This window comes from Artibeus jamaicensis, unplaced genomic scaffold (assembly GCF_021234435.1).
Source record: "Artibeus jamaicensis isolate MK-2021 breed Jamaican fruit bat unplaced genomic scaffold, CSHL_Jam_final scaffold_2172, whole genome shotgun sequence".
Taxonomy (NCBI): domain Eukaryota; kingdom Metazoa; phylum Chordata; class Mammalia; order Chiroptera; family Phyllostomidae; genus Artibeus; species Artibeus jamaicensis.
The window spans coordinates 1011002-1153793 of record NW_026522031.1 but is presented as its reverse complement, the minus strand read 5'-3'; the positions used below and the strand labels follow the sequence as shown (position 1 = coordinate 1153793).

The 142792-nt window shown below is 45.4% G+C and overlaps 4 protein-coding genes, 1 long non-coding RNA gene and 1 other non-coding gene across 14 annotated transcripts in view; 2 read left to right on the top strand and 4 right to left on the bottom strand.

Annotated features, from left to right (window-relative positions):
* CLEC2L (C-type lectin domain family 2 member L) overlaps positions 1-18111 on the bottom strand; it is a 19036-nt gene extending 925 nt beyond the window's left edge. Inside the window, exons 1-6 of the mRNA XM_037159250.2 lie at positions 17913-18111; positions 9512-9586; positions 7062-7228; positions 6188-6288; positions 4365-4477; positions 1-1615 (exon numbers count right to left, since the gene is read on the bottom strand). The exon at positions 1-1615 is cut by the window's left edge and continues 925 nt beyond it. Coding sequence (XP_037015145.2) covers positions 4366-4477; positions 6188-6288; positions 7062-7228; positions 9512-9586; positions 17913-18111 — 654 coding nt within the window. The 3' untranslated portion in view covers positions 1-1615; position 4365. The remainder of the gene's footprint in view (positions 1616-4364; positions 4478-6187; positions 6289-7061; positions 7229-9511; positions 9587-17912) is intronic.
* A 19515-nt stretch (positions 18112-37626) lies between these two features.
* Positions 37627-53154, top strand: KLRG2 (killer cell lectin like receptor G2). Of its 2 annotated transcripts, XM_037159287.2 has the most exons (6): positions 37627-38492; positions 40384-40483; positions 41199-41300; positions 41558-41703; positions 48579-48682; positions 49165-49249. In XM_037159287.2, exons 1-5 carry the CDS (start codon positions 37733-37735, stop codon positions 48656-48658), a joined length of 1188 nt encoding a protein of 395 aa, XP_037015182.2. In that variant the 5' UTR covers positions 37627-37732; the 3' UTR covers positions 48659-48682; positions 49165-49249. The 2 variants fall into 2 exon arrangements, with proteins under 2 accessions (XP_037015182.2, XP_037015181.2); XM_037159286.2 differs by lacking the exon at positions 40384-40483 and having other exon boundaries at positions 49165-53154.
* Positions 53155-58084: 4930 nt separating this feature from the next.
* LUC7L2 (LUC7 like 2, pre-mRNA splicing factor) lies at positions 58085-124183 on the bottom strand. 8 transcript variants are annotated; one of them, XM_037159280.2, is made up of 12 exons: positions 123735-124181; positions 120682-120765; positions 110269-110339; positions 108589-108683; positions 90678-90776; positions 86228-86338; positions 82959-83102; positions 72597-72773; positions 71202-71293; positions 69058-69087; positions 63230-63421; positions 58085-59385 (listed from the first exon to the last, which is right to left on the bottom strand). In XM_037159280.2, exons 2-12 carry the CDS (start codon positions 120717-120719, stop codon positions 59208-59210), a joined length of 1227 nt encoding a protein of 408 aa, XP_037015175.1. In that variant the 5' UTR covers positions 120720-120765; positions 123735-124181; the 3' UTR covers positions 58085-59207. The 8 variants fall into 8 exon arrangements, with proteins under 8 accessions (XP_037015175.1, XP_053512575.1, XP_037015168.1 ...); XM_053656600.1 differs by lacking the exon at positions 63230-63421 and having other exon boundaries at positions 123735-124183; XM_037159273.2 differs by lacking the exons at positions 110269-110339; positions 120682-120765; positions 123735-124181 and adding exons at positions 113210-113286; positions 120489-120663.
* A 136-nt stretch (positions 124184-124319) lies between these two features.
* LOC128626079 (uncharacterized) lies at positions 124320-124732 on the top strand. The gene is made up of 2 exons (XR_008389976.1): positions 124320-124470; positions 124570-124732. It is a non-coding gene; the product is annotated as an uncharacterized LOC128626079 (long non-coding RNA).
* Positions 124733-130677: 5945 nt separating this feature from the next.
* FMC1 (formation of mitochondrial complex V assembly factor 1 homolog) lies at positions 130678-134097 on the bottom strand. Its single transcript, XM_037159282.2, has 2 exons — positions 133815-134097; positions 130678-130972 (listed from the first exon to the last, which is right to left on the bottom strand). Exons 1-2 carry the CDS (start codon positions 133950-133952, stop codon positions 130769-130771), a joined length of 342 nt encoding a protein of 113 aa, XP_037015177.1. The 5' UTR covers positions 133953-134097; the 3' UTR covers positions 130678-130768.
* Positions 134098-134508: 411 nt separating this feature from the next.
* Positions 134509-134581, bottom strand: TRNAR-CCU (transfer RNA arginine (anticodon CCU)). Its single transcript has one exon. It is a non-coding gene; the product is annotated as a tRNA-Arg (tRNA).
* Positions 134582-142792: the final 8211 nt, after the last annotated feature.

The following is a 142792-nucleotide window of genomic DNA, read 5'->3' as shown; positions in this document are numbered from 1 at the left end:
TTTCCTCAAAAACATCTGGAAGATCCCTGGCTGGTGTGGCTCCGTGGATTGAGCTCCTGCCTGCAAACCAAAAGGTCGCCAATTCGATTCCCAGTCACAGCACATGCCTGGGTTGTGGGCCAGGCCCCCAGTAGGGGGCGTGAGAGACAACCACACATTGATGTTTCTCTCCCTCTTTCTCCTTCCCTTCCTCGAAAAATAAATAAATATATATTTTTTAATCTGAAACTTTTCATAGTTTGTGGGCAGCTGAACCGGAAATGCAGGTTTCCAGGACCAGAGAGAGCATGATGCAGAGGAAAGAGCACTTGAACTAAGAGTCAAGATCAGTTTAGTTCAACACACATTTATTGAGCACCTTCTGTATGTACCAGGCGCTAGAGAAACCAAAATGTGCAAGGGGATCCCTACCCTCAGGGAGGTTGATTTCCACATGGACGGCGAACAAGGAAACACATAAACAAAGCATGATATATACAGTAATAAGAGAATAAACAGGAAATAGAAGAGCCACAAGACCTGAGTTCTCGTTCTGCCACTATCTGTGTGATCTTGGACGTGTCACTTAACCTCTCTGGGCCTCATGGTCAGTGAGAATGAGGTGGACCATTTCCAGCCCCTGAAATTCTAACAGCTACAAGTCTCAAATCCCTGTCAGGTCAGCAAAGCCAGCGTGATTTCTACTTTTTAGAGGTGAAGCCAGGTGTCAGAGGGGTTCAGCACAGCAGCCTGAGCTACGCCACTGCTTATTGGAAGAGCTGGCCCCGACTGGACCGGGGCCGGCCTTCGGAGCCAGGCCCAGTGCGTGTCCACCCCAGGCTGCATTAGGAGCGGAGGGGTCTGTGTGGCTGTGGCAGGGGGCTTCCCGGATACCCGCTCCAACCTCACACTGACTCCCAGGTTGGAGCCGGCTGCAGACCAGGAAGAGGAAAGAGACGGCTGCCTGCTTCCCCTGCACCTCCTGCTGTCCTGGCTGTCACAGGACAACACAGCAGGACTGGCTTGGTGTCCCGGGGCCTTCGGTGGCCAGCGCCATTCACTGATGGAACCCCTCCCTGAACCTGGCCCCCACGCACACACAGCCCATCTCCTCACCAGCTGGGCCGTGTGTAGGATCCAATGGACACTTTGGAGACTGAGGCAGGGCCCCCTCATCGCCCCTGAACTTCTGGGCCACCCCCGCTCGGGCCAGGGTGTGCATGAGCCGTGGAATTGAAGCAGAACAAATTAAAGAGTTCATCTTTGCTGCGCCTCTAAAAATGGGGCCACACCCATCAAGGCCAGAAAAACAAGTCTTCTGAGGATGGCAGCCTCTCTCTCCCACTGAGGCAAACAGTTCATGGCTACCATCTTGTCATCGCGCACAATGATCTTTTAGTGCGTGCTATGTGCCCCCACAACGCGCAATCCCTGCTCCCCCGGGGGGGGGGGTTCTAATCCAATGAACGGGGGGGGGGGCGGTCAAATGACAGGAATTGATGAGCCACAGACGACAAGACGACCAACGGGCTGTGTGAGAGGCCCAGTGTTAAGTGCCGGAGGTGCTGGGGAAGGGAGTGGTCACCGAGGGCCGCTGGTCTCCAGGGGGCGTCCCAGGGAGGCTGCGAGCTGGGCCCTGAGGGGAGAGAAAGACAGACGTCACTAACAGCAACACCTACTCTACTACCTGCGGGTCACTCACAGGAAACCACATAAAGAAGATAAAAGTGCCCGGAAAAAGAATCGCCAGCAGGCACGCAGACGTCTTCCCAAGACGGCCCCCTCTCCGTCACCAGCACCCCCCACTTCTTCAGAGCTGCTCAGAGGACACCCGCCGCACAAATGTCTTCCCGAGCTCTGTGGGAAGGGGCTTGGGTTCGAACCCTGCCTCCACCCCGTCCACACTGCGTAACATTGCGCGCAGGGTCCTAAATCTCTCCAGGCCTCTTTCCTCCTCTGTACGAAGGGGCGGTTGGTGCCCACGTGGACGCGCACACCCCAACACGTGCTCCTTGAAAAGTCCTCCCTGTCACCTCCATCTTCACAAAGGAGGCCTGAGGGCGACCTGGAGTGCATGCTCCAGCCTTCCCCAGGCGCCCTGCGGGCTCCAAGGGTTACACCTGGGGCCGGACTGGGCTTTGGGTTCAAGTGCACCCAGGGAAGGAGCGGCGGCCGGGGCCCCGAGCTGAGGCTGCTCAGTGCTTCCCCCGCGTGGCTGCTGAGAGCACAGCACCGGGCTCCGCAACCCGGGGAACCCAGCGCGCTCGGCCCACCTGGGAAGGAGGGGGCGCTTGGCTGGTTTATACCCTCTGGAAGGATTTTCTACGTTTCCGAAGACAGGCGTGCCTGTGCTTTGCTTTGCTCCCGTCTCGTGTTTCCTTCCCGCTGGAGGAGCCAGGTAGGAAAACTGTTAAAACACTGGTGGCCTTGAGTCAGGGCTCCTTTACTAAACTGATGAGACCTGTCACGTGGTCCCAGGACAAACCCAAGGTCCGGAGAGCTTAAGTCGCCCGTGGGCCTCAAAAGCTTCCAGCAGCAGGCCTTGGAGAATCAGATACCGAATGGTGTGGGTTCGTGGGCCCCTGTCACTCTGCTTCCTTCCCAGTTGCTGGTCCCTCCTGCCTGGATCCCGAGGGCGGCACCAGAGCACAAGTCCTGGCCTTGGGACCCCACCAAGGTCGAGTTCTGTCCCCATGGAGCTTTACCTGCCCCCGGACATTTATTTCAGAACGAAATGAGGTGCCACTCCTACAGCAAGGCACTGAGGCTGTCGGTGCGGGAAGTGACTGTGAGTGAGAGGAACCCCCCACAAACAGCAAGAGCAGCTGACCACTGCTCAGTCTGCAGCCCCTCCGCGGCTTGCCCGCCAGGTGCTGGGAGGGCGGTGGGCTTCCTGCCGTGCCCCTCTGCCCACCACCACCGCCCTGGGTCCCCCTAACTTCTCTATTGTACACCAGGTCCCCTTGGGCTTCCCAGTAAAGACAAACTAAGAAGCCACAAAGTAAACGTATTTTACGAAAAATCTAGAAAGCTTGCAGAAAGGCCAACAAAACCACGTTGACAGTTTTGTCTGAAACCCAACGGTGAAGGACTGAGCAGAGCTGGAACCTAGTTTCCTTCTGAGCTATTTTTGAAAATGGGCCAGGACCCAAATCCCAACAGGCAGCTCCCAGGCAGGCCACCCGCGTGGCACCCAGCCAGGGGCACCGAGGGGGGGCTGGGGAGGCCTGGTCCCTGCTGCCACCTGCTCCAGGTGTGTGAGTGTTGATGGGGGTGGTGCATGGGAGGCTCCACAGGCCCAGGGGAACCGCCACCCCCTCCCGCTCCCCGCTCTTCCCCAGGCAGACCAGGGGCCCAGGGAAGGGGCCACAGGACTGTACGAATTCCGACCCAGCATAAGCATTGCTCTCCCCTGTGGCCGGATCCCCCCCTACAACAGAATGAACCATCCCAGGACTGTGTTCCAGAACATTCTGGTACTTTCCAAGCTGTTTCTGCTGCTCCCTGTCTGCTTCTTGGGGGGATAAAGCTGTTGATCCCCATGCCTGGCGTGGCGTCTGGCTCATGGCAAGTGCGAATAAACGTTTGCCAGGTTGAGCTGAATAGTAATGAAGGAACCAGATGGAGCCCCCCACCTAGACATCTAAGAATAACTCAGGAGCCTAGCGAAGTTAAAGGCGCACCGAGGCCACAGAATGTGTTTCTGTCCCCAGTTCCCAAACACTGTCTGTCACCTGCTGAATTAGATCAAGTGCGCTTCATTACTGCCCCCTACAGGCGGGCACCCGGAGTCCGGCCCCTCTGCCCCTCCCCCAGCCGTGGCCCGAGAACAAAGCGCAGCCAACCTCTCTGGGCGCCGGTCATCTCTTTATTCCATCAGTGACCATCACAACAGCACCTCAGACACAGCAGGGCCTGCCTGGGAACCCAAGGAGGGTGGACATGGGGGACCCAGGGAAGGGGAAGCCTTCCCTCCTGGCCTCCCCAGCACCCAGCAGAGAAATGACTGGGGAAAGTGGGGGCAGAGCTGTATGTGCCAACGGTGATGAGGGTGTGTCAGTACCTGGGCTGCGTGAGGAAGAAATATTCCAGAATGGGGCAGGGGAAGGGGGTACGGGACTTTTAGGTGGCTCATCATGGACCCTGTGTGTGTGTGTGTGTGTGTGTGTGTGTGTGTGTGTGTGTCTTGTGGGGACAGGTGCCTATCCGACTGAGCATGTGGGATTCAACTGCTGAACTACAGGACCTGCCTGTGGCTGGGGAGACCAGGAACCCGAGCTCACGGGCCCGGGGCGGAGGCCGCCCTCCTCACTGCTTCGCCTCGGCGAGGAGCCTGGGGCCCGCGGGCCTGGCCTGGCTGGAAGAACGCGTCTGGCCGGACCCACCTCATGTGTAGGCCATCTTGCTGCAGACCCAGGGCCGGGTCATCAGGCACTCCGTCGACACCAGCCTGGTGGGCTCCACGAACACGCACTCCCCCAGGCCCGCGATGTGGTATCTGTGGCGGGGAGAGCAGAGACCAGGCCCTCACAACCCAGCGCACAGCCTGCCCCTGGGCAGCCAGAAGCCCCGTGGTGCCGGCCGCCCCCTCTGGATCACCTTCCAGGTCATTCGGCCCCAAGTCACTTCTAGCAGGTCTTCCCATCACCTCTCCGCTCCGCGCACCCAGCCCCCCGCCCCCCGAGGGTGCTGCCTCAGTCTGTCCCCCAGTCCCCGGGTGGTCAGCTCCTGAACACCGGGTGTCCATGGCACAGGGAGAGCTCAGAAGATCTGAGCTGAATTCAATGCCCTCATAACGCAGGGGTGGACCCCAATAACCCCAACAACCCCAGTGTTTACCGCCCGGGGCTGTGTGGCCCAGGAAATCATAGGTGCCATTGGTGGGCCTGTGCGGGGAGGATGTTCCTGACCCAAAACCGGCCCTTTTCACCATTTCCATCTCAAGGTTTCTTCTGTTCACCCTGATCCGAGTCCCCTGCCAAGGCCAGAGCTGGAGTCTCACAAGACTCAGCATCGGAATGACCCCGAGAGGGGGGGAGGGGCAGGGCCACCTCAGTGTCAGGGAAGTGCTCCCCGAGGCCCTGGGGTGCCAGGTGGTCAGCACGGTAGGGACCCCACTCTCCAGGGCTCTCCCTGGCTCTGGGAGCAGGAAGCTTCCAGAAGGGGGGATAAGGGGACAGAAAGTGCTCCCTCAGCAGCACTAAGAAGTGACTTGAGATGGGGGTAGGAATGGGAGAGAAAATGGAAGACGGGCAAAGATGGAGAGGAGTCAGGCAAAGGGGGGAAGGAAGGAATTGTCAACAGGGCCACTTGACCCCAGGAGGCTGCTGGGGGCAGAGGGGACGCTAAGTTAGCCTCCATGGGAAGGTGGCTAGTCACCAGCTCCAGGCCACCGTGGAGGGCTGGGGGGGGGCACTGGGGACAGGCGTGTCCCCATCAGGTGGGCAGTGGTGCCCCACCCACCTCCTTGTGGCCCAGTGGTCCAGCTGCAGAATCTGCACTGAAAGCCAAGGTTCTTACTCCCTTATTCCCTGCATTTCTCCAACCTGGACTGCGCCCCCCAACACGCAGGCACCCGTCACCACCCCCACCCCCGACCCCACCTCCCGTGACCACTGCCACCATCTCCCACACCGCAGACCAGGCCCCGGCACCACACTCCCACCACCCACGTCTCACACACACTCACGTCCACGCCAGGGCCCCACAGATGCCACCGCCAGCTGCCCCAAGAGGTGTCTCCGCTAACGCTCATGGTGCCCAGGGTTCGGATCCGCCCTCCCCGCACAGTCTCGGTGTTTAGGCGGGACTCGGCTGCCCAGGGCAGAGGGCCCCTCTCCACACCCCTGCGGCCAGGGGCTGTCACCCAGCTGCATCCTGGCCACTGCAGAGGGACGTCCGAGCCAGGGACTCCCTCTCCTCTTCCCCCTGTGGCGGAGCCTCACTGGGCCATGCAGACAGGCCCCTGCTCACACAGGGGACCCTCAGGATGGAAAGAAGCCCGGGACCAGGAAGCTGTGACGGCAGGGACCAGAGCCACCAAACCAGGCTGGACTTCCTGGGCTGGAGCGTGGTCTGCCACGCCCGCTGAACCTAGGGGCTGCTGCTCTGGCCCGCATGACACCAGGTGGTCCCCCGGGAGGTGTCGGGGGGCTGGGCCTTGCACGCGGTCTGAGCCCGGTGGCTGGAGGATGAAGTCTCAGCTCACGTGTCCGGGTCGAAGGGCTCCCCGCTGACCCAGTGGAATTCGTCCCCGACCCTGCGCAGGCCAATCCAGGGCTCCCTCCGCGTGAACTTGTACATGAATTCCTGCACCGAGGAGAGAGGGGAGGCTCAGAGTCAGACGTGGTCTCCCGACTGCCCACGATCCCCACGGCTGACCTCGGCCTGGAAGACTGGCTCCCCAGATGGACAGGCGCCACGAGGGGCGCGCCTCACTGTCCCCCAACAGTGAGGTGCTGGGGTCAAAGAGTGCCCTGCACGCACACGAAACGCCCCGCAGTGGCCTGCAGCGGTCCCTGAGGGGCCGCCTCCGGGAGCGCGCCTCAGGGCCAGGGCTCTGGGCACATGGTCTGTGCCCCTGGCCCAGGAGCCAGCCTCCCGATTCACAGGAGCGTGGGCTTGGACACCCGATGGGCTTCGAGGGCCAAACCCCCACGAGCAGGCTGATTGTCTCCGCACTCCTGCGCCCTTCTCTGAAGCAGGGGGGCTGCTGTCCTGTGTACCAGAGGCAAACAGAGCGATTCTGGGATTATCTGTGATTCCACCTTGCCTCGCCAACGTAACCCTCCAAAACAGCCGATAGACTGTGTTTCTTTCCTATTTCTGTGGAGAAAACCGTCCTGGCCGATTCCAGCCCTGAGAACGTGCCGATGTGATTTTCCATTTCACAAGTGCAAACTCTTACATGCGACACGGAGCCGAGCTCAGCAGACCAGCCTGGACCCGCCCAGTTGGCCTTGACACAGGTCAGACCCCCAGGCGCCCCCTGCACACGCCAGGCCGTGTGGTGACTGGGTGTCCCGGGGATACGGAGGCCTAGGGGTGCAGGTCTCCCGGGGGTGCCCCGCCCCAGCGCTCACCAGCTCCTTCTGGCTCTGAATCACGGCCAGCGAGGCCTCGTGGGTGTGGCAGAACTGCCTGCCCGTGTTCCAGTCTCGCGGGTCCTCGGAGAAGTAGTAGCACTTCCTCCCGTAGAGCAGCCAGTCCTCCGGGCAGGGCGCTTCACACTTGATGCAGCCCTTGGAAGCTGCAGGGGAGAGGGGGGCTCTCGGAGTCCAGGGGGGGACATGCCTGGCCCCTGAATATCCCCGCCGGCCCCCCCACAACTCCCTCCGCCTGCCCTGACTTTGGTGCCCTTCACTTCCATGGGTCGTGTGCTGTCTTCCCAGGTGAGCGCCCCTCACCGTGCCTGGCCGGGAGAAGGAAGGTGGGTCACTGAAGGCACCGGAGAGAGGAACGGGCGAGGTTTGCCGGGGGACCATGAGGGAGGATGACAGCTTAGCCCCTGGGTTAAGGCCTCCCCTCTCTCTCCGAACTCTTCGAGGCATGGAACCCCAGAAAGTCAGATTTGGGAGGGACTTGGAGGCTACGAGACGTGTCCTCTCTCCAGCCAGGATGGGAACCCTGTGCAGGCTCTGGGGGCCCCTCTCACCTGGCGCGCTCCCCGTTAGCTATCAAGGCAGCCCATCCCACCGCTGAACTGCTGGAAGTTCCTGTTCCATTCTAAGACCCAACCTGCCTTCCCGTGACCTGGTCCGGCTGGACCGAGACCTGGAGCAGCTTGGGGCAAACCCAGGCTGCCCTCTAGCACCTGCTCCAAGAGGGACCCCAGCCTCCCCTCGCCCAGGCCTACAGCCACGGTCTCTTCCACGGTCCCCAACAGGGGCTGCCCTCCGGACTCTCTCCAGCCTGTCCGCCCCCTGCAGGGTGCCACATCATCACTGCAATACTGCCACAGTGTCACGCTGGAACGGCGGGTGGGGTCCCAGCCTCAGGGATGAGCACACTGCCCCCCGGTGGTCACAGGCCCGCAGACTGCTTCGGAGAGAAGAGCCCGTGAGTGTGTGCCTCCCTGCCCTTCTCTGGGAACACAGCCCGGAGCTTTCATCAGCTCTCAAAGGGCCCCCCTTGCCAAGGGGAATTAAGCCACGCTCTTCCATCGTTTTCTCATGGTCGCTCTCCAAGCCAGGTCTCCCCAGTGGCCAGAACACAGATAAACCATTTTTCAAATCCAAGGCAGGACCTTACATCAATGTCTTTCACATGCATGTCATTCGTGTCAGCTCATCTCTGAGAAGAACACTTTCAGCTTGATTTTTTTTTTCACCTGTCATATTAAACATCCCCCTGTGGACCGTATCTCCTACAAATTCCATATGCATGTTTTTGTTTGTTTTCATTCAAGTGATTGATTAAACGTAGACCAAACAGAGCCAAGAACAGGCCCGTGGTGCTCCAGCCCTTAGGGATCGCCAGACACGCTGACACCAATTAATCAGACTTGACACTCGGCCTGTCTATTCGGGGAGCTTCAGGCCCATGTGTGATGAGGCTGCATTTCAACCGCTTTTCCACAAGGATTTCTGGGGAGACTGTCGTCATTTACCAAAATCCGAATCTGCTACCTGTACAGGCTGCTCCGACCTCCCCGCCTAGCTACGGGCCCAGAGGACATGGATTTAATTTGAAGGTGGCAGGTGCTGGTGGTCACGAGGCTCTTTCCAAACACCCACAAACTCCCTGCTTGTCACGCACACCCTGCACTCGAGGGTTTGATGGGGACCGACGTTATCAGTGGACTTTTTGCCCATTTGCAGGTGCCCACCCCTGGGCTGAGGGGGGCTCCTCAGAGATGAAAGACAGAGTCCCTGGAAGCACTTTGCAAAGCCTTCAGACCCCACAACATACTTGGCCTTGAATCCATTTAAAAGCAGCCAGGTTCCCTGGTGACTGTCCTCAGCGACAGTCCCCCCACCATCCAGGGCAACACTGCTTGTTGCTCAGGGCCTACCCGCAGCCTCTTCTGCTCCCAGGAAGCCCGCATTCCTTCTTCAGGGTCTGACCCCTGTATTTCCTCTGGGAAGCCCCCCCCCGGGGCCACAGCACCTCTGTATCTACACGAGGGAGATACATACTCATTTTTTTAACCCTTAGTACCAAGCCCAGGGCCTAACAGGCAGCGGGCTCAATAAATGTTTGTTCAGCAAATGAATGTGGTCTTCGAAGGCCCTCATCCCAAACTCGTCTCCCCCAAGAAGCATGGCCTGCCTAAGCCACCCCCAGTTTGCTCCGAGTTCTCTCTACAGAAGAGAACCGAAGTCCCACCTCCACTTTCCCTGGTTTGTGGAGTCGGCGTGGGAAAAGATTATTTGAAGCTAACATCTCCTCTAGAACTAACACTCGGTTTTGTAAGCAGTTGGTCCCGCACAGAGTTCGTGGTGCAGCCGGAACTTTCCTAGACCTGATTGGAAACGCTCCTGACAAGGTGGCACACGGGGGACCCCGTAAGTGCGCTGTCGCCCACGCTCACCCAAGATGCTCATCACCACCAGGATGGCGAACAGAAGCACGGCGATGGCCCCCAGCAGGAGACGGGTGGTGGTGTCTGAGGAGAAGAGAAAGGGTTCAGTTCCCAGCCTCCCGCCCACCACCAATCGCGTAGCCAGCCCCTACCGCCCCCCAATGCCCGCAGTGAGATGCCCTGGGGGCGGGGCCCGCCGGCTGTACCGCACCCCGTGCTCCGGGTGATTCCCACTGTGGCCTGAGAGGCGCAGCTGCAGCGCGGGGCTCTGATTCCCAGGTCTCCCGGTTCCCCTGCAGCATAACCTTCCCTCCGGGGCTTTGCACTTGAACTTCGGTGGCCCGCAGAGCTTCCAGTCGCTAACCCGCTGCTTCTCTGTTCTGTTTCAGCCACACGGACTCCGAGAAAGAACCCAGCCCACCCCCGCAGCCCTGCAGCGGGTCTCGGCTCCTCTTGAAATCTGCCCCCGCAGCGCCCCCTTGATCAAACCTTTCCTGATCCGCTGGCTTCTCCCTTCTTTAAAATTAAAAAAACAAAATTTGTTACCACTTAAAGTTTTTATTTTTTTAAATATTTTACTTATTTATTTTTTAGAGAGAGGCGAAGGGAAGGAGAAAGTGGGAGAAAAACATCATGCGTGGTTGCTCTCATGTCTCTCATGTGTCCGCTACTGGGGACCTGGCCCGCAACCCAGGCATGTACCCTAACTGGGAATTGAACCGGGGACCCTTCGCTTCAGAGGCCCGTGCTCAATCCACTGAGCTACACCAGCCAGGGCCCACTTAAAATTTTATTTGATATTTAGTGAAAGAGCCATTTGAGACTTTAGACCTACGATCTTTTAAAAAGTCTTTTAACATAAAAGTTGCCATTTGAACCATTTTTAAATGTACAATTCGTGGCATTAGTTACATATACCATATTGTGGAACCACACCCCTGTCCATTTGCAAAAAAACTTCCTCATCGCCCCAAACAGAAACTCTGTACCAATCACGCATCAGCTCCTCATTCCCGCCTCCTCCTGGTTGGTGCCTGGTAACCTCTAATCTAGTTCCATCTCTATGCATTTGCCTGTCACAGAGATTTCTCATACGTGAAAACATACAAAATCCGTCCTTTCGTGTCTGGCTTACCACATTTTGGACTATAAGACGCACCTAGATTTTAGAGGAAGAAAATAGGGGAAAAAACTTTTGAAGCAAAAAATGTGGTAAAATACTTAATAACATAAATAACCTAATATTTCACCAATGTAAATGTAAACAGAACTCAACAGCAGCACTAACAACCATTATTCCTTCCAAATTGGCCGGGGGTAGAGGGGGAAGGGTGCATCTTGTAGCCCAAAAAATACTTTACTTAATATAATGTTTTCCAGGTTCATCCAGGTTGTGGCCTGTATCAGAATTTCATTTCCTTTTTTTTCTGGCTGAAAAATATTCTCTTGGATGAGCGGATACACTGTGTTTGTCCCTTCATCGTCTGGTTGACCCTTGGAGTGTTTCCACGTTTTGGTATTGTGAACGATGCTGCAGTGAACAGGCATACAAGCTCCTGTTTGAGTCCCCATTTTCAGGGTTTTTTGAAGAGACTTTATTTATTTTTGGAGAAAGAGAAGGAGAGAAACATCAAGAGGTCATTGGGGACCCAGGCACGTGCCCTGACTAGGAATCGAATCAGCAAACTTTCGGTTTGCAGAACGATACTCAGCCCACTGAGCCGCACCAGCCAGGGCCGTTTGCGGTTCTTTCGGGTCCATACCCAGGAGTGGACTTGCTGGACCACACGGTCGTTCCACGTTTAACTGCTTGCGGGGCCCCCGCACTGTTTCCGCAGTGGCTGCACATTCTACACTTCAGCGGTACTGCCCATGCGCAGCCTTCTAATTTCTCCTCCACCTCGCCAGCACTGTTTAGGTTCCTTTTATAATAATAATAATAATTATTATTATTATTATTGCCACCCTAGCCTTTTTTATTTTTAAGGTTTTTTTTGAAACCAAAGCTATGCCCGAAAATAGGTGGAAACAGCACCCCCACAGACCGGCGCTGGTCTGTGTATTCCTCCTCCATGATGAATAGCTCCCGAACCGAGAGGATGTATCTAGAGACGCCCACAGCAGTTCAACATGCTGGAGCGTCCAAGTGCACGGTCACGGTTCTAGGAACTTAATTTGTATTGTACTTTACAAAGGACAGGGGAACGTGGGACCTCTTAGGCTGGTCCCCCCAGTTTATTTTTCTGTTTTCTCCCTCCCTCCTTCTCCCTCGTCCGATATCTCTTTGTCTTCATGTTCTGTTTCTGGAAGACCTTTTCCAATTTTATCTTCCTATCCTTCTGTTGAATTTTTCATTTCTATAATTATTTTTAATCTCCAAGGTTATTCTTGGCTTTGTGGCTGCTGTTCTCTGAATAGTCCCCATGAAAGCATCCTGTTCTTGTTTTATTTTTTTAAAGATTTTATTATGTATTTATTTTTAGAAAGGGGAGGGAGAGAAACATCGATGTGTAAGAGAAACAGTGATCAGTTGCCTCTCACTTGCCCCAAACTGTGGGACCTGGCCCACAACCCAGGCACATGCCCTGACTGGGCATTCAACCGGTGACCCTTGAGTTCACAGGTCTAGCACTGAATCCACTGAGCCACACCAGCCAGGACCTGTCCTTATTTCCACGATGCCATCCTTCCTCTCGTCTGTCTGAGGGTGCTACTGATAGGGTTTATGGAGGGGGGAGCAGGGCGGAAAGTTTATTTCTCCCTGTCTAGTCCCTTTGTCCTCCAACTCGGTTTTTCTCCACGTGGGAGACTTCCCTGGGACGCATGGGGAGCCTTGGTTATTTGCTCCTGATTAAGGCAGCAGCACTGCAGAGTTCACTAGTGTCTCTGAGACCACGAGTGGGGCTTACTAACTGTGGGGGGGGGGGCGGGCTTGAAGGTCGTGGCGGACTGATCCAGCTGGGCTGACCCTCCAGGCTCTCTGGCTGTCAACCTCCTTGGGCCTTTTTCTCTTGGGGAGGGCAGTCCCAGTCCCTGGAGAAGCCTATTCTGGAAACATCTCCTCAATGGCTTGCTCTCCAATGTGTTGGGGTCTAGAGACCAGGTCTCCAGAGATGGAGCCTGGGCTCCTGCCGGGGCTGGGAGGGAGCTATACAGAGAGAGGGAGGAGGACCTGGGGGTCTAGATCTTCCTAAAGAAACCTTCCACCAGTCCTCCTGTGTTTCCGCGGCGCTGAGGACCCGGCGCCCCCTCCCGGTGTCCCTCGGGTGCGCCCTCTGCTGGTGGACTCAGTCACCTCTAGGTACTTGCTCCCTAGCTCCCAATTCTATTGCTGTGGTCCCCTCTTCTCTCCTTGTGGTCCTGGTGTCCTTTTAAAAATTCCTTTACTGATGTGTTCGTGGGCTTCGGGGGGAAAGAGTATAAATGCATGCGTTCAGCCTGCCACCTGTGCCTGGAATCCTTCCTATGAACAAGGTTGACAATGGCAGGTGACCAGGAGTCCCGAGGCCGGTGGCCCCCGGTTCGGGAGAGTGAAGGCTCTGTCCCCACCTGCAGTTTGCTGTGGGACAGACCCCCGTGAGCTGCAGCAGGATGGCTGCGTATTCTGCCATTCCTTCCCTTCCACGTCTCCCCATCCCCCCTCCCCCAACACTGACTCCGTCATCCTTTGCACGTGGAGGATGAGAGAGCGTGGTGCCTTAACCCGCCTCCGCGGGGTTCGAATCCCAGCCCTGCCATTTTCTAAGTGACTTAGTAACTTGGCGAAGTTACCTAGCTTCTATTTTATTTCATTTTTGTCATCTTTAAAATGAAGTAAAAGTAGCATCTGCCACTTAGGATTTTATGAAAGTTGAATGTATGGTATTTAGAACAGTGTCTGGTACGGAAACTCTACTTCAGTGCTAAGAGATACAATGATGATGATGACGATGATGATGATGGCGGTGGTGGTGGTAATAAGCCCTCAGACCCCTTTAGGGTAAGAGCTGTACTCTGCTCCCCGTTGGAGCCCCTGGACCAGGGCTAAGCCACCCACTACCTTGCATGTCACAGAACACCCAGCGGCACTAAAAACACGGGGGAACCTAGCAACACCGAGAGACAGTGTCCTTGGCCAGCCTTGAACGCCACTGAGTTTGCAGGGGAGGGTGCGTGGGCACACCTGCTCTCCTGGAAAAGGGGCGTCTGTGCGTGTGTCTCCACCGTCACCAGAACCCAGGAGGCTCTTCCTTCTCTCACGGGGATAACTGCTCTGGACACTGTACTGGGGACACAGAGAGGACATGCTAGGGAGCCCATCGTTCACTGCCTGCCCTCACCCAGGACGGCCGTGGGGCGGACGATCCAAATCCACGCTGTACTCATTCCCTGTGGTTGACTGAAAATGCCGGAAACGCATTGTGTCCCAGTCCTGGAGGCCAGGAGCCCACAGTCCAGGTGGCGGTGGGCCACGCTCCCTCCGAATCCCGTGGGGACCCTCCCTTGCTTCGTCCACGCTTCTGGTGGTTTGCAGGTGATCTGAGGGCTCCTTGGCTTGCAGATGCTCCCCTCCAATCTCTGCCTTCCTGGTCCCACGGCCCTTTCACCCTCCCATGACTGTCTCCTTACAAGGACACCAGTCCCACTGGACGAGGAGACCACCCAACTCCAGCAAGCCCCCATCTTAACTGAGGATGCCTCCGATGCCCGTCTTTCCAAACGAAGCCATATTCCCAGGTTCCTGGGGGGTCAGGACTCTAGCAGGTCTCTTGGGGGAGGGGGCACGACTCTGCCATAAAAACGAATGTCTGACTCAGCAACCCTTGCTCCTGCGCAATGGCCTTCACTAGGGGCCAGCGACTTATGTTTATGAATATGTATGACTTAGCCTCATGCTAGAAGGAGCAACTGAGGGAGAAGGGGCTCCCGGGCCCAGACAAATGCCCCGCCCCCGCCAGACCCACAGCTCCAAGGAGACTCATGGCTGACGGTTCCGGGTTGTCAGGGCTACCCGGTGAACATGATCTTGGCTGTCCGAGACCATCCAACGCAGCATTTGGTAATTTTTCAGTTTTTAAGAGACTTTGCTAAATGCATGTGTGTGGTTTTGATCAGGAACTTGTGGGTTTACGCCCAATCAAGGAACTTCCAACATTAAAAATTCAGAATTCGTGAGCATGGAAAAATCTATAGTCTGAGATATGCAGAATCGTTCTGGCCCCTCCCACGCCCCCACACCCCCTTCCCTCCTGCCCCCACCAAAGCCAGAAACATCTCCTCGCCAGATCAGCGCCAGGGGTTCCAGAACTGAGGCCACAGCTCCGGGCCACCTTTCCCAGCCTGTCCCCCGATGCTGGGCGGAGTGGGGAGGAAAGGTTAATACCCACAGCGACAGAAGACCTGACTAAGGAGCAGCACTGACTGGCTTCCTACTTGTAAAGCTAAGTGTGGGTCTCAGGGAAGTCTTCAGCCCCAGGGCGGCATTTCCCAGCCGTCTGATTGAACAGGTCTCCAATTCACTTAACCTGTCTGTGCAGAGGCGGCCTTGTCTGGGCCCGAGGGGGCGAATGACCTACATCCAAAGCAATCTGATTCCGTCCCATTGGCCTCATCAGGCCCAGGGTCCTGGGTCCGCACAGGACAGTGTGGGGGCTTTCACTGTGTCAGAGGCCTGGGGACAAACCCGACGGGCTTTCACGTGTGTCCTTGGGAAAGACACTTGGCCTCTCTGAGTCTTAGTTTCTTCCTCTACAAACTAGATAGAACGCTCGCCAACTCCCTGCAAGAGGAGATGCGAGGAGTAAAGGAGACAGCCCTCGTGAGAGCCCCCAGCATGGGGCTCAGCACTCAGTAGGTGCTCAATAAATGCTCAGCTTGTGGTCACAGAGGAGCACAGGCCCCGTGAGTATTTGGCCTGGTCAGGTCAGGAAGCCTCCCGTTTCTCTCCAGGTGTGTGTGGCTAAGTGGAGATGGCAAAGCCCTCGGCCCCCAGCGGCGGCAGACCCCTCATCTGCGTGGGTGTCCTCAGCGTCCACGGGCTGGGCCCGGTACACGGACTCCAGCCTGGGGGCTGGGGAGTGGTCTCAAGGCAGGCAGACCCGAGTCAAAGGATTTCAGCTGAGTTCCCCCACCGGGGCTGCAGGGGCCACGCCTAGGAGCCTGGGGAGACATGGCCTGCACACGGCCCACACCCTGCTGTGTGGCCCTAAAAGGGCAACCATATTGCCCAGCACGACAGATGAGGAAACTGAGGCTCAAGTTCCAAAACCTGGTGACCCCTGGCTTGGGTTTTTACCCAACTCCAGACTCTGTGTTCCCCTCCAGGCGGCCTCAGCCACAATCTGTGGTTGTTCAAGGGCCCGGATGTTCCTGACACCCAGAGCTGTGTCTGGACAGTGGGGCCCACGGTCGTCTGCACGGGGAGAGGAAGGGCGACGGGCATGGGACGGCTGCACCACCGCTGGCCCTGGGCCCACATGGCAGCACCCGCCCTGGCCCACGAGCTCCCCTCTTCTGACAGCTGTGGGGGCCTCCGGAGAGCACCAAGAAGACCCTCACGCCCTGGCGGGTGTGGCCCAGTGGGTTGGGCATCGTCCTGCAAACCAAAAGGTCGTAGCTTCGATTCCCAGTCAGGGTACATGCCTGGGTTGTGGGCCAGATCCCTGGCCGGGGGTGTGGGAGAGGCCACCTATGGAAGTTTCTCTAGTACATGGATGTTTCTCCCCCCCCTCCCTTTCTTCCTCTCTCTAAAAATAAATAAATAAACCCATAAATATAAAAAAGACCCTCAGGGGACTGGCAGAGGGGAGGCCCCTCACGGGGACTCAGACTGAAGACCCTAAAACACCTGTGGGGAAAGCCCATACGCCCCAGACGCCGAGCCCCCAGGACCTCAGACCCCAAGCGTGGAGCCGATGCCATGGACCCGCTGGAGAAGGCAGCGCCAGAGGGAGCCTGAGAGTCAGAGACAGGCCGGGAGGGAGCGGAGGCAGGGCCGCAGGTGCGACAGTAGGCAGGGGGTGCGCCCCCCAGGGGCTGGAGGAACCCAGCATCCAAAATCCCACATCTTTGCCGCTTTTGTCCCAAATCGCCACCCAGACACCCAACCTCCCGGGCAGAGCCCGTGGAGTCCTCTTCAGGCAGCCCGAGTCCCTGGCCCACCAGCCTTCGGCCCAATCCGGACAAGACGCTCTCCACCTCCCCCTCCTGGTAAGGCAGCTGCCCTGCCAGGGGCTGGCTATGTCCCCCTGCCCCCTCCCCGCCCACTGCCCCGCTTTCCTCACTGACCCGGCCTTGGCCTGACCCCTCCGTGACACCACCACCTTCTCAAGGACAAACCCCCCGTCTCATCCCACACTTTCAATCTCTCAGTGGGTCCTTCAAAGGTCAAACTCTCCGGCAAGGCCTGGGCGGCCATTCGCTGCCCGGGCCCCCAGACCCGGCTCCTGGGCCCCCTCCCCCAAGCCGGGATTCTGGAGTTCAGTTCTGCAGGAGGGACAGGCTGCCTGAGCAGGTCACACTTGGCTCCTGAGCAGGTCACTCCTTGAGTCTGACGCACCCTTCCTTCCCTTCCCCAAGTTCCTAAGATGTCACCTGCTCAGGAAGCCCTCTTTCTGACATGCCCTCCCTAAGGGCTGGCTGATGAAAATTCTGGGCTTCCCTTTGTAATGTTGCCCCATCCTCGGCCTTTGGACTGGGGGTGTCAGGAGCGTGGAGACGCCTCCAGAGGCCTGGCCCTCTGCCCTGCGGACTCCAGCATCTCCCAACCCCACACCAGGCACCACCAGGGGCCAACACGAGTTTCCTGAAACAACTCCCGGACTTGAAATCTATCTTCCACCTTGTTCGCTGCCCCTGGGGGCCAGCCAGGGGTCACTGCCGTGCCTGGAAGGGGCGGGGAAACCTATGAAGTTGCAAAGAAGAGCCTCTGGCTACTCTCCGCTCTCCCCCCGCCCGTCCCTGAGGGGACCCTCCCCAGCCGGTGCCCCCACCCGCTTCTCACTGGACGCTGGCACCATCTCTGGGGTTTCCCGCTTCTGTCTAATGCATTTTGGGCAAATGCTTCGCCCAAAGCATTTCCACCACCAGAGTCACGCGGGTCCCTCAACAATCCCATCAGGTGAGTGGCTGACACTAACTGTCCCCCTTCACTCCTGGGGAAACTGAGGCTCAGCGTGCAGAACCTGCTCCCAAGGTCAAGGAGTGAATTCGCTTCAGAGAGGCCGAATTAGGGTCGAGCTGTGACTAACCACAGCTGGTCCCCAGTTACGTCTCTCCCCTCTCCCAAGGTGTCATCTAACTGCCCTGAAATCAATCCTCCGGATTCCAGTGTCTCACTCCCCGTCCTCCCCTCCGGGAGACCGGCCAAGGTGACTCTGACCCTCGTCCCCGGTCCCAGGCCCAGAGGATGAAGGGCCGCCCCACCTCTTACCCTCCAGGGCCGCCTTCCAGCTGGTGCTGCCCTCGTAGCCGGAGCCCGATCGCCGCAGCAGCCCCTCCGCGCCGCGGGCCTCCGCCTCCGCCGGGGATCGGGGCCGCGGCGCTGCGGGCGCCGGGCGAGCGGCTGGGGGCGGCGGCGGCCGGACCCGCGCCGGGGGCTCCCGCGCCGGGGGCTCCCGGGCCGGCTCCATGTCCCGCACTCCGCCGTGCCGCGCCCGGGCTCCTGCGCCGGGGTGCGGGGCCCAGCCGGACACGCACTCGGCGCTCCGCGTGCCCTGCGGGCCCCCCGGGCCGGCCTCCGGTGCGCGCGGGTCGCGCAGGCCGGGGCTGCGCCCGGCTCCCCGCGCCGGACCCGCTGCGCCTGCCCTGCCCGGCGCGCCGCAGCCCAGCCGCACACCCGGGAGCAGCGGGGAGGCGCGGGGAGGAGCTGGGAGGCGCGCGGGAGCGGGGAGGGTGGGGCGGGGAGGGAGGCGGTGCGGGGAGCAGCGACACCCCCGCGGTCCCGGCCCCGCCAGAGGCGGCAGAGCCAAGAGCGCGGTGCTGACCCCGGTCACCTGGCTTCCAGGACAGCGGCGCCTCCCAGCCTCCTGTGCGTCTCGGTTAAGAAAGAACAAAAGTTCACGGGGGGCCGACTCAGTGAGGCCCTGGAAGATGGGGGGCTTTCCTCTGGGCCTTCCCGGGGGCGCGACTGGGCCCGGAGTTGTGACATGAGAGAAAAGCCAGGATCGGTGAGCGCCGAGAGCGCAGGGGTCGGAGGGAACCCGAGGCGCAAGATTTCAGTTTCAATTAAAACTGTGCTTTTACTAGCCAGGGAGTTTAGGCGGGGTTTTGTTTTGTTTTGTTTTGTTTTGTTTTGTTTTGTTTTGTTTTGTTTTTATTTGTTTTTATTTGTTTTGTTTTGTTTTGTTTTGTTTTTAAGAGTGAGCCCTGGCTGGTGTGGCTCAGTGGATTGATTGCCAGCCTGAGAACTAAAGGGTCACTGGTTCAATTCCCAGTCAGGGTACATGCCTGGGTTGCAGGCCAGGTCCCTGGTGGAGGGGGTGCAAGAGGCAACCACACATTGATGTTTCTCTCCCTCCCTTCCCCTCTCTAGAAATAAATAAATAAAATCTTTTTAAAAAGAGAGAGTGAGAGAGGAAGGGAGGGGGAAAGAAACATCATCAGTTGCCTCTTGCAAGCCCCACGAAGGCCCAAGCCAGCCGGGAACCCAGCCACAGGGAATCAAACTGGCAACTTTTTGCTTTGCTCAGGACGCCCAACCCACTGAGCCTCACCACTCACGGTGGAACTTTTATACACAGCTGACTACAGCCCCAGTTTTGGGTTGAGAATCAGAATTAAAGAGGTCAAGGGTATTTCCAAAGGCGGCACCATCAGGTGTGTGGCTGGACACTTTCTGACCCCCAAGGCCCGGGCTCCTTCCATGGCCTCCGAGGGCCTGTGCCCTTCTCCCCTCTGAGGCACGTCACCCCAGGCCCCGCCTCCAGCCCTGAGCCTCTTCTGCGTCCCCTATCTCAGCTATGGCTCGTCCTCTGCTCCTCCTGCTCCCTCCCCCCACATCCAATCACCCATCAACTCTTTTTTTTTAAATTTCTTTATTGATTATGCTGTTACAGTTGTTCTATTCCCCCCTTCATTCCCCTCCACACTACCCCCCCATTCCCACCATTACCCGCCCTTTAGTTTATGACCATGTGTCTCAAGTCCTTTAGATTCTATATTTCCCATGCTATTCTTGCCCCCCCCCATCTATTTTCTATCTACTGTCTATGCTACTTATTTTATGTACCTTCTCCCCCCATCTCCTCCTCCCACTCCCCTGTTGCTAACCCTCCTTGAGATCTTCATTTCTATGTTTCCACTCCTGATCTAGCTGTCCTTTTAGTTTGCTTTTGTTTTAGGTGTGGTTGTTAATAACTGTGAGTTTGCTGTCCTTTCACTGTTCATGTTTCTTTAACTTCTTTTTCTTAGGTAAGTCCCTTTAACATTTCATAGAATAAGGGCTTGGTGATGATGAACTCCTTGAATTTGATCTTATCTGAGAAGCACTTTATCTGTCCTTCCATTCTAAATGAAAGTTTTGCTTGATAGAGCAATCTTGGTTGTAGGTCTTTGGATTTCATGACTTGGAATAGCTCTTTCCAGCCCCTTCTTGCCTGTAAGGTCTCTTTTGAGAAATCTGCTGACAGTCTGATGGGCACTCCTTTATAGGTGACTGTCCCCTTATCTCTTGCTGCTTCTAGGATTGTCTCCTTCATTTTAATCTTAGCTAATGTAATTATGATGTGCCTTGGTGTGTTCCTTCTTGGGTCCAACTTCTTTGGGACTCTCTGGGCTTCCTGGATTTCCTGGAAGTCTATTTCCTTTGCCAGATTGGGGAAATTCTCCTTTATTATTTGTTCAAATAAGTTTTCCACTGGTGGCTGTGCCTTTCCCCCTTCTGGTACCCCTATAATTCGGATGTTGGAGCGTTTAAAGATGTCCTGGAGGTCCCTAAGACTCTCCTCATTTCTTTGAATTCTTGCTCCTTGACTCTTTTCTGTTTGGCCATTATTTGCTTTCTTCTGGTCCACTCCATTGATTTGAGTCCCAGTTTCCTTTTCATTGCTATTGGTGTCCTGTGCAATTCCATTCATTTCAATTAGTTTCTCCTCCAAATTAGTTGTCTAATTTGTGGCTATAATCAACCAGTTCTGTGAGGATCCTGATGACCAGTGTTTTAAACTGTGTGTCTGAGAGTTTTGCTATTTCTTCATCGCTTAGATTTATAGGCTCTGGGGCTTTGAGATCTTCTTGAGCCATTTTTGGTCTGTTCGCGCCCTTTAAGTGTGAGAAGCGGTGCCTTGGACTCCCAGGTCGCTGGGTTGTGACGCTGTATGTGGGGGCGTGGTCAGAGCGGGGAAATGGCGGCACCCTCTGCTGCTTCTCTCAGCTGGGTGAGGAGCAGAACCTTATGTGGTTCTCCAGGGCAGGGCCACTCAGAGTCGCTGGGTTGTGACGCTGTATGTGGAGGTGGGGTCAGAGCAGGGAAATGGTGGCACCCTCCCTGCCACTTGCTGTGGGGACCCACTGGGTTCCGGTCCAATCGCCCACTCCCTCGCTTGTCTATCCGCACACAAATGCGCGACCACAGTCAACCCGCAGCCCTGCTCCCCTGCTGTCTCCCCCGAGGTCGCTCCCTCGGTTGCTCACTAGGTCCACCCCTGTGCCTGGATTCCGTGCCTGAGTCCGTCTGACCGAGTTTTCCTGTGCAACCCCGCTCCACCAGCTGCTGGTTTCGCCCCTTACCAGTCAGGCTGAAGAATTTGTTGTTAACGGACTTCCGAAAAGTTCAATTTTCTGTGTTCTGGCTATGTTTTCTGTTGCTAATATTTAGTTGTCTCTAAACTTGGTTGTGTGAGAAGGCACGGCGTCTCCACCTATGCCTCCATCTTGGCAGAAGCCCTCCCATCAACTCTTATGAATTCTCCCTTTTCAAGTCTGGGCCTGCCCATCTCTCTCGGTTCCTACAGCCACTGGCCGACACAAATCAATTTCATCTCTTCTCTGGCCACAGTGGCAGCCTCAAAATGGCCTGTCAACTCCTCTTCACTCAAATCCAGCCCCTCTGTCTGGGTACCAGAGGGATTTTCCTGAAGCGAAGACCTCACCATTCGGGGCTCCCTCTGCCGGTGGGCGCAGTCCAGCGTTTTTTCCTGCAGGCCTTTGGACATTCTTTTCCCTCCACCGGAAACATGGTTCCTCCTTGGCCTTTTAAACCCCACCCTGAAGCACCCCCGGGGAATACTGGCTTGCCTAACTTCTGCTACTGCTTCAGACACTGCATTCATTCAGATTAGATTCAGCAAACGATAGGAGAAAACTCCAATATCAGTGGCTTAAAGCAGAAAGACATTTACTTGTTCTCTCATGAGAGAAGTCTGCAGGTGGTCAGCCCAGGACTGGACTGAGACCTCTGAGGTTTTCAGAGACCCTTCAGAGACCCAGCCTCCTTCTCTCTTCCTGCTCATCATCCCCAGCAGGTACATCCACATTTGAGATTCCCTCATAATCACAATGTGGCCACTAGAGTTCCAGCCATCGCATCTGGTACCAGAGTGCTGGGAATAGAAGGAATGAAAGGGGAAAGGGTATGACTATTGTTGGATCGGGCTTCTTTAAGAGAGATTTTCTGGAAACCCAGACTTCCACTTATCTCTCATTGGTCACATCTTTCTGCCAGGAAATCCGGGGAGTGTGGTTGTGTTTCGCTGCAGCCATTGCCATTCCCCCAAATGCAGGAGATCTGTTAGCAAATGAGGGAAAGTGAACCCCATGCTCACCCAACAGTTTCTGTATCAAAAGTGTCCTGTGACTCAAGCCTGTGTCTGGCACCCCTCCTCAGGGCTCCTAGGACACCCTGTCCCTTTCTGACCCTTACCACCTCCATGGTCACTCCTTGCCTCCCCAGGCAGAGGGTCAGCTGCATGGGGGCGGGTACTGCCATATCCGCTGCTCCTAGTGCAGTGCCCGGTTGGAACACAAGCTTCAGATGCGGTCACCCTGGCACGAGGACGCATCGAAGGCGTTTGAGCATGGACACCCCATAATCGCAGTGAGCTTCAGGACCAGCAACTTGGGTCTCGGGTGCCAGGCAGACTGGGAGCAGTGACATCAGTGGCGGATTGAGGAAGCTCTTGTAATAAACGGCAGAGACCGACAGTAACAGTGGCATAATGCCAAAGCACCGGTGGCCCGGCCTTGGCGGCATTCCAGCTGCCACTCAGCAGCCCTTAAGGCCTGTGAGGCCCTCACGTCTGTGAGGACTAAGCCTCCCAGAGTCCTCACATGCCCTAATTGGCGTCCCTGCTTCAGGGGGTCACATCCTCAGTAAACCAGTTGCGCTGTCTGGTGAAACCCAAATGAAGACAGTGACGGCTGGGCTGTCCAAATCGGAGCCCTTTGAAGGGGCTCCGGCCTTCACGGGGAGGGCGGGGCGCTTCGACGTAATACACTTGAGTCCGCCCGAAACCTTCCCCTCCACACCAGTTGGTGGAAAAATTGTCTTTCCCGAAACCTGGTCCCTGGTGCCAAAAAGGTTGGGGACCGCTGCAGTATATAGCACCAGATGTCACAAGCCCTTAGGAAAAAAGGGCACAGGATGAGAACCCCCAAAGACAAACTCCCCCTAACTGGGCCAGGCCTTCTTTGCTGGCCCATTTCTCCCACCAGGAAGGAGACTCCCTACTGCTTGTTAGGTGAAGGTAGGGTGTGGGTTGCTATGGTGATGCGCAGGCGCTTGAGCTGGGAGGGTGTTGGGAAAGGCATTTCCATATGGATGAGGGCTTAACCTAAGGACAGACCGGTGAGAGGTTTCTCGGCGCCTTACCTCGGACCGGGCTGAGCAAGTCACAGTGCCCCTGCCCCTCCCCCATACTGGCGCGCCCCTGGCAGTCCATGAAATCACCTGAAATCTGCAACCCTGGGGCCCTGGGAGGTCTTAGCTGTTGGCAGAAGAGGGCTAGGAGCAGGTCCTGTGTAATAACAACGGTAAATGATTCGTTTTCCTTCCTATAAGTGAATAACGAAAAAATCACGACACCAAGACAAGGAGAAGAAAACCTAAGCACTGGTAACAGAACACAGTTTGTCACACAGTTGTAGTTTGGCGGAGTCCCCTTCACAGAGCCGCTTCTCAGCTGTCTACAGTCAAGTTCTCATTACCAAGTCCGCATGAGGATCCCTGAACGGCTCACCACTCGGCTTGGAACCACGGGGTCTCCAAGGTCCCTCTTCCTTGGTTTTGTGAAGACACGGCCCTTTCTGTGGAGCAGGGAGAGGGGCCATCTCCCCAGTGAGGAGAAGCCTCTCCACCAGGGTGGAGCCGCCGCTCTGTCAAGGTCACCTGTGTTTCTCTCTCTGCACCGGCTCCTTTGGCTGGAAAACGTCTCCCCAGCAGTTAAGGACGCTCCCCTGCTGCAACCTTTTTTGAAGAGTTTGTTTGAGCCAAACCAATGACCTATGCCAACGAGCAAGATCCCGAATGCTCTTGTCCCGTCCTCTTCTGCCACACGGTGCTGGTGATGTGATTCACCCTCTGCAGGTTCCTATCAGCCCCTTCTCAGGCCGGGCCACGCCTCAGAATCCTCCTCATGCTCAGCCCAGCCCCGACGCACAGCCTGCATTTTGCATGGCCGGCGGCTTCCCCAAACTGCTCCAGAGATTGTCCCAAGGAAAGGCGTCCATGGGAGTTAAAAGGCGGGCGAGGTGGCAGGGTTTACATCCCTATGTTTCTGCACCAGGCTCAGAGGCCTGGCCGCCCCTCCTTGGTGCGCAGGGCCAACACCAGCCTTTGTGAGCCAGAGGTCAGTGCCTCTCACCGTGTAATCCCCTTCGGGTTTCAGGGGGCTTCAGGCAGGTTTCCTGCTTCCCAAGGCAGTGGCGGCGTAACAGCCAAGCCACCGAGTGCCCCGGTCGCAGTCCTGGCTCTGCCCCTAGTTTCACCAGGGTTTACCGGGTAACTCTCCCATGCCCCTCTCTCCCTGCTCTGTAAATCAGCACCTTCTTCGGAGGGTCATTAGGAATGGATACGTCCAGATACGGAGAATACCTTCATCCCCTTGAGTTCCCGCCTTCTCTCTTCCTTCTCTCTTCCTGAGGGGAGTTTCCGCCCCTCAACCTTCGCTGGCAGTAACTTCAGCTCATTGAAGGTCATTCAGCTTGTCCGTTGTAGCTTGACCAGACTCTCAGCCACGTAGGGCCGCAGGCCAGCGCAGAAAGAAAGGCCCTCTCCTCACAAAGCTGTATTTTCACCCTGGCTGGGTGGTTCAGTTGGAGCGTCATCCCATACACCAAAAAGCTGTGGGTTCGATACCTGGCAGGGCGCATACCTAGGTTACAGGTTCAATCCCCAATCAGGACACACACGGGAGGCAACTCGGTTGATGTCTCTCTCTCTCTGTAAAGTCAATAAATACATCCTCGGGAGGGGATTTTTAAAAATACAGATGAATAAAGCTGCACTTCCTTCTGTGCGTGCACTTTTTAAATTGTGGGAAAATACACATAACATGAAATTTACCACCATAACCATTTTTTAGTGTACAGTTGAGTGGTACCCAGTACATCCACACCGTTGTACAGCCATGGCAACCACCCATCTCCTGAACTGTCATCTAGTAAAATGGAAACTGTCCCCAGTAGACAACCGCTCCCTAGTCCCGTCTCCTGCAGCCCCTGGCAACCAGTGCCCTCCTCTCTCTCCCTAGCAACCTGCCTAGTCTGGGTACCGCCTGTAAGTAGGATGATCCAGTATTTGCCTTCTTGTGACTGACTTATTTCTCGCTACATAATGTCTTCAAGTTTCATCTGTACCGTCGTACCTGCCAGGAGCTCCTGTAAGTTTGTCTCTTTCAAGTACGATCTTACTAAAAATGGCAGCAAGAGCTCATCAGCTTTTACGTGGCCCCCTAATTCCTGGCGTTTGGTAAATGCCTGGTGTGGGGAACCCCAATGTAAGTAGTCGCTTCTGTACCGCAGAACAAGAAAGCCCAGAAGAGATGGGCTTCCACCTTCACTTGACTGACAGTTCTCTAGTCCATGGCCACTAGCAATCCTCCATTCTTTTTTCTTTTTTAAAGAGTTTTTTATTTATTTTTAGAGAGAGGGAAAGTCGGGGAGAAAGAGAGGGAAAGAAACATTAATGCAAGCAAGAGAGAAAGATCGATCAGTTGCCTCTCACTGGCCCCCAGCCAGGGACCAGCCCACAATCCAGGCAGGTGCTCTGACTGGGAATCGAACCGGTGACTCTTCGCCTTGTGGTGAGGGTGGCCAACCAATGGAGCCACACTGGTCAAGGCACAACCCCCCATTCCTGATGCCGGTTTCTGCATCAGGACTCTTCCAAGGGCCCCCTCAGAAAGCCCCGCCCACACTGGCTTAGGCAACAAAGAAACCCATTGGCTCCTGTAACTGAAAATGCGGAGGGTGTGGGGGTCCAGGTACAACCTGAACCAGACTCTTCAGCTCTGTCATCGGAGGGGCGCCGGCTCTCCTGAACTTTGTCCCTGCTCTTCTCCACTTGGGCTGCCTTCTCAGCCTCCACAGAGGGAACGTGCCTCAGGTGCTGGGCCAACAGGGAAAAGGGGGCTTCTCTTCTCTCAATAATAGTTCAGACAAGTCCTGGCCCTGACCGGCATTGTCCCCACCCTGTTCGCGTGTCCGTCCTTGAACCAGTGACTGTGGTACAGGTCTGGGTCATAAGCCCACACCTAGAACTGGGTCAAGGTCACCCCCTCTCAAATCACGGGACTGAGAGTGGGGAGAAGACAAAGGAAGTATAGGCTGCTATCTCAGGAAGAAAGGGGACAGGCTGCGGGACAGGAAGATACAGCAGATGCCATAGACACGGTGGGATAGTAGGCAGCCGCTTAGCAAGAATGGGGTGAATCCGTCTCTGCTGACTTGGAACAATCCCAAGATACATGGAGTGAGAAGAAAGCAAGGTGCAGAAGATCCTGCAGACGGCGTGTCCGTTTGTGTCTCCTGAAATGTGTGGGTGGCGGCCGAGCCGCTTGGCGGTCTCTCTTTCTCTCCAGAATTTCCCGAGTGGGAGACCACCAGGCCCTGCCCACCTGGGTACCAGCTCTGACACTGGGGGGGCAACCATGGTTAGCAGTTCCTGGTGGAACCCAAGTCTGCAGCCAAGAAAAGCCGGTCCTGGCCACCAGACAGACTTCTGGGTGAGCGTGGCGTCTCGGTACCAACTCTGCCAAACCACTGTCTCCTGCAGGAGCCCATTGCCTGGTGGGTAACCGGAACTGGCAGGTGACGCAAAAGTCAACTCACGCCAACTAAGGGAAAAAACCCCAAATATAACTTTGATTTTTATTTTTTGCTGAATTGACAAAAACATACAGATTTTCTTATCACAAAACTAATAGACTGTTCTCATGCAAACAATATATAATAAATGTTTAAAACAACTTTTCTTTTTAAAAATATTTTTAAAGATTTTATTTATTTATTTTTTTGGAGAGAGGGGGAAAGAGAGGGAGAGCAACTTCCACGTGAAAGAGAAACATCCATCTGTAGCCTCTCCTCCCCCAGCTGTGGCCGGGATGGGGAATGGAACCCACAACCTTTGGCTTTTCAGGACGACACCCAACCAACTGAGCCAGACCGGTCAGAGCAAAACAACTTTTCTTTAGAAGTCAGTATACTATATGTGCTTCTAGGTGCATTTTAAATATACTGAAATTCTCATTAAACAAAAGTGGAGTTAATAACACTGACACAGGTGTCCAGTGTTGTAAGAATAAGCACTGTTTCCTGGAGGGCTGCGACGATTTCCATTTTGAATGGAGTAACAGTACAGCCTTTTAAACATCCTTCTGTCCCCTTGGCGCGTTTCTCTGAAGCCCCGCCCCTTCCCTCGTTCTTTCTCCGTGGATGACCTGCAGCGCCCCCACCCTGAGGTCCCGGCGGCGCTAAGGCACCGGAGTCGGTATATTCGCAGGACAGAGTGGATTGACATCCGCGTGAGGTCTAAACGGGTCGCAGAAAATTCGCTCGCAGCGCCGCGCTTGTGCCTGAACAGGTTCGTCTGTATTCAAAACCTTGGATTTTGAAGTTGTGACGCGCAGGACGATGAAATAATTCCACGAGCTTCCAAACACATTGCAGAGCTGCTGCTGCTGCTGCTGTTTTGTACAAGCTGTGACCACACAAGAGACGCTCTGGTTCTTCCAAGACACTAAACTGTGGCTCGAGCGCACAGCTCCCAGTGCACCGGCGCCACCTCGTTGTCCCAAAGGCCATGGCCTTGAGCCCTAAGTCTGTACCTCTGATGCGTGTTCTCTCCGCCTCCTTTAATGCTCATGTCCTTGCCCTGGAATAGTGCTTCACCTAAAAACAGCATTTTGGAGACGAAACGGATTCCCAAACCTGTGGCAAAGTACCACTTGCCGTCTGCGCACAGCTTGGGGCCCCCTGGGGAGAAGCTGCCCAGGGGCGGCCTGCTGGGGCCCCTGCCCTGCCCTGAGCTGGCGGCGCCTCCTTTATCCAGCCTCACTAGATTCCTTCAAGGGACCTCGCCTGGGGAAAGAAGGTCTGCAATTTTGCCTTTTGGCCACAGGCACCTGGCCTTGAAAAGCTTCCAGTGGATGTTGCTTTACCTTTGTCGCCATCTAGTGACAAGAATAGACTACTGCTTTCTGACTTGAGGACATCTAACATTGCAACTTTGGACGGTTCTGGTTTGGGGTGTTGAGGGTGGGGAGCTCTAGGGTGGGAGTGGACCCAGTTCCAGACCCTGTCGGGGGAGGGGAATTGGTGGCACTCCACTTTCTTAGTGCCATCGCCACAGAAGGACGTTCTTCTGGTCCAAACACTAACTCAGGCCACCTGTGGACAGTAGCCTTGTTCTTTAGCAGGGGGAGGCCTGTGGCCCCACTGAGGTTGGTTCTGGGCATGAGACCTGTCTGGAAGGAGTTCTGACTTAAGAAGCCCCACTATTTGTTGGGAGCTGGAAGGTGTTCTGGGCGACAAGGGTGCCAGACAGAGCTCCGCCATGAGAGCCGTCGCGGGTGTGCCTGTTCTATGGACCCTGCAGACAGGGGAGGGGGAGGGCAGAACCCCCAGGTTCCTGGAAGGTCTCCCCAAGAGCTACATGCCCCCCCCAGTCCCACTTGCTCCAGGCACAGACCCAGGCAGCAGGTATATCCTGCAGCTCAGTAAACATTCATGTGGGGTGAGACTACACTCTCCTTTTCTTAGACACCCCTAATCTTTACTAGGGGTTTCCTTGTACCCCCAAGCTTGGCTTCACAGAGAGAAAGCATCCATCCCTTCTAAGGGGTGATGTCTCCCGGCAAACGCTATGCTCCAAAGGCGATGACCTCTTTCCTCCTGTGGTCTGATATTGAGGGTGCCGGGAAGGGAAAGAGAGTTCTCACGGGGCACCACTCCCCGCAGGTCAGCCCTGCAGGTAGGCTTGGCCTGCACGCTCAGCCTCCTTGCATTGAGAATGTGGGGCCCTTAGCACCTCTTGTCCACAGCTTGGGCTGTGCCCACAAATGTCGCTGCCATTTGTGGGCACAGGACAAATGCCCCACTCGTGTGGGGTGAGAGCGTCAATAGAGGCAGAAGCAGATGCAGTCTGAGAACAGAGAAATCAGAGTTCCTGGGTACGCGTGTGCAAGTCACTCACTGCACAAGGGTGCCTGGCCCAGGAAGCCATTGGGATCTGGAATTCCACCCTTACCTGATCCCAAAGCCACACCACCCAGCAAGGGGCTGTGTCTGCCAGGACACATGGAAGAGGGCATGTTTCAAAGTCACTTGCTCTCTATGAGCAGGGCCATGGACCCCTTGGCTTCCATGGGCCCTCACCCATTTCTGTATTCATCTTCTAGGGACGCTGTAACAAAGCACCACAAACCAGGTGACTTAAATATCAGACGTGTATTGCCTCATAGTTCTGGAGTCTGATGTCCAAGATCAAGGCCTTGGCACAACCGATTCCTTCTGCGTGCTCTGAGGGAGCATCTACTCTGTGCCTCTCCCAGAGCTTCTGGTGGTTTGGGGACCTTTGGTGTTCCTTGGCTTGTCGATACATCACCCCAGTCTGCCTTCATGCACATGGTGTTTTGCCTCTGTGTGTGTCCAAAGTTCCCCTTTTTATACCGACTGAATTATACTGGGTTAGGGCCCGCCCTCTTGACCCTCACCTTAACTAATTATGTCTGCACGGACCCTATCTCCAAATAAGGCCACATTCTGGGGGCCTCGGAGTAAAGACTTCAACACAGGAGTCAGGGGTACACACAATTCAGCCCATAAAAGAAGATCCCCAAATGAGATGGCACTGTAACCCTCACCTTCCACCCACAGCCAGGGTCACAGCAGGAGACATGGAGGGAGGTCAGCTCACAAACACACACCGTTAGAAAGCTTTCCCTGCCATGCCAGGCTGGTCTCAGGGTTGTGTCTGATCCCAGACACACAAGAGACAACCAAGCCAGACAATTTCTAACTTGTATGTCCCCAGACCATAGAGGGAGGTGTCAATGGTCCAAACAGACCCTGCAGGTGGGGAGAAGGCCTGGCCCACCTGGTCAGCGTGAGCCATCCATAGGCCTTGCAGGAGCTTCCAGTTTTGAAATGATAAGCTTTCTTTTAAAAAAAAAATTTTTTTATTGATTCTGGAGAGCGGGGAATGGAGGGAGGAAAAGAGGGAGAGAAACATCGACATGAGAGAGAAACATTAATCGGTTGCTTCTTGCACGCACCCCGACCAAAGACTGAACCTGCAACCCAAGCCTGTGCCCAACCAGGAATCGAACTCACAACTTTTGGGTTTGCAGGGCAACTCTCAACCCACTGGGACACACTGGCCAGGGCTCAGCTTTCTTAATCATCACAGCGAAGGTCTCCTTAAAATGGCTTAAATGCCTATTTAAGTCCATATATTTTGCTTGCAGGAATGTCATAGTTTTGGCTGAAAACCAGGGTTTAATTCTCAAGTAATGTGGCCAGACTGGCTCTCACTCTGTCTGAACCATGGCGTTGAAGTCTGTTGAATACAAAACTCATCCATAATCCCAGCTGGGGGGCCCGATGAGCCAGGTGGAAAACCTCCCTTGAATGGCCCGTGAAAGCTTCACGGGAAAAACGGCAGTGGAACCAATAAGCCAGCTGGTTAGAGCTTCACCCTGTAGACTAGAAGTTCTTACATTGCTGCTCATGGGTGGGTTTCGGAGAATCTGTGTCCCCCCAAACTGAGAACTGCGAAATGTATAATCTTACTAGGGAGAGGGTCCCCAGCTTCTCTTGGAGCCACAGAGGGATCTACACACAAACCAGCTCGCCCTGAAAACTCCCATCCACTCACACATCTTTATAGTAAAACAGTAAACTCAATTTTCTTACCAAGTGTAGAAGTTCACCATGAGATTTAGAATTGTTAGCAATGGGGACTTCCGCCAAGATGGAGGCATAGGTGGATGTGCCGTGCCTTCTCACACAACCAAGTTTAGGGACAACTAAATATTAGCATCAGAAAACACAACCAGAACACGGAAAATTGAACTTTTCGGAAGTCCGTTAACAACAAATTCTTCAGCCCGACCGGTAAGGGGCGAAACCGGCGTCTTGTGAGGGGTTGCACAAAAGGACTGGGTCAGACCCGGGCGCGGAATCCAGACGCGCAAAACCAGACGCACGGGTTCCAAACGCAGGATTGGACCTAGTGAGCGACCGAGCAACCCACCGGGTGAGCGACTGCAGAGGAGACGGTGGGGAGGCGGTGCTGCGTGTTGACTGCGGTTGCCTATTTGCGGGCGAGCGGACAGGCCAGGGAGTGGGCGGTTGGACCGGGGCCCAGCGTCCCCGCGGCAAGCGGCGGTAGAGGGCGCCGCCATTTCCCCGCTCTGACCACGCCCCCACATACAGCGTCACAACCCAGCGACCTGGGAGTCCAAGGCGCCACTTCTCATACTTAAAGGGCGCGAACAGACCAAAAATGGCTCAAGAAGATCTCAAAGCCCCAGAGATAAATCTAAGCGACGAAGAAATAGCAAAACTCTCAGACGCACAGTTTAAAACACTGGTGCATCAGGATCCTCACAGAACTGGTTGATTATACCACAAATTAGACAACTATATGAAGGCGAAACTAATTGAAATGAATGGAATTGCACAGGAAACCCATAGCGATGAAAAGGAAACTGGGACTCAAATCAATGGAGTGGACCAGAAGAAAGCAAATAATGGCCAAACAGAAAAGAGTCAAGGAGCAAGAATTCAAAGAAATGAGGAGAGTCTTAGGAACCTCCAGGACATCTTTAAACGCTCCAATATCCGAATTATAGGGGTACCAGAAGGGGGAAAGACACAGCCACCAGTGGAAAAATTATTTGAACAAATAATAAAAGAAAATTTCCCCAATCTGGCAAAGGAAATAGACTTCCAAGAAATCCAAGAAGCTCAGAGAGTACCAAAAAAGTTGGACTCAAGAAGGAACACACCAAGGCACATTATAATTACATTAGCCAAAATTAAAATGAAGGAGAGAATCCTAGAAGCAGCAAGAGCTAAGGGGACAGTCACCTACAAAGGAGTCCCCATCAGGCTGTCAGCAGATTTCTCAAAAGAGACCTTACAGGCAAGAAGGGGCTGGAAAGAAATATTCCAAGTCATGAAATCTAAAGACCTACAACCAAGATTGCTCTATCCAGCAAAACTTTCATTTAGAATGGAAGGACAGATAAGGTGCTTCTCAGATAAGATCAAATTCAAGGAGTTCATCATCACCAAGCCCTTATTATATGAAATGTTAAAGGGACTTATCTAAGAAAAAGAAGTTAAAGAAACATGAACAGTGAAAGAACAACAAGCTCACAGTTATTAACAACCACACCTAAAATGAAAGCAAACTAAAAGGACAGCTAGATCAGGAGTGGAAACATAGAAATGAAGATCTCAAGGAGGGTTAGCAACAGGGGAGTGGGAGGAGGAGATGGGGGGAGAAGGTACAGAAAATAAGTAGCATAGACAGTAGATAGAAAATAGATGGGGGGGGGGCAAGAATAGCATGGGAAATATAGAACCTAAAGGACTTGAGACACATGGACATAAACTAAAGGGGGGTAATGGTGGGGATGGGGGGGCAGGGTGGAGGGGAATGAAGGGGGGAATAGAACAACTGTAACAGCATAATCAATTTTAAAAAATAAATTAAAAAAATGAAAAAAAATTCCACCAAAACCCACTATCAGTCAGTAGCAGGACACAAAATTAATATCCAGAAATTTATTGCATTTTTATATACCAGTAATGAAGTATCAGAAGAAGAAAAGCAGCAGCAGCAAGAATATGAATGATAAAATGGCAGTACATATCTATTATTAATTGAATCCAAAACAAACAAGCAGAACAGAAACAGACTCACAGAGAACATGTTGATGGTTGCCAGGTGGGGGTGGTGTTGGAGGTTTGGGTAAAAAAGATGAAGGGATTAAGGAGTACAAATTGGTAGCTACAAATAGTCATGGGGATGTAAAGTACAGTATGGGGAATATAGTCAATAATATTATAGTAACTATGAAAAAAATAATAAAATAAACAAACAAAACAGAAACAGACTCATAGAGACAGAGAACAAACTGAGGACAGTTCCCTCAGTTTGGAAGGGGGTTAGGGGAGCTGAGTGAAAAAGGTGAAAGGAATTCAGAAATACAAATTGCAAGTTACAAACTAGTCACAGGGCCGCGAAGCTCAGCACAGAGAATAGAGTCAATAACATCGTAATAAGTGTGCATGGGGCCAGGTGGGCGTTAGACTAGCCAGGGGATCGCTGTGTAAGTTACAGAATTGTCTGCGGTGTTGTGCAGCTGAAACTAATCTACAGTACTATTGAATGTCAACTGTAATTGAAAAAGAAAAGCATATACTTACAGAAACAAGTAAAAAAAATAATAAAGTTAGTCATCTTCCTTTCCTGTAAAGCCAGTACAAGAAAGAGAGGTATTTTCTGCTTCTTCCTCTTTAGATGACAGTTGGACCTTTTGCCCTAAAAATCGAAGTGTTCCTAGCCCCAGGGGAGAGTTGAGTATTTCATTTTTAAAAGCCTGGACTCGCCGAATAATCGCACACAGGGGGTTGGGGACAGCCCACGAGACGCTGACTCAGTCAGGCTGCCCATTCACACGCGTTAGCCACGCCCACTGCAAACCACCGAGGGAATTCCAGGGGCGGAGCTCGCAGCAAGGGAGGGTCTGCGCTCCGACCTGCAGAGGGCAAGCCGGTGATGACTCAGGCAGATGTTTTTCCTCCCCTGTCCCGGCTCTTCCTCAAGTCTCCCTGGGTGAGCGTGCACCAATCCAGCAGGAACCCGTTCTCCGGTTGCAGCCCTGCCCCCACCCCTGGCCAAAAGCCACCTTCTGATCCTCTGCTGAAGCCGTTGGTCTTCCCAAGCCGCAAGTGGGTCCTCCTGCAAGTAAGGGAGGCGGAAAGGGGGTGCCAGGTCACTGCCAGTCGCAGCTGGGTTTGAGAAAGCAGCAGAGAGGAGGTCAGGAGTCAGGAGGCGGGGAGCGTGGCTAGAGGAACTTGAAAGTGAAGACTAGGTGGCTGGGTAGCTGGGCTGACACTCCACCTTGGCCCAGCCCATGACTTGCATGGCCCAGACTAGCCCGAGTCTGGGAATGAACCCCCCCGGAAACCGAAGTGCAGGGGAGCAGGATGCAGAAAGGGGAAGAAAAGACGTATTTGGGAGCCAGAGACATAAGAAGGCATCGTGATTTTCCCACCTTGGAGTCATGTGATCTGGCAGGTCCCTCCACCTCCCTGACCCTCACTTTCCTCGTCCGTAAAGTAGGCATTGTACTACTGCCTTCCTCACGGGGTGATTAGGAAGAAGAAATCATTGTAACACCCAAATGCAACGTCTGAGACTTGGTTGGATCCTGGTCTGAAAAAGTTGGGTAAATGTAAACATGACCTCTATACATCACCTAGTCTGGAATAATGGTTCACTTCTGGGTGTCAGAGTGATGCTGTGAGTACATGTACTCACAGCGGACACACGCGGAGTGGTTAGGGGCGGCTTTGCCAGGTGTGCAGGACACTCAGCTGTTTCGTGGAGACAACCGTGGGAGTGTGCTCGTGTGGAGGTCAAGACCAAGCAAATACGGTGCGGTGCTAACTGTTGCATCTTGGTGGAGGATATTCAAGTGTTCTCTATTTATTGTTTATTTTTCTTTGTAATTTTTTGTATAGTTTTATTTTTATTATATTTTCCATCACCATTTAGTCCCCTTGTACCCCTCCCTGCAGTCACCACTGTTGTCCGTGTCCACGAGTCCTTTTTCCTTTTTGCTCCATCTCTCCACCCCCACCTCTCCCCTGCTTAGCTGCCATCCTGCTCTCTGTGTATATAGAGTCTGCTTAAAATCTTTCAATAAAAATTGAGTGAGAAAAATAATAAAGATAAGGTATGCCCAGCACACATACAGGGCCTTGTTTGGTAGTATGTATTTCATGAATACTTACTAAGCCACAGGGGTGACATCAGCCAAGAATGGGGAGTGGGCAGGCCAGAGACTGTTCTGAGGCTACAGCAATGATTTCTAGAGGACCAGAGACAAGCACGAAACAACAAGATAAACATGAACATGGCAGCCAGAAACAGCACTGAGTTCTAGGGAGACAGTCCACAGGTGAGGGACAGGGAGGTGGGGGTGGGAATCGCCGCCCTGGCTTGGCTGCCCCTGAGCCTCGGAGCAGGTGGAATGTGAGCTGAGGATGGGCTGACCATGCCAGGGAGCTGGCCGTGCAGAAACCCCCCTCCTCCCTCATCTGTCTGCCCAGGGGCCCCAGAAGAGCCCCAGATGCCAGAGCGGATGACATCAGCCAAGAGCCAGGGTGAGGATGTTTGTTTCCTCTTTGGAGCAACCAGCCATGAATTGGTTTATGCTCTCGGAACTCTTTGGTCTGTTTAGACAGGCCAGATACCATCAGCCCCCCTGCGCCAGTGAACTTGGTTCCTACTGAACCACTTCCTGGAACCAGCTGATGACCCGAGGCTTTAGAGGAAGTGGCAATGGCCCCAAGAATGGCAAGACACTTCTCATTACACAGTTAACAAACGAAAAGATGTTCAACCTCATTTATAACTTAAAAAAAAAAAGTGCAAGTTGAAATTTTATGTTTTCATCCACCAGATTGGGAAAGACTAAGAGACTGATCATTTCAAGTGCTGGTGAGGCTGGCGCCACAACCCTCTGTCATCTTCTTGGGAGTTCTTCGTGGTCGGCTTCTTGGGAGTTCTCAGGTCCCCACGACATAGTCCATCAGAGTACCCTTCGGCTAAGCATTTCCATTTTTTTCTTTCTTTTAAAAATATTTTATTTATTTACTTCTTTGTTTTTTAGCAAGAGGGGATGGGAGGGAGAAAGAGAGAAATACTGTTGTGAGAGAAAAACATCAATTGGTTGTTTCTTCCACGCACCCCAGCCAGGGACCAAACCCACACCCCAGGCATGTGCCCTGACCTGGAATTGAACCGGTAACCTTTCACTTTGCAGGAAGATGTCCAACCCACTGAGCCACACTGGTCAGGGCGAAGCAGTTCCATTTTAATGAATCTACCCTGAGAGTACCATCGGAGATGTGATTAAAAATACAACAAACGATGTGCAAGGTGGCATTTGCAGCACGGCAGTAATTATGTCACCCAGATAAGAACAATGCAAATGTGCACCAGAAGGAGGCAGCCTAAATTAGGGATAGATATAAGCTGAGTCATGAGTGAAGATTTTGAAATAAAAAAATATATGCATATCATAGCAATATAGATGAGGGTGTATATGCATAGGAAAAAAGCCAGAAGAGTGTACACCTAACCATTAACGATGGAGATCCCTGGGGCAGGCAATACGGAGGACTTCTGCTTTCTGCAGCATGCATTTCCTGTGATATTTAAATGTCGGATCGCAAGCATGTATTGCTGTTGGAAAATAGGAAAAGGATTTTAAAGTGAGAGGAAAGGATGGAAGAAGGGACAGTAGTAGATACTCATTCTTTTTGGCTAGCCAAAAACGGAAGCCCCTTGAAACATCTGGGTAATTCACCTGCCTTAGGGGTTTCCACCGCAGAAGTTGTAAATGACCTTCCCATGCCAGGGCCACTGTGAGTCATGGAAAGAGGCACAATGGAGCCTGCTCCAAAGTCTGGTGCTCATTCTGAGAGAGCCCCAGGCAGCCCCAGGCGGCCCATGGTGGGACTTGGTGCCCCCCACTCACCCTCCTAGCAATCAGAGAGGTGACTGTTATGCCAACTTAAGGGAGAAAAAAAAAGAGAGGTAGAGAGGGCAAGGTCCCAAAAATCCACAGAACTGAACAAGGAAGCTTTAGGAGGGGCAGAAACTATCTCTTGTTTATCCAAAATTCAGATTTAACTGATTGACCAGTATTTCATCTGCCAATCCTATCCTGGGGAACTTGATATAAATAGAACTAACCTCAGTCCCTTAGGAGATTCAGTAGGTCTGGGTGGAGCCCAGCCAGGAATCTGGTGGGGTGTTTTTTTGTTTTTGTTTTTGGCATTCAGCTCAGTGGCCAGGGTCGGGAAACCTGTACTGCAGCTCACCAGATCGCCCCGGGGACCGGGCTCCTGTCACCAGGAAAACAGACAGTTTCATGCTTATTCACTCCTCAGTCTTTTAACAGAGTTAGGCTAGTAGGAGTCAGGCCTCCGGAGCAACTGTTGCAGGGACTGCTGCGGGAAGGGGCGGGTTCCTCTCAGGCGTGGCGCCCCTTCCCACACCACACTGTCAGAACAACCAGCTCTGTTACTCTCCCGCAGACCGCCCCGTTCCTTTTGAACCCACTGGTTTTCCTGAGGTCCCTGCGTCCCTACAAGACTCGGCCAACCGCTGTCCTCCCGCGCTGTAACTCTCCAAATCAGCACAATAGCAGAGGGCCGGGGGGGAGGGGAAGTGGGTGGGACCAAGGACAAAGAAGAGGAAAGAGTCCCGGTGCACCGTGACCTTAGGTTCTCCCTTAAGTGCCTGCTGCTAGCTGTCTCCCGGGAAAACCACAGGTCCAGGCCCTCAGCCCTTCCCGTTGGCCTGCGCACGGCGAAGGGGCGTGGCCACAAGGGGGCGTGGCCTGGAAGGGGCGTGTCCCCGCAGAACCTCAGGCTCCCAGGAGAGCGGCGTGGTTCGGCGACTTCACCAACCCGGCGGGACCAGGGCCGAAGCGAGAGGGGAAACCGACTTCCTAACTGGGGCCAGGTGAGCCCTACTGCGCAGCTCTCGGTTGCTCCGCGTCCGGGATGGAGAGGGCCCGGGCGGCATCCGGAGGAGACCAAGTCCGGGCCGAGTTGCCAATGGAGACCTTGGAAAACCAGGTCCCGGGGCTGGAGCAGCCGCAGGCCCCCGCGGAGGAGCCACCGGAGAGTCCCGAGAACAGCCTGGCTCCGGCCGTACACCAGGCGACCGGCGCCGGCCAGGACTTCTCGGGCGGGAAGAAGCTGCCCTCGCCGCACCCCGCGCGCCTTCGGGTGCTGCCACCCAGCCTGGGCTACGGTGCCTTCCGCCGCCAGGTGTCCGCCAGCCCGGAGCCGCCGTCACCGGGCCCCGCTGCGGCCGAGCAGCCCCGGGACCGCGAGGCGGAGCTGGTGCCCTGGGCCGCGCCGGTGGAATTGCAGGTGGACGTGCGCGTGAAGCCCGTGGGTGCGGCCGGTGGCAGCCGCGCGCCCTCGCCCGCGCCCTCCACGCGCTTCATCACAGTGCCGGTACCGGAGTCCCCGGGCTTCTCCCGCCACGCCTCGCCCGTGTTCCCGATTCTGCCGCGGACCGCCTCCTTGGGCAGCACGTGGGGTCGGGGCTCGCAGCTGGCCGTAGCCCGGGCGGAGCACGGCCTCGATGCCGAGGGCCGGGTCGACCCTGCCGAGGGGGACGCGGAGTCCCCGGGCTCCCCTAAGTGCCGCTGCCGCTGCAAGGAGCAGGAGCTGGAGAAGGAGGACACCGTGCTGCTGCACCGCGCCCAGGTGGACGGCGACCTGAAGCTGCACCGGGCGATAAAGCTCATCGGTAAGCGCGCGCCTGCGCGGGGAGCCCACACCGCCGGGTCGGGGTCCAGGCAGCCGGAGGTCCCCCTGGGCCTCTGCTCTGGAGGGACTAGGAGACCCAGACGACCCTCCCAATGTCCGGCCCTACCTGCCATCTCTCTGGCTTGAAACCAATGACATTCTGGTCTACGTAGTTCTAATTCAGATGGTTTGGGATAAAAGAATAAACCGACTATTCTTTCCCCTTACACTCTCCCGACAACTTGCACACGCCCTCTTAGTGTGCGCAGCCTCTTTGAGAGGTCCAGGTGGAAGGAATTGCAGGCGAGGGAAAGTTTTTCGGGATCACGTGACTGTGGTGGTGGAGGCCCTGGAGGGATGAAGATTGCCTGAGAAAAAGATATAAACAATTAAGCAATCCTGGACCAGGAACGGGGAGGGCGTGGCCAGGGATTTTGGGGGCGGGAAAGCTTCCTGGAGCTCAGCCTTGAAAAATAAGTAGTAATTGGAGGGATTTAGCTTCATCTGAAACTGTTTTTCTTTTAACTAGGACAATGAATTTGTTACTTGTGTGAAAAAAAAATTGCATTCTAAAGGGTGGGGGAGGGGGGCGCGCTACTTTTATTTTTGGCCTGGAAGTTTGGGAGACAGGTGGTGCGGGGAGCGACTTTTCTCTCAAGTCCCCACAGTCCACCACGGATGAGAGTAAACAAGACATGACATGATCTGCTTGGGGAGGAGAGGTGGCCGATCCCACAAGAGGGAAGGGCCATGAGCAGTGGCCAATTTCTCAGGGGAAAAAGGCGTTGAGCCCCTTCAACAGCTTTTATTGGGTTGTAATACACAGGAATACAGGGCAGCAAGGATCAAACAGTAGATAACATTTCAAAGAAGTCTGAGGGCTTAGTCTGAGTCAGTGTCTGTCAGTAAAGGGGGTTTGCAGAAACTTTGGGAGACAAACTCATTTCCTGCTTGGACCTTTACCATATGAATGAAAGCACTCTTAGCAGAGCAGATTTCACAGGTTTTTCAGGAATTTTTTGTGATGCCAGATTTTTCCCCAAGACATGCTCTAGCAAGGCAAGGAGTTGCACCTCTCCCCAACAGGTATTCAGGCTTAAGGGGATTAGAGCCAAGAAGCACTTCTCCCAGAGGACTGGGGACTCAGGCTATGTCACATAGCCAGGGGACAAGGGTCTATTACTAGGTCTTTGTTGCAGCCCCCCCCCCCAGTCCTTCCATGATGGCCTCCCAAGTGGTTGAGTCTGGTTTAGGTTGCTCCCCGCTGTGAGGAGACTTACCACCCATCATGGACTTCTGACCAAGCTTTGGTGGGGGTTGGTTAGGGTTACAATTCCTGAAACCAGGCAGAGCAGTCCCCAACAAGGTGGTTATGGGGGGGGGGTCACCGCATTGTAGGCCTGAGTGTGAAAGTGTGTGAAAGTTTTGTAACTCGGTGTATTTCTTTACTGCCTGGTTTTCTGAAAGGCCAGAGTGGAATGTACTGTTCTGCCCCACTACTAGTACTAGTTACTGAGGTGATTGGTGGGTTTATTTTCCTTTTCTTCTCCAGGCTTTTTAGTTCTGCTTTTCTTATTTGAAGATTGTCAACCTATGTGCCTTTAAAAATATTTATTGATTTTGGAGAGAGAAACAAACTTATGCATTCATTAGCTGGTTCTTGTCTGTGCCCAGACCCGCACACCTTGCTATATCAGGGATCGAACCTGCAATCTTGGTGTATCAGGACGACACTCTAACCGACCGAGCTACCCAGCCTAGGCTATATATCTTTTATTCCAAGCATTTTCCGTTTGCTTTTTTGGGGAACACCTTCACCAAGCTATAATTTACACACCACACAATTCACCCACTTAAAGCACACAATTCTATGGTCTTTCGTGTCTTCACAGAGTTGTGTGACCCTTGCCAGCCAGTTTTAGAATATTTGCATTCACTCCAAAAAGAAAATGCTCTGCCACTGAGCTCTCACCGCCCGGCCCACAGCCCCAGGTAGCTGCTCGTCTCCTTTTCGTCCCTGTGGGTTTGCCTATCCTGGATATTCCATTTAAATGGACTCATAATACACGTCCTTTGGTGTCTGGCTTCTTTCACTTAGCATAGTGTTTCCAAGGTCATCTACGATGTAGCTAGCCCATGTCAGTACTTAATTCCCTGGCTCTCTGGAGTTCTTTTCCCCTCTGCAACCTCACTCCTGTCCACGTGCTCTCTGCGTGGTGCTTCCTCCTTGGCCCCCAGCGACCTGGAGAGGTGAAAGAGGCAGGCGCCATTCCGGTGTTAAAACTGGAAAACACCCAGAACGCTTGAGTCAGAACTCGAACCCAGGGCCATTGAACTCCACATCTAGGCCTCGCTCCTCTCTGGAATCCGCAGCCTCATCTCCTGGGACCTCTGCCAGTCTGTTAGCTGCTTGAGTGCAGCGGCCTTGCCCCGTCCTTGGCGTATTTACACTCTGTGTCTGAGGCATGCTAGGTGTATAGTAAATGCTTGTTAGCCAATTCTTTCTTGAGTAGAATCTTAGGTCTTCTAGTTATATAAGAAAACATGTAGTATTTTTCTCCCCATTAGGAAGTTCTAAATCCAGGGTGTCATCCGGGTGTCTGGGCCGAGGCGGTGGGTGGGCACGTGGGTGTGAAGCTCATGTATAAGTCTGTGGCTCTAACCTGTCTCTTCTGGTTGTCCCTGCCCCCACCCCCGCACCTCCCAGGGCTGCCGATGTACATGAAGTCCCTGCGCTGGGCCCTGGTGGTCATGGCCGTGCTCCTGGCGGTGTCCACGGTCGCCATTATAGCCCTGGCCTCTCGAACAGGTATGGCGTCTCCTCCTGGCTGCGCTCTGACAAGCAGTCGGTCGGCAGCCCCGACCAGGGGGGCTTTGTGCCCCACACAAACTGTACAGCCTTCCTCGGCCCCTGCCCACCCTGCTTGCCACCAAAAGGCTTGCCAGTCTCAGGCCTGCAGATTTGCCCCTCAGTCCAGGTGGCGGGAGGGAGTTGAGGTTTTTAATGTACATGCATTCAGCTCGTTACAGTTTACCCCGCGGCTCACCTGTGGTCTCTGCCTGCAGGGGCCAGGTGCCGGCCGTGTCCCCAGGGCTGGCTGTGGTACGGGGAGCACTGTTACCACCTCTCCGCCGAAGCTCAGGCCTGGAAAGCCAGCCAGGCGTACTGCTCAGCCCTCAACGCCACCCTCGCCCTGCTGAGCCACAGCCAGGTGAGAAGGGGGGAGGGTGGGCAGTGGAGGTGCGTGCAAACCCTCACCCATGACAGGACACTAGCCCTGCGAGGAATCGCAAAGATCTAGCCCACCCACACATTACAGAAAAAGTCACCAAGGCCTGGAGAAGTAAAGTGGCATGCAAGGGGACTAGACTCCGTGTGACCCAGGGTCTTCGGTTTACTGTGCGTTCTAAGTCTCGGAGGTGGAGCTGGGTGGCCTCAGCAGAGTTGCCGCTGTCCAGCCCGCTGTGTAGCCGCCGGCCGAGCAGTTAACGGAGCTCAGGGACCAGTCTGCGCTGGCGTATCTGTGGGGGGGACATGTGTACTCCTGGGAGGTGGCGTGGAAAACTAATCACATTTAGGGAGTATGCTGTCGGATCTTGCTATAAAATGCAGGATGACAAATCACCACTGAAGTCAGTGACTTAAGACCACAAGCATTTCTTTCTTGATCCCCGGGAGGACTGTTGAGGGGCTGACCTTGGCTGGGCATGACAGACAGCTGAACTTCAGGGTGCAGATTGGCCGGGCTGGGCTTGTGCCTGCAGGTTGGGTTCACTCTGTGAGTCTCTGGTCCTTCTCCAAGCTAAAGGGAAATTTTCTATGTGGATTAGGGGGAAACGTGAGAGGAATCGTTGACGGGAGACACCTGGTTCTTCTCACTGATGCATGTGGAGAATCACAGATCAGCAAGTCTGTTAGCATGGAGTCAGGGTTTATTAGTGATCCGTTCCCATGGAAGGGAATGGGCCTAGGTCCGGGCAGGGGGCAGGGTGGGGGGAGGTGGTGAAAAGCAGGGGTTCAGGGTAAAGCAGGGTGGCAAAACGAAGGATGGCTGGAGGCTGAGGTGGCCAGAGGCTGGGCGGTCTGAGGCCAGGCAGCCAAAGAGCCCAGAAAGCGGGTCCTTGGTACTGAGGACTTACCTAGTTGGCGAGACAGGAGTGAAGAAGTTGGATGTTGATGGGTAAAGGTGGGGCCAGCTTTCCCGAGGGGGTGTGGCCACCCACAGGTAGGTGTGTGCGGGAGTCTGCTAGCCTGAATCCTTGCCTTGCTCCAGACCACATTTGTCCATCTTGTAAAACAGATACGTGACAGGAGGCAGTTAATTAAAGCCGGGACAGTTACCCAGAGTTCTTTATGGGCTCTTTCTGTAAGCACCAGGGAGTCCCTCGTAAAACAGATAGTGACCAGAGGCAGACAATTAACCAAAGCAGTTTTATGCGCTGCTTCTTTGGGCACTGCGGACCCTCTCCCACCTTTCAGGCCTTGGGATGAAAGCGCAGCTTCAAAGGCCTTCTTTCTCAGATAATGGAAACAATACACAGAAGTTCAAGGACTTCCCTCCTCCCGTGTCAGCATGGTGTTTCTTGTGATGTTGGAACACCTGGTGATATCACCAGACCAGGCTCAGAGCTGCTGAGATAGTGGGTGAGATACGCCTCCCTCCTCCTCCCTGCCTCGGTTTGCTAGCTGTCCTACTGAAGCCCCGTTGCCTGGCAACTACGATGCTAGATGCTGGCCAGCAACTGCGCAGTCTCAGAGTTCTTCCTGTGCTGTCTCCTGCCCCAGAATGGTAGCCCGGGCGGGCAGGCCAGCGATGGGTATGTAACATTTTCCGCCTGGGGCCTGGGCTGGGCCCTGAGTTCTTAGTCACCGTGAGGTGAGAACAGGCTGGGCAGAGACACCTTCCCAGGCTCCCGCATCCAAGGAGCAAGCCAGCCCGGTCACACCCGGAAACTGCAGACCAGTGGGAACACAGCTGGGTCCCTAAAGAGTGCTTGAAGCTGAAGGGGGAACCCGGCAGGGCAGGGACTTAGCAGCCCAGCGTAATTTTTCCATCTCCTGAGAGACCCACGGAGCACAGCAAATGTCACCAGAGACCCAGTGACATCGAGGACCCCTGCCCTCCAGCCCCTCATCAGAGAGGTTCAATCCAGAATGACCTTGGACCTGGGTTGAGCAGCTGCTTCATTTTGCAGAGCGAGGAAGAAGGAAGTTACCTTAAATGTACACACTGACTGCATACTTGACCAGTTAGAGAGAGAGATGGATGAATGGATGGCCCTGGCTGGTGTGGCTCTGTTGGTTGGAGTGTCATCCCATAGACCGAAAGGTTGCAGGTTTGAATCCCTTTCAGGGCACATGACTAGGTTGCAGGTTCGGTCCCCCATGGGGCACATACAATAGACAACTGATTGATGTTTCTCTCCTCTCTCCCCTTCCCTTGTCCTCTCTCTAAATTTATTTATTTATTTATTTATTTTTGTTTTTTTCTTTTTTGTTTTTATTTTTTATTTTTTATTTTAATTTTTTTAATTGATTATGCTGTTACAGTTGTTCTATTCCCCCCCTTCATTCCCCTCCACCCTACCCTCCGTCCCCACCATTACCCCCTCTTTAGTTTATGTCCATGTGTCTCAAGTTCTTTAGATTCTATATTTCCCATACTATTCTTGCCCCCCTGTCTATTTTCTATCTACTGTCTATGCTACTGATTTTCTGTACCTTCTCCCCCCTTCTCGTCCTCCCACTCCCTTGTTGCTAACCCTCCTTGAGATCTTCATTTCTATGTTTCCACTCCTGATCTAGCTGTCCTTTTAGTTTGCTTTTGTTTTAGGTGTGGTTGTTCATAACTGTGAGTTTGTTGTCCTTTCACTGTTCATGTTTCTTTAACTTCTTTTTCTTCGATAAGTCCCTTTAACCTTTCATATAATAAGGGCTTGGTGATGATGAACTCCTTGAATTTGATCTTATCTGAGAAGCACTTTATCTGTCCTTCCATTCTAAATGAAAGTTTTGCTGGATAGAGCAATCTTGGTTGTAGGTCTTTGGATTTCATGACTTAGAATACCTCTTTCCAGCCCCTTCTTGCCTGTAAGGTCTCTTTTGAGAAATCTGCTGACAGTCTGATAGGTGACTTTCCCCTTAGCTCTTGCTGCTTCTAGGATTCGCTCCTTCATTTTAATCTTGGCTAATGTAATGATGATGTGCCTTGGTGTGTTCCTCCTTGGGTCCAACTTCTTTGGGACTCTCTGAGCTTCCTGGATTTCCTGGAAGTCTATTTCCTTTGCCAGATTGGGGAAGCTCTCCTTTATTATTTGTTCAAATAAGTTTTCCACTGGTGGCTGTTCCTCTTCCCCTTCTGGTACCCCTATAATTTGGATGTTGGAGCGTTTAAAGATGTCCTGAAGGTTCCTAAGACTCTCCACATTTCTTTGAATTCTTGCTTCTTGACTCTTTTCTGTTTGGCCATTATTTTCTTTCTTCTGGTCCACTCCATTGATTTGAGTCCCAGTTTCCTTTTCATCGCTATTGGTGTCCTGTGCAATTCCATTCATTTCAATTAGTTTCTGCCTCCATATTATTTGTCTAATTTGTGGCTATAATCAACCAGTTCTGTGAGGATCCTGATGACCAGTGTTTTAAACTGTGCGTCTGAGAGTTTTGCTATTTCTTCATTGCTTAGATTTATAGGCTCTGGGGCTTTGAGATCTTCTTGAGGCATTTTTGGTCTGTTCACGCCCTTTAAGTGTGAGAAGCAGTGCCTTGGACTCCCAGGTTGCTGGGTTGTGACGCTGTATGTGGGGGCGTGGTCAGAGCGGGGAAATGGCGACCCCCTCTGCTGTTTTGTGCCGCTGGGTGAGGAGCAGAACCTTATGTGGTTCTCCAGGGCCGGGCCACTCAGAGTCACTGGGTTATGACGCTGTATGTGGAGGTGGGGTCAGAGAAGGGAAATGGCGGTGCCCTCCCTGCCGCTTGCTGTGGGGACCCGCTGGATTCCAGTCCAATCGCCCACTCCCTTGCTTGTCTATCTGCGCACCAATGCACGACCACAGTCAACCCGCAGCCCTGCTCCCCCGCTGTCTCCCCCGAGGTTGCTCGCTCGGTCGCTCACTAGGTCCAACCCTGCGCCTGGATTCCGCGCCTGAGTCCGTCTGACCGAGTTTTCATGTGCAATCCCGCTCCGCCAGCTGCTGGTTTCGCCCCTTACCGGTCAGGCTGAAGAATTTGTTGTTAACGGACTTCCGAAAAGTTCAATTTACCGTGTTCTGGCTGTGTTTTCTGTTGCTAATATTTCGTTGTCTCTAAACTTGGTTGTGTGAGAAGGCACGGCACATCCACCTATGCCTCCATCTTGGCGGAAGTCCACTCTCTCTAAATTTAATAAGCATGTCCTCAGGTAAGGATTAAAGGAGAGAGTGAGAGACAGAGAGATGTAGGAAGCCATAGAAAAGAATTTACCTGGATTTTAGGATGTAAAAGATGAGATTTCAAGTATATTCTCCTCAGGGTCAGAAGTCCCCTCCGCACACTGGTGGACCCTTGGGAGACGCGCCAGTGGAGGGCAGTGAGGCCCCGGGGACCCTGTGCCTTCGTTACACAGCAGTCCTTTCAGTTGGAAGTTTCTGGAATTTATTTTTAACTCTTTTTAAAAAAAGATTTTATTTATCTATCTGTAGAGGGGAAGACAGAGGGAGAGAAATATCAATGTATGGTTGCCTTTCATGCATCCCCTGCCGGGAACTGGCCTGTAACCCAGGCATGTGCCCTGACTGGGAACCGAACCGGGATCCTTTGGTTCACAAGCCCTCGCTCAATCCACTGAGCCACACCAGCCAGGGCTGTTTTTGACTCTTGACACTGCTTTTCCCACTCCACAGTTTTTTTTGCTAACAATGAGAACAGGTGAATGGAGTCTGGGCTGCAAGGGAAAGAAGAGCCAAATGGAGTGGGTGGGGACTGGCCCTGGCCGCAGGCCCCAGGAGCCCCAGAGAGCTAGGATGGAAAGAAGGGCCCTTTGGGCATCGCCCCAAGCCTCCGATGCAGTTGTGTGTGGGGGCAGGGCACGAGCTGTGCACACCACCCCACAGAGGGGACACTTAAGGAGTATGTACTGTGTGCCTTGGCTTTACACCTACTGTCTCGGGCTTCACTGCAAATGTACAGAAGACCGTGCTGAAGCTCTGAAAGGGTCGGTACCCCACCTTCCATCATAGACCTTACGAGTCATGGAACCAGACTTTGAATATGGGGTAGCCTGGTCCCCAAGGCTCTCCTCTCTGCAGTGACAGCCATATTGAGCCTTCCCCAGCCAGCAGCTGACAGCCCACAGGGGGGTGGTGCTGGCCAGCAAGAGTTCCAGATGTGTGCAGCCATGCGGCGAGATGCGTGGACCACCCAGGTTCCTTCCCATCCTCTCCAAAGCCCCCCACCCAGCCCTGCCCGCAGGCCCCAGCCCGAGGGGCTGCGTGCACCTTGCCTGTTCCCTCCCCATTCCCCACTTTCCTGTGTCGTGTGACCCTTGGGACCTCAGGTGGTTAAGGTCAGCCAGGTTACCTGGAAGTTGCTTCTGCTGGTGCTCCCTCGGGGAGAAGATGGGTGGGTGCTGACACCTCTGGGCCCACGGCTGGCGTGGCAGCCGGGTGTTACCTAGGTCCCTTGGTGGTGACTGCCAGAGCCACAGGACGGCAATTTTGCTGAGTTGGCTGACTGTGTGCTGGGCCGTCACTGTCTATGGTGAGTAAGACTGGCCCCCAGTCCTCCCCAAGTTCACGGTGTCCCTACAGGAAAGGACCTTGAAGCTGAAGGACCTGAGGGATGAATGGGAGTGGCACCAAGGGGCAGTTGTCATGCTAATGCTTACTTGCTAATTCCCAGGGTTAAATACCAAGGTTTCATCTTTGTCAACTTAAACCACTTTGGGGGCAAAAAACCGAATATAACATCACATTCATTTTTACTGTCCTGCTTCACTAAAGTGAGTAAAGGCTTCTCGGCATGGTGAGCGAGGTGCCCGTGCTGGTTGGCGCTGCCTTTCCCACCGAGCCTGATTTCACCTTTACATTTTCTTGCACAACTGCATTTTCTACAGTGGCTACAGTTGCCCATCAGGTTGCTATCCTATACTCGGCCGAATTAGCTCCCGATGGCTGGGCATTTGGTGCCTTCCACCTTCCTTCATAAATGGCACTGTGTTATCTTTGGGTAGAGTCAGTTTGTCCCCTTCATGCTCTTGGGTTTTTCCCCAAAGTGGGACGGACGCCGGGGGAGGGAAAGACCGGGCAGTGCGGTCTGGCCACGTCCCACCAGGAATTACAGTGTTAACACCTTTTAAATACAGTTGAAATGCAGGTTCGAAACAAGCTGAAAAATCTCAAATACCATGTCTTGGTTTACTGTTAAAAAGAGGACATCAAGTATGAATAGGTAAAAGAAATAATCACTGCTAACAGCTCTCTCGCCTCTTTGTTTTCATTCTGGCTGTTCCTCACGTTTGTGTGCACGTACGTACAGACTTTTTCCTTATTACGGTCATGCCACAGCTTTGTCACTCACTGTGACCCCGCACATACTGCAGCCTTCCGCCTGCTGTGCTGCCCGCCCCCCTGGCCCCGCAACGGTGCTCCATGGGCTTCTTACTTCTGTTTAAGGACTTGAAGAATATCGCTCTGAACTCTGATGCTCACGATGTACCTGATGCTCTTGCAAGCAGCTGTGCTGCTGACCACCTGCTCCCAGGCGGCTGCAGCCTAATCTACCCCATTGCTGCCTCCCCCTCAGCTTTGCTCACCTCGCGCCCTGCCCTTGGAGCCTCTTTGTTCACCCTCTGTTGTTCCGTGGGGACTGGCATTCACCTCCTCTCGCCTTGAGGACAGAGATGGGATCATCCCCGTTTCTGGTCCCCATCCTGAGCTCAGTGCCAGGGTACCCGTCAGCATCTGGGGCAGCTTCCTAGGTCCCGGTGTTTGGGCGAGTCGGGTCGGGTGCAGGCTGAGTTGCTTCTGGGCCTGGGAAGCTGGGGATTTGCAGGAGCCCCAGGTGAGACGAGCTCATGTACAGTAAGAGTGACCAGCTGCTTTTCTCCCACAGGACTTCCTGAGCAGATGCCTAGCCATCAAGTACTCCTGGGTGGGGGCCCAGAGAGGCCCCCATGGCTGGCACTGGATTGACGGTACCCCCCTGTCACCCCCGCTGTGAGTGACTGTGCCTGGGAGGGGGGGTGTCCCCTCTGTCCCCAGTGCACTAGTGTGGCATCACAGCAGGTGCCAGAGAGGAGCTGGAAGCCTTCCCTCTTCCCGCACTGCTGTGCTGAGTCCGCCATCTCCCCAGATTGTCCCCCGCTCCACCCCCTGGGCCGCCCCTCAGGAGGCTGACCCCACACACATGCTCAGGGCCTGGTTTTGTTTAGTCCCCGTCACCCCACCCATTGTTTAGGGCCCCAGCACACTGACCCAAGCGGGACTGTCACCCTGTTCTATACACAGGTGTGCCACTCAGACCTTTGGTGGTCCACCCAGGGCCACACAGCTGAAGAGCTAGGGACATCCCCCCATGCCTACCCCAGGGCCGACTCAAACAGTCCCTGGGCCAGTGGGGCTGCAGGGTGGTGGGCAGGCCTGTGCTGCCTGGAAGCCCTGCCACCCTGAGCGCCCTCCTTCCTCTCGTCCTTCCCCAGCGTCCCGGAGGAAGAGGAGGGCCGGCCGGATCTCAGGTGCGGGGCCGTGGATGGAGGCAAGCTTGTGGCTTTGGACTGCTCCTCTCCAAGGCCCTGCATCTGCGCCAAGGGGGCCGAGTGACGTGGGTTTCACCCGTTCACCCGCTGGAGGCCTGCAGCCTACTCCCTGGAGCCAGGCTCCCAGGGCTTCCTGCCCTGAGCAAACCTGGGAGCCCGGGAGCAGGACCTCTGCTGCAGGAAGACCTCTGGGCCGAAGGCTTTCTGCGGCCCTGGGGCCAAGTGCCCATTTCCATCTCCAGCCGCTGAGGAGGCTCTGTTCAGACCTTAAGCCATTTTGGTTTTTAGCATTTTGAGCCTAGGTCTCTCCCTTGTTAAAATGGCCATTTCCCATGCTCTCTCTTACCTGCTTCCCCACAATGCACACTTCTTGAGTCCCAGAGGAACAGATCACAGGTGAGCCCAACCTGGGTTCTCATTGAGCCCCCGAAATACGTTTTGCGGCGAGAACAATTGTCAGCAGGGACGTTGTTGCTATAGATGCCAGTTCTGAGCAGCTGGCACATGGCCAGCCCAGCTGATGACCAGGGTCCCAGCAAGTGAGAAGCTATGGACACCTGGAGGAAGACGGAGGTTGCCCACCGATGGCCGAGGCTGGGATGATGCAGGGGAGACAGCCACCTGGGCAGGAGGAACCTGGCCTTGGTAGGGGGAAGTTCCCGCAAACACGGGTCCCAGTGAGAAAGGAAGTCAGAAATGTGGGTGGGTTCGAGGCAGCTCTTCCCACAGCTGTGGGGACACCGGCCTGAAGGTGTCAGTGTGCTGGGGTTCGTGAGGACCCTCAGAAAGTGGCACCCCAGCCTGCAGAGACCCCTCCAACAACAGGAGACCGTACCTGCGTCTCATCTTGGTGCCGGGCAGTCAACACAACTGTGTATAAAAACCAGCTTTCTAGTCGGGTCACATCCACATCCTCCTCGGAGATGTGACGTCCATGAGACCAGCAGCTTGTAGAGAAAGTGCAGGCGCCTGGGAGAAAGATGTGGCGAGCCCGAGAGGACAGGCAATAAAAGCCTGGGAGGCCCTCTGCCTTTCTCGTGGCCTCCTCATTCTGACTACACGTTAACTCCAGAGCAAGAAAACATGGCTGGCCTCAACTCCCTTCAAAGCCCTTCTCGGCAGACGTCGTGGGTCTGGGGCGTCAGGGTGCTTCAACATCGGGAGCGCTTGGACACCTCCCGGCTTCAAGGACAAGTCCCATGTGGCTGGGGGCCCCCGACCAGCTGTGGAGGTGGCCAGAGCGGGGCGCTGAGGGCTGAAGTCTGGAAGTTACTGAGCTTCCCTTGGTGAAGCAATGGAGTGCGACAGAGGACTTACTGTCCAAAACCGGCAAGCCAACAGATCAAAGTGTAAGCTTATTATTTAGAAATTCAGAGACAAATAGAAGAAACAGCAAAAATAATTATAAATGCCTTAACACTAATCGATGACAGAGCAGTGGCCAGAGCCGGGAGGGGCGCCAGGGAACATTCTAGGGGCTGGAAGTGCTCTGGGTCTGGGTGGGGTTGGGGCCACCCACGTACAGGGTTGTCACGCTGTTCTACTGAAGATTAGAAAGTGAAGTCTGTCTCCAATAACTGGAGTCAAGTTACTAGGGGACTGATTTTTTTAAAAAATGAAAACTGAATAGTGGGCACGAAATAATCCAAGGAGTGAAGTAGTGACATGGGGACTACGTTAGAAATTTAAATGCTGAAGTACATGTTACAGACCGTCACCATCTGATTCATCTTCCTGCAAAGATTCCGTAGCGGCTACTTCTCCAGTGCAGCTGGGCTCCAGTTAAAAGCTTTATCCTGAACATCATCTAGGACTGATTCTTTTAAAAAAACATTTATCCTTTTGTATATTTACTTAAATCCACATTCACAGTTTAAGAAAACAAAACACATTCATGCACTACTTTGGTAAAAAGACATTAGACTTTTTTAAAAGGTCCAGAAGATTCTGACCTGCGGCATGGCCGGAGAACTACGTGTCGGAAACTGTCCCTGTCACAGAGCTCCATCCTGGCTCTACGTGTCAGCCTCACCTTCTGAGCAGGTTGCCCTTTTGCAGGAAGGGCGCTGGAAGACACGCAGCAGGTTGGTTTGCACGGAACTCCAATTTTTCTAGTGCCTTCCCACCGGGCACAGCCAGCTGCCACTGTTTGAAATTCCCATCCAGCGGTGTTGCCAGCACACTGGCTTGTTCCGAGGGGCTCTGGGGGCCAGGCTCTGACATGCACTGGCCCCGCGGCTCACAGCAGCCTGCGAGGGGCAGCTCTGGAACATCCAGTCTGCGTCAGACCTCAAATTCGCCATCCTCCAAACCCTGTTTCTGATTTAGGGGGTCGGGGACCTTAAGTGAAGTTCCTACCAGCTTTCTTGGGTTCTGATGCTGAGGGTCCAGGAACCCCATTTGCAGAAGCCCTAACAGAGCCCGTCTTGCTACCAGGAAAAAAATCAGTATTTTAAATGAACTTTGAGGTGTAATTTGCACCAAAGAAAATGTAGCTGGTTGAGGAGCACCTGTTGACAAGTATAGGTCCTTGTGAGCCACTGCCAGTCAAGATGTGGAGTAGTGCCAATGCTCTAGAAAGTTCCCTCCTGTCCCTTTGCGGTCAGTCTCCCCTCTGGGACCTCCAGCTCCAAGCTCATCTGCATTCTGTCTACAGATTAAGTGTAGTTTGTTCTAGGATTTCCTTTAAGAGGATTGCACAGTATGTAGTGTTTTGCATATGCTTTTCGAGCCGAGTAGGAGGTTGTGAAGACTTATTCATGCCAGCACATGTATCGGTATGTCTTTGTAGGATTTACCTTCTCTCCAGCGGGTGACATCAGGGTTGAGTCCACACTTGGGGTGTTACGAATACAGCTGCTACAAACATTCAAACAGAAGTCCTTGTAAAACAAAGTCCTTGTGTGGACATAGGTTGTCATTTCTCTTAGGTACCTGGGGGTTGTATGGTCACGTTTCATTTGTAAGAATCCACCGAACTGTTTTCCAGAGGAGCTGTGCATTTGACACTCCCACCAGAATACGCGTTCCAGCTGCCCCGCCGCTTCCTGGCTGACATGTGGTCTGGCCGGTCTCCCCCCACCCCAGCCAACTCTAGTGGGTGTATAGTGGACTCGGTGTGGTTTTCATTTGCATTTCCCTGATAACTGGTAATACTGAGCTGCTTTCATGAGCTCAAAGGCCATTTGTATGTACTTTTTTGTGTGATTCTGATACCCAGACTGTATTTAGAAAAACCCTATTAACACCCACACCCACGGGGCAGACTTTTAAGCGACAATTTAAATGGAAAAATCTAAGGTATCTCCCAACTTTGTGAGAGCGTTTCAACGTAGAGAATTTAAAGTCACATAAACACCCATATACTCACTACCTAGATCTAACAACAGTTAACATTAATGTGAATGTACGAAATCCAACCATCTGAAGGTGTTAGAGGTCGGGCCACTTCACCTGAAAATACTTCAGCATGCATCTCCTACAAATAAGGATAGTCGTCTATGTACTAACGATTCCACTATTACTTAGTAAAATCAGCATTAACTTAATATTCAATCCATGTTTCCATTTCCCCGGTTCCACTATTTTAAACAAAAACCAGGGTCGAAGCATTGTTATGGGTATTTCTTTAATCCCTTTTAACATAGAGCTTTGTTTCAGTAACATTTACTTTTTGAAGAGACTAGGCCAGCTGTAGAGTGACAACTGTCCGCCCTGGCTGGTGAGGCTCAGTGGATCGAGCGCTCGGCCTGAGGACTGAGAGGTCACCAGTTCAAAGTCTGGATGGGACACATGCCTGGGTTACAGGCCAGGTCCCCAGTTGGGGGTGTGTGAAAATGTTTCTCTTGCATACCAGTGTTTCTCTCCCTCATTTCCCCTCTCTAAAAGTAAATACATAAAATGTTTAACTATTTAAACTAAATAAATAAAGTGACAGCGATGCTGCATTTGTCTCATTTCTGCAAACTGGAAGTTGGGCTTGATTCTCTATGAACATTCTGGTAGAAATACTTCACATTTCATCACCTGGTAAGATTTATTTATTTTGGTAGTTTTTTAAATTGATTATGCTGTTACAGTTGTTCTATTCCCCCCCCCTTCATTCCCCTCCACTCTACCCACCGTCCCCACCATTACCCCCCTTTAGTTTATGACCATGTGTCTCAAGTTCTTTAGATTCTATATTTCCCATACTATTCTTGCCCCCCATCTATTTTCTATCTACTGTCTATGCTACTGATTTTCTGTACCTTCTTCCCCCTTCTCCTCCTCCCACTCCCTTGTTGCTAACCCTCCTTGAGATCTTCATTTCTGTGTTTCCACTCCTGATCTAGCTGTCCTTTTAGTTTGCTTTGGTTTTAGGTGTGGTTGTTAATAACTGTGAGTTTGTTGTCCTTTCACTGTTCATGCTTCTTTAACTTCTTTTTCTTAGATAAGTCCCTTTAACCTTTCATATAATAAGGGCTTGGTGATGATGAACTCCTTGAATTCGATCTTATCTGAGAAGCACTTTATCTGTCCTTCCATTCTAAATGAAAGTTTTGCTGGATAGAGCAATCTTGGATGTAGGTCTTTGGATTTCATGACTTGGAATACCTCTTTCCGGCCCCTTCTTGCCTGTAAGGTCTCTTTTGAGAAATCTGCTGACAGTCTGATGGGGACTCCTTTGTAGGTGACTGTCCCCTTAGCTCTTGCTGCTTCTAGGATTCTCTCCTTCATTTTAATTTTGGCTAATGTAATTATGATGTGCCTCGGTGTGTTCCTTCTTGGGTCCAACTTCTTTGGTACTCTCTGAGCTTCCTGGATTTCCTGGAAGTCTATTTCCTTTGCCAGATTGGGGAAGTTCTCCTTTATTATTTGTTCAAATAAGTTTTCCACTGGTGGCTGTGCCTTTCCCCCTTCTGGTACCCCTATAATACGGATGTTAGAGCGTTTAAAGATGTCCTGGAGGTCCCTAAGACTCTCCTCATTTCTTTGAATTCTTGCTTCTTGACTCTTTTCTGTTTGGCCATTATTTGCTTTCTTCTGGTCCACTCCATTGATTTGAGTCCCAGTTTCCTTTTCATTGCTATTGGTGTCCTGTGCAATTCCATTCATTTCAATTAGTTTCACCTTCATATATTTGTCTAATTTGTGGCTATAATCAACCAGTTCTGTGAGGATCCTGATGACCAGTGTTTTAAACTGTGTGTCTGAGAGTTTTGCTATTTCTTCATTGCTTAGATTTATAGGCTCTGGGGCTTTGAGATCTTCTTGAGCCATTTTTGGTCTGTTCGCGCCCTTTAAGTGTGAGGAGGGGAGCCTTGGACTCCCAGGTCGCTGGGTTGTGACGCTGTATGTGGAGGTGGGGTCAGAGCAGGGAAATGGTGGCGCCCTCCCTGCTGCTTGCTGTGGGGACCCGCTGGGTTCCGGTCCAACCGCCCACTCCCTCACTTGTCTATCCGCGCATGCGACCACAGTCAACCCGCAGCCCTGCTCCCTCGCTGTTTCCCCTGCGGTCGCTCGCTCACTTGGTCGCTCACTAGATCCAACCCTGCACCTGAGTCCTTCTGACCGAATTTTCCTGTGCAACCCCGCTCCGCCAGCTGCTGGTTTCGCCCCTTACCGGTCAGGCTGAAGAATTCGTTGTTATCAGACTTCCGAAAAGTTCAATTTTCTGTGTTCTGGCTGTGTTTTCTGTTGCTAATATCTAGTTGTCTCTAAACCTGGTTGTGTGAGAAGGCACGGCGTCTCCACCTATGCCTCCATCTTGGCGGAAGTCTCCACCTGGTAAGATTTAAACATTGATTACAAGTAAGCGGTACCAAACTTTCTAAACACCCCCCTCAAAAAAAATCAGGGAACTAAACCGTGTAATCCATACATCCCAGTGTGGGTAAATGCGGCTTTTCATGTTACACTGTACTTCCGAGGCAGTGTAAAAGTGAGACTACACGGCACAACCATACAGTGATTACCCCATCTTCATTTATTTGGGCCTTTTTGTTCCCTCCTGGGACATTCCTGTTGGTCCCTTCTTTCCTCTCCCAGTCCAGGACACACCTATGCCAGAAAGAGCCTCAGGCTCAGAATCAAGGATGTTGGCCAACTCTGTGATGTGTGTGATCAGTCACTTGGCACCACTCGGTTCCCTCCCCAGTAAAAGGGGTGTAACGAGGGGACACCGCTCTTCCCACCCGAGATGTATGACTCAGAGATGATGTGGGCCAAGGCTCGTGGAAACGATGAGGCACTTCGATGATCATCTCAAATACTCACTGAACACTGGCTACACCTCCACTCCAGGCTCGTAGGAAGGTGCAGGAAACAAGGCCCGTTCACTGCCCCAGCTTGGTCAGGCTGCCAACATTCAAGCGTATTCAGGGAAAGGAATCACTGGGGACTCGGGTCGTCCCCCTCATCTGCCCCACACTCTGGTGCCCAACCCGTGGAGCAGCCGTGTGGTCTGACGGTGACCCCCGTTTGGGGCCGAGGGTGAGCACTTGACTCACCCGAGCCCATTACGCCAACTTGTGATCCCAGCCTGCTGGGCAGCGTTTGCTTCAGGGGCCCCAGCCCGAGCCCGTCAGGAGCACCATTACTCTACTGCCACTTCGGTTGGTTCCCAAGTGGGAATGTGACCCAGTGCTGATCACAGAAATGTCTCAGAAGGGAGCTGCCATGTGGAACTCAACCACGTGAGCCAAGGGCCTCTGCATGTTCAAGCCCCCATGAAGTGGGTCTTCTGTCACAGACACCTAGCAGCATCCAGCACAGGAGTGCACTGCGGCTGGGACCCCGAGAGCTGCTCTGCCTTCTCTGCGGCCTCGGCCCCTTGCTGGGTCCTTGACTGAGCCCAGTTCAGAGTCCGAATGTCTTGTTCAGCCTCAACCCTACTGCACTGGCCGTTAGTCTGGTCTGATGCCCAGATGTGCTTGTAGACCCAGAACCTCTGACACGCTAGTGTCTGCCGGAACGTGAAAAACAGGCAGACACACCAAACAGGACCTGTCTGCCCAAAGACTCGGCCTCTGCCGTCAAAGCCCTGTTCTCCCCGCCCTCCCCAGTCCCTCCTAACTCCCCCGGTGCTGGGATTACTTTTGCCCATTAGCACAGGCAATGGAAAGAAAAACAGAGGACAACTTTGTATTGCCTTATTTCTACCCTGGGAAAATCTAATTATTAAGTCAGGGTATCATAAAATCATGGCTTAAACAGCTTTGTTTTTCAACATAGAAAAAAACAGACAAGAATGTTTTTCAAGATATGTCAGCCAGTATAGTATACAGTACGTGATTGCGGACTGAGGGGCTCTGAAGGCTCTCGGCTGGGTGGCCATCACCTGGAGAGATGTGAGGATGCTCACGGGGAAGGCGCTCAAGGTCAGGGCAGGTGCACACGACTGACGGAAGGAGTGCGGGTCGAAGGCTCACGGATTCCAATGGCTGCTACACCCGTGCACACCAGCTGAGTGTCCACCTTGGACAGGTACACATTTTAAAGTTGCGTGATATTTACTTGGACTTTTAATGCTGAAAATCCTATAAGCATTTCTGATTTTTAAAACTGGTTTATAAAAACCATTTTGAAAGGTATCATAATGCATGGGAAATCACCACGATGCATGACAAATGTTTAGATTATAATGCAGGCAGGGCTCTTGCTCCAAGGGCCAGGCTTGACAGCTATTACTAGTTATGGAAATGGGCTCTTAAAGTGCAACATGGAGGGAAAAAAACTTGGAAAAGATGAAGAAAAGTTAAAACATTAGTGTCAGGATAATTATCTGAGAGGTAAAGTCCTTCTTTTTCAAGTCTACTTAGAATGGAGGGGTTTTTCCTTCCGTTTGGTGGCTGTTGCTGACCCATCTCAGCCAAGTGGCTCTGGGGGGCTGCCCAACGACAGCAAACACAGGCCTTGCTGAAGGTCACCGCGCATGACATCACAGGATCCAACGGTTTTGCAAATATGGGACTGAACTTACACTTTCTATTACAGTCACCAGATACAAAAAAGTGCCAAAAACGGGGTATGAGGAACAGAAATATTGTGATTTTAGGGTTATTCTGAGTGGTTGCCGTGGCTCACGGATAATTACTGAAAATACAGATAATTTACCCCAGATCTAAATACTAGAAGCATCTAAGCAAGAGAATCGTCCTAGGGTTTTTAAATCAGGATCACTCACCAAAAGGCACACATGGCCGGAGTGACCCCCACCCCCCAACGGAGCCAGCCCAGCGCGATGCTGTCCTTCACTGGCTGTGTCCTTCACTGGCTGCCACTGACCTTCTGGGCCAGGGGCCCGTGCTGCCTGCAAACCACAACTGCAGCAACAGCTAACAATATAGGTTTCTGTATGATTAGGCAGAAAATGAGGATTAAATTCCAATTATACCAACATAACACTAAACCGTATTTTTCAATCATGTTCTGGAGCTCGGTGTCTCAGCCTAGACGTACCACCGACCATCACAGGCCAGGTCTCAGACAGTCTTCCCCGATGCCACCAGCCTGACCTTTTCCATCTCCCTCCACATCCCAGGCACTAAACCCCAAGTGCCTGTAGGGATTTAAGGGAGGAGCGCAGACCACTAGGAACGGCGTGGACACAGAACAGTCCCTCAGCAACCAGTGATGCGCAGGGGCCTCAGACTCACACCCTGTAAATCCGATGTGAGGACCACGTTCCTGTGACCTCAAATTCGCCACTTAGGGGAACAAATAAAAACTAGTTCTTAAAAGGTGATCTTAGTTAACTGTACTCACTGACACTCATTTCAGCCCTTAATGTATTTTTGTTACTCAGATTTTCTAGAATCTCAAGTGACATTTAAATCACAGTGGGTATCTATAGCTTTCAATGCAGAAACCGTTAGTCTCATTACATTGGTTATACCGTGTTTTTATTTCAGTTTGCCGAATAAGAAGAAATACAAAACAAAAGCAAATGAAAAACCCAGTTTCTTCTGCAGGTCCAGTCCTTCGTGAAGCAGACGTACAGACAGCCCTGAAGTGTGTTGGCCAGGAACCCAGGGGAACAGCAGTTCGGCTCCAATCTTCGAGAGTGTGTGTGTATATCTCCTTTGGTGCCTTGCACAGTAAGGCACTAGTAATGATATAAAAGAATAAAAGAAATGCTCACAGCAAGTAGTTCTAGTGACAATTTACTAGACAGGTTACAGTTTAATAGTAATGGTGGTGGTGACTGTTTCATTTAATTATTCATGTTTTTTTACAATAAGGGTATAGCCTTTATATTCCACACACACAAAACAGAAGTGCTTGTGAGAAAGTCCCTGTCCCCACCCCCTTTTCAAAACACCCTGAATGTAGTAATTCAATACAACAGAAAAATCAAGACTTATTTGATTTCCAATTGTCAATAAAAAAAGCAAAGTATATGTAATCCAAAAGCTGTTCAACTTCCAACCCTAAACAAACTAAAAAAACCTCCCCATATTTAAATTTCTCCAGCACACATTCCAGTATAAATGCTCTGAACTGTAATTAGCTAGTTATTAATGGGAACAGAACCTTAGAACAAAAGCTATATTGCTTCCCCAACCCCCTTCTCTTAAAATTAGAGGGTGGGTAGGGGACACAGAAGTCGGAGCAAGAAGGATTAAAAAGCAAATCCCCAAAGGTGCGCTGTTTGGACTAGAAAGGAAAACAGCGTTTTTACAAATGTTCAAAAACCCCGAGGCAAGTAACACAATTTGTTCTCAATTCTACTAGAAAGAACAAAGACATCTGTGTCTTTCTCGTATATAAAACTGTGTTGAACACTTTCAGAACTGTATTACAGGTTCACCAGGAACTACGGGTGCAGTTTGAGGCTTCATCAAGGAAAACACGCTCAGTTCAGATCGAGCTGGAAACTGTATATCTAGCCTAGCTGGACCGGTGTGTGGAACTGCTCACTGTGCCCCCCGAACAGCTGTAAACTAAACAATAGTATGTAACTCCAGAGGAAGCTTAAGGACTGAGGACATGTACACAGCTAATTATATCTCCCCTGCTTCGCGCTCTTCAGAGCTCCTCCTGTCTTCTGATCTGCCATTAGCGCTCTCATAGGACCGCTTCTTATCTTTCCGATCTCTGTCACCAGGTGATCTGTCTCTTGAATTCCTGTCTCTGTCACGTGATGCTAAGTCTTGGTCTCTGAATCTTTCTTTTGAGGATCTGAAAAATATTAATTTGAGGAGCAAAATGTGTTGGGAAACCCAAAATCCAAATGAAAGAATCGGATAAATATTAAGGTATTGATAGCTGAAGAATACAGAATACATCCAAAAAGACAGGAGTCAGTTTTCTAACAGAAAAGAGCACCACCATAATAGATAAGGGTCTAAACAAGGACACGAGGGAACACAAATAGCTTAAGTTGAAAACCACATGCTAAAATAATGATTTATAGAATATTCTCACTGTTTTAGAGGCAATCAAAAAGATTCTGATTCCTATCAATGTATTTAGTGTAAGAGTTACAGACAATACCTTTCAAAAGCAGAAGGTATTATCCAATTAAGAAACATGTAATAGAATGTAGATTCCCAAAGTGGATGGAAATCAGTGTCTTACGCAGGGGGGTCTGCAAACCTCTTTTGCTGTCTGGTCAGAGTAAATGTTTTAGGTACTGTGCTCACATACTGTCTCCGTGGTGTATTCTCCCTTTTCCTTTTTTTATCAACCCTTTGAACAATGTAAAAACCACCCAGAGCTTGCTGCCGAGGCAAAAACAAGCCTGAGGGCCAGATCTGACCTGCGGGCAACTTAGGGAAGAAAACTACTCCATTAATGAATTAATGACATGGTAAACATTTATTATTTTTAAAATGTCCTTTACTCCTCCTGAGTTAGCTCATTCACCAAAAGAAAAAAAATCAGAATGGAAGACAGAGGAAGATGATCACACTACAATCAATCTTGATTAACCAGAACTGTTTCTTAATACCGCCTCTCCGTCACCACACCCAACTCCAATAAGGTAAATAACAAAACAAGGTTATATCAGAGATTCAGTCAGAAGAAAAACCAAGGACATCACAGGATCAGAATTAAAGTGAAATCTGCTATACTTTCAACATCTAGAATGAATCGGAAACACATACTACGTTTATTTCATTCTTTACAGGTGACATGGTATTTCTACATAATCATTTCAACCCACGTTCAGAATTTAGATCTGGGGTCTGATTAATACTTTCAACTTCTAAGGCAGGAAAGAATTACTACTATACTCAGTTTTAGAAATAAAATTAAGGATTAAACCAAAAAGGCTGAAAGATAAAGTAATGTCAACTAGAAGCATTCTACTTATTAAGGTTTTAATAAGCTTAATTAAAAAATAATGTGTAAAAATAAATCACACAGTGCCCGTATCTGGTTACACTCATCCTACCCATAATCTTTGTAAGAATGGAATATGAAGACTAAGCGGTCAGTGATAACAACTGAAAATCAACTATGAGATGAGCATCAACTACTGCTTCGTGTGCGATTACGATGTCCACACATCGGCAGTTTCCATTCCCTATCTCACCCGGACTGCCCGTAACCCTAACAAAGCAGGTACTCTTAGTAGCTCTACTTAGTAGATGGGAAAAGAAAGGTGGGATCATTAAATGATGTGGCCTGACTCCGGAGTCTGCACTGTATGTCTGAATAGAGTAGGAAGCAGAAAAATGCAAATGCCCCTCCTTTGCCAAGGGTAACTGTTGCCAGGGGAAGGTCACAAACAGACTCTACTCATACCAGAGACCACTACTTTGGCTGGGGCAGGAGAACAGCATATCATAAAAGACTCTTAACTGAGATTTTTTACCTTGAAAATTAAAATCAAATATGTGGGAATAACTTTATGCTTGTGTATGTATAATAACATGTAGGTTTCGATAGCAACTGTTTGATAATTTTTGGTAAAAAAATTGTTGCTTTGAAAGACAATAATGTGAATATCGAGATTAGAAGTGCTCTAGAGAAAAGCAAAACTTCAAACAGTTTTACAAAAACAGTCGTCTGTAGGAACATGCTAGAAATTTAGCAGAGGTGTCATGTGTTTGGTGGAAATGTTCCTACACAGCTTCATAAATTCAGGAGGCGGCAGAGACCAAACACAACCTCAGGTGAACATCCCTTCCATCCCCAAGGCCGGAAAAGATATTTAGGAGGTGACAGATGCCGGAAACAATGAAAGGTGGGCAGGCTCCCAAAGGAAACTGTCTAGAGCCCGGAGTGTCCAACCTGTGGTGCAGGATGGCTATGAATGTGGCCCAATACAAAATAAAAAATTTACTTAAAACATTGAGACATTTCTGTTTTCCTTAAGTGTCTGTGTATTTACCGTGCGTCCAAGACGACTCTCCTTCCAGTATGGCCCAGAAATGCCAAAAGGCTGGACACAGCTGGGCCTAGACCTTCCATCGACTGGCAGAGTGGTCACCAGCATTTACAGTGCATTGAAGACTGGCGGAGAATGTTTTTTAAATGTGTTTTGCTGGGCACTGCACTCTGCCCAGTTCTAAGAATATGAGATTAAGTGGCCTACAAATCACACTATTAGGAATTGCCCCTTATAAACTCCCTGCTCATCCTCTGCATTTGCCTGATTTCTCCTACCTGGTTTTACCTATTCCAATTACACCTGCTGTATTTGAGTTTTACCCATTATCTGAAGCCATTTTTTATTACTCTGGGATTTCCCTCATCCGAATGCCTCTACCATGTACTCTACGATACACAGTTCAGCACTTTATAACATACTTGGTATTTTATCAGTCTGATTACTGTCAAAGATGTTAGTCCTGTGTTCTCAGTCAACTGAATAAAGTGGCTCAGCTACGTTATTTCATTATCGTCTGCTAGGCCTACAGTACAAAGTATACAATTCTTCCTGATTAAAGTCACCTTAACTGCTTGTTTTGCTAAGAGAACTTTGATGTTCTCACCAAAGAGCTGATGCGTGTGGTGGGAAACCTTCCTTAATGTACACGTACATCAAATCACCACAGTGTACACTTTAAATACCTTAGAATTTTATTTGCCAACTGTATAAAAAGCTGGGGGAAAAAAAAGCTAGTTTGAACAAGGCAAGAATACAATAAATATTGATTGACAGCCCATTAACTAACTCAGCTTGTGAGTGAGTTCAGGGAAAGGCTGGTTGGGAGTTAAAAAGAACAAAACAAAACCCAGAAAGTTTAAACAGTTTTCTGTGGATTCTGTCATCGGCTTTATATGGAGTAATCCATTAAAAAATTTATGACTAGTAGATACTAGGCACTCAAAAAATCTTATGTTTAAGAAGAGTTGTCAAGAAAAAAAATTTTAAGTGTGGTTTATGTTCAACGGAAATGAACTGGCTTCAGGGCCATCACGTGACCTGAGGAGTCTCAGAAGTTTCTTCTACAGAGACGGTGAGGGCTGAGTCTCCGCCACGTTCTCACCCTCTGTCTCAGTTAGATATCCAGGTCCTCAAACTTCTCTCTGGCCCTCCTTGTACCTTTTGAATTTTCATGCCTAGAAAAATCTAAATTCCGTGAGGTTCCCAATCTGCCCTGTCAAGCCAACTGTATATAACAATGCATACCCATCGTGCGGATTAAAAAAGAATATACTAGACGTGTCTGCCCCGAAAAAGTGCACCAGCTCAAAGAAGTACAAAAAACAACCAATTTCTAACGAAGCTAAACAATCTTAATGAAAGGACTTCTCAGAGGCCGTAATTCATGAACACATACAGAAAAAACTTGAAGACTATTGGTACCTAAAATTATTTGCCCATAAAGTACTTTTTCCCCACCAAGACACACTACGCAGAGAAAAGCAGTAATCTCTGCAAATATTTGTTCCAATTTCTTACTCTGGCTCATAAGTATATTCTTTCTGAACCACCATACAATCAGGGAAAACACTGTTATACACCCACACAAATGTGTACACATTACCAGATGCAAGTTTCACACCAATAGTATTCCAATGCAAAACCCTAAGGTAGTTCCACGTCCTCTTAGGGACACCTCAGTACCTCCTCCTGGATCGCTCTCTGCTCCTGTCTCTAGAACTGTGCCCACTTCTCTGGTGGCTGCGGCTGCGGCTGCGGCTGCTAGAGCGAGATCTGTGACGATGGCGTTTCTCCCGAGATTTGGATCGAGTTCTCCTCTTCCGTTCCCGCGACATGGAGCGAGACCGATGCCGGCGGTGCTCTCTGGACCTGGATCTACAAAAAATATTTCACTAAGCTACAATGTTCATTCACTAAAGCCTCTTCTTTAAAGAGAAACTATCCCTCAGTAGCTTTGCTTAATGTGTTTCAAGTCAGCTAAATCTACACTAAAATAAATTGATGGTGTTTTAAATAACTTCATACTAGAATTTCAAGACAAAAACTAATGCTAGCTCTCAGTGGTCAATTGACATTGTATAAATTTGCACCAGGAATATAAAAAGGGAAGGAAACGATCTACAGCCCTACTACTCCCCAGAGATTGTATTTTCTAGATGCTTTATGGAATTAATTTTCTTTAAACTTCTAAGACTTTCAGTACAATTTAGACATAGTGTATACTTGATAGAATGGACAGAAGGAAGGAGAGGCATGAGAAAGAATTGTTAAAACTCTCTAATTAGCCCTGACCACTGTGGCTCAGACGGCTGGAGCGCCATCCCGGTAAACCAAAATGTCACGGGCTCCAATTCCAGGCAGGGCACATGCCAAGGTTGCAGGCTTGGTCTCTGGAGAGGGCTTGCAGGAGATGCAAATGATCAGTGTCTGTCTCTCTCTCCCTCCCTCCCTTCCACTCTCTATAGAGTCAATAGGTATGTCCTCGGGTAGGATTAAAATGAAAAAATAAAGTAACTCTGAATTAGAGAGGTGTTATATGACCGCTGAAGTATGTTTATCCACAATATGCTCAGTCATCAAGACACATAGGGCATTATTTAACTGGAAGAAAAAACTAACACGCAAAAATCGTTTTAGACAACTTTACTTAAAGCTGTAAAAAAATGTATTTACAAGTATATGAATATAGAGAAAAAACATTTTGAAGAAGCTGGGTAGGAAAAACCAAGTAGTTTTCTGTAGTCTGCACTGGTTCACAGAACTAACTTGTGCACCAAGCATGGGGAGGGTAGGGACAGCCACCTGCAGAACAAGGACAACTGGTGGACAGCAAGAGAAAAAAGGCACGCGCTTTGTTGAAAGAGTCGCTTCATTTGCTAGAGCTCAGAAGCACATTTAACTGTTGCAATTACCAAACTGAGTATATTTTATTTAAAAAAATAAACATTTTAATTCTTTTATGAAACATCTTTAAAAAAAAGACTTCATTTATTTTGAGAGAGAAGTGAAAGCAGGGAGAAAGAGAGGGAGAGACACATGGACATGTGAGAGAAACATCAACTGGTTCGCCCATCAAACATCTTGCACGCCCCCAACTGGAGACCTGAGCAACCCAAGCACATGCTCTGAATGGGGATCACACCGGCGACCCTTCAGACAGCAGACCAGCACTCAATCCACTGAGCCACACCAGCGAGGGCCTGAGTTTATTTTCTTATTTATTTATTTATTTATTTTAAATTAATTTTATTGATTATGCCATTATAGTTGTTCTATTTCCCCCCTTCATTCCCCTCCACCCTGTACACCCCTCCTATACCATTCCCCCCCTTTAGTTTATGACCACGTGTCTCAAGTTCTTTAAATTCTATATTTCCCATACTATTCTTGCCCTCCCCCTATCTCTTTTCTACCTACCGTCTATGCTACTTATTTTCTGTACCTCCTCCTCCTCCCACTCCCCTGTTGCTAACCCTCCATGTGATCTTCATTTCTATGATTCCGCTCCTGATCTAGCTGTCCTCTTAGTTTGCTTTTGTTTTAGGTGTGGTTGTTAATAACTGTGAGTTTGCTATCCTTTCATTGTTCATCTTTATCTTTTCTAAGTCCCTTTAACATTTCATAGAATAAGGGCTTGGTGATGATGAACTCCTTGAATTTGATCTTATCTGAGAAGCACTTTATCTGTCCTTCCATTCTAAATGAAAGTTTTGCTGGATAGAGCAATCTTGGTTGTAGGTCTTTGGTTTTCATGACTTGGAATACTTCTTTCCAGCCCCTTCTTGCCTGGAAGGTCTCTTTTGAGAAATCTGATGGGAACTCCTTTGTAGGTAACTGTCCCCTTATCTCTTGCTGCTTTTGAGATTCTCTACATTTTAATCTTGGCTAATGTAATGATGATGTGCCTTAGTGTGTTCCTTCTTGGGTCCAACTTCTTTGGGACTCTCTGAGCTTCCTGGAAGTCTATTATTTCCTTTGCCAGATGGGGAAGTTCTCCTTTATTATTTGTTCAAGTAAGTTTTCCACTCATGGCTATTCCTCTTCCCCTTCTGGTACCCCTATAATTCGGATGTTGGAGCGTTTAAAGATGTCCTGGAGGTTCCTAAGCCTCTCCTCATTTTTATGAATTCTTGTTTCTTCACTCTTTTCTGTTTGTTCATTTTTTTTCTCCTTCTGGTCCACTCCCTTGATTTGAATCAGTTTAGCCTTCAGGTGTTCCTAATTTGTGACTAAATCCAACCAGTTCTGTGAGCATCCCAATCACCAGTGTTTTGAACTGTGCATCTGAAAGTTTTGCTATTCCTTCGTCGCTTAGAGTTATTGGCTCTGGGGCTTTGAGTTCTTCTTGAGCCACGTTTTGGTCTGCTTGTGCCATTAGATATAACGAGCGGAGCCTTAGGTGTTCACCACGGCAGGGCCACCCAGGTCGCTGGGTTGTGATGCTGTATGTGGGGGCGGGGTCAAAGAGGGCAACAGCTGTCCCCTCTGCTGCTTCCCGTCGTTGGGGCCTGCACAGTCTTTTTCAGTGGTCTGTCTCACTGCTCGTTCCTTTGCCTGGTTTATCTGCATGCAAATGTGTGACCGCGGTCAGCCAGCCGCCTTGGGCCTCACTGGGTCTGCCCGTCGCAACCCCACACCTGGGATCTGCCAACCACCGCCCACGCACCTGTGTCAGTCTGGCAACGTTTTCCTGACCAACCCAGCTCTGCCAGTCGCTGGCTCTGCCCCTCTTACCAGTCTGGCTGAAGGGTTCGTTGTTGTCGGACTTCGGTATAGTTCAATTTTCCGTGTTTTGGTTGTATTTTTTGTTACTAAAATTTTGTTGTCTTTAAACTTGGTTGTGCGAGAAGGCACAGTGTTTCCACCTACGCCTCCATCTTGGCAGAAGTCCTTCTGAGTTTATTTGCCAATGATTATTATGTTAGATGAAGTCTGAAAGCACTACAGTCAAAGGAAGGCACACACTGTACACAGAGTATTACACAACTGAGTATTTCTTGTAAGCAGCAGGAGGACAAGCACATAAAGTTCATTCAATGTAAGTTATACCAAGTGATATGTTGTTTAGTCACTCATTTTCAGCTACTATAACAGCTATTTCTTCCAATCTGTAATTTCATTCATTTTTAAAGTTATTCATCCATTCAAAAATATTTACTGGATGCCTACTGCACTCACTGTTCTGGGTACTAAGGAGATTGAGCAGCAATTAAAGTCCTAAACTTCATGGAGCACTCGGGGGTGGGCAAGAGTAGGTTTACAGTTGTGAGTATGTGAAACACAGAGTTTAGCCTTGCCCTATTATTTATTAATTAGTGTATTTCCCGTACAAACAATTATAACCTACCTTCACCCACCATGTATACTCCAGAATGTCTACACAGGTATGTGGGCATCAGACAGGTAAAAGGGAAATGGAGTACCTTAGGAGGACTTGAACAAAGTTGACATGATTTACTTCACTTTTTAAAAAGCTCATTCTGGTTGATGTGTGGAAAACAGACTGAGTTAGAGAAGGGGAGTGGTCAAGTGTAGAAATTACAGACCAAGTAAGATGGTGTCAGAATATACAGAGGTAAGAAGTGGCTTGCACTAGAGTGCTTGAAATAAAATTTCTGGTCTGATTCTCTAAAGATGTTTTATGTACACGGTTTAAACGTATTTTTCAACAAATAACCACCTTGCATTCATCAACCAGTAAACAGCACAGAATTATCATTTAATGTTTATACTTCTCATTCCAGATTTGAGAAGCTCACAATATAAATTAGCTAACCCAACTGGTCTTGGTTATTAATATCTTATTTTTTTTTTAAGATTTTAGAAAAACAACTGAAGACTCTAAGTGGGGCACGTGCAAGAAGCAACCGACTGACATTTCTCTTCCTCCTTTTCTCCCACACTTCCCCTCTCTCCAAAAGTAAGTATGTAGATAAATAAATATTTCTTTCATGACAAATGCTCTAGTTTACAGAGGAAAGCTCTTGGGAAACAGTTATTCTTTAGAGTTAAGAGTTTTCAGAACATTTCAAAAAGATGTGATCCAAACAAGAAGAATAATAGTATTCGAAAAAGAACAAGAAAGGGCAATCTAGGTGGGAATAAATTTATGAGAAAGGTTCAAGGAGAAGAATGAGAATGGCAAGTGAAAAATTAAGAATGATGAAATACACCATGTTTTCCCACCTCTCTCAGATAGAAAAAAAGATACTAGTAACTGGTAAAAATTATAAAGAAAGGTTTCAAAAAGACTTCAAATATTAGCCCTGGCTGGTGTAGCTCAGTGGATTGATCATGGGCCTATGAAGTAAAGGGTCGCTGGTTCAATTCCCAGTCAGGGCACATGCCTGGGTTGCAGACCAGGTACCCAGGAGGGGACACATTGAGAAGCAACCACACGTTGATATTTCTTCTCTCCCACTCTTTCTTCTTCCCTTCCCCTCTCTCTAAAAATGAATAAATAAAATATTTTTAAAAAAGACTTCAAATATTAAACCCAAAAGTCAAAGAAAAATGTTACCTAGTTGCCCTCCTCTTAATGGCTCAAGTGCCCTTTAAAGATTTTGTGATCAGTCACAAATGGAAAGTCATAAGCTCATATAAAGTCAAGATAGAGGCATAACCTGAACATTTTAGTTTCTCCTCATAACCCAGCACAAACCCCTCATTCAAAAAGGTATCCGACTAGAGCCGCGGGAGGGGGAAGAAGAAAAAAAATCAAAAAGGTATCCAACTACTTAACCAACTTACATTTTCAACAGGCATAACCCCTTAGAATGTGTTTCTTAAATGTGCCATCCAAACTGATTTTTTTTTAAAGATTTTATTTATTTTTAGAGAGAGTAGAAGGGAAGGAGAAAGAGAGGGAGAGAAACATCAGTGTGTGGTTGCCTCTCGTGTGCCCCCCATTGGGAGGTGTGCCCTGACTGGGAACTGATCAAACCGCCCCAAATTGACTTTTTAAAAAATAAATCCTGTCAAATATTTACTCTGAGCTTCTAAAGAAGATTCTAAAGACATGTTCTTCCCTGGCTGGTGTGGCTCAGTGGATTGAGCACTAGTGTGCACACCAAAAGGTTGCTGGTTCAATTTCTGGTCAGGGCACATGCCCGGATCGTGGCCCAGGTCCCTGGTTGGGGGTGTGTGTACTAGAGGCAACCAATCAATGTTTCTTTCGCACACTGATGTTTCTCTCCCTCTCTTTCGCTCACCATTCCCCTCTAGAAATGAATAAATAAAATCTAAAAAAAAATCTGAAATGTTTTTAGCTTTCCCTCTCACTCCAGGGCATTGTATGTAATTTTACTCTGATAAAACTACACTGTAGTGCATGAGTATCTTCTGACCAGTTTCTTCTCAAATAATATTGTTCAAACTTAAACTACAAAGAAATTAAATGTACTAATCTATTTAAATGTACTCTTGTTCACTTGTAAAAGACATTTAATTGGTATCAACTATCTCTGAAAAACACAGCTTCGCTACTTATACTTAACTTGCATTACACCTACCTTTTTGGATTCTTGCTATGTGATCGAGACCTAAAAAAAAAGAAGAAAGTCTATTTTTAGAAAAGTAACCATAAATGTGCTCTTAAAATAACATTCTTCCCGATTTAATTTTTATACTTTATAAATATAAGGCATCTGTGTATGCACATAAGCTTTTTCCAAATGTACCACACACCCCGCAGAAGTCCCCGTTTGGCACATGAGCTCTCTTAACGGGGACACCTGGCTGGTCAGAAAGACTGCGCTCCTCGGAGACTGAAACACAGTGTGTCACAACTCGCTCCTCCAGAAACCACCTTCCGACCCTGAAAATGTTCCCTGTCATTTCTCTCTCTGTCCTGTCTCCTTTCCCCTGGGAAATGGGTAAAATTTCTATGGTCTGAGGTGCATACACTTTGGGGATCTGCAACCTCAGACTATAATTCCTAGAACACCCAAACTGATCTTACAACATGTTTTTTTAACATGACACTTAACGCGCTTACACAACACAAACTTACATTTCCTGGCACGCAGTTAACGGTCAATAAACAGTAACCTCCCACATTATGGTTAACTAGGGTTACAAGGATGTTTCTGTGGACACTGTATAGAGGCTGAAGCAAGGCTTCGGACTCAGCCTGATGAGGTTCCAACTCCGGCTCCACCACCCACCATCTGCGTGTATATCATCTGTATGATATACACCCCCCTCAGCTCAGCCTGTTATTCATGAAGGAGGGTGATATAAATCTCACGGCAGGGTTGTAAGGGTCAGATGAACCACTAGAAGCAAATTCTTAGCACAGTGCCTGGGAAACACCACCTGGTAAGAGACAGTGATTTTACCATTACCCTTTTCAATACCCACAGCTGGAACTCTATCTTGTGTAATTTTGAACTCACTAGCAATTTCCTCATCTTCCATGCTTAGTTACAATATATCCTTAAGTTCACAGACTTAAAAACTTTGCTGAAACACTTTACATTTTATAGAAATTTGCTGGGTGGCAACAAATGAAAAAGCACAGTCCTGCACAGAACTTTTCCCATCCGACTCACCTCAGTTGAATCATTCATGTGAATGCACTACATTCAGTTGAATTTTAACTTAAACTGGAATTTCTAATGCCATCTACATCATTATATATATTACAGCGTTGGGCAATGTTACCATCAGACTGGACAGAAAGAGAACAGAGATGAAGCTCTGAGGTAAATAAAACTGATGGTAAACAGACAACACGTCCCTATAAAAAGGAAGCCCTCCCCAGGCAGTGTGTCTCACTCTATCATTTCAGTGCTATAAGCCAAATCTCATAGTGCTGTTAAGTTCAAGTTTCAAGATGTCTGAAGTGATAAATGAAGTTTGCGCTCAAAGCATGGAGGAAGTTGGTGTGACCCCGCACATGTTACAGAGGGTTTCAATTAACTGAGGCACATCTGCTGAAGAAAAGGAATTTAAACTTCAGAGATGTGTGATGTTACACTGTTAAGGGAGCGCTATGGATGAGGACTACAGGTGAGTCTTCTGTGGCGTGCCTGCCCGTTCCAAAGCAGTGAAGGGAGGCGGGAGCAGCGAGCGGGCACAAAGAATGCTGCCAGCACAGTGCGACACAATCTGTCACCAGTGTTGACCCAGAACATTTAAACACTGTAAATATGAAGAGTTATGTGGGTCTATCAACTAATGAATGCCAATATATAAATAGCTATACTTATTATATTAATAAAAATTTAATCATTTATAGTTCCTAGAATCAAACAGAGAATAAAATATCAAATAAAACAAAGAAACCAAACCTTTTATCAAGTATAAAATATATCATAAAAATAACAATGGTTCCGTGACAACCCGGTACCAATCTAGCCCATTATGAAAATCAGAAGGCTAGAAGGATTTTTCCACATGTCTTATAAAACATCAACATGTAAGGCATTCTATTATTACCTCTTCCACACATCTGGAAGGAAAACACCTTGCCTCGAATGGCCATAGTTAACATCCTTGCATAAACATTGTTTTTGCATGGTAACAAAGAGTAAACAGAAATTTCCCGGGTCCACATTTATTACCGCCTGAACCCTGTACAGTCACACCTCTTTAGAACCCCGCGTGTCAACTTCAGACACTGGGACCACCCAACCCATTAATCACTCCGTACCTCCGCAGCTTCTCCCTTTCTTCTCTCTCCCTTTCTTCTCTCCGCTTCAGGCGTTCCTGGTTTCTCTTCTCCTGCTTCTCAGCTACAACTCTCTTTAAAAAATAATGACAGTTTAAACAGTAATAAATAAGGAGCACTATTCATTGGGTCCATTCTTAATGAGCATTATCCTGTACTTCTCCATATCTGGTTTCCAATATTGCACAGGTAACATCAAACTCTGCTTAGGAACAATTCAATTTTCACAGGTACCATCATTAGGCTTACAAATCTGGTTTACAAAAGCTTTCATTTTTGGGAACATCTGTAAAATTTCATAGGTCTCCATGACTTCTTAATGGTATTTTAAAATCAGTTCTATAAATTTTTCTCCTCTAAATGTTTTCTGGCATTATAGTTTTTAAAAGAAATCAAGCATTATAAATAACCATGCTGTATGATCCTCAATACAGAATGTCGTCTGCCCCTCCCAATTACTATCCTGATGTTGTTGCTTTCAAAAACACCAGTAAAATGCTAAACAGTTCTATTGCTGGTACCTACAAAGAATCCCAAGTATGTACCATTCTGTAGTTTTAACCTAAGCGTCCAATAGCCATTTGCTATAGTGAAACTTTGTCATTCTAAAAAAACGTAGCCAAGTAAGATCATCCTAGCGACTCAGAGTACCAAGAACTCTGCTTGTGTTTACTTCATCGGAAACACCTTTTTTGTCTGCTTATCTTCTTAAAAAAAAAAAACTCAGCAGATGAGTAAGAACTGTTGCCTTTCTTACAACAGCTTACATATTTGACAGTGATTATCCTCAAAAAAAAAAAATAATAATAGGTTTCATTCCTATGTTGTACAATTGTGCACCTGAAACCTGCATATTTTGTTAACCAGTGTCACCCCAATACATTCAGTAAATAAGAATAATACGTAAATAAATACATGGTTTAATTCCAACTCCTTTCTGAAACGGGCAGGGATGTAAAATGAAAGCAGAGGCCCTACAGGCTTTCTATTCGGGGAAGAACTGCAAAGCAGTTCAAGTAAACACTGGACTCATTTTCTCAATCTTCTTTTAAAGTCAATATTACAATATTAATTTTTGAATAATAAATTGAAAGAACTTTGCAGGAAAGAATTAGTTTAGAACCTGTTTTAAGATTCCTACTTTCAGGTCATATCCAAATCCTACCTCCAAGCATAAAGCGGCAGTATTTAAAGGTGTGTTTCTCAAGCATCGTTCATTAAAGCAGCTAGTACCTCAATTTAAAATCTACACTATTTGGTATGAATTGTTAAAAAAAAAAAGTCTGTCAAGAACACTATACAAAGACAATTAATACAGATCAAAAGAATGACGGGGGCCAAACTGGATGAAGTGAGAGATATAATTTACCAATATACCTTTAATTCTTCGAGCTTCTCTCTTATTTCAATAAATCCCAGGTGCAGTTTACCCCCGAAATGATCGGCCAGCCGTCTATCATTATCATGAAGACCTAAGTAGGCAGAGCAGACCTCACAGACTCGAAGCTTCTGCTGTTGGAAACTGGAAGCTGGCATAGAATTCCGATAAACTTCCTGAACAAAAGAAAAACGGTGTTCATGTAAACCTCACTGAAAGGCATAAAATTAAAAAATACATTTTTCCAATGAGCAAAATGTTTTCTAATGAATACACAAAAGCATGGCTATTTTGTCACTGAATATTATAGATTCCCCATTACCTGCCATTCTGTCTCAGGACCTCTCCACGGGAGAAAAATGAGAGCCTCAAATACTTTTTGCCAGGAATACCCTGTACCTACCATGATATAGAATACGACTTTCTAAAATGTTTTTTCTCAATATTCTGCAATGTTCCGTTTTCTATCATTTGTTAAAAATGAGCCCCGACTGGTGTGGCTCAATGGGTGGGGCACCAACCTGTAAGGCCACAGGTTGCCAGTTTGATTTCCAGTCACACAGCGCGTGCCTGGGTTATGGGTCAGTTCCCCAGTCAGAGGCATGCCAGAGGCAACCGATCCACGTTTCTCTCCCTGCTTTCTACCTCCCTCCCCACTTCTCAAATAAATAAATAAATAAATAAATAAATAATCTTTTTCAGGGACAGAGCGATACCCGAACTATGCGTCAGTTAAGGGTCTGCTTGCGGAGAAGGAATGCACATCCTCTAACACTGTTACATTCCTCTCGGTGCCTTCGTTCCTAGGCATTTCCCCCTTTGGAAATGTGGGTGGGGCATACGAATAGACTTCCTACTAAAACAGTAGGTTCTATGTTCTATAAAATAAGAGATGAAAGATGCCTCACTGAGATTTAGGTGTCTCAACCATTTTATTTATGTTAATTAAGTTCATTAATGAAACAGTGATTCACATTAGCAGCTTTGTGTATCCACTGCACCCTTTTTTCCTGAGAGAATTCTGATGTTTGTTTGAGGCAGCAGCACACACAGCTAAAAACATTACATTTCAAAGCTTTGGTGTAGCTCTGGCTAAGGAGATGTAGGTGGACACTGCTGAATAGAATCTACAGCAAAGTTCTTTAAAAGGGAGCCCATAAATTCAAACAAAAATCAGTAATAACCTGTGAATTAAAAAATGATGGGAAACAGTATTTATAGTGTCAAAAGTGTCAATACCAAACACTTATTAACACAGTGGAGAAACAGGCTACATCATCAGAAATGGGAAAGACCACCAACATGCGCCTTCTGATGGGGTGTGACATTACTTCAGTGGTATTCACATCAAAAACCTCACCAGGAAGAAAAACCAGACAAACCCAAACTGAAGAACATTTCACAAAACAAATGTGTGAACAGTTCATCTCTAGTAAACTGCAGATTGCAGTAAAAAGTGATCTCTCAAGGTTCTTGCATATTTTCATCATGTTTAGTGCAATTCTCTAACCCTCCACTAACACCATGGGACCCACAGGAAGTGATGCTGGGAGCGCGCCCAGAGGCAGAGAAGTCATCACTTCACAAGGAAGAGCTGAGGTGCTTGACAGGTGTCATGAATTGAAGTCTGTAGCTGTGGTTGCCCACCATTTTGACATAAATAAACCCAGTGTAAGAACCAGTGTTTAAGAACAAAACAAAAGGAAATGCATGAAGTTATCACTGCAGCTACACCAGCAGGTGCAAAAACCTTGAGTTTTTAAATAAAATACCCTTTTATCTTATATTGAAAATGCAAATTTTATGTGGGTGCAGGTTGCTATAAAGCATACCTACAGACTCTATTATGATTTGAGAAAAAGCAAAGTGATTATAAGACAACTTAAAGCAAAAGGAAGGTGAAGGATGTAAAGCTGAAGAATTTAATGCCAACAAAAGATGGTTTGAAGAGACTTCCGCCAAGATGGAGGCATAGGTGGAGATGCTGTGCTTTCTCACACAACCAAGTTTAGAGACAACTAAATATTAGCAACAGAAAACACAGCCAGAACAGAGAAAATTGAACTTTTCGGAAGTCTGATAACAACGAATTCTTCAGCCTGACCGGTAAGAGGGGCGAAACCAGCAGCTAGCCGGAGCGGGGTTGCACAGGAAAACTCGGACAGACAGACTCAGGCGCACGGAACCTAGGCGCAGGGTTGGACCTAGTGAGCGACCCAGGGAGCGACAGCGGGGAAACAGTGAGGGAGCAGGGCTGCGGGTAGACTGTGGTAGCGCATTGGTGCGCATATGATAGACAAGCGAGGGAGTGGGAGATTAGACGGGACCCAGTAGGCCCCAGGGATGAGCAGTAGCAGAGGGGGTCGCCATTTCCCCGCTCTGACCACGCCCCCACATACAGCGTCACAACCCAGCAACCTGGGAGTCCAAGGCTCCCCTCCTCATACTTAAGGGTCGCGAACAGACCAAAAATGCCTCAAGAAGATCTCAAAGCCCCAGAGCCTATAAATCTAAGCAATGAAGAAATAGCAAACTCTCAGACACACAGTTTAAAACACTGGTCATCAGGATCCTCACAGAACTGGTTGATTATAGCCACAAATTAGACAAATATATGAAGGGGAAACTAATTGAAATGAATGGAATTGCACAGGACACCAATAGCAATGAAAAGGAAACTGGGACTCAAATCAATGGAGTGGACCAGAAGAAAGCAAATAATGGCCAAACAGAAAAGAGTCAAGAAGCAAGAATTCAAAGAAATGAGAGTCTTAAGAACCTCCAGGACATCTTTAAACTCTCCAACATTCGAATTATAGGAGTACCAGAAGGGGGAAAGGCACAGCCACCAGTGGAAAACTTATTTGAACAAATAATAAAGGAGAACTTCCCCAATCTGGCAAAGGAAATAGACTTCCAGGAAATCCAGGAAATTCAGAGAGTACCAAAGAAGTTGGACCCAAGGAGGAACACACCAAGGCACATCATCATTACATTAGCCAAAATTAAAATGAAGGAGACAATCCTAGAAGCAGCAAGAGCTAAGGGGACAGTCACCTACAAAGGAGTTCCCATCAGACTGTCAGCTGATTTCTCAAAAGACCTTACAGGCAAGAAGGGGCTGGAAAGAGGTATTCCAAGTCATGAAATCCAAACACCTACATCCAAGATTGCTCTATCCAGCAAAACTTACATTTAGAATGGAAGGGCAGATAAAGTGCTTCTCAGATAAGATCGAATTCAAGGAGTTCATCATCACCAAGCCCTTATTCTATGAAATGTTAAAGTGACTTATCTAAGAAAAAGAAGTAAAAAAAACATGAACAGTGAAAGGACAGCAAACTCAGTTATTAACAACCACACCTAAAACAAAAGCAAACTAAAAGGACAGCTAGATCAGGAGTGGAAACATAGAAATGAAGATCACATGGAGAGTTAGCAACAGGGGAGTGGGAGGAGGAGAAGGGGGAAGAAGGTACAGAAAATCAGTAGCATAGACAGTAGATAGAAAATAGATGGGGGGGCAAGAATAGTATGGGAAATATAGAATGTAAAGAACTTGAGACACATGGTCATAAACTAAAGGGGGGGTAATGGTGGGGATGGGGGTGTAGGGTGGAGAGGAATGAAGGGGGGAATAGAACAACTGTAATGGCATAATTAATAAAAAATAAATAAAAAAAGATGGTTTGATAATTTTAAAAAGAGGTTTGGCTTTTTAAAAAAATGCCAAGATAACAGAAGAAGCAGCTTCTGCCGACCAAGAGGCAGCAGACAAGTTCCCAGATGCCATTAAGAAAGAGATAATTTAAACAGGTTTTTAATGTACACAAAAATTCCCCATTCTGGGAAAAAGTGCCACAAAGGACATTAGTAAGGCAGAGGAGTGAGCACCAGAATTTAAGGTAGGAAGTGAGAGGCTAACAACCATATGGTACAAATACAGCTGGATAAAGACTGCTAAGCCCCAAGCCCTGAAGCAAAAAGATAAACACCCGCTGCCAGTCATCTGGCTGGTACAAGTACAGCAAGAAGGCCTGGGCAATGAGAACACTTTTTCTGGACTGGTTCCATTGCTGCTTTGTCCCCAAAGAGAGGAAGTACCTTGCTAGTAAAGGACTGCTTTCTAAAGTTCTTTTGAGATTGGACAACGTCCCTGGCCACTCAGAACCCCATTAGGTCAGCTTGCAGATGTTGATGTGGTCTACCTGCCTCAATCACATGTTTTAGCTCAGCCTCCAGATCAGGGGACACAAGGATCTTAAAGGGTCATCACACACAAGGCTCACCAGAAAGGACTGCCAACGCTGTGCAAAGGGACCCTGACAGAGAGAACATCATGAGAGTCTGGAAGGTCACCCCACTGAAGACACATGGTTGTTGTAGAAAAAGATGTGGAAAGCATCAAGCCCCAAACCATCAATTCCTGTTGGAGCAAACTGTCCAGAGGTCGTGCACGACTTCACAGGGCTTACAAGAATCAGGAGATCATCAAAAGACTTAGGTCAAAAACGGTGGGGGACCAAAGCTTTTCAAGATAGGGATCTTGGAGAATTTCACGAGCTAACAGATATTTTGTCATCATCCCTGTAGGCCACCCCAGCTGTCAAAAATTTTGTACTTTCTTTCCATTTCAGTTACAGGAAAAATCCAAAAGAAGGAAGAGGGCTAAAACAACAAAAACCAACCAGAGGGCCTGAACCAAGATGGTGCTGATCCTGACCTCCAAGACACCCTGAACCTCGTTCATTACATCCTGATTATACTACATTAGCATGCTAGCTGACACACCACTGGGGCCATGTAAAAGAAGAAAAGGGATGGTGCCCCAGTTCTGGGAAGAGACTAGCCCATTCCTTGGAAACTAATGCATATGCCTCCACCCTCCACAGTAACCTCCCCCAGACTTCTCTAAAACGAAGAGCTGATCTATGAGTTTGACTCCGCTTCCCCATTCTCTGGCCACTGCATAAAGCTTGTGCTGCTGAATGCTCAGCTTCACTTTTGTTTTCGGGTTGGCGACACCGAATGGAGAAGGAATGTGTGAAAAGACAGAGGGTACTTCCCAGGGAGCAGGTCCCCAGAGTGACAGCCTGGACAGTCTAACCCAGTAACAGTTATACCAGAGGAATGAAAAGACGAGTGCTTGCGAACCAGAACCAAACGGTGATGAAGAAGTAGAAGCAGCACCAGAAATCTAACTGACGTTAGATTATTTGGCAGAAGTGTTCTGATTGTTCAAGACTACATTTGACTTCTTTTACCACATGGACCCTTCTATGACATGGCCACTGAAATTAAACCAGTCTAAGTAGGACTGATAACACATAGAAAAATTTTTAGAGAAATGAAAAAGCAAAAAAGCCAGATAGAAATTAGGATTTATTTCCACAGAGCCACACTGAGTGTGCCTGCCTCTTCTGCCTCCCCTTCCACCTCTTCTGCCTCTGCACCCCTGAGAAAGCAAGACCAACCCCACCTTGCTCCTCCTCCTTAGTCTACTCAGTGTGAAGGTAGCGACGATAAAGACCTTCACGATAATCCACTTCTACTTTATGAATAGTAAGTAATCTTCATGCTTACAGTTAATAAACTTCTCTACTGTATGTGCTTTCATGTGAAAACTCTAGTAAATGTACAGCAAATGTGATAGGATGTAACAATGTCGGTCATGGTCGTACCACGGCCTAAGTGGGCATCATGTGAAACATCGTGCACAAGACTGATACGGAAGTGGAGAGAGTATCCTTCCACAGGCATAAAGAGAGTGATATTTAATATAAAATATAACAACATGTTAGTTGCCTTCCTGTTTTATAAGCTTGCTTTCAAGGAATTATATTACCATACAGTTTGCCTCTCTCATAACTGGAAAAACTGTACATCAGCCTATCATCACAGGTTAAGCAGGTTTTTTTAAGAAACTTATCTAAGAAAAAGAAGATAAAAAATATGAACAGTAAAATGACAACAAATGCACAACTATGAATAACCAAACCTAAAAATAAACAAACAGACATAAAAACCCCAAAAATGAGCTAAGCAAACAAGAACAGGAACAGAATCACAGAAATGGAGACCACATGGAGGGTTATCAGTGGGGGAATGGAAGGGGGAGAGAGGGGGAAAAGGTACAGGGAATAAGTAGCATAAATGGTAGGTAGAAAACAGATGGGGAAGTTAAAAATAGTATAGGAAATATAGAAACCAAGGAACCTATATGTATGACCCACTGACACGCACTAAAGTAGGGGAATGCGGGTGGGAGTGAGTGTGCAGGGCAGAGGGGAATAAAGGGGGGGGATGGAACAACTGTAATAGCATAATCAATAAAATTTATTTTTTTTAAAACATAGCGTTTCTGATACTATGCTATGAAAATGACTGGAACACTGAATGACATAAAAACTTTACAACGACTCACTGGTGTACAGGCTGGGCTACTGGGAAGCAATCCTGGTGATTGTGCCAGGCCAGCAGTTTTGAAGTGTGTGCCTCAAGAATTTTTATTAAAACAGGCAACACCTGAGTAGTCAGGGGCACTGACTTATTTTGTTAGATTTTCAAATTAAAAAAAATTGCCAACAGCCCTGGCCAGGTGGCTCAACTGGAGCATTGTCCTGTGCACCAAAGGTTATGGGTTCCATCTCTGGTCAGAGCACAGTACCTGGTGTGCGGGTCTGATCCCAGTAGGGATCAAACAGGAGGCAAGAGATCAATGTCTCTTTCTCTCTACCGTCCTCCCTCTCTAAAATCAGTACATATATCCTCAGGTGAAAAGTTAAACAGAAAAAAAAAGACAACAGCAAACACAACAAGCCACCCAGTGTAAATAGATAAAAATGATACCTATTTTTTTTTTGGTCAGATCGACAAAAATTTCTGTGCCACAGAATTTTAGTAACTTATGTGTGTAACGAGATGAGAAAAGGTGAAAACTGTTGCACTATCACAAAAGGATCATATTGCTACTTCATTGTTTTAGCATGAATTGTTATACCTATAAATTTTTCATGTTATCTTTTCATTTCTGAAGTCTAGTGTTAGTGATGTTAAATACATACATGCTTTGTATTGTATAAGATAGTACCGACATAGGCAACGAAGGTGATTCATCTTATAAACTGATGACATAAACTTAGAATATCAATAAATGCTGTATAGTGTAAATGTACTTTCTCTAACTTATTTTATTGTAAGAATATGTGATATAATACCTATAACATATAAAATCTGTGTTCATCAATTGTTTTATGTTACCAGTAAGGTTTCTGGTCAACAGCAGGCTGTTTTTTTTTTCCCTGTGGGAGGCTCGGAGGGCACCCCTGCATGGTTCACAGGTCAGCTGTAAATTATCAAGTACGTACATGTGAGGTTTTATGAAAAGCACAAAACATGCAGGTACCCCAAGACACTCTGATCAGAACGATGGACTGCATGTATGAGGTGGTCCCATAAGCTTCTAATGGAACTAAAAATGTCTATTGCCTGATGATACCTACAGCCATCCTAACACATTACACAAACACTTGCCCCTGTTCACAGTACTCAGTACAGTAACATGCTGTACAGGTTTGTAGCCTAGGAGATATAGGGGAATAGAATCTGTCACCCCAATATATGTGTATTTGGTGTGAGGATTATTTCGGGTTGGCTAACTTTACAAAAGTACAAACATGGAATGAGTTCTAAAAACAAATTAGAAGTTATCCTTTGTAAAAGACCCATTTGTAAGGGAAATCTCCACTTACAAGGGTACACAGACACTAGGAAAAAGGGAATGACTTTATTGATCTTTTATCTAGAACTCAGTGCAAAAGAGGATTTCAATATGCATGACAGCCTTACCCTGGTTTTACTGTGCTTTTCCGGGAAACCTCCCATAACTAACACAACATCTCCTTTTGTTTTCAGCTGAAGATGGTACTTAAGGCAGCAGCATCAGCCATTTTGAGTTACTCAGTTTTCCTGGGTCTTTCCTTCGTATACAGAAGGTAGACATGTTACTAAACTTTTGTTTGTTTTTCTCTGTTGATCTGTCTTTTATTACAGGGATGTCTCAGCCCAGAACCCAGTAGGGTAAAGGAAAAACTATTTTTCCTTCTTTACAGAGCAACAGGCTATACCATAGAGCTTGGTGTGTCTGTCACCTAGGTTTGTTTCGGTGCACTCTGATATTTCCACAACAATGAACTGCCTAACAGAAAATTTCTCAGAAAGCTTCCCAGTAGTTCTGCATGTGAAGCAAAGTAACAATGCTTGCTGGCTTCATTACCTGGGAGTCTTTTGGGGAAATAAACTAGCTATAAAATACTTTGCATTTTAAAACTCATGATGATTCATGTCTGGATTGATAGATGACATTTTAAAAACCTTAAATATTAATACATTAAAATGATCAAGAATAGCTACCTGGTGTACCTTTTTCCATCCTATTACCTTTAATCTGTGTCTTTATATTTAAAGCGTATTTCTTGTAGGTAGCATATAACTAAATCCTGCTTTAAAAAAAAAAACTCAGTCTCACAATCTCTTCCTTTTAAGTGGAATGTTTAGACCATTTATATTTAATGTAATTATTTGTTCACTGGGTTTAAATTTACCATCCCTGTATTTACTTTCTGTATCTCTATTGTTCCCATTACAAGTTACACCTCTTTTTTCCCCCTGGGAGTTTCTCTAGGGTTTATACTATACAACTTTAACTGAGAAAGCTAGAGAGGCTTTATTAGTATAGGGCAATGAAGATTTCAGAACAAGAGATATTACCAGGGATATGAAAGAACATCTCAAAAATATAAAGGGTTCAATGACTCAAAAAGACATAATAGTCCTACATATATATTAACCTAGTATCAGCTTCAAAATATACGAAACAGAAAATGACAAAAAGGAAAGCAGAAATACACAAATCCACAATTACAGTTGGGAAACTCCAGCACTCCTCTCAATAAACAGAATAAGTAGACAGAAAATCAATAGGATACAGAAAACTTGAACAAGTCAACTATGTTGACTCAACTAACATCACACACATATAGCAAGGCAGAACATCATTCTTTTGAAGTGCAGATAAAACATTCACCAGAAAGATGGCTGGATAGATCAATTGGTTAGGTCATGATTCTGATACCCCAAGGTATGGGTTCGATCACTGGTCAGTGCACATATAAGAATCAACCAATGAAGCCCTGGCTGGTATAGCTCAGTGGATTGAACACGGGCCTGCAAACCAGAGGATCACAGTTCAATTCCCAGTCAGGGCACATGCCTGGTTGTAGGCCAGTTCCCAGTAGGGGACCCATGAGAGGCAACCATACACTGATATTTCTCTCCCTCTCTTCTTTCCTTCCCCTCTAAAGATAAATAAATAAAATCTTTAAAAAAAAGAATCAACCAATGAATGCACAAATACATGGAACAACAAATCAATGTTTCTCTCTCTAAAGTTAAGTATTAAGAAAATTCACCAGACAGACCATATATAGGACTACAAAACAAGTTGACATATTGAAGATAACATTTTAGAGAAAAGTAATCACAATAACATTTTCTAACCATAACAGAATTAAATTAAAATCAGTAACAACAAAAAAATTTTGGGAAAATCACCAAGTATTTAAAAACTGAACACATTCCTTGACAACCCATAGGGTCAAAGAAGAAATTGCAAGTAGTACTAGCAAATATGCAGTATTTTGAACTGAATTAAAATGAAAACACAACATGAAAATCTGTGAGATGCAACTACAGTTGTGCTTAGAAGAAAACTTACAGCATTAAACGGTCTAAAATCAATGACCTAAGCTCCCACCTTCAGGCTATAGTAACAAATTAACCCCAATTGAAAGGCAGCTAGCTAGAAGCAATAAAGACTACTGTGAAAGTGGAGAATACAATCCCTTATGTAGGTAATCAATTTTCTAAACATCAAAATAGAATTTTGAGCCAAACCAAACACAGCTGCATCTGCAGGTCAGATTTTAACCTCTGCTGTGCAGGAAGATGAAAGGAGGCTCTCTAAGGTGCTAGCAGATTGTCCTAAGGTGGGAAGAGATGGGAGGGTGCTATAGTTGTATGGGAGGAGAATGGGGGACAGGGTATCACAGCGACCAGGTACATACAGTGGATGTGCATCAGTTGTATGTAACTAGCTAGTTTAGTTAATTTCATCATATCAATGGCTCTAAATTCCCCAAATCACTAATTTTGTACATATCCACTAGTATGACATGAATTAAATATCTTTAAGTTGATTTAATTCCTTCTTAATAGTAACAACTTCTCAATGTTCCCCCTAAAATATATATTCTGTAAGTAGACACGAAGGCTCTGCACACCAACATTAAGAATTTCGTTACCTCTGCCTCTCTCTTCTTTGCCCGTGCTTTCTCTACTTCATCCATTACTTTCTGGGATTCTTCGACATTCCCTTCAGCTCCAAGTTGTTCCACCTTGGCCAACAATTTACCAATTTCTTCATTTAACTCATGTACACGTTCTGCCTAGAAAGAAACAGAAAAGAAAATCATGAATAACAGCAGAGAAAGTATCAAAGTTCAAAATATTTCAGAAATGCTCAGAAGAGACTTAAGTTATCTAAGGCAACATGATATAAATAATGCTTTCTGAGCACATCATAAATGAATGCATGAACCATTAAGATGTTTTCAGCCTGCCTTCACTTTGGTGCAGTCAGAAATACATCTGATCTCTATGTAACTATTACTTTCCAACCTCTGCTTTGGCAATGTATTCCAAGTTTAAAATACCTGTTCTTCTGCAATCTTCGCCTTTCTAAACCATGGCTTGCTGTTTCCCCGGTTAACAACAAAATTTAGTTTCCCAAACTTGCCATGTTGCTTTTTGCCTCTGTGACTTTGCACATACTGTTCCCCCCTCCTGAGATGTCCCCCTTTACCTCCCCTGCCTGCCTAATGAGTATCTATTCATTCATCAAGGTCCAACTTGAGTCTATTCTGTAAGGCGTTCTTGATCAAGCACCACATCTCACCTTCACTTAAACACAGAAACAGAGACCCACACCTTACCCTCTTTTGTGCTACCTGTGTCTTTTATGACAATTTTTATATGCATCACACCGCTTTACAGATAGCTGTTCATATTTTCTTTGTACTTCCAATGCCAAACAAACAGCCTAAGCTCAAATGAGTTAAAGAAATAAAGTGGAGAATATTCTTCCAAGCTAAAGTAAGGCTTTAGAGCCCGAAAGATCTGGCTTATGGCCAAATTAATTACCAGGTGTGCAATTTTGGTCATATTACTGCTTACCCGAATCTGTTTCCTCATCCTAGAAGTTGGAATTAGGATCTGTCTCGCAGAGCTTGAGACATGAGAAAATGTGCCTTGTACATACACTGTGCAGCACATTACTGACTTTTAGTGTATCAGCAGGCACCTCTTCTCCCTTAGTCCATGTCTTTCCACTGAGATTAATTCTTGCCTTGGAATTTGATATGCTTCCTCTTCCTCCTCATCAGCACCTCCATAATCCTGGGAATCTAGTTCATTCTTTTAATGGCCCTTGACACATATAGTCTTTATTTTGACACAAGTGAGTATTTATCCTGTGTGACAAATTGTATTAGCCAAGAAGGTTCTAATTTGACATGGACATTCAATCCCAACAAACTAGTGTGCTAATACTCTTTACTTCTCGAATTTCCTTCAAACCAAGATATTCACTCAAAGAAATTCCCAACACAACTGTCATCACCTCTTTAACAAAGTGGTACTTTTCTATAAATATCTGTCATGGAATGACTGCATTAATGCCCCAAACTCTTCATCCTTCTCTGTTTCCACACCCTTGGCTATTTTACAAAGTATCACCACACTCTGAGTCTGAACTTGGACACATAACTAGCAAGCTTTGGTTAACAGGATGGTAGCAAGCAGAATACAAGGGATGTCCTGAAATACAAGCACTTATGTCATTGGGCTTGCTGCTTCTGCACCTCCGCTCTTTCCCTTAGAACATAGTCCAGCAGCCTCCAGCTGACTGGAAGACGTGGGGGTAAGCCCATGGAATAACTGCCCAGTCACGTTCAGCCTCCATCATTGACTGTAGATTCATGAGCTAAAAAAACACTGTTTTCAGTCACTGAGTTTTCGGGTAGTTAAGCAGCATATCTGTAGTGATGGATAACCAGTACCGCTTGGGGTCTGGCCGGCACTTGTGGACCCCTGTCAACCATGAGACAGCAGATACCTTGTATTTTAGGACGCCCATATTTACAGTCCCCATCTTCAGAGGACCTGTCAGAAAAAGCTGGTGGAAAGTAACCCTTGAATGTCTCAAATAAGGACATTCATTTTCCTTTGTCCACACATATCTAAGCACAACAGTTAATGCTATTATATGAACGCTAGCTGGGTAACTCTGGTTCCATTTTGCATTTTCATAAAATGTACCAGACTATGTTAAATAATGAAACAACAGAAAGCTGACAGCTTTGAATTCACAAGGATTCACTATACTCTTTACTTTTGGTGTATAAGTTGACAACAAAACATTTTTTTAAAGTAGTGAATAAAATAGACAAAACTTGACAGTTAAAAAGTGAACATTCCATTTGGAAAACGGGCAAAAGACATACAGACATCTCACTGAAGAACATACACAGATGGCGTATAAGCACATGAAAGAATGTTCACGGTCATCAGTCATTAGGAAAATGCAAATTGAAACCAAAAGGAGATACCACACCTTTCAGAATGAATAAAAATAAGTGACACCATCACATGCTCACAAATGTGGAGAAAGGGGATTATTAACACACTGCTGGTAGGAATGCAAAATGGTACAGCCACTTCAGAAAAAAGTTCGCACTTGCTTTCCAAACTAAAAATGACGGGTTTTCACATAACCTGCCAATTGCACTCAGGTATTTAGCCCACAGAGATGAAAACTTACATCCATACAAAAACCTGTACATGGATGTCTACCGCAGCTTTACTGGTATTAGCCAAGAAACTGGGAATAACTCAAATGCTCCCATTGTTTAATCAGTACGGGAATGATTAAACAATGATTAAACTGCAGCATATCCATATCACGGAATACTTCTCAGAAATAAAAAGGAATGAACTACTGATAAATCTTGTACGAATCTTAAGTTGTGTTGAGTAAAAATAGCCAGTCTTAAAAGGGTACCTACTGCATGATTCCATTTATGAAATCGTAGATGAAATAATTATGAAGATGGAGAACAGCCAGGCACTGGGGGGAGGAGGGTATGTGGCTATAAAGTCATTAACATGAGGAAATCCTGTAATGATGCTTCAGTTAATGTAATTATAGTAGTAGTTATCCAGTCACACATATAATAAAGCTGAACAGAGCTACAAATCCCTGCCAAGTGCACCGTAACTTGTGAAATCTGAATAAAATGCAAGGATGGGAGCAGTATCAATATCTTGGCTTTGACACTGTACTGTAGTTGTGTAAGGTATGTTAATATAAGGGAAAGCTAGAGGAAAGGTACATCGAACTCCCTGCATGTCTCTGCAAGCTGCTGTGTAATTCTTCAAAAAAATAAAAAATAAAAATAAAAAAAATTTAAGGTTAAACTATGTTTTGTGTTATTGGAAAGACTGAAATTCTTACCTTTGCTGCCACTTCAGCACTGATCTCTTCTTGAGTTTCTGCTAATCTTTTCTTAGCCACTTCTGTTCTTCGATCACAGTCTGCAATGAATGACTGCAGATGATCCATAGCCTACAAAGTTTAATTAAAAGACCATTACTACCAGGAAAAAAAAAAATCAAGTTTCTTCAGAAATACCTTTACTCAAAAACTACACTTTTTAAAAATGCTACTATGGAAGTAAAAATATAACATAAGGAGGTGCAATTATGACTCAAAAATACTATTCCTCATCTATTAAATTGGGAAAGAGTAAATGGAAATAATACTTGCTGAAGGAAGCACGAACCAGTGCAGCCTTTACAAAAAAGGCAATACAGTAACTGGTATCAAATGTCTTTAAAATGTCCCCCATTTTAGCAATTATACTTTCAGAAATGTCTTAAGAAAGTAATCAGATATATGAAAAAATTAATATTCAAATATATTCTCCACAGTGTTATTTTTATTGGTGAAAAGTTATAAATATTTATAATATGCAGGTTAAGAAAAATTTTGTTTGGCCATTAAAAAAAGTTTTGAATAGAACACTTTAGGACACAAGAAAATGTTAATAATTCACTTATAAAGTCACAAAATGTTATATGCAGTGAGATCCCAACTTTGTAAACTAAAGAAGCAAAAAAATAAGTTAACAATTATTTCTGAATATATGGATATGTAACAGTTTTTCAAATTATACAAAATTAAAATGCTACGGGAAAGCTTGAGAATTTTATCAGTGTTTTATTGCAAAAATCTACTTCAATATTTATATAAAATACATTTGTCAGGCATATATTAATGTCTATTATTAGATTATAGCTCATTTAAAAGTAAACTTAAGATTTAATCCCAAGTTAAACAATTTGGAGTTTCACCTTACTGTACAAAAATACAGCTAATTTAGAACACGGAGGTTATAATTAAAAATATAAATTTACTCAACACATTGAATTCTAAAAACCGTTAGTTAACCCAAGAATTTCTTGAAAGTAAAAAGCATGGAAGCTCACCTAAAGGTTTTTTCTGTGATGATTAAAAAAAGCTACTTAACTCTTCTAATTTAAAATTTTATTCTTAAATTACAACAGAAACCTACTAAAATTTCCTCACGGGAAGAGAAAAGTGGCATCTCAAATCACTGAGAGAGAAAAAGTGAACTAATCAATAAATAGTACTGAATCACAAAAGCAGCTATCTGGAAAAGAAAGCCAGATCAATACCTCAGTTCCTTAGACCAGAATAAACTGAAGTTGGAGCAAAGATTTAAGTGAACAAAATGAAGCCATAAAAATAGCGGAACAGCCCTGGCTGTTGTGGCTCAGTGGACTTATTAGCACGGACTGTGAACCAAAGGGTTGTCCGTTCAATTCCCAGTCAGGGCACATGCCTGGGCTGTGGGCCAGGACCCCAGTGGGGGCCACATGAGAGGCAACCACACCTCGCCCTCTTTCTCCCTCCCTTCCCCTCTCTATAGAATAAATACATAAAATCTAAAAAACAATCCAGGAAAAACCATGAAAGAGAATTCATCACTTCAGAATAGGAAAAGCCTTTTGAATTAATCAATACAGATTTTCAAAGATTATTAAATTAGACAATAAAAATATTTCACAAGGCCCATAACCACCAAAAGAAAAACAGAAAAAAACCTGCAAAATATTACCTGAGGGAAGGGACTAATTTTCAGTATGTAAAAAGTTAGTACAAATCAGCTAGAAAAATATTAACAATCTAAGGTTAGCCAATAGCCAAAATATAACGAATTATACAGCAAAAAGTTCACTGAAAAGGAAATATATATGAAATAGATTCAAACTTACTCATAAGAGAAACATAAAACTACAGTTATATTCCACATTTCATCTACCAAAGTTGCAAAGAAACCTTGACAACACACTATTTGGCCATATGGGAAACAGAGAATCTCATACGAGATCTGTCCTGAAAAGGTCCAGCCATTGTTAGTATGAGAGCAGTTTTTGTGACGCTCATGTAACCTGGCAGCCGGGCAGGGGTGAAAAGGGTAGACTGCGGTGAGTCTGAGTGAACACTGACAACTTCACTGTACCAGTCAGTGTGGGCAATAGATGCCATTAATTAAGCATGTGTAATGCGTGGCTGTCTCATTCAAAATGATTGAGCGAGCAGATAAACGAATCTGCATCAAATTTTGTGTTAAGCCTAGTAATCCTGGATGTAGGTCCTTTGCCCTTTCTGACTTTGAATAAATACTTCTCTCTAGTCCCTTCCTGCCTGTAAGGTCCCTTTTGAGACATCAGCTGACAGTCTTATAGGAACTCCTTTGGAAGTAACTGTCTCCTTTCCCCTTGCTACTTTTAAGATTCTCTCCTTATCTTTAATATTGGCTAACGTAATTATGATGTGCCTTGGTGTGTTCCTTCTTGGGTCCAACTGCTTTGGGATTCTCTGAGCTTCCTGGATTTCCTGGAAGTCTACTGCCTTTGCCAGATTGGGGAAGTTCTCCTTTATTATTTGTTCAAATAAGTTTTCCACTTGTTGCTCTTCCTCTTCTCCTTCTGGCACCCCTATGATTCGGATGTTTGAATGTTTAAAGTTGTCCTGGAGTTTCCTAAACCTCTCCTCACTTTTTCAAATTCTTGTTTGTTCATTCTGTTCTGGTTGAATGTTTATTTCTTCCTTCTGCTCCAAACCATTGATTTGAGTTCTGGTTTCCTTCCCATCAGTACTGGTTCCCTGTACATTTTCCTTTATTTCACTTTTCAAAGCCTTTACTTCATCCTCTAGTTTGTGACCATACTCAACCATATCTGTGAGCATCCCGATTACCAGTGTTTTGAACTCTGCACCTGATAGGTTGGCTATCTCTTCATTGCTTAGTTGTATTTTTTCTGAAGCTTTGATCTGTTCTTTCTTTTAGGTCATTTTTTTTTTTGGGGTCTCAGGGCACTTGTTAAATAGTAAGGGATGGAGCCTTAGGTATTTGCCAAGCCTGGGCAACCCACACAGCTGAAGTGTGGCACTGTATGTGGGGCAGGGCTCCAAGAGGGAACAATGCTGCTTGCTCGGGCCTCAGCCAGATTTCCGTCACTTCTCCCAATACCCACAAGCAAATTGGTGCCGATTCCCAGATAGGTGGGTTTGTGTATGTTCTTGGACCCTGTGGGTCTCTCAATGAACTCTCCTGTAAGACTGGGAGTTGCTCCCACTACTGCAGCCCTCACAGAGTTTTATAGCCAGAGGCTTGAAGCTTTATTTCCCTGTGCTGGAACCCTGGGTTGTGTAGTCTGTCTCGCTCCCCAGTTGTTCCTCCTGGTTTATTTGCACGCAAAGTGTGGGATTACCTGGTCTACCAGCCACTGCCCCGGCTGCCTATCTCCGCCCCTCCTACCAGTCTGAATAAATGTTTCTTCAACTCCCTGGCTGTCAAACTTCCATACAGTTACATTTCCTGGCAGTTCTGATGGTTTTTTGTTTTTAAAATTTTTTTTGTCCTTTTGGTTGTGTGAGGAGGCAAAGTGGATCTACTTATGCATCCATCTTGCCCAGAAGTCTGTATTAAGTTTTCAGACGATTTTCATTTCCATTAACAGAAAAGTATCAATGTGCATCCCCGGCTAAGAACTGGCCTGCAACCCAGGCATGTGCTCTGACTGGGAATCAAACCTCAATCCTTCGGTTCACAGGCCTGCCCTAAATCCACTGAGCTCCACCAGACAGGTCAAAAAAGATCTTTTAAAAAACCCAATATATTCAGATTTTGAGCCCCTCAGATACGTAAATGGTATCTCCTCTAATATTTCTTCTGTTAGTTTTACATAAAAAACATTGTCCTTAATATCCTCTCTGTATGTGTATATTTACAGATATAAAAATATAAATATGAAAATTCAGTAGATTATTGAAAAAGCCTTGCATGCACTAGAAATCAGTTGTTTATATTTACTTGAATTGATACTTCCTTAATCATCACTACTTTATCGGGAAGAATATGGTTAATTTTCAAAAGACTACAAATATATAAATTGAATTACTTTTACATATTTTCTTAAAATACCCAGTTTCACCTTGTATTTTCTAAAAATGTTGTTAGGCCCTGGCTGATGTGGCTCAGTAGACTGAGCACCAGCCTGAGAATTGAAAGACTGACAGTTCGATTCCCAGCCAGGGCACATGCCTGAGATGCAGACCAGGTCCCCTGATGGGGTGTGTGAGAGACAACCAATTGATGTCTCTCTCACACATTGACATTTCTGTCTTTCTCCCTCCCTTCCCCTCTCTCTAAAAGTAAATAAATAAACACTTTAAAAATGTTGTTAGTTAGGAAGTTCATGATGTTTCTTAACTTAGTATTGCCCTTCTTTTGCTAACAGCCCTTTCCTATTAAGAAAAATTAATCCATATTCAAAATGTTTTACTGTTTACCCATTAAAGCAAAATCACATACATCAAGTTCAAAGAAAAAATCTTGTTCTTTGGATGCAATTTCATAATCCGCTCGTAAAGCCAGGTCATGGACTTTCAGACATTCTCCAAGATCCATTCTCTAAGAGGGAAAATAGAAAGGGTACATATTATTTAAACAGAAATCACATTTTCCCAAAATTCATTGATAACCACAGTACTCTCCAGAATATATATTAAGTCACATGCAGATGATCCTCTGTTTGTGGACTTTCAAATTACAAAATTCCACAGATAAGTATTAGAATTTGGTGCCAGATCAAAAGGTGTCAATTTTACCCACCAACAGATGGGAACAGTGACCATTTTTGTACTTAAGAACAGACCGACAAGGAAAAGCCTGTCACAATCTGAACAAAGCTGGGGAAGAAAGCTCTTAGCAACAACATGGATACATGTATAACAAAGGATATGATCACCAATTCTGTACACTATCTCACATTAAAAGGATAGTGAATTCACTGGATTTAAGAATGTCAAAGACTGACAGACCAGATAAAATTTATAAGAAATACTAAGTCCTCTAATTATATCTACAATGACAAATTTATAAATAAGTAAGAGCAAAAAATTAGACAGATTAAAAGATTTACTCATCAAGAATAAGGCTTACTGCCCTGGCTGGTGTGGCTCACTGGACTGAGTGCTGGCCTGTGAACCAAAGGGTCACAAGTTTGATTCCCACTCAAGGCACATGCTGGGGTTGGGGTCCTGGTCCCCAGTGGGGGGTGCATGAGAGACAACCACACATTGATGTTCCTCTCCCCCTCTTTCCCTTCCCCTGTCTCTAAAAATGAATAGATAAAATCTTAAAGAAAAGAGTAAGGCTTACAGTGCAGCATGACTGAGGTAAATTAACTTTTAAAATATGGATGGTATAAGCAGAGTGACAAATCTTACTGAAAGGATGGTTTTAAAGGCAAACCACTTCTCCTCCAAAAAACGCATTCTGTGTGCTAACACATTTCAGCTAAGCTATACAAAGAAGCTAGAAAACAGAAATAATTAGCTGGAGAAGAATCAAATCATGAAAACCTTTTCAGTATGCACTAGAGTTGGATTATATGGCCCTAAGGGACTCCAGAGTCAGATTTTAACTCCCTCAATGTAAGAAAATACTTTCTAATGAATGACCAAAGCTTTCTGAAGATGGAATAAGCTTCCTTAGGAGTTACTGAATTACCAGATAAACGAGAGATTCAAATGCAATTTAGACAACCATTTTTCTAGAATATTGAGGAAAGAATTCAACCGTCAGGTAGCTTTTATTCTTCCAACTCTGCAGTTTCATGACTACATAAATAAAACTGTCTCTGTAAAACTGTATTATCTCAGTTCTTGATTACGTAAAGAAACAAAAGAGAAAACGTAAGTAAACAGTGTCCTCAAAATCTTCCTTTGGGAAAGTATAAGGTATATTCACCACCATTAAAGAAGGCCTCATCACAGTTACGGCTCTGAAGTATCACTGTATTGCTGAGCATGCGGGGTTTTTCTCGGCTGCATGGCTTACTCTCATTCATTAGTCTGTGGGTTAACAAATCAAGGAGTTTTCCGGCAACAAGGAACAGCAACTGAAACTTTCTATAGATGTTTGGAAAGTCAAAGCTTCTTATTATGCAACATTTATTGAGAAAGGGCTATAGGAGAAAATTTTAATATTCTTTGAAACATGCAGGAAATTAAGACTGGAATGAAAAACATTAACTGCAAAAGACCATTGTTAATGTCTTTGCTACAACAACCAATTGGTTTCTTAATGTATATCTTAACATTAATCAGTCCGACAACTCCCTAAGCATTTGTATGCAGCATTTCCACAGCTGTAGTTGTTCATGTGAGGTGATGCTTATTTGATAAAAGGTTAAGGTGTCACAGTTCGAAATACCTTTGATCCAGTGCAGCAATTCTCAACCTGGATCCAGGGATCTTTTAAGTAATACTTACTGATGAAAGCTTTTTTAAAAAAGGCCCAAGCCCCACCATCCTCAAAGACTGAATTATAAAAGGTTCCCAGGGCTTTTTAACGTACTGTGTACTTACTGGAAAATCTGGTGGACTGATTTCTAATCTAACAAATGCCTCTTCGACTATATAATGCTAACTCCAGTTATTTCACTGCTAACCTATTTTCTGCACACAGATCTCCCTTATCTTTATTCTGACTAACTGATGTCTAATCTGTTCTCATAAAAAACTTCAAAGTAACATATATATCTTGCTTCACTGGGTATAATCTAAAAATCTACTGCCTACTCCTACTACCCTTTGGCAGAAATTCTAGATTTCTACCCATGCTCTCTTTAAAGTTACATCACAGAACCAACCAAAGGAAGAAAAGCAACTACACTGGTCAAGAACAAAATGAACACCAAAAAGGCACAAAATTACACCCCTGTAGTGTGGGTCAAGTTTAGGTGGGAGGAGTAGAGTTAAAGGGATAGTATACAGCCTTGGGAGGGTAAAGATTTATGTAGAAGGGGAAAGATTATTAGCTCACTAGAATGTGAGCTCACAAGGACAAGAATATTTTTGTTTTATCTACTATATGCCTGTGCCTATTATATAGGAATACTTAATATTTGTTGAATGAACCATTCCGGGAAAAGAGGGCAGAGATGAACATTCGGCCCCGAGCTTAACAAGCAAGGGTAGTCAGGATGCACCCCAGGACAAGTGGACTATTTTGCATCTTCAGTATTTCCAGTTACTCCTCTCGTTTTCCTAAGTGTTCCTCTCCTCTAGAAAGTAGACTACTTGGACTTTTCACTATTCTAGCCCATGAGTACCTGTAACTTTACAGTCTAGCCTGGCTCACCACAGGTTTTGGGGCCAAAGCCCTAGAAGAAGGGCCTAGCTAATACTTTACCCTGCCCATTCCATGGCGACTAAGCATCTACTGTGCCATTGTGGCACGCACAGGAGTATTTACGATAAAAAACAAGCACGCAAGCCAAGATAAGCCCCAACAATGACCTACCGTTCATCATCCCAGTGAGTAAAGGGAGAGCACGCCTATGTTAACGGTCTGAGACCACAGTCATCTTATTAAAAGCCAACCGACCCCCTCGTGTGCAGTAGCGCTGTGAACGCTAAGTGCACAGGTGTTTGCTGCTGCAGCGTCTCTTTTGAAATGAGTGAGCTTCAAACTAATCAAACAAAATGTTTTGTTATTTTCACTTAAAATGACTGTCAAAAGCCACATGAAGAGTTTTGTATTTTTAAATTTAACAAATTTATAATTAAGTTGTTCTGTAAGTTTGTAATTGATATTTTAATTAACAGACACTCAAATTTTTAGGCTGTAAATGGGAAAAAATGCTTACAGTGGAACCTCGGTTCTCAAACTACTTTGTTCCAGAGGCTGTTTTAAGAAACCGAATCTCTCTTCCCTCTAGGAATACAGGTATCAGCACGAAAGGCTTGTTGGGTTGAGAACAGAAGTTCTGTTCAACAACCAAGACATTTTTTTTGTGAACTTGGTCAAGGACTGAAGTGTTTACAAACCAGGATGACTGTTTTTTATTGGATAAATTCAGTCTGTACTGAACTCTTAAACATTTTAGGAATCTAGCAACAGGAGTTTGACTAACTAAATTATAAAACAGACATATGACACATTACAGAGCCATTAGAAAAATGTTATTGATACTAAGTGGAGAAAAAATGGCAAAGACAGACATAATAAAAATGCCTTAAAAAATTCCTCACCACAGAGTATGTTCATTGATTTTAGAGAGAGGAAAATGGAGGGAGAAACATAGGGAGGGAAGGAGGGTGGGTGAGAGAGTGGGGGATGAGGGGAGGGGGGGAGAGAGAGAGAGATGTGAGAGAGACACATAAACCGGCTGCCTCTAGTACTTGCCCCAAATGGGGAATGAACCTGCAACCTAGATATGTGCCCTGATAAGGAATCAAACCTGCAGGCCTTTGGTGTACAGGACAGTACTCCAACCAACTGAGCCACCTGGCCAGGGCAAAATGCCATTTTTGTAAATTCAGATACAGACATGGCTGTGATGTTTGTTTGTATAAACTTTTTGATATTGGTTAAATTAAATGGACTGAGTTATGTATTATTCTTACAATCAGAAAGGCAATAAAGCCACTGGATTTGGAGGAAAATACTGAAGTAACAACAACAGAGGCATGTGAAAATTATACATCAAAATCTACAAGTAATATTTCAGCAGACTGAATCAAAAGGTTGACTTGCACCCTGGCTGGTGTAGCTCAGTGGATTGAGTGCGGGCCTGTGAAGCAAAGAGTCGCCAGTTCCATTCCCAGTCAGGGCACATGCCTTGGTTGTGGGCCAGGTCCCCAGTGGGGGCCACGTAAGAGGCAACCACACATTGATGTTTCTCTCTCTTTCTCCTCCCCTTCCCCTCTCTCTAAAAATAAATAAATAAAATATTTTTTAAAAAAAGAGGTTGACTTGCATGTTTGAGTGTACTGTCAGGTGTAAACTAATGGCAGTAATGTCAACGAACATACCAGTGATAGAAACTAGACACACTAACAGCTCCAATGATTTGCAAATATTTTTGTTTTATGTTACTACATTTGCTCAGTTCTATAAGCTAAATCCTAAAGGGAATTATAAAGCAATATGAGAATATAATTCTTATATCAAGGAATTTATATTACCAATTAGAAAAAGACATTAAACCTAATTAACAGTTATAAATGTACACACAAGGATTTTATTACCACACTGTACAACAAAACACACACAAAAAGATGACATATTAATAGTCATTAGATAGATAATTTAGAAAACAGCCACATGATGAAATATTATGCAGGCATTTAAAAAATAGAATAAAGAAACTTCTCTAAGACAAATGAAAAAGTTCAATGTAATGCCATTTGTTTCAACACACAACGCGCACCTACAATTGCACACAAGACTGAAACAAAAAGTTTAGGCCAGGAAAGGGGCTCTGCTGATGGCAAATACTCATGGTTTATGCTTTATCCTCTTATACTTGAAGACTGTATTGCCCAACAGACTGGGAGCTGACCAACAGAAGACCTCCCTTTACCTCTAATCTTTTAAATATTAAATTAGAGTAACAATGGTTACCAACATTATATACATTTTGGGTGTACAACTTTATAATACGACACCCGGACACTCTATTGTGTACACACCACCCGAAGTCTAGTCTCCTTCGTCGCCTTGTATTTGACCCCCTTCGCCCTCCTCGTCCTCCCCCTACACCCTTCCCCTCTGGCAACCATCATTCTGTTGTCTTTATCTACAAGGGTTTGTTTGTTCATTTGTTGCTTTTATCCTTCTCATCTAACTTATTTCACTTCAAAAAAATAAGAAGTAAATGCATGGGACTACATCAAACTAAAAAGCCTGTACACAGAAAAAGAAATTGTCAACAAAATAAAAAGGCAACCAACCAAATGAGAGAAGACACTTGGAAACAATACATCCAACAGGGAGCTAATATCCAAAATATATAAAGAACTCATACAGCCCTGGCTGGTGTAGCTCAGTGGATTGAGCGCAGGCCTGCGAACCAAAGGATCACAGTTCGATTCCCAGTCAGCGCACATGCCTGGGTTGCAGGCCAGTTCCCAGCAGGGGATGCACGAGAGGCAACCACACATTGATATTTCTCTCCGTCTCTCCTTCCCTTACCCCTCTAAAGATAAATAAAATCTTAAAAAAAAAAAAAAAACCCTCATACAACTTAACAACAATAAACAAACATTCTGATTAAAAAATGGGCAGAGGGCCTGAATAGATAATTTTTCCAAAAACACAGAAATGGTCAACAGATATATGAAAAGGTGATCAACATAACTAATTACAGGGGAAATGCAAACCCAGACCACACTGAAACACTACTTAATACCTGTCAGAATGGCTATTATTAAGACAAGAAATAAGTGTTGGAGAAGATGTGAAAAATAACGAAACCTTCATCCACTGCTGGTGCGAATGTAAATTGGCGCAGCCACTATAAAAAACAGTATGGAGGTGCCTCAAAAAATTAAGAGTAGAACTACCATATGACTCAATAATACCTTTTCTGGGCACCTACTTGAAAAACTTCAAAACACTTGTTTATAAATATATATGTATCCCTATGTTCACTGCAGCATTATTCACGGTGGCCAAGTCATGGGAACAATCTAAGTGCCCTTCAATGCATGACTGAATAAAAAAGATTGAATAAATATAGGTGAGGGTGGGGAGGATGGGGGAGAGTAGTGGGGAGAAAATGGGGACAACTATAATTGCACAATAAAAATAAATATGTATCTTTAAAAAAGATGTGGCACATAAACACGACGAAATACTACTCAGCCACAGAACATGAGACACTGCCATTTGCAACACGGACGGAGTACTATGCTGAAGGAAGTCGGCCAGAGGGAAAAGCACCTTTACTTCCTGTTCTCAGTTTAACTCGGAAGCGCTGATCTCTCTGAACACCCCCGCTCAGGCACTTCAGGACTGCCGTAGGGTCACGTTCCAGACTCTAACTAGACTGCGGAAGACTCGGAGTGTGAGTCAACATGCGCAGAATGCTTGCCTACTTCGACAAAAATGACATAAATGTAATCACATGGTAACATCTGTGTTTTAGAAGCATTAACAACATGCTACTGGATGGACTGACAAGAAGAAAGAGAGCAAGGGTAGGAGAACTTACTATAACAAACCAGAAATAAAGCCATAGGGTCAACTAGAAAAGGAAAGGGAAAGAAGGTGATGGAGGTAAAAGAGAATGCCAAAAGCATTTTAGGGATGGGAAGAACCTCTAAAATCATGAATTCCATCAGCACCTTTGTACAAATATGGAAATGGAGTCTAGAGATGTCACAAGATCCCACACTAGTGACAGCAGAGAAAAACTTGTACCCAGTCTTTCACACAGCTCGACTCTTTCAATAACTTTCACTCAACAGGTTTTAATGAAATGGAAATTAAGTGTGGGAGAAAAGGTCTAGAGTCTTTATCAAGGCTTCAAGTATTTCAAACACGAGCAAACAACGATGCCACTAAGAGAAGTGATTAAATCAAATGGGAGGGAGAGTTGGCCTGTGAAGTAAAATGTTTTGTTTTGAACACGTTGAATTTGATTTTACATATTCCTCTTTGGAGTTATAGCTCAAGTATTTTTCTAGGAGACCCTCATTAACAAATCACACAGTAGCTGCGGACTCTGACCTCCATGGCTCAATTTATTAATTGATAAAGGAGATACAGAAGACTATTTCTAAAAAACACCATCATCTGAAAGATCACGGGGCACCACCGAAGAAAAATTCACTATACTTTGCTGTGTATAATGTGCTCCTGTGTATACCGAACACCCACACTTTACTGCTAATTCCCATGCATAATGGGAGTTAGTACTAACCCATGTATAATGTGCATCCTTATTTTTCCCTCAAAAATTTGAGCAAAAAAGTGCACATTACATATAGCAAGATACAGTAATGTGGGAGAAGGTAAAGAATGAAATTTCTATGAAATTTCTTAATAATGTACATAATAAGCCCAGCTGGTGTGGCTCGGTGGATTGAGCACTGGCCTGTGAACCAAAGGGTCGCTGGTTCGATTCCCAGTCAGGGCAAATGCCTAGATCGTGACTCAAGTTGTACCCCCAGTAGGGGGTGCGTGAGAGGCAACCACACATTGATGTTTCTCTTCTCTTCTTTCTCCTTCCCTTCCCCTCTCTCTAGAAAGAAATATATTTTTAAAAAAATAATGTAAGCAGTAACTTTCATCATTCTGAAGGTTTTACAACAAACCCCATGCTCCTTGGTAATTTTGTTTAACATTTTTTAAACTACCTTCATCAGAGCAGTAGTTCTATTTTCCTCTAACCCGGCTTTAATTCTTCCACTTATACTCCCTAGTAGTTTAAAATAACAATTCTTCCCATTTGTCTTTTTATAACATTTTCTTTCATTAAGAGCCTCAAGTAAAAGAGAAAGGTGAAAGCCATCAAAATATGATAATTAATAATCTAGGTACAACATGAAGAGCAAGAAACATAAAAATAGACAGTAGTGTTAGTGAAGTACTAAAAGGAGTACACACCAGCTGGTGGAAAGGTAGAAAAACCATGACAGCATTAGAGAGAGGACAGGAAATACAAATCCCTGGCCCAGCATCTAAACGCATCCATAAACCATTCCAATGCCAATGCCCTTCTCTAAATCACAAATCATTTCTACACTCTGATCTTCATTTCTTGAACTTTCACTTCCTTCCTTCCTTGTATTTATAAAATCTCTTTTCTATCCAGGTTCAATGCCTGCTTCAAAACCTAGTACAAGAGAAAGCTTACTACAGTATGAAAAAAGCCTGAAATAACAAAATCTGGGTTAAGTTTCAGTTATGCCACTATTGTCTAAATGAAATAAAATAAAAATTAAATGATAGGTGAAGAAGACTGGGCAGACTATGCATGCATAAAATAATTTCTGCTTTTCTACCACTTCCCAAATTTTTAACTCCCCATTTCCAGGAGTATGTTCCAACCCCATCTCCATTTTTCCCTGGGTGGATAAAAAAAATAATAAAGTTGTTCTACATTTTATTAATACTTTTAAAATATAGCCCTGACTGGCGTGGCTCAGTGGATTGAGTGCCAACCTGCGAACCGAAAGGTTGCTGGTTCAATTCCTAGTCAGGGCACAAGCCTGGGTGGTGGGCCAGGCCACCAGTTGGGGGCGTGTAAGAGGGGGTGTGTAAAACATACGCTGATGTTTCTCTCCCTCCTTTTCTCTCTTCCCTTCTCTCAAAAAGTAAGTAAAATCTTGCCCTGGCTGGTGTGGCTCAGTGGACTGAGTGCTGGCCTGCAAACCAAAGGATCACCAGGTCCATTCCCAGTCAGGGTACATGCCTGGATTGCTGGCCAGGTCCCCATTAGGGGGCACACGAGAGGCAACCAAACCTTGATATTTCTCTCCCTCTCTTTCTTCTTCCTTTCCCTCTCTCTAAAAATAAATAAAATCTTAAAAAAAAAAAGAAACTTCCATTAAAATATATATACATATATTTTAAATATAGCAGGAAACCTGTGCACTGATGGTGGAATGCAGACTCGTACAGCTACCGTAAAAAACAATACGGAGCTTCCTCAAAAAATTAAAAATGAATGTACCTTTTGATCTAGTGATTCCAGTTCCTGGAATATATCTCAAGAAATCAGAAAACACTAATTTGAAAGACTATACACACCCCTATGTTCATTGCAGTGTTATTTACAATATCCAAGATCTGGAAGCAGCTGAAGTGTCCATCAGTAGACATGTGGACAGAAACGCTGTGATACATTTATACAATGGAATACTACTCAGCCACACAAAAAAGAAGGAAATCTTACCTTTTGTGACAGCATGGATGTACCTGGAGATTATTATGCTAAGTGAAATAAGCCAGTCAGAGAAAGACAAGTACCATATGATTTCCCTTTTACGTGGAATCTAGTGAACAAAATAAACTAACAAAATAGAAAAAAAGAATATGGCAGGAAATACTTTTGTTATTCATTTCAAACCCCAGATAAGCAAAGATATCTACACAAAATTAAAATAAAAGGACTCGCCCCACTAAGAACATACCATCTAACTAAGGGACAGGGGTGGGGGAGGGAGGGGGAGAGAGTGTGTGTGTGTGTGTGGGGGGGGAATGCATAAACAAGGTAGAGTAAGAAGTGCCTATTCACCAGTATGAAGAACAGGTGCTACACTGGGATTCAGAGGCTAAACTGCTATAGGCTCAGGCAATTATGTGTAGTAAGCCAGGCAGAATTTAAATCTGCAGAGGAGAAAGGGGGCAGAGGTAAAAGGGGTAGGAAAAACTGCGAAGCATGCTGGAAAGGGAAGTAGTGAAACAACAAGGAATAAATCAGTCTGGTTGAAAGAGAGGACCAAACTGATGATTCATTCACTCAAGGGAGAGGTAGACTGGTAGATCAAGGGTTTTAGATTTTTTTATCATATACATGATAGGAAACCACCATATGGTAGTTCACTCCCACTCAGGAATGACTGGCTTCTTTTCTTAACATTTAAATCTCTCTACATAATCATTTCATCAAAATGTTCTCCAACCACTATGCCAAAGCACCTGCTTGCCCACTGCCCCAGACTATATACATTATTACCCAGCCCTGCTTTTCTGTTGTAACTAAAATCACATTATTTCACACTTGGTCGTGTATCTCCCACATTAGCATGTATGCTCCCACCACTAAAGCAGAACCTGTGTCCATTTCTGTATCCCCAGCACAGCAGACGGCACACAGGTCCTCAGTGAATGAATGAAAGAATGGCAGCAATCAGCACCACTCCCAGAGAAATGGGAAAAAAAATCACTAGAAAAAAATGGTATTGATTGATTTGAGAGACAGAGACAGTGAGAGACCTCGATTTGTTGTTCCACTTATTTATGCATTCACTGATTGACTTTTGTATGTGCTCTGACTGGGGACTGAATTTGCAACCTTGGCATATCAGGACAATGCTCTAACCAACTGAGCTACCTTACCAGGGCTAAATCAGCTTTCTGAAGGGCAATTTTTTGTTAATTTTTTTCTGTGAATTCACTTTACTTTCTCCATTTAACCCTCATTAAACTAACATATCTATTTCTTCCTCTGCTTATCATGCTTTGCCATGTATGATGATTACATATTATGGGTATAATAATCCCATGTATAATGCGCACAAAAACCGTGGGTGTGCATTATGCACGGCAACGTACAGGTAATTCCAGTATGCTTAAATATCACCAACTACAAGCATCATTAAACTACATACCATAAAGGAGAAAGACAAAAACCTATCTAAATTTGGAAAATTTACAAAGTATATCATCCAAGTATGTATGTGTGTAATTTTCATCCTTAAGTCCTAAAACAGTCTATGGGATGACACATATGCAAGATGTATTATTCTATACAGGTCAAAGTAAACCACCAAATGCTTTTAGAAGTTCCCTTAATGAGTAAGAATCATCAGACTGGAGAGGACTGTACGAGGTCATTGGGTCTTGCCACTGGCACACCAGGGTAGAACTCTCATTTCCGGTTATAGAGAATCTGTGATTTTCCTTGATGTCTGTGATCAATCACCTGTACAATTTAACATTTTTTTAAAGTGTTCATTTATTACCATGTGTTTGCTCTTCTTTGCGGTCATTGTCTACATCCCCCAAAAGATTCATTTGTAACTCCACCCTCCCTTTTTTCAATGAATAGCTTCAGAGAACACACTAGTTTCCTCATACTTGTTAAAATGCAGTTTACAAAACTGTACATATGTCTAAAAAACATCTGAAGAGCTCAAGGACTACTAAGAAGATGATTCCTGGTTCTCAGGTAATAAGCACTTACTGAAAGTCATAAAAACAAATGTGACAGTGAAATATGTTATTAACCAAGCTGCAACAATGACTTCCAGAGCTCATTCTATTTACTTGAAGTAACTGGTCTTTGCTACTTTATATTATTTCAAACGTCATCCGAAATAATAGGTCCAAGGTTTAAGATCTGTTTCTAAAACCTAACAAAAGGATGTAAAGGACATTAAATGATTATAAATTAAATGAGGTAGCTATGTGTAAAACATTTACCGAAGTTGGTGTGTGCGTACATTAAGTTCATTATACAATTCTACCTTTTTTTTTTTCCTCCCCAATGTATGGTTGCTTCTGGTGGATCCCCTGCTGGGAACTGGCCCCTGCTGGGAACTGGCCTGCAACCCAGGCATGTGCCCTGACTGGGAATCGAATCACGATTGTCTGATTCACAGGCTCAATCCACTGAGCTACACCAGCCAGGGCTCAATTCTACTTTTACTTACAGATGCTGACCAACCTCTACTGGAGACATACAAGATTCCAGAATATATAGTCTCTGGGTAACTTTTAAAAAAATAACCACCACCCTAACTGGTGTGACTTGGTGAACTGGGTGTTGTCCCACAAACTGAAAAGTCGCTAGATCCATTCCCGCTCAGGGCACATGCCTGGGTTGCCAGCCGGGTTCCCGGTTGGGGGTGTGTGAGAGACAACTGATTAAAGCACATCGATGCTTCTCTCCCTTCTCCTTCTCCCTCCTCTCCTCTCTAACAATAATACAATCTTTTAAAAACAGACTATTCAAAACAACAGAAAAAGGTTATTTCACCAGAGCACTGTACCCCAAACTGAATAGTTCAGAGCATTAATGTACCAATTTGCCGCCAAGAATGCTTCAAATTACATCTAAGACTTGGTTTTTCAAGTTTAACAGTAGTTTTAATTATTCACTAGGGCCCTGGCTGGTGTAGCTCAGTGGATTGAGTGTGGGCTGTGAACCAAAGAGCCATGGTTTGATTCCCAGTGGGGGCCAAGTGAGTGGAAACCACACACTGATGTTTCTCCCCCCCTCTTTCTCCTTCCCTTCCGCTCTCTCTAAAAAAATAAAATAAAATATTTTAAAAAAGTATTCACTAGGAAGCCTTTAATGTGCCTCTGATTTCCGAGGCCCCAAATATGATTTGGGTTTAGAAAGTCTCTACAAATGCTTGTTAAAGAAATCCTTATTTTTATAACAGACTGAGATGAATAAAATGAAAATCTGCTTAATTAAAAGAATATAATATACTTCAAAACCTAAATCTTATAAAACCTGTGTTAACTGGCATTTTGCTAATTGAGAAACTCTACAAATTGGCTGTGATATAAATCTTAAAAATGCCAGCAATCTGGGGTAATGCTAAAAACACTTGTTAAAAAAGAGCCCACAACAGTCCTGGCTAGTGTGGCTCAGTGGACTGAATGCTGGTCTGTGAACCCAAAGTTCACCAGTTCGATTCCCAGTCAGGGCACATGCCTAGGTTGTGGACCAAGTCCCTTGTTGGGGGCATGCAAGAGGCAAAAAGTGATGGATGTACCTCTGGCACATCAATATTTCTCTCCCTCTTTTTCTCCCTCCCTTCCCCCCTTCTTAAAAGATAAATAAAATCTTTTTAAAAATGGCTCAAAACAAACCATTTCTGAGGAAGAGATAGTTTAAAACATCTACAGCAGGGGTGTCGAACTCATTTTCACCGTGGGCCACATCAGCCTCACGGCGGCCTTCAAAGGGCCGAATGTAACTTTAGGACTGTATCAACGTAACTGCTCCTTAACCAAGGGCGAGGAGCTCTACCTTCGGCACTTTGAAGGCAACCTCGAGGCTGATGTGCCTCCTGGTGAAGACGAGTCTGACGCCTCTGATCTACAGACTAATGTTCTCGTACCTGCATATGAAACCACTGCTGTCATATATTGATAAGCAACTCACTAAAACCAAAGCACTCTCCAGCTCCTTATCCGTTAAAAGGCAACACATTTCCCACTAATTATTAATTTTTTTAAACCAAAGTTAGTTTTGAAACAGGTTTATTTATTTAGCATTCTACTTCTGGGTAGATCAATATTCATTCAACACAAGGCAGGGGACACTGTTCTAGATGCTGGGGATACAGCACTGGGAACGAAACAGGGTTCCCTGCCCTTAAAGTCAAACTTACATTCTAGTGGCTGGTTGAGAAAATTTTGTGCAGGTTTACTTCTTATCATTTATTCTGCTTCTCCATACTTTCATGGCTTTTACATATGTACTATCAAAGAGGCTTCAGCAGTTTTAAAGTTCAGGTTTGTATGCACCCAAGTAACTGATTTTAGACCAGGCCTTAAAAGAAAGAGTTAGAGAAGCAATAAAGGAGTTTCAATTAGTAAAAATTGCAGTTCGGATAAAACCTAGAACCTATTGGGGCACCATAAAATCAACTCAGTCAGAATTTTTGACAGTAACATCTCATCCAATCACTTCAAAAGGGGAAATCAATTTTTTACTTTCTCTGTCCCTAAGTATTTCTTAGTATGAGTTCTTTAATTTAGCAGAACCTTCTTAGGTTCTAAGCAGAACCTTTTTATTAAAACAAAATTTCATGGAAATTTTCTGTATTTAAAATGTGCAAAATTCTAGTTGAAATAGAAACACTGGCCTATCCCCATGTCCTTAATATATGCACTGCCTCCAAGACATTTCAGAAACACTCAGAAGTCACTACACTAGGTAACTGTGTCATCTAAAAAATATATATAACAACAAAAAATATTTTAAAAAGTGTTTAGATTTAAAGTACTCTGAGATTCCTATGTAGCATAAGATACTGTGACTCTTGAACTATGAGACATGTGGCCAGCACACTTTCTCTAAGCCTTAAATTTTCCCATCTATGAAATGACGATGACCTCACAGGTCAGCAAGAAGACATGCTGACCTGTCAACACTCGAATTATACTCTGATGGGGCCTATAATAAAATGAGCAGGGCCATTTCTGAACTTAGGCCAGGCACTTTATGAGAGCACACGTTTCCATCTCTGCAGATCTTAATTTCAAGATTTTGTTCCTCTCTCTGCATTAAAGCCTTCTACAAATTATTACCATTACATATCTCTTCCCCAGATCACTAGGACCAGATGGAAAGACTTTTAAGCACTTTATTGTACCTATCTTTCCTCAGGGAAGATATGTGTTGGAGGAGAGAAGGAGGACAACTCTGCTTTAGGCAAAAACTCTTGTTTTTGTTTTGCCTAAATCTAAAAGGGAATGAATAGAACAGGAAGAAACCAAGTGTGACAAGGGGAATAAAGAGAATATTCTAGATGAACAGGGAAACAACTCAAGCCTTTGAAAACAGTAACTTCCTAAGTTACAAAAAATATTCATGCTTCTTATAAAAATCATAATCCAAAATAACATAATCCAAAGATACATATTTACAGACACACTTATTTTGATCCTTTGCTCTATATTTTTCCTCCTCTGAATAATTTATTAGCTAAAGAACTGGTTATAACAGAGTACCAGATTAATAAAAGGTAAAATGTTATAAGGGCATTTTCATCAAACTCAATTCCAAAAATATTCCATACTAAATGTCAGTGAGTACATTTTTAGAAATCACACTCTCCATCTCTAAGTGCTTGGTATAAAGTTCAACCACTTATAACGAATAAAGCTGGAGAATACATTTCTATGTATTCTGCTAAGTAATATAGAATATTGGTGGGTCATATTCTATTGGAAATGACAGATTTAAGGAACAGTCATGAAAACTAAAGGGCAACCTTTAGTTATATAATAAAGAAAACACATTACAAAATCAACAGTTACATTCCAGTTCTTTTCATCCTTTACTATGTAAAATAAAAAAATAGACATCTTCCAGATAAACAGATACTAACTGTGCCAAAAAAAGCATTTGTTCTACAGAGACTGGATGTTAAAGAAGGCATAGCTCTATAATTACAAGCCATTTGCATATAAGATAAATAGCCCCCTTCAGTAATAAGGATCATAAAGTCATGCTTGGTTTTAAGTTCTCAAGGACACTACTCTATGACAACCCTGGAATTTCACAAAGTCCTATACAGCCAGTCATAAAATGTTTAAATTCTGATAGAGCTTCACAACTTCCAAACTGCATCCTTGCATATAACAATCTCTTCTCTATTAGACTGATGAAAGGAACATATTTCTCATCCAAAGTTTTCCTGGCAAGTGCCTTAGAAGGGTTAATCACTGGTTTTCCTGTAATCCACAGAATCAATCTTAAGCCTCATCACGAAATTCTCTATCATGAAGAAAATGTTGCCAATTAAGATAGTATTTTTCATCAACAATGTAAGATGTGTATTTCAGAGATGCTGAAATTTTAAAACTGTGAATCTTATAAATCCAACAGCAAGAATTTTACAAGGAACGTTCAAGACCAACCATCCATTATTTTTACTTAACAGGATGAAGAATATTACCTGTAAGTCAGAAAATATGTTGAATAATACTAGACCTCAGAAAATTCAGGCTTGGCCCAGTTTCACTTTAAATCAACAGAACCGAATGATTTTGGGTGAGTCACCATCATTAAGGCTATTTATGGATCACACACCTCACAAAATTGTTTTCAGAAACACATGAGGCATTACTGCATTTTACACACAGTGAAAATGTAAAGCACAACTGTGATGTCACATTTCTATTAATGCCATACCTGATTAATGTAATATGTTCAAGTCTTCCTGGGTTGGTTTTAAGTATTTTTTTAACACAAAAACAAAAACCTAGATTATGCTGTTACTTTTGTTCTCAAAATTTAGTTGAAGTGATAATTTAGCCAGTAAATAAAATGACTTTAACTGTTAAACTTAATAGAAAATAGGGAGAACCAAAGTATATCACAGATAATTATAGATTTTACAGGTTTCAATTATATAGTAGAAAATATTTCAATTATGGACACTAAAGAGAGGAGGGTTAATTACCTTTCATAGCACCAATTCAAATGCTCGGAAACTGGATTTCTTTCTTTCTGGTACCACACTTCTAAAAAATTACATACGGCCCTGGCCAGTGCGGCTCAGTTGGTTAGAGTGTCATCCCATAAACTGAAAGGTCACAGGTTCAATTCCTGGTCAGGGCACATGCCTAGATTGCAGGTGTCATCCCCAGTAGCAGTAAGAAAGGAAACCAATTGCCCTGGCTGGTGTGGCTCAGTGGATTGAGTGGTGGCCTAAGAACCAAAGGGTCGCCGGTTCAATTCCCGGCCATGGCATATAATATGCCTGGGTTGCGGGTCAGGCCCCCTGGTAAGGGGCGTATGTGAGAGGCAATCACACACTGATGTTTCTTTCCCTCTCCTTCTCCCTTACCTTCCCCCCTCTCTAAAAATAAATAAGTAAAATCTTATTAAAAAAAAAAAAAGAGGCAACCAACTGATGTTTCTTCCCCCCTCTCTAAAAAGATAAAGAAAAAAATTTCAAGAAAATTTAGTATTATATATATGTGTGTACTTTAATATAGACTCTTTTTTCATTTTAACACAATATAGTTTCAACACTATTTCCTACTGGAAAAAGGTGTTTTCTATTTTATATATCTTGACACCTATCTGTTTAAGGATTTAACTCTTCCTGTCAAGAAACCACTCCAAGGGGACTAAATGGTAATGGGGGAAAAAAAGATTAAATTTAAAAAAACAGAGAAGAAGAAGAAACCACTCATCCAGACATCCATAAGGAACTCGTTACGTCTTAAGATCAAAGTCAGAAATGCAGTGCACGTTTAGCCCCTACCAGTGCTCCTCCATCATCCGAGGCAGCCAGGTAAGGGAGCCTCCTGCAGTGTGTGGTCATATCAAACAAACCCAAACCAAAGGGGATGAAATCCTTTGTCCCATTTACACAGGCTCATCATCAGGTGGATTATCTTCCAAAGTAAAATGGTAAGACTCTAAGATTACCCGACATCATTAGACATAGAATCTAAATTAAGTGTTTTACATTAGGAGTCACTTAAATGAATTTTAAGTGACAACACTACTTGCAAATTGAGCTGTGTGAATATAAGTATTTATTAATATATTTTCCCCACAATGATTTCCACACTATAAATGTGCACAAATTTTAAGAAAAATATATGGTGTTTTGTATAAAAGTCTGCTCTGCTCAACAGTAAAAAACTATCATTTATGTCATTTGTATTATTTCTGAGATAAGAGTGCAATTGCTATTTAATAACCGTGTCTATATTCCAAGTAAGAAATGCTTGTTTCAAAATTCCTCTAAGGAATGGAAAAAAAATTATAAAGCAAAGCACAGCAATTAATTTTATGAGGAATCCCATTCTTGCAGATCAAAACCACCAACCTAAACAAACAAATAAATAAGGGATGCAAATCTCTCCTGGAACAGCAGTGTTTTAAAAAAAAGAAAAATCACTGCATAATTATTTGACAGGGAATTAAGACTTTCTACCAAGTAGTTCATTTTTATAGCATGCCAATAATCAAATAATATATTGAATAAATACGTACAGTCCCAGAGAGGACATCATGGGGGCAACAGTTGAGAAGGTGACTCTTGCACACTCTGTCATCACTGAATTTGATTCGCTGACGAGTAGTATCTCCTGTAATATAGGAAAATTAGTAACATTCAAGGTTAGACAACTGAAAAATGTTTGTTTTCTGAAAGCCCTACTATCACTAGCTTTTAATGTGTGGCTATACACACACATTTATAAATCAGCTCAAGAGAGATTAGTTCTTTATGTGCTATCTTATAGAAAAACTATTTTAGACAACATGCAGTTGCAGTAGGTGTACCGCACATGTAATTCAAATAGTCAAAGTGGGAAAGCAATGCATTCATTCTGTTAAACAAAGTAATTCAGAAAAGCATAGGACTTAAGAGCAGGAATGGACCTTAATGATTACTGAGTCCAACTCCTTCACACTGCAGATGAGGAGACTGTGGCCTGGAGAGGTTAAGCGGCTTGCAGCAGACCCACTCGGAGAGCTCTACTGGTACCCGTTCCCTACTTGACACTAAGCATTGATTTATTTATTTACATTAATTAAAAAAACATAAAAAATAATCTTGCAAACATTGCATACACACTGCGAATCCCCACTGAACCCCAGACGACATTTCTTCCACTATTTTGTTCCAGCTGAAGTGTCTCCCTTTTGCTGCTGGGAGGAGTTAGAGAGGGTAGAATAAATGTGTTTAAGAGCGTACAAACCTGGAAGAAGGACTTACACACCAGTCAAACAAAGGCACATTGCCGAAATGAAAAGTTAACTGTAATGCCTCCAAAGGTCCCACACATCTCCAAGTTTTATGTAGCCTGTGCTATACATGGCCTAACTGGATACATTTAAATTCATTGTCTTCACATAACACAACACAACTCCTAAGCAATAGAAGCATCCAACCTGCTAATGAAGCCTATCTACTAAAAAATTTACAGATTCCAAGGAAAAAAATGTAACTAATAATAAAATATAGATGATAGTACTTTTTTTTTTTTTTGCTTAGAATCTCTTTGGGGGCAGGGGGAAACTCTTAACAATGGTAGGTAGAGTGAAAGCCCTAAAAAATGGAGGTGTTTTATTTTAGCCTTACATTGATGCCATCATTGAATGAAAACCTACTGTGAATCACTGAAGCGAGAACTACTGGTACCAAAATAGACTGTTAATACTGCTGTCCTTCCCATGATGCCTGGAGCACCGGAAACTTTCCTCTAGGAAGTGATTCAATTACTCGAATTGATTTTGGGTTTTTACATGTGAATTGCACAAAAAAGGTTAAAACTTTACCCCCTTTACACGGTCTTATTTTGAAGAGTTTAACTCAAAGTCAACTAAATACTATCATTTTTAGGTGGGGTAAGATTTTGTTCAAATTGTTTTAACTTGATTAAAAAGACTTAAAGAACATTCTGATTTGTAACCAGAAAATATATATATATTTTAAGAACAGTAATTTACAGCTAAAATGGTAGCTTCAGAGCAGTTCAACAATAGGTTTTCTAGAGGCTATTTTCTAGTTTAAAGTAGGTTATTTTTGATACCACAATTTGGAATAATTCATTTAGTGTTAACGCCTGCTACTATAATAATGGTTATTTTGATGATCCGCTTTTCTTTAAACACAACTGCTTTTGTTCCACATTCATTAACACATCTGAAAAGTTGGCAATAACTCACGGCTCGGCGAATGCGGGGCCTTTCTGACACTCCCTTGCAGACTGAAGTAGGCAGGCATAGATACATTGAACCTTTACAAATAAAACAAGGGGCCAGATTGTTCAGTTTGTATAGAACAGACTCTGCCAGCAATTTCAATACAGCATGTAGAAGTACATGTTGACTGTAAAGATTCTTGTATATGAAAACAAAAGTGAACAAAATCAGGGTGTTTCATTTTTTTAAACATTGACTTAGTGTGTAATCCTAAAGAAGAATATGACCAACCATAGGTAAAAGTTCAAGGATGGAGCACTGGAAAGTGGTATTCCTTGGGCCAAATGGGATTTTTAAAAATGATTTTTATAAACATATTATTTCCTTCAGACTTCAGTGAGGGCCTTAAGCTCATGTCGAATGATACGATGATAAGCTGACACAAGAATGGCAATACTGTATTACAGGCTACTTGCTTCCTGGCTTATAAGAAAGAAATATTTTATTTAAACTCTACCCAAATTATACTAAGGAATTTAAAGATGAAATAAAATTTTTAAGTAGAGGGAAACACAACAGCTTCCATAGCTAGGGATTCCCCTGTGAGAAGTAGTGAAGCTTCTCAGCAGCATGGCAGCGCTACAGAGCTCTGTCAAACTAAGGGGGCTCACGGTTTATCAGCCAGGCCTTAGAATAAAATCCAGAATTTACATTTCATTAAGTGGGGCAACTGTTTTTGCTTAGAAATCACATTAAATCTAATATTAAGACATGTGCCCTAAAGACACAGCTGTCAGCTAAAACATGAATTCCAAATGTAAATTTAGCAAACATCCCTGATGAGCTTTAAAAGAAATCAGTTTCTATAAATGTCAAAGAGTATTTAAAATGCCTTCTCACTGCACATAAGTGGTTGTTCTATATTCATTTCATAACTGTGGTATACACAAGAAACAAAGCTATCAAAAATCAGCCTATACATTACAGAAACTTTTAAAACAATTAAACTAGTAATTTGAGATACAAATACCCTGAGAGGAACTAGCAACTAAGTATCTGTTTATTGGTATTTTTAAACTTTATTTAAGAGACTGTAACTAATATTTAAAGTAGTTTGGTTATATTACCATGTCTATGTAGTATTTAATACATTTAGGCTTATGCCATGCAAATATAATTAAGCTAAACCAACGAAAAAATTTTTAAATAAAAATACTGATAATTTTGGTTTCTGTGAACATATCTGGCCCAAACCATGTTTTTCAAAACTAGGTAAAACAGTGCCCATTAAAGAAAAAAGAAAAAGTGTGGTAGGGAGGGAGGGACTACAATCAACAGGGAACAAATAAGAACCAAATGTTACAATAGAAGGAATTGTTTTATTCATTCGATGTGTTTTTTATCTTTGGGTTTTCTGGGTATATGTTCATATAAAAATAACCTAAGTTAAGAAAAAACAATTGCACTGTTACACTAACATGGGATCCAAATCAGAATCAAGCCTGTTCGTGAACACATCCTCGGTGGTAGACGATGGGTTACAAAGAGGCAGAGAAGACACGCTCTCTACCCTCAAGGGAGCCCATGATTTTGCTAGAGAAATAGGACATTCAAGGGAAGTAGGAAGTAGTAATACAATGTAGCATGATCTAAGTGCCAAATGGATGTGTCCAACACTTAGGAATTCTAAGACTATAATGACCACCAAGGACCAGAGAGGTTAGAAAAGGCTTCCGATTAGCAACCAAAATTTAAAGGAAAGATAGGACTTTGACCACAGGAACAAAAAGAAAAGAGTATTCCAAACTGGAGTAGTATCTTTGACAAAGCTTACAGAGGCAGAAAGATATGGAGAATAGTAAGTAATTCCTATTTGGCTTTGACAAATGGTTTCATGTAGTGGAATAGCAAAGTTGGGGCAAGAACATCTGGGGAGTAAAACCTGATTTCTTAAGTGATTTTTCCTTTCATCCAGATTTTTAGTGTATTAACTAAGTTAAAAAAGAAAAAAAAGTTAAAAAATAGCCATGGCCAGATAGCTCAGTTGGTTAGAGCAGTGTCCTGATCCATCAAGGTTGTGGGTTCAATCTCTGGTTGGAGCACATACAAGAATCAACCACGAATGCATAAATAAGGGGAACAACAAATTGATGTCAATCTCTTTCTTTCTCTCACTCTCTCCCCCTCCCTTTTTCTCTCTAAAAATCAATTACAATGAAAAAATTTTTAAAGTTTTAAAATAATGGGCAGAGATTAGGCCAAGTTATTTGCATTAACAACAAAATGTCCTACCCATAAACACCTGGACGTCTCTCTGCCCTATAACCTCCACAATAATTCACTAGACTTTGTAAATAACTACAAAGCTAAGTTTTTAGAATTAGAAACTTGATTTAGAACTGTAACAGGCAGTGCTCTTCATTTAAAGCAACTCACTCTAGAGTAACAACTCTCTTAACCTCTTATCTGTTTGCTCAACCCCTTCCTAGGTTGGATGAATTATAGCCCATGTTTGGGAATACTTGAATCACAGATGTACAGTAAAAACTGGAATACATATTCTTCCTCTTGAGGTCTTTCAGCAACGTGACAGAGCCTAAGGTGGTACTGAGGCAATATGAACACTGAAAAGAAGATTCCTGTCCAAACAATACTCAAATACTGCTATTCTCCAAACCCCCTTCAATCTATTGGGAGGGAAAAACAAGCACCACTGTAAATCCCAGCACTGCCATTTTATGGTCCTGCCTTTTCTGAAACTGACTTAGACTTAAATTGTAGTAGTGACACTTAAACCCTCAGCCTAGATGCTATCTGTCATCATTTCACATAGTGCATGCTATTTACCCAATACCCACCCCCACCCCTCCAGTGCCACCCACCTTCTCCCTCCCATACAAACAATCATTCAAATCAACTTTCACAGATTAGGTGCTATTTTAAAAACATCAAAATTTTACTTTACCCATTCTCTCCGATGCTCCCTGTATTTTTTTAAGCTGTGAGTGGATGACCATGCTATGTGATCAACAACTGTGAAGGCTAAGCAAAAGTGAACTGAGTTTAGTATTATAATTTCAAAAGAACCTTAAAGTTTGTAATATTTGACATACATAATGGTATGCAGAACCCTTATTTTACTGCATATTATCAGGCATTAATGGCAAGCAATTTATAAAAACAACTAAGTAGTATTTTTTTTTTTTTTGGTACAGAATTAGCTTAGGGAAAACAGAGAAAAACCCAAAAGCACACAGACACAAGCCCTAGTTTGTACGTGGAGGTCAGCCCTGACATAGCCTGCAGTGTGACAACCAAAGCTCTCTCCTCAGGTATACTCGTTAGGGGCCACGTATCACTGCTAGCTTGAGACAGGACAAGTACATTCCCTCTAAAATAAAATCCATACCCCTTCAGCGAAAGGAAAGCCAGAGCTAGAGAGGCATATAACTGAAAGCTTTGAGCTTCTCCTTGCCCTGTATTCGAGTCCTCAAATGCAGAGAAATGTTCCACCTTCTCATTACCATTTCTTACAGTATAAGCTATTGAGTGCACATAATAAGGTGGGAACTATGTACAGACCCATGACCAATATCTAATCTAGTAAAGGGCAGGGTACTAGTAAACCCTCATGTCTTCACTTCATGTAAAAACCAAGGTAAAAGCCAGTGACTACCACTGCACAGGTGACAATTACACTGAAGAACCAACTCCATCATTTTTACACCCTCCTCCAATTTTCTCACTAACTCTACTAATTTAGCCCACCTACCTTTGCTGTTCCTTTAGAATTCAGCCTAAAACTCACCTAAGAACCCATTTGTAATTAACTTTTTAAAAAACCAGCCCATGTTCCCTTGTTAATATACTGTTTAAATTCACTGTACATTTATACAATTCAAAGCATACAATTCATTTATAAACGAACTCACTACTATGTCTTAACTTAAAAAGATTATCAATGCTTTGGAAACATTTACTATAACTCGATACATGTCAAACTTTTTAGGAATATATTTATTACATAAGGAAAGGAAAGGAAAGAAAAAGAGTATTCAGCCAAAGATGGCATTGGGAAAAACCCGTTATGGCCTTTTCCCTTCCAAATGTAACAACGAGTCACTTCTTCCTAACAGAACTTATAAGCATACTGAGTAATAGTAGCAGCTTTTCCTTTCTCCAGAAAATGCAAAAATAAGGGAACTATACAGTTCAGAAAGGCTATTCATCTTAATACTTCTATGTGGTCCTACAGGTTTAAAATTACAAGCAGTACAAATAGCACCCCCACCACAATCCCTACGACAAGCCCAACATTTTAAAAATGCAATGCCCACTGCAGAAGAAATTTCCAGAACAAGTTCTGGAAATATGACCAGAGACCAATAATGCTAAAATAATTTTTTAAATCTACCAGCCTACTTGTCTATGAAAATCCAAGCAACAAAATTGTAAGGAATGAGACTGGTTAACAGCCTTGGTAGGAGGAAAAAGAGCTTTAGGGTCTTTCAGAGCTAACAGAATGGCAATGGAAATATGAGGACAGAAATACTGAAGTAGCTATGTTCCAAGGACTCTATTCCATCGCTTGCCACAACCACATCTTCTCTCATTATACAAGCATAGAGCCTTGGCCACTGGCAGGGATTAAGGCCATCACATTTCTGGAAGGATACATGCTTTAGGAAATCTATCTACACATTTCTCCTCTTAGATTTAAGAAATATATTAGAAAAGTGTGAGCAAATCGTTTCCTAAAAGTTAAGTTCTAGAAGTGGATTATACAGAATGTGTTTTATGGACATATGCCATAAAGTGAGTCATTAAAGAGCTGCAGCCTGCCCTGGCCAGTGTGGCTCAGATGGTCAGAGCATTGTCCCATAACGTAAAAGTTGTGGCTTCGATTTCCAGTCAAGGCACATACCTGGGTTGTGGTTGGATCCCCAGTCTGGGCGCATATAGGAGGCAACCAGTCAATGTTTCTCTCTCACATCACTGTTTCTCTCTCTCTCCCTTCTAGTCTCCAAAGATCAATGAAAAAAAATTGCCCTCAGGTAAGGATTTAAAAAGCCAAAGCTGCAGCCTGTTAAATTTATATTGATACTTGCAGAGCTGCAATTCTGATTTAGCAACACTCCTACTATGGATACTTGGTGCCTTCTATCTCACAGAACTTTTCTCTACACAAAATTAGTAGTGAAAGCTATTTCTGGCTATGAAGAAATAGCTGAAAAGAGCCAAAGAAAAAGCAACTGGCTGATTTATCTGTTAAAAAGGCAATTTCTCATTGGTTGATGACAGCTATAAAAGCTAAGCAGAATCTCCCCTAATCTAAAACCAATGATGAAAAGAAATAAAAAAGGAAAAGAAATGAAAATATCAAAAGACAGACAACTCAATGAAGTTAAAATGGAAAAAAAAAAAAAGATTACTATGAAGGAGACTGAGCCTTACAACTACTGAAACAACATGGCAGAAGCAATGTGTTGAATATACACCAAATATGTTCCTCAAATTAAGTACTACAAATGGTCCCTCATGTTTCCCTACACAGTCCCCTACACTGTATAGGGGAAAACACACAAAATAACATTTGTTCATTTTTAGAGGTATCTGATTGTCTTTGTATTTTTTTAAACACCCTTATTTCCAAAATTGGACACCTACAATCAGTATCACAGAATTCATTGCTTCCTGAGTAAATTCTTCACTCCCCGCTAGACTGTTAGTCCCTCTAGGATTTAGAGACCTATGTCACTACTTTATTGCAGAGTCGAAAGACAACAGAAACAAGTATGTCCGTAATCTCTCAGGAAAGAAAAGGAATCAATAACTAAAGCAACTCAGCAAGATGGGAATGTTCCTGAAAGTAAGATTCTATTCCTATGAGCAATTACAATCCCCTACAGCACGTCGGCCAATAAATATACAGAAGATCATGCCTGGGGAAGTATTCCCTGTGATACCAAGAGGCAAATCGAACTCTAACACAGAAACCTCTCAAAATACACGTTTCCTAGAATCTGAGGTGGACTAGCTGTTCCCCTAGTAAGCATGTATTCCCTGTCCATAATGTAAAATCACAACCACTCCCCCACCCCAGTCTCTAGTCTAGTCATTTTTGATAAGCAGTTTTTCCCATAACAAGGCACCTTTTCACAGTCTTCCTATGCGAGGTTGGTGAAATCCTCCAGAACTGCTAACCACCCACCACACCAAAAGACTAACGGAGAGGTGAGAAGTCAGTTGAGCAAATTTCTCTGGAGAAGTCTAGATGGACCCTTGGGGCCTCCTCCACTTCTCCCTCTCACACACCGGTGTGTACTGCTGGCCAGTCATTTCTACTTAGGAGCTTTGGTATATACAGTTCAAGCAACTTTCTTTCCACATAAATGACCAGACAGTATTTTTCAAGTATGAGATTTGTCCATAGGATGATCTTAGGTGTTACTTGATTTCACTAACGTGACGTTTTAAACACCACTCACTTAGTGGTGATTATTTATTATGAATAAATCAAGGAAAAAACCCTCCCACTGGCACTCAGTCTGTGTTTAATACAACAAACAAGTTCTAATTTTTAGCACAGAGTAAGTGACAACAGAGCCTAGTTATCTGCTGTAACATCATGTAGTTTTCATTGTATTTATTTTTCTGAGGACATTAAATTCTTTAATTATCTTAAGAAAGTGAGGTGGAAAAACAGGCTTAAAAATAGTAAAGCTATATGTAAACATTTGAGAAATGTTATTCTAGAACAAGGTTTCTGAAACTTTTTAAAAGTTTTTTCTTTAGTTTACTTTTAGAGAGAGGGGAAGGGAGGAAGAAAGAGGAAGAGAAATATCAGTGTGGGAGAGATACACTGGTCCAGTGTTTCTTGCATGTCCCCAACTGGGGACCTGGCCAGCAACCCAGGCATGAGCCCTGACTGGGAATTGAACTGGCAACCTTCTGGTTCACAGGCCAGCACTCAAAACACTGAGCCACACCAGCTAAGGCTCAAACTTCTAATGTGTAGCAGTCAAGTGAAAGGCTTCTTAAACACAGATTGCGGGCCTCACCCCCAGAATTTCTGTAGGCCTGGGCCAAGTACAAGAATTTGCTTTCAACAAGTTCCTGGGTAATGTTAAGATTGCTGGTCTGATGGATCACACTGAGAACCACTGATTAGAACAGTAATCAACAAAGTTTTTTCTTAAAGAGTCAGGTAACAAAAATTTTAAGCTTGCCAATCACTGTCTGTTGTAACTTCTCAACTCTGCTGCTGCTGCAAGGCAAAGCGGCCACAGACACTATGTACACAAATAGGCATGGCTATATCCCAATATAATTTTACTTACAAAAAGGTGGGCCATTGTGCCAGCCTTGATCTAAAACATACCCTCAAGTATAAACTAATACTTGGACAGAATACAGAAGCAGCTGAACAGCTAGACATAGCATAGATATCCAACCTGTTCTACTGAAAGGCAAAGCTTTGGAAAATTTAACTCTGAAAGAGAAAACAGGTCTGCAGAAACCTGAGGTCTCAAGAAGATAAAAACAAACAAACAAAAAAAACCAATTTACCATGCATTCAGGAATCATAAAAGATTCAGCAAGGGCAACTGGTTGAATTCTTTTCATGTCGAATCACCTAAGTCAAACATCATTGCAGACAGTTCACAACTAAATTAGAATGTATGGATCAATATCTAGAGAGTGGAAGTTTTTTATTGGAAAAAAATATACAGCCTCTCTTCTCTAGCCCATGTTCAACAGCAAAATATAACATTCAGTTGACTGAGCTACATGTTATGTTCTGATGGCTTTGACTTTTCAAAGTCATAAGTTACTCAGCTAAAACGAAAACACTAAAACTGGAGCCAATTTCAGAGTTTTTACAAACTACTTTTCTCTTACAACTACTTTTCTCTAATTTTATTTTTTATTTTTTCAGTAACCTTACAAACTTGACAAGCTCATCTATTTTGGCCTCGTCTTCCAACTTCTACCCTACTGCTGCTGGTGCCTGAGACTTTAAACCAAAAAAGAACAGAATGACTTTTCTGCAGGGAACGAATCCATAAGACTCCTCTCAGAAATTTACCCCCTCTCCCTCAATCCCTTATACTTTCTCCAGCAAATCACCCCAACTTTTTTCATCTTCTCAGTCTACAGTTTCTTAGTAGACTAAGTTGAGTAGTAGAATCACTTATGCTTCTTCTACACTAATAGCAGTTAGTATATAACAGCCCTGGGCTTTTAGGATTCAGTCCACTTCAAGCACCTTTCTGGAATTCCATTCTTGAGGAGCATCTGCCTATCTCTGCAACCCCACTGATTGACTGTGTGAACCCTTAGCCACTTCAAGCTCTAATGCTTGTACAAAACGTCTGGCACTGATCACTCAACCCTGATCCATGATACCTACTTGCCCCTGAATTCCTGTTAGCTATTTTGCACATGCAGCTTCACCACCCTTCACACTTACATTTCACCCAACCCAAATCTAAGCATCTATTTGCTGCTTATAGAGATTATGCATTGATAAACAAAATTATTTTTTCCTAATTTTAATTTTTTTAACTGAAGTAAAAGAATGTCTCAAAATTATAAGGCTTTTTCCAGGGGAGCTCAACAACTGTAAAGAATCCAACAACAATGGAGGATTATATGATATGATACTATTATTGTTTTCTGGGCTGTTCTATAGATACAAATATCATTCAGAGTTCAAAAGGCAAAATGAGTTAATAGTTTTTTAATGGATAAAATATGTGGGTGTCAATAAAGCTTACAGTATTTTGCTATGCCTGAACCTCTGATTAATTCAAATATTTACTAAAACTTTAACCTTCTTATGTTTAGCTACTGTTCAATCTTATGTTGGCTAAAATTTCTCACACTATTAATGAATGTATAAGCTCTAGAGTAAGAAATACCCATTATTAAAAAAAAAAAAAGTGTGCTTGTATATTAAAGGCTATGCCTCCTTCACTTAAAATGAACAGTTCAAGTGGAATAACAGAATGGCTTACAACTGACCAAGAAATAAATATGGTTCATTATGTTAATGAAAAAAATTAAAAGGAAATGCTGTCAATGTTGATGACAAGCCAAGGAACACAGATTACAGTAAAGCTAATTTTATGAAGAGAAAACACTGAAGATACTACTTCAATCTCTGATTAAATAATTCATTTTGCAGAAAGGCATGGATGTCACTGTCCTACAGGTTCAATAGTTATGTATCGCTGACTTATATCAGACACAAGTAAATGATTTTCTGAACTGTATTGTCCTTGGTAGCTCCTAGGACAAGTATCCTTTTAAGTTTACATCCCATAAACTACAACCGCTGAACAATATAACCAATCAACAAAAAATATTAAATTCTGATTAAGATTCTATATTAACTGAGGAAATATAATACCATGTTTAGGAAGATGACTATCAAAAAACAGCTAACATTATCTGTAAGCTTTATCTTGTCCCAAACACTCCCTTAACCATAATGGACAAGTAATGATGCTATAAAATTCTATTCTATATGCTACATTTTATTGGTTTACTGGTTATTTTTGAGGGCTGATTTTCATTCCTGGGCTATTTTAGCCTTTCATAGAGGGTCTCTGAACCCATTTAAAGGTTATAGCAACTAATAAGTATGGAATCCTCAAAACTACTTTCTGTAACTTTCCCAATTTCTAAACAAAGAATGTAATCTAAATTCACACCCTCGATTTTGTTTAATTCCTCCTACCCCTGCATCCTGCCAGGCCTATCTGGAATCAACACCAGAGACTTAATCATAACCAACAAATTGTTATTTGTTGGCAAAAGGGCTTTAGCGAAGGGACATTCTCACAATGAACTCAGCTCGGTGCAAATGGCCATGGTCTGTGTGGGGGCACTGGGTTCCTCCCAGTGTCACACAGACAAGCCCCAACTGCTGCCTGAGTTTCCCCGGGGCTGCCTTCCTGCTCCCTGCTTTCAAATGGAATAGTTTAGGGAAAACAAATTATCCCTCTCTCTTCTTTTAATTCTAACACCTAAAACAAAGACACTTATTTGTAAAATTTAACATATCTTACACTTCAGATAAAATGATACTGATTTGTACCTACTATCGTTCCTCCCTTCTACAAATTTTAAATATTGTTTTTCCAAGATTTTTGGAGTATAACATAGGAACTTGTTTGGTTTCTCCCATTTAACAAATTATAGATTTAACTTGAGGCAAAAAAGGTTAAGTGACTTACCCAAGGTTACAATTAGAGGTACAGCTGGGGCTAGAAACCAGGTCTCCTGAGTCTCAGCCCAGTGTTCTTTTCCTTAGCCCATGACGCCTTATCAGAAAAATCCAAATACAGTCAGACCCCCAGTTACATGGGTATGAGTTACACTGATTCACATATACAAACTTTATATAGTGTGACCAATGTTTCAACTCACGCGGTACCCTGCTTCCATTTATGCAGTATGCCAGGCATCGGCACGATTTTCAGTGGCACACAGGCGGTTGCCACCACCAGGGCCCTAGGCAAAATTGCAAAGAAGGCAAAGTTTGTCTTTGGCCCTCCCACCTCCCTTATACATTCCTCTCCCACCTCATAGTCATCCCCCTGCCCAGCCTCCCAGCGCCATCATGCTGCCCTCTGATTGTCCAAAGCCCCCCACACTGACACCACTCACCCAGGACTGTCCTTCTGAAAGCACCCAGTGGAAAAAAAATTACCTGTCCAAGAAGGGGCAAAGGGGTAGGGGGAGAATGGGGACAACTGCAATAGTCTCAATAAAAAAAAATGAAAAGTTACCTTTCAGTTGCCTGCCACTAGAACTCCTATTCCTGAGAATTTCAGTGGTTCAGATGATCTAAATGGTTAACTGATTTAAGTAAGTCAAAATAAAGTACATTTAACAGACTTAAATCTCCAAGGAGTTTAAAAGGTAACTAATTAGAAACTCTGATTTTGGGGAGCCGAAGGAGTCAGGTTTTCCCACTGCCCTGGGCCTCCTGTGCCACTTCATATCCCCTCAAAGATAGGACACTAAGGTTGAGGGGTTATTACCACCTTGAGCCCACTACCAGAAGACAGTGATTGCTTTAGTTAGTCTCCCAGAATTAAAGTTTTTTTTTTAATTGGACAAAACTGCCTTAAATACCTCCTACCTACCTTTTCCATATCCCTCTCACCTCTCGAATCCCCAATTCCACCTAGTGCCAAACACAACCAACAGCAGTCCCTGTAAGCTGTTCCTGTGTCCAATACAAAGCTTCCCATTATATGGTTTCAAATCACATGGTGTTATTGAGGAAGTACCTATGTTCCCCTATCCCTGAGTAACTTGAAGTTGACTGTAAGCTAATAAAGAACAATCTTAATTATGTAAAAGTCCTCAATCATAAAATGAAATATGTAAACTCACTTAACTATCTGGTATCTGGTAAGAAGGAAAAGAATGGTCTGATTATTATCTTGTACACATAGAAGAAGTTACGTATCTAAAAAAAAAAAATTCAATTCTTTTCCTTGAAAGTAGTATGTTTCTTCTAGCCCAACACAGCAGTGAACATCCAGTCATTTCGACTAAATAATATTGTGGACTCTTAAACATGAATTCACTGGTAAATCCTCTTTGTCTGGAGGCAAAATAAATACATAAATAATCCAGTAACAGACACAAAAAAATATAAATTTATTTGTATATAAAACAGAATGGATTTTTAAAAATCCATGTTTCTGTTGACTACATACACAGGAATATATATATATATATATGTATATATATATCTGTATATTTGGTTTAGCTTTGCAATACTAGATTAGCTACCTAGTTCAGAAATTTTTCAGGTGATTGTAGCATACTTTGATCCAACTACCCTCCCTATAAAATCAGGAAATTCAATCCACACAGAAGGTACCAAAAACGGTATCTAACTAGGATTTAAATACATGAATTTTAAGCAATTTCTGTAATTTTATTCCAAAGATTATTCTATCAGCTAAAATCCTAGACTAAACCCCTTCACGATTGCGTCTTCACAATGAAAAAGGAGTAATAATGTTAAGACATGCTGCAGATGTATAATGACCAATCTTATCTAAAAGTGAAAAGTAATAATGGGTAAGTTTCTCTAGTGGCATTTCAAACTGTTACCTTTCAAGGATTTACTACACAAATAAAATTCATTGCCTTTCCAATCTTCCCCTCAGGTCTGCACAAGCACAAGTAGACTCGCCATCTACACCTACTTGTGTGTTCTACAAGGAAAAGTTCCCAATATGGGTTTTTACTAAAACTGAACTGTGTACATTGAAAAGCCATTCTAAATATGCAATGCCAAAAAATATTTGGATTCAGTAAGTTTTTTAAAATGTATTAATATATTTTGCTGCAAAGCATTCAAGAAATTATAAAAGCGACTTAAAAATTTAAGGCTGCGTCTTTTCTCTTACATCAAGCAATTTAAATAACTTGTTAAGAAAAAAAGCAATTTTCCAATGGCTAAGAACTATTCGCCTATACAAGCAACATACAAAAATAAACAAGTGTTTTTATTTTGGTTTTAAGAAAGTATTGAACTAGACCTTTCCTCCAAAGTAGCATGGACTTGAGCTGAATTTCAAAGAGTACATTACTAATTACCAGCGACAAAAAAGCAACAGCATTTCATCTTTTATTTAAAAACTCTCTTTGTAACAAAAAAAATATCCAGCAATTAGTGGTTTTCTATACAAATTCTAACCTAAGTACCTAAAAGAATCGTTTCTCTCAATTCTACTTCACTGGGCATCACATTTTCAAAATGGCTCTATTTGGGGCACATGCAAGATTTGTCAATATTTACTGAACAAAGCCTCTATTAAATTGTCTAACAAAATGGAGGTCTCGGGAAAAACAGGACCTAACATTTTTTCCCCCACAAAATGGGGCCAAACACACCCACTCAAGAAACCATGGTTTGGGTCAGATTTTTTCTTAAGAATGGTTGTTTCTGTTGGGGTAGAATGTGCATTTCTGGAACCGAGTTGATAGTAAAAGGTTTCCTCCGGACCCAGGTAGAGGGGATGGGGTGGGAGCAGTTCTCTCTGGATGCTCTGGAGGGCGGCGTCGAGGAATGATCCTAAAGCTCTGGGTTAAGGAGATCAAGGGAGCGGAGGGTCTAGCGGTCCGCAGGTACCTAATTAGACCACAAAACGGGCCGCCGGACTACGCAAGACAGACATGGGCTCTTCTGTCCCAGCCAAGTCAACACTGAACGCTCAAACTCTCCTTTCGGCTTCCAGGCCCCGCCTAACACCATTGGCAGCAGATCCCGCCAATCCGCTCGGACACCGCCCCCCTGGCCCGCCTGCCCAGCCCTGATTGGATGGGACTGGAGCCGGGACCTCGTGTTACCAATCTGGGAGCCCCTTACTCAGTCACACACGCAAGCCCAGGTGCGCCCACAGAGCCCCTTCTCCATCCCCTCCCCCACCCCCAGGGCACTGGAAGAGACTTACCGTCCCGGGAGGTGCCCATCAACTGGTCCAACATCGCGCGCATCTGGGCCTGCGCCGACATGGCTGCGGCGTAGCGGGCGGGCAGACAGGCGGGGGTGGGGCGCAGACTAGGCCCTTTTGGGCAATGGGGGACAAGGGAAAGGGCTGGGGGAAGGTGAGACGCTGTCTCGGTTGCCGCTGCCGCCTCCGCCTGAAGGCGTGCGGGAAAGGAGCCGTAGGGTTTACAGAAGAGTCCGGGCTGCGCTCCTGACGACGACGCGTACCCGGAAGGCAGCAGCCCCCGAAAACGACCCTCGCTCCCTCAAGCTCGGTCGGATTCCTGGGACAGAAGCGATATTAGTCACCCGCCAGCAGCCGTCAACCCCCCCCTCCAGGCTCTGACGCCGCTCGCCACCGCCGTCGCTGCGACGTGAGCGCGCACGCTGCTCGCGCTCAGTCGTTTTCTGCGGGGGCTCCACCAACTGCCGTCCAACTGTACTTGCTCCGCCCGCTCAGTCCGCCCCGCCCAGGAAGGGTCCCACCCTAACGGCTCTCGTGCGCGTGCACGCGAGCTCTCCTACCTCTTCCCCTCGGTTATCGCGAGACTTTGGTCCTCCCATGAATCCAGAGCGGCATCCGCCTTGGGCGCCAAACCTCACGCTCCGGGCTAACAAATCGGGTACGGCTCCGCGGCACCGTGGGCTAGTGACCCAGGCCCGAATCAGTAAATGTACCAGAGGGTTAGCCCAAGTATAAAGTGAGTAGAGACCTTGTGGGTCGGTTCGACTGTCAGCAGTCATAATAGTTATGGGCGTATTCCTAACCAATATTTACCGACCAATTAACTCGTTTTCAGGAGCCCGCCATTAGTTGCGCAGACACAACCCTTTTCTTAACTGCTGCCCGACCCTTTACAAAAGGAGCCGTGGGGATCCGACATCTATCTGGTTCGTTTTCCTTCATGTACTTAGAGGCCTTAAGCTCCCCGAACGAGGATAAATAAAATTCAATGAATAACACCTGGAATTGATACAGTAGGAAACAGGAGATATAACCCATTTCGGGTCAATATCATTATTATTTGTAATAACAGCAGGAAGCTGTTGGTCTGAATTAGGAACTGCGGAGGTTAAACAGTATTCTAAGAAAGGAGAGGTGATGATCTTGCAGAGAATTTTTTCCTGCTTAAGAAATTTGAAGGATAAGGCCTTTCTTTTCATTGAATCATCAGCAACGGGAAAATGCCTGTGTTCATAGCTTGCCATCACCCTGGATTCAAAATCCATAGGGGGACCTTGAGCAATTTATTTCTTAACTTCACGTTTAATGTAAATAGAAACCATATAGCACTCTTGTGAGGCCTAAGTGAGCTAACAGAAAACGTCTAGCCCAAAGCCTTGCCCCAATGCTTTAATTGCTTTTTATAAACTTAATTTTTGTTTCATTAAAATTTTATATACATCGCATTGGAACTTAAACTTTATTAGCACGATCAACACAAAGTTAACATGAAATAGCAATCACTGACCCTGGATCTTTTTAAATGCATATTGGGCACACACACACACACACACAAAATGGGAATCACATTGCCTTTGGTAACTGACAAGATAGCTTTTCCACTCAGTTATTCAATTAAAATTCAAACTCCAAATACTAGGAATGTCATCCTTTGAAAATTACGTACAATAAAAGAAAAATGTTCAAATTAATGTGTCCCAAAGGGATGTACTATTATATATGTACATAATATCCATAAGAGGGAAAAAACGCTGAAGTGTTGAAAAATTATGTTAGTGAAGAGATTTTAGTCTTAATCTTGTCTTTTACCTTTCTGGTTGCTTACATCTCTTATAAACAGAATTTAGTTTTTGTTTTTTTAAATAGTCTGATATTCACTGTCTTTTAATTGAAATATTTAATCTTTTATATTCATGTCATTTTAGTTATTTGTTTGGGTTTAAAGTTTTGTCTATTTATCTTTAGAGGGGAAGGGAAAGAGAGAGGGAGAGAAATATCAATGTATCGTTGCTTCCCGTGCATCCCCTGCTGGGAACTGGCCAGCAACCCAGGTATGTGCCCTGACTGGGAATCAAACCGTGATCCTTTGGTTCGCAGGCCCGCTCAATCCACTGAGCTACACCAGCCAGGGCTCTTGCTTGCCTTTTGATCATTCCATTATTTACCCTTCTGGTAGTTTGGAAGTTTTATTCCATTTTTACTCTTTTAATGGTTAGCCTAGAAGTTATAACAGGCATCTTTAATGTATCAAAGTCTAATTTCATCAGTACCTCTCATGTCCTCCCAAGAAATAACACAGGGAACCTAGGAAACCAACTCCATTTAACTTCTTGTTATAGGCTCTTGTAATGTGTTTTAGTTCTAGGATTTTTATAAAAACCAAGTTTCATGTAATCAATGTTTATTTACCACTTTCTTTGCTCTTCATTCCTTCTGGAATCTCTGCCTTTTCATCTGGGATCATTTCTCTTCTGTCCAAAGTTTAAACTTTAGGACAGGAGTCAGCAGCCTGCAGTCCACAGGCCAAATCTAGCCTGCTACCTATTTCTGTGAATAGTTTCATTGGAATACTGCCAGGCTCATTCATTTGCTATTGTCTATGGTTTATTTTGCGCTACAACAGCAGAGTGGTTGTGACAGATACCATACCATATGGCCTGCAAGACTAAAATATTTACTATCTGGCTCTTTATAGAAGTTTGCCTACCCTGCTTGTTTGCTTTTGTGCTTGCCTGTTAGTGAGGAACTCTCCCATTTTACTTTTATTTATTGATTTTAGAAAGTCTACAGCCATACCACCCCGAATGCGCCCAGTCTCTTCTGATATCGGAAGCTAAGCAGGGTCGGGCCTGGTTAGTACTTCGATAGAGAAGAGACAGAGAGAAACATCAGTCTGTTGTTCCACTTAGTTATGCATTCATTGGTTGATTCTTGTATGTCCCCTGACCAGGGACTGAACCTGCAACTTTGGCATATTGGGACGATGCTCTAACCAACTGAGCTACCTGACCAAGACCTCTCACACTTTTGTTGATCTGAAAAGATCTTTATTTTGGCTTTCTTAATTCCACATGAACATTTTTATTGGATATAGAATTCTCAACTGGAAGTTACTTTCTTTTGGCACATGGATTGTATCTTTCCTGCTGCCTTTTACCTTCCATTGCCCCTAAGAAGTCAGTTCTCAGTCTCTCATTCCTTTGAAGATTTTGGCTGCTTTCCAATTTTGTTCTTTTTGCCTTTGAATTTCTGAAATTTACTGTGATGTATCTGGGTGTGGGTTCTTTTAAAAAGACTTTCTTTTTATAGAGAGGGAGAGAGGGAAATATCCATGTGAGAGAGAGACATGGATCAGTTACCTCTTGAATGTGTCCCAACTGGGAACTGAACCCACCACGCAGGCTTTTGCCCCTACCGGTAATCCAACCAGCAACCCTTCACTTTGTGGAAGGACGCCTAACCAAGCCACCCTGGTCTGGGCTGGGTGTATGTTTATTTATTGTGCTTGGAAGAGTCTTGAGTTATTTTAAATATATTGTAAATTCTAATAGAATTCAGTGAGAGGAAGCAGTTGAAAGTAAAGGAGAAAAGGTAGGAGAGAGCAAAGTCAAAGAATATAATAAAGCAGGTACCATATAAAAAAATAGAGTAAGTTAACACAGTGCCAAAATGGCAGGATTCCCTAATTCTGGGACGTTCTTAGCATAGAAAGATTATTACTAATACAGTTCATGTACCAGAAACAATTCTTTCTCTTTCTAACACTGAGTTCAGCTAACTCTTGATAAAAGGTACAGATTGATTACATCAGAGGGACAAAAATGGTCTAAACAGATTTTTTAAACCACAAGAAATAACTGGTCTATACTCCAGGAAGACTGGTGGCAATAGGGCTTAGAGGAGGGTTCATGATAAAAGAATGAGTGCAGTAAAAAGATGAAAAGATGTTCTTTGTGTCAGGCATTTGTTATGTACTGTGCAAATGTTTTATGTACACATTATTCTCATTGATTACAGCCACCTGGTTGGCATTTCCATTGTACGGAAGAGGGAACACACCCAAGTCAACTAACCTGCCCAAGGTTATACAGCTGGTAAATTATAAGGTGGGATTAAAACCTAGGTCTACATGAGTTCAAACCTGTAATAAATATTTTTTTTCAGGTTTTATTTATTTACTTTCAGAGGGAGGGCAAGGGAGAAAAAGAGAGAGAGAAAGATCAACATGGGAGAGATACATGGATCAGTTGCCTCTCACCCCCAACTGGGGACCTGACCCACAATGTAGGCATGTGCCTGACTGGACATCAAACTGGCGACCTCTTGGTTCACAGGCTGGTGCTCAATCCACTGAACCATACCAGCCAGCGCCATAATAAATATTTCTTAACTTGTCAGGCAGTTCTGTCTCCATTTGCTTTCTATAAAATGTTATTTATTGCATATATAATATTGTAACAACAAAAAAATGAAAATATCATCCCATCCTAATCCTTTTGCTTCCTTCTTTTTAGCAAAACATGTTTGGGTGATATATTGGGTTGGCCAGAGTTCTTTGTTTTGTTTTGTTTTGCAGTGGCTCTAAGTAACGCTTAGTTGTCTTTAACTTCATTCAAAAGAGTTTTGTTAGATTCTGTTATGACAGCTGTCATACCAGAATTTTTAAAAAACATCAAAATTGGTGAAATTTTGTGTAGCCATTTTAATATTGAAGCTGGAAGAAAATATGCAACATTTTTGACATATTCTTTAATATTTCAAGAAAGGTAGAAAGGCAACTGAAATGTAAAAAAAAGATTTGTACAGTATTATAGAGGTGCTGTGACTGATCAAATGTGTCAGAAGTGGTTTGCGAGGTTTCTTGGTACTATTGACATTTTAGCCAAATAATTCCTCGCTGTGGCACTGTCTTAGGCATTGGAAGGTGTTGAGCAGCACCTTTGGCCTCTACCCACTAGAAGCCAATAGCAGGAGATAGCCATCATACTCAAAATACCCAAATTAATAAACTTATTTGTGAAAATGGAAAATGTGTCTTTTATTTTACAGAAAAAAACATTTTTTGGCCAACCCAAAACCATGTCAATGAAACAGAATGGGGAAGAGAAGTATGTTAAACATTTATAGTTTTGCCTTGGCCAGGTGATTGGAGCCTTGTCCCATACACCAAAAAAAAAGGTTGTGGGTTCAATTCCCGGTAAAGGCACATACCTAAGTTGTGGGTTCGATCTCCTGTGGGGATACATTTGAAAGGCAACTTAACAGTTTCTATCTTACAATGATGTTTCTCCCTCTAACTCAATTTACTTCCTCTCTCTCTAAAGTCTATAAACAGCCCTGGCTGATGTGGCTCAGTGGATTGAGCACAGGCTGTGAACTAAAGGGTCACCTCAAGTGAGGATTAAAAAGAAAAATAACATTTCTAGTTTTTCTTTTAATACTTTATTTATCTTTAGAGAGGAAGGGAAGGGGGGAAGGAGAGAAATATCAATGTGTGGTTGCCTCTCATGGTGAGTCCCCTGCTGGGAACCGGCCTGCAACGCAGGGATGTGCCCTGACTGGGAATTGAACTGCGATCCTGTAGTTTGCAGGCCTGCACTCAATCCACTGAGCTACACCAGCCAGGGCACATTTCTAGTTTTTGATCTGTTTAATTGAATGTGTTGTTTGACCTCTTAATACTATTATTTTTATGTTAATTTAGAAGAGATGGTGCAGTGCTTTATAAATAGTTCTGTTCAGATCATACTACTTCTAATGAGCAGAACTGAGCCATGCACTCGAAACAACGATTGAATAATGCTGTGTTTAAGTCACTGTAGCAAGTGCTTTCGAGACAACAAAAATGAATGACGTGATTCTTACTCTTAAGAACCATATGGTCCAGATGGTCCAGGAAAAAGGAGTTACGTAAGACATGCCTATAATCATAATGCCAGAAGACTCTGACATATACCACAAAGGACACAGATAAAGAACTGTTGTTAGTTTATAGAAAAAATTTTTGAGGAATTCAGGATGTTAGGAACAAGGGGGCCATTTAGGAGACTAGTTTAATTAGAAGGCAGAAGAGAGAAGTCAGTGTTTTCCTCCTCCCTCTCCCAGGTCGTCCTCCCTGAGGCCTGAAGTTGAGTGGTGTCCATGATCTTACACAGAACAGTCACCTCTGTCAGGTCAAGGAAGTAATACAGGGGTAGGCAAAAGTGGGTTTACAGTTATGAGTTCATGGAAGTTTATTTTTGTTTTATTTATTTAAATTACTATTATTTATTACTAACCTACTTTTGCCCACCCCACAATAACATCCACTGTTGTTAGCCCATCTTGTTGATCTGAGTTCAGGCAACATCTTTATGCATCTCATTAACTCTCCTCAGTAACCCTATTTGACTGTGCCACCTGTTTGCTACCAGGATATTCATATACTTCTAATAAAGTATATATGTATAATTGTATGTCTGTATATGTATAGGAAGTATTTGGAAAGATGCACACCAAACTATCAGTAATAGGTACCACCTGGGAATGGGAATGGGGGTGGGGAGAGACAAAGGGAAGGAAAAGCGGGCTTTGCCCTGACCAGTGGTGGCTCAGTTGGTTGGGTGTCACCCAGCTTTCAATTCCGGTTCAGGGCACTTGCCTGAGTTGTGGGTTAGGCATGTACAAGAAGCAGCCAATAGATGTTTCTCTCCCTCTTCTCCCTCCCTTCTACTCTCTCTAAAAAGAAATAAAATCTTTAAAAAAGAAAAGAGAGCTTTTATGTCTATACCATTTGAATTCCTTACCAATAGGCTTGTATTACTTTAAAAGAAAAATACTAATAAAGAGTTTTAAAGGTAAATCCAGAACATCAATCAGCCTCCTGTAAGAAGTTCAATCAATTCACTGAGAGTAAAGATGAAACCTCAAGAAACACTTGGCCAACAAAATGAGAGAAAATCCCTGAACTTTAAAAAAAATTTAATGATAAATACATAATAATAGAAATAATTAAATTCTTGTATGAAGGCAGCATCCGAGGAATTTCTCCATTGTCATGGCTCCCAGCCCTTCCCTCCGGGCTGCTGGGGCAACTTGAGACCCACCAAGCCAGCCGACTCCTCCACTGAGCGCTCACCCTTGCCATGAAACTCCTGATGGAGGGCCACGTGTTCACGGACGCTGCGCAGGAGGCAGAGGTAGGTGGCAGCTTGGAAATGAAGCTCATGTTGGGCCCTGCACAGCTTCTCACTGGTGACCTGGAGAAGTACAAAGGCAGCCCAGCGAGAGGCCACAAAGTAAGACTTAATCAACATTCTACAGAAATAAAATTGAAAAGGAAATAGAAACGTGTATATGTGTACACTTAATACATATCTAGAGGAGCTCTGTAATTGTTGGTAATTAGGAAAGCTGACCTCTAGTTAACAAGTTTTACAAAGTTCCACTGAGGTATTTCATTGAATGAGCACACGTTTTAATACTGGAAAGAAGTCATCCAGTTTCAACTCTCTCATCTCACAAATGAGGGAACTAAAGCCCAGGGAGGCTGGGTGGTTGTTAATGACAGAGGTGGGATCATTAAGGTCACCTCACAAATGGAGAATTTTCTTCCCTTCAAATAAAGGGCTGCTGCTCATATGACTGCGGACTCTGCTTGATGTGGCATATGCCTTTCATGTCACTGAAAATTTAAAACGTATTTTGTCTAAAACAATAGCTTTGTCCTCAATAATAACCAAATGAAGTTTTTACATCTAAAAGTCATATGCATATATTCATGTCACTCTTACTCTCACAGTGTTCATATCTATCTGGAAAATCTGGATCCTGATGACCGCCACCAGATGGAAACTTCAGAGGCATTCTGAAGTCCTCAGTGACTTTAAAGTCGGTTTTGTCTTCCTCATAATTAATTTCCAGATGAAGGAAGTTAGCCCACTATCCTTCACTTGACCAGTTTCGTGTTCTGTGGCTGTGAGAAAGGGATGGGGAGGCTGAGATGGAGATGTGTGCATAGCCTCAGTGACTTAAGGGGCCTTGTCCAGTGCGGATTAATCTGGCACTGCTGCCTACAGAACCACCTTTCTTTACTTAAATATCTAGGGTTAGAATCTGAAAATCAGAAAGTGTGGTTTAAGACCTGCAGATCACATTATGTGAAAATGCCACTTGCTGCTCAAAAATAGAATTCATCTGCTTTAATTAATTTAACTATTTATAATTAAACATTTATAAATAAATGTCAACACCAATGTCAAACATCAACAAAGGGTAATATCCACTAGGTATGTAAACCTAAATTGATAGGATCTGAAACAGGAGTTCTACATTAGTGTAGCACAAGAGAATACTGTTCTTGATTTAGCTAGGCCTGAATCATGAGGAGTCTGGAGAGAAGGGTCAATCAGGAATATAACATAGTAAAAAAAAATCAAAAGATAAAAGGAAATAGAAAGCTGTGCTTTCCCTAAGGAGAAACGGGAGGTTTCTCCCCAGTGGAGCTCCATCAGCCTAGGGAAAGAATAGACAAAATGGGCCTGGATGTCTAGTGCGTTAGCTCTGAGCCAGCAGGAAATAGACCATTCCCCATATCCTTATGCACTTTCCGCAAAGCAGCGTTTCTGGAATTTATAGCACAAAATTGTGATTTATTGCCAAAGAGTTTTACAGCCATTACCAAGCCTCTCCGAAAGATGGTAATAATGCTTCCACAAGGAACAACTATAAACATGTCATCTTAAAAATCTTAGAATGACCTGTCTACCACCTACCTCATCTGTCTCCACTTCAGCAAGCACACCCTAAGCTTGAGCCATTCTTAGCTGCCAGTTCTCACCTCCAGACTTGCAGTTGTGCAGCTTTTAGACCTCATTTTTCCAGTCCCCATTTGCTTGCTAACTCCAATTTATCCTTAAGTCCTTACTTAATGAATTACCTTCTGAAAGCCTACCCCTTCTGTATACTAGGAATCCCTGTTGTATACTGCCTGAGCACTTACTTATTCTAAGTGCTTGGTCAGAAGGATGATCCTCAGGCAGACTGTAAACATAAGGCAGGATCCTTGTGCACTTAATTCGTTTTTAGCCAAGTTCCTAGAAGTCCCTAACATTGTCGCCTTCTAACACTTATCTGAATTTTAGTTCTAATATTTTGTATTTTAACTTCCATGGCTCAGAAATTCAACATTTATGTTGATAGTTCCCCCTTTTCCTACATTGTTCAAACAACCATAAGTTTTCTTCTGTAGAGCCCAAGATGACTCTCCAGTGTATTATTTCTGAGATACGTTGCAACCTCTCTCAAGTTAGACACCTAACTTCAAAGGCAGTCATTGATGAAGACTCCTATGGGAACTGGGCAACCTAGTTTTGAGTTGTTATACATGTTGCTTAAAGGGTCGCTGTCCCTGTCTCAGCTGCCCGTTAAAAAATGAAACTATCTTCTGCTGCTCTTGCCTAAGGGGGATATGGCATGTGGATTTCACAAAGGAATTTCTCAAGGATGGCTTCCCAAATATTTCTGTCAGCTACATAAGGAAAAAAAACCCTTAATGTCGTATATCAAGTTAATGTCGTAACTGACAGTACAACATCATTACAAGTTTCTGGTTCCGCTCTACAAGGCACCATTTTTTAAAGTGGTGTGGGGGGTAGAATGCAAGTGAAACAGTTTCTGTTCTTCAGGAAGCACCCTGTATTCCACGCATTATTAGTTCTTTCTACCTCAAAAATTGCCACTGAGAAGAGTGGGTAGATCCCGTGGGTGGTGGCCCTACACTCGTCCACCCAGGTACATACACCTTTTCCACCTGTATATCCTTATTTCCCTCTTCGACTCCCCCCCCCCCGGTTTGTGCAAAAGCCAGCCAATGAAATCCTCGGAAACGGCTCCACCCCCGGGCGACAGCACTCCACTGCGCGCGCTAGGTCAGCCCGTGGGCTAAGGCTGTGCGTGGACCTAGGGAAGGCCTGGGAGTTTTTTGGCCAGAATCGGGCCGGGTGGGAGGGTCGGCCCTAGACGTGCGGGCGTCTGGCCCGGTGCTGTCTTCGCCTGCCCATTCCCTACTTTCCCTCCCATCCCGGACAGAGGCTTCCGTACCCGATTTGCCCGGAAAGCCTTCACGAGATACCGATAAGCCGCGGTGTCGCGATAGGGTCGACCAGTGGCCGCGCTCAGGTAGCGCAACTCCCGTAGAAGGCCTCGTAAAGTGCGCGCCGGAGACCCGAGCGCCGCCATTTCCCAGTGCTCCGAGCCTGGTGCCCTACGGCGCCCTTACGCCCCTCTCACTGCCTCACCCCCAAGCCCAGCCGCTCAATGGTACGGTCGGACCCACACTAACGGCTCCCCTCCTCGATTGCAAAACAGTGGAGAGTCTCACTTCCCTTCTCTGCGGAGCCTTATTAATCAAACGCCGAGCAGGTCCCTAAGGAGTTAAGGGAAAAGCAAAGGGAAGCCGAGTGTTACCGACGAGGTAAATTAAAAAACAAGCCAGGCGAGGGAAAAATCCTTGCCAGTTGCATTTAAGATGCCATTAGCTGATGACCTCGCGTAATGGAAGGCTGGCGGGAATCGATCTGAAACAACACGCCGAAAATATATTATTTTTAGAGGGGATAACAAAATTCAACGTGTTGACTTCAAAAATCAGAGGGAGAGAGTGGAGTGTGCTGATGGTCGTAAATTGTAACCTAACACCAGGAAAGCCACACGTACACTTTGCTTTTTTTTTTTTTTAAGTAAAATTAAGTTGGTAAGTCGTTACAATTATTTTTTGAGAAGAAAAAACTTCATTCACCCCAGATGGGACTCGAACCCACAATCCCTGGCTTAGGAGGCCAATGCCTTATCCATTAGGCCACTGGGGCTTCTGTGAACGGCCTCCTTCGGTAATGTATTCAACTTTTTCCTCTTTCGTACGTCATTTTAACCAAGGTTATGTCTTAACCTATCCTGGGACACCACACCTAGTACCAATATGAAAGACGAAGCATGCTGGGAGTTGTAGTTAAGAGAACAAAAGGCTGCGTTACAACTCCAAACGCTTCACCCTGGAACAGCACCGTGGCGCCGAACCGAGAACGGGCGCGCGCACTGTTTTGCACACGCATTTGCCAGCGTGATTGTCCTCGCGCCTGCGCAGAAGCAGGCTTGCGTCGTCGCGGAGCCGAGCACGCTGGGCAAGCTGGCCGAATCTCCAAGACTCGTCCTTCTGGGACTCTGCTCGGTCCGGTTTTTCACCGGAAACAGCCGGTCCCTTCCGGGGTTGCAGCCTTTCGGACTTACTTTGATTTTAGCCCACCGTTAGGGGGCGTTCGCAGCGGTCATTTTCTGCTTCCGGTTGAAAGGCTGAAGCCATTTCCGCAAAGCCGGTGGTGAGGTGGAAACGTGAACCTCGTCTTCTGAATCGGCGGTTCAGTAATAAACTTGAGACAACAGGGAATTAGTGCATTAGGAATTAGCTAGTTGGAAACGATTAGGAGTTGTTTTCTGGTTCTGTACCTAAGTGTATAGCTTGGATAAGTCACTTCTTTAAGATTCAGCCATCTTAACCCCGGATGACCGTCTCGAAGGTGTTTTCCAGTGCCCGTAATATAAAGTTCAGAGTATTGGACCCTAAGTTGACCCTTATTTCAACCTTCAACGCTCAATGTTCTGTTTCCTCTCACCCTGTCCTTCGGCTATCTGAACTTCTCTCATTGTCTTCCTTCCCACACTTGTTAACCCTTTCTGCCTGAAAACCGTTTGTATTAATACCTCTATTTACCTTTTGGGCTGCAAGTTTCCTTGGGAGGTCTAGGTCAGACACTTTTCTAGGCCGTTGTGGTTCACTTCACCTCCTCTGGGCTTCTCTAGATATTTAGAGAACGTGTATATTTCGATATTTAGAGTATATGTATAATTTTTACCTTTTGCAGCGGTTACCAGTGTCTCAACTGTGTCATTTTCCACATTTGCCAAGAAGCAACTGCTCAGACTCAGGAATTCCCCCTCTAAGAGGTCTTTCCTAGATCCCCTATCAGGGCCCACTAGCTTTAGCTGTGGCAGGCTTTATGAAACCTTTCATATTGTGGCAGGAATCCTGACACTTCCAGAATGAGCCAAAGAGGAAACTAGTATGACTTAATGTGAATGAATCTTTCCCTGTTTTCATATTGTCAACCTGTAATTTCTAAGTACCTGATTTTTTTTTAGTTCAAGTATTTTTTACAAGTATTTGATTTTTAAAGGCAAATATGCAGAAGGGGTTAGGAAGAATGCTATCAGTTTTTCCTCGATAAAAATGTGTTAGAAATAAAATGTAGTAATTTAAACCAGCCCTGAGTAAGTAGGAGAATTTATAGGCAGTAGGTCTTCAATAACTGTTGATGTGTTGTGGTAAGAGGCAATAAGAAGTAATTTTGAGTATTTTTTTTTAATTGAGCTGCCAAGAGGCTTTTCTTCCACCCTAAGCCTTTCTTACATCAAGGTAAATAGATAATCATAAAATACTGGCTGTATGTAGCCACTGATCTCCATTGATATGCTGCCCCCTGAAAAGTCTTCTAATATATATCATATGTATACATATATGTTGCTCCTTATATTAAGAGGAGACGCTTATTTTCCTGCCCAGCCACCCCTCCCCATTTTGAGTCTCAGCCGGCCTTGTGACTAACTTTGACCAAAAGAATGTAGCATTCTGAGACTTGTATGGAATGCCAGGACTTAAATTGGCAAATTTCGCTTCCTACTTCTTATCTAGTTACCATGCTGTCAAAGGCACTTACCTAGCTACCTCAAGCCACTTGGAGGACTATGGAAACCTCCCACCTGAGCCCTCAGCTGACAGCACAAATTACCCTCCCCAGGGGTGAACCGTCTTTTTTTGTTGCTTTTTAAATTTTATGTACCTTAGAGAGAGGGGAAGGGAGGGAGAAAAAAGAAACATCAATGTGCTAGATAGAGATACATCGATAGGTTGCCTCTTGCATGCCCCCAACTGGGGACCTGGCCCTCAACACATGGAATGTGCCCTGACCTTTTAGTCCACAGGCTGGCACTCAATCCTCTGAGCCACACCAGCCAAGGCTGAGTGAACCATGTTGAATGTCCCAGTCCACTGCCACCCCCAAAGAACTGCTGTCTTAGTCATCATCATGTGGAGTGGAGAACTGCTCAGCTAAAACCAGTTGATTTTATCCAAAAAAACATTGAAGGTAATAAAAGGACTTGTTTAGGAATAATTTAACTTTTGGAATTACTATGCAGCAATCAAAAACCGAATCAGCTTGAAGTTTCTTAGAGACAGTTTAGCCAAACTTAAATTTTGCAGCTTTAGGGAATCTTTCAATTCCTGGTGCAGGGCTACAAACTTGAGTTTGGTCCCTACAGCAGAGACCAGGCAGGTAACACATGAATGAATCAGGCCAGGTGGGCCCCCCCTTCCTCTAAAGAAGCTATCTCGTTGCACAGCAGGAGTGTAGTCCCAGAGCTTTGGATTTTTTCAAAGATTTTATTTTCAGATAAAGGAGATGAAGGGGAGAGGGAGGAAAACGCTCACTGGCTGCCTCTCACATGCGCCCAACTGGGGACCTGGCCTGCAACCCAGGCATGGGTCCTCACAGGGAACTGAACCGCAGACCTTTCATTTTTGTGGGCCGGTGCTCAATCCACTGAACCACGCTGGCCAGGGTGAGCTTTTGATTTTTTGAGAGAAGCTGTAAATCCAGAATGCTTTTTGAAATGCTGTAAGTTTAAATGTTAGCAGCCAGGTAGAAATAACACTTGGTCAAAAACACTTCTGCTAGCCTTATATAACCGAGGTTTGCAAGTGTGCAAGCCAAGTCACAGGGGGTTTCACAGGTAGTGTCTCATTTGACCTGGACCACAATCCTAGGAGGTAGCACTCTGATTTTACCAACTCACAAAAACTGGGGGTGGTGAACACACAGGGCAGTGTACAGGCGATGTGTTGTAGAATTGAGCACCTGAAAACTATAATTTTGTCAACCAGTGTCACCCCAATAAACTGACAAGTAAAACAAATGTGGGAAGGCTCTCGGAGTAGTTTCATGGTTCAGCCAGCTGCTCAGTGGAGAGCTGCTCTTTGACCCCATACAACCTGGCTCAAAGCTCTCCCCCCCCCCCCAATTGTAAGAGAAAGTTTATTTCGAAAATCTCAAGGTAGAAAAGGTGAGTCAGGTGGGCTGCATGGGCTCAGGAAATGAGTTACAGAGGCTAAAGAAGGGCCATTGGAGCTTAGGAAAAAGAAAGGGGGAAAGGTGTGGGTGTGTTCTAGGGAGAAAGAACATGCTCAAAGCCTATTTAAAGACAAAGTTTTATAGCAGTAAAGGAATTTTTAAAAAGATTTTATTTATTTGCTTTTAGAGAAAGGGGAAGGGAGGGAGGAAGAGGGAAACACGTGGGAGAGATACACATATTAATTAGTTGCCTCTCACACACCCTCGACTGGGGACCTGGCCTGCAACCCAAACACGTGCCCTGACCTCAAACCAAACCAGCAACCTTTCGGCTCCCAGGCTGGCACTAAATCCATTGAGCCACACCAGCCAGGGCCAGAAAAGGAATTTTAATTTAAAAAATGCTGAGTGATGCTCAGAATTCCCTGGTAAGACTAGAGATCAGGCTTGTAAACTATACAGCCAAGCACCTCACTCCCAGTCCTGCCCCAGATATGCTTCAGTGAAAGCATCACCAGGCAGTCACTACAGCTTGCAAGGCTGACACAGTGACACTGGACAAGGCCTGGACACCGACACCAAGGCTGCTGTTCCAGGACACTGCCCAGAGCTGGCTTCTCCTTCCAGTTGTGCCAGAATGGATTAAGTCATCACCTAAGAGTCGTGTTCTGGGGCAAGTACTTCTAATTAGCATGGCCAGGGTCATGTTCCCATGTAATAGGCAAGGGAGGCTGGCAAAGCAAGTATTTTATCATTCAGTGAATTTCAATTGATCTGCTATGAGTCAGACACTTTTCAAGATGCCAGGAACAGAAAAATAGTAAAACTTCCTACACTCATGAAGCGTCCATTCTAGAAAGGTGGACAATGAAACAAGTAAAACATTTGTCAAATGGTGATTAAGTGCTATGGAGAAAAAGCAAGCTGGGGGCAGGGAATTGGGACCTGCTGCTTTATCATGTCTCCAGGGAGTCCTTACTGACGACAGGACATTTGAGCAGAGACCCAAATGACGTGAGGGCACCTTCAGCAGATGCACGTTCAAGTGCTGGCTGGGGCAGTGTGCATCCACACTGGATGGGTTGGGTAGGACGGCCCCATTCCTGCTCCCCAGCTGCTGTGAGGCCACCATCGTTCTGTCCTTCAGGCACTCTGAAGGTAAGAGAGTTGTGTGGGGACAAGCTCTCTATACCCAGTGAAATGTTGGAACAGACTCCATGGTGTCCAGTCTCCACTCTGCAACTACAGCAGTGACAAACCACCTCGCCGTGCACATGGGCCTGCGGGGTGAAGTCTGGTGGGAAAGAGCCAGAACTAGTCAGAGGGTGAGAGAGTACACATCCGTAGGCACTCCTCACCGTCAGCCGGTGCTACGGGGGCATGTCCTACAGCAGTGATGCCTGACCTTGTCTGTGTGTATTCACAGTAGGACCCACTGAGCTACACCAGCCAGGGCTGTGTTTATTTTTATTTATTTATTTTTAGAGGGGAAGGGAGGGAGAAAGAAAGGGACAGAAACATCAATGTGTGGTTGCCTCTCATGTGGCCCCCACTGGGGACCTGGTCCACAACCCAGGCATGTGCCCTGACTGGGAATCGAACCAGTGATCCTTTGGTTCGCAGCCCGCTCTCAATCCACTGAGCTACACCAGCCAGGCTGTGTTTATTTTTAAGTCATGTACATGTACTACTGAATTAATACAATATGTACATTTAAAACATACACAAAATAGAAATAAGAATGCTTTAAAAGTGAAATACGCAATATTTTGAAAATATTTTTATTAACAGTAAAAAAAAATCCTAATTTCTCCCAGTAAAGAAAGATCATTACTGTTTATTTGATTGAAAACAATGTAATTCAGTGTTTCATCATTTTGAAAATCTCAGTTTAACACTTTATTTTGGGCAACAAAACCACAACGTAGTATTTCTGAACATCCATTTGCAATTTTCTTCATCACATAAGCTTCTTTTAAAAAGGCAGTTCATGCCTCACTTACAAATTTTAAAAATTACTTTCAACTTAAAGGGACCCATTAAGTACGTCCATTTCTTTCAAAATACCAGCTGGGCAGCTGTACCCATCAGGGCTCAGTCGGAAAGAGAAACCCCCAGAAACCCCCGTAGGCCTTTGCAGCAAAAGGTAATCACGTGCAGGGCATCAAGGTGCTCGGGGCACTGGCAGAAGGACCGCAGGAGTTGGGGGCCATTGCCATTCATGTTTGGAAGTCCAGAGTATCAGCAGGCTGCTGCTGTTACCCAGATCAGAAAAATGCAGGGAACCTCCATTGCTGATCAGAGCTGCCCCGCCGGGGTACCGAAATGGGGGCTGATAAAAGACCACTTGCTAGGAGGCAAAGCAGAATTTTCAGTCCACCTTGCCCTACCCACTTTGCTAGATGCTGCCAGAGAAAAAGTAATGCCACTTTTTCTTCCCACCTACGAAATCTCGCAGGAATACACTGGCAGAAAGCAATCACCTTGAAGGCAAAGGCATTTGGGGAAATGTAGTTTCCATAATTCTAGCTCCTGTAACACAGAAAGTAGCACAAAGGATGTGGGAATGAATGTTGGCTGCCAAAAAGCAGGCTTTAGATTGCACAGCTGCATGGTCCCGATAGCCTCACCATAAAACGAGAAACTTGCCTGCTTTGTAGTAGAAAAACAGGTAATTAATTTTTAAGTTTGACAACGCTTGTAAATACTTTGCAGCAAAATTCCCTCCATCTGTATGGTTTACAGCACTTTCACGGGTACTTCCCATTACATAGTAAATTCTACTAAAAGGTCTTTTAATCAAATTAACCTTGTTGGTGACATCCTGTAGCATATGAACTGCAGTGCATTAAAAGACTTGGAGTCAATGTGACCATTAACAAGCAGGCTGGACCTGCTGGATGCAAGCAGCGGGCACTTCATTCCTCCCACCACAGCAGCTTGCAAACCTCCTGGGGTTCTTTCTCTCCAGCATGAAAGCGTGGGTGGTTCACACAGCTTTTCCAGGAAATAGCAGGACAATTAGCCTTTTTTCTTTGGTTTTAAACAATTCCAGTCTGTATTACATAAACTTCTCCCTGTTGTCGCCGAGGCTGGCAGCCAGGGGATGGAAAGTGGGCACTGAGGGCTGCAGGGCACAGCCAACCTCTCCAGCTCCCTGCTCTGCTCTATCTGCTCCTCACATGCAGCCTGCTTGTGCAACAAGCCTCGAAGAGCAACTTTGTTTTCTCACGGGGCCTCACCATTTGTTCTTATGTCTGGGTGAAACTGATAGCTTTTCCAGCCTCTCTTAGATAACAAAGGGTTATCATCATCATCATCAACATTTTAAAAAGTCTCTTCGTCTAGGTGTCAGCAAGTCCCATCCAGTATCCTATCAGAACTTTGAATGTCAGTTAATTTCAAACTTCTCCCTTCCTCCAGCCTGGAAATCTGAGAATAGGGTTCATGGTCAGTGTCCGTTCTATGCCTCATGCACTACCTTGTCCCCACTTGCTCGCTGCTGTCCTGTTACAGCATGGGAAGGAATAGAAAAGGTCTTACTTGATCCACAGCATTGCAAACTGCGTTTGTGTCCTCTGGGAGGCGCAGATTCCCACGCTGCTGCTTTTCTCCTGGCACTTCCTTGAGAGTTCTCCAGAGTGTCTCCATCCCTGAGGACAGCTCCCCTGTTGTTCCCTTGTAGGCCACGCCTTGTCTAGTCACTTAGATTTCCGCCCCAACCCCGTAGTGTCCAGCAGCCTCCCCTCCACTGAGTTCGTTTCTTTCCTTTAGGTGTCCCCTCGGCTGGATTCCTTCTTAGACTGGCCAAGCCTGGCTCCCTTTCTGGAAAGCACGTCAGGGCCACAGGAACTCGGGAAGACTGAGAATGCAAGGTGGTGCCGATGCAGCCTTCTCTCTTCTGTCTTCTCAAGGAGCTAGCCACCTACAGTCTGTCTTTAGACCTCGAGGAGTGCATCAGACACCACCAGTCCCCATGTCCCTCAAACTCCACAGATGTGGCAAGCTCTCCAAACGGTCCTCTGGAAGTGCCCCCTCCTCACTGGGCATGAGGCGCAGAGGGAGCACCCCACCCTCTCCTGCTGGGGAGAAGGGAAACGTCCAGCACGCTCCTGTACAGCCTGCAGGTGGCGGCCGAGCTAATCCTCCCCAGTAGGGAGCTAGTGCTTCCCAGTTTCACAATCTCTTAGCGTGTGGTGCAAAGGTGATCTAGCTCCTCCTCCCTTTAGAGTGTGGACAGGCAGGGCACCTACTGTTTTGTTCTCAGCCTTTGGGGTTTCTGGTGAAACTGACACAGAAAGAGTCCGGTTTTAGTAAACAAATTCCTGTTGCCAACCCCTACTCTCTATGGAACTCCTGTTCTTCACCAGGACACCTGATTCAGTGGGGGTGACATGAGACAGTGACGTCTGAACTGGACAGTGTAAATACACAGCTAGTATAGAACTACTACATATTTATATATCAATGACCAATCCTAGTTTTACATTAATCACATTAATCCTTATGTATTATCTATTTATAGATGTAATTATTTTTGTACAAAATATACGCAGGACTTCTGTTTGTAACATTGTAGGAGATTAAATGTACAGAGAAATCTCTCTCAATATATAAAATGCCTTCAAGTGCTGGATGAACTTTTAGCAAATACACAAAAATCGTTTTTCAAAGTGTGACTGAGCTGAGAGTGGAGTGAAGGGAGCCAGAGCAACGGGAGGTCAGAGGAGGAGGAATGGGTAAGAGCACTGAAACCACTTGCTGTGAGGGTATCTTCTGATTTCGGGTGGCCTCGAGTCTGAATTTTAATTTGCGGTCATAAGGAAAAAAAGCCTCAGATTAGCGTGGTGGGAGGTCAGATCATAAACTCTTGCAAAATGTTGGAACGCCCAATGA

What these genes read in the sequence shown, in the direction of transcription:
- KLRG2 (XM_037159286.2), top strand. Translation starts at nt 37,733, where the DNA reads ATGGAGAGGGCCCGGGCGGCATCCGGAGGAGACCAAGTCCGGGCCGAG. An exon ending in AGCCCTGGCCTCTCGAACAG is followed by an intron (nt 41,301 to 41,557) that starts GTATGGCGTCTC and finishes CTCTGCCTGCAG; the next exon opens with GGGCCAGGTGCCGGCCGTGT. An exon ending in CCCTGCTGAGCCACAGCCAG is followed by an intron (nt 41,704 to 48,578) that starts GTGAGAAGGGGG and finishes TTTCTCCCACAG; the next exon opens with GACTTCCTGAGCAGATGCCT.
- LUC7L2 (XM_037159280.2), bottom strand. Translation starts at nt 120,719, where the DNA reads ATGCCTGGCATACTGCATAAATGGAAGCAGGGTACCGC. An exon ending in AAATGGAAGCAGGGTACCGC is followed by an intron (nt 110,340 to 120,681) that starts GTGAGTTGAAAC and finishes TTATTTGTAAAG; the next exon opens with GTTCAATGTATCTATGCCTG. An exon ending in CAAAGAAGAGAGAGGCAGAG is followed by an intron (nt 72,774 to 82,958) that starts GTAACGAAATTC and finishes TCTTTTGTTCAG; the next exon opens with GAAGTTTATCGGAATTCTAT.
- FMC1 (XM_037159282.2), bottom strand. Translation starts at nt 133,952, where the DNA reads ATGGCGGCGCTCGGGTCTCCGGCGCGCACTTTACGAGGCCTTCTACGG. An exon ending in AGGCTTTCCGGGCAAATCGG is followed by an intron (nt 130,973 to 133,814) that starts GTACGGAAGCCT and finishes GTACTTCTCCAG; the next exon opens with GTCACCAGTGAGAAGCTGTG.